This window comes from Arachis hypogaea, chromosome 11, assembly GCF_003086295.3.
Source record: "Arachis hypogaea cultivar Tifrunner chromosome 11, arahy.Tifrunner.gnm2.J5K5, whole genome shotgun sequence".
NCBI lineage: Eukaryota > Viridiplantae > Streptophyta > Magnoliopsida > Fabales > Fabaceae > Arachis > Arachis hypogaea.
The window spans coordinates 117,521,522-117,665,700 of record NC_092046.1 but is presented as its reverse complement, the minus strand read 5'-3'; the positions used below and the strand labels follow the sequence as shown (position 1 = coordinate 117,665,700).

The 144,179-nt window shown below is 34.5% G+C and overlaps 1 protein-coding gene, 1 long non-coding RNA gene and 1 other non-coding gene across 8 annotated transcripts; 1 reads left to right on the top strand and 2 right to left on the bottom strand.

Annotated features, from left to right (window-relative positions):
* The first annotated feature begins 64,122 nt into the window (after positions 1–64,122).
* Positions 64,123–90,434, top strand: LOC112722426 (uncharacterized). Of its 4 annotated transcripts, none has more exons than XR_011867672.1 (4): positions 64,123–65,303; positions 65,517–65,736; positions 69,883–70,025; positions 89,788–90,434. XR_011867672.1 is itself a non-coding variant. In XM_025773440.3 (2 exons), exons 1-2 carry the CDS (start codon positions 64,524–64,526, stop codon positions 65,670–65,672), a joined length of 936 nt encoding a protein of 311 aa, XP_025629225.1. In that variant the 5' UTR covers positions 64,123–64,523; the 3' UTR covers positions 65,673–66,002. The 4 variants fall into 4 exon arrangements, 1 of the variants encoding a protein (XP_025629225.1); XR_003162666.2 differs by lacking the exon at positions 89,788–90,434 and adding an exon at positions 78,844–79,320; XR_011867673.1 differs by lacking the exon at positions 89,788–90,434 and adding an exon at positions 72,378–74,092.
* LOC112722427 (uncharacterized) lies at positions 83,815–115,513 on the bottom strand. Of its 3 annotated transcripts, XR_003812341.2 has the most exons (6): positions 115,309–115,513; positions 115,160–115,216; positions 115,018–115,075; positions 113,900–114,132; positions 111,491–112,223; positions 111,131–111,386 (listed from the first exon to the last, which is right to left on the bottom strand). It is a non-coding gene; the product is annotated as an uncharacterized lncRNA (long non-coding RNA). The 3 variants fall into 3 exon arrangements; XR_003162668.3 differs by lacking the exons at positions 111,131–111,386; positions 111,491–112,223 and adding an exon at positions 83,815–84,065; XR_011867674.1 differs by lacking the exons at positions 111,131–111,386; positions 115,018–115,075 and having other exon boundaries at positions 111,779–112,223.
* Positions 93,788–93,895, bottom strand: LOC112724812 (small nucleolar RNA R71). Its single transcript, XR_003163957.1, has one exon. It is a non-coding gene; the product is annotated as a small nucleolar RNA R71 (small nucleolar RNA).
* Positions 115,514–144,179: the final 28,666 nt, after the last annotated feature.

Sequence of the window (144,179 nt, the reverse complement as noted above, 5' to 3'; positions counted from 1 at the left end):
AAGGCAATAAATTACTGAAGTGCTACTTCTATCAACACGGTTTCTGGCAAAATCTGCATCACAATAACCAACAATACAAAACTAGTCAAATTTGGGATACCAAAGGCCAAAATCAACAGTGTCATTAATGTACCTAATGATCCTTTTTCACAACAGAAAGATGTGATTCTATGGGATGAGATTAAAATCTAGAACACACACCCACACTATAAACAATATCCGGTCTAGAGAAGGTTAGATACATGAAAGATCCTATCATTCCCATATACCTTGTTTCATCCACATCTTTCCCTTTTTTATCCTTTTCAAGTTTGGAATTTAGATGCATAGGTGTACTGATTGGTTTAGAATTTTCTAAACCAAATTTCTTTACTAACTCTTTAGTATATTTACCTTGGTGCACAAAAATTCCACTAGGAGTTTGTTTGATTTGGAGTCCTAGGAAGAAGGTGAGTTATCCCATCATACTCATATCAAAATCACTAGTCATTAATTTTTCAAATTCATCTAGGCTTTATTTGCCGATCCAAAGACAATGTCATCCACATAAACTTGAACAAGCATGAAATGATCATTAGATTCTTTAATAAAAAGAGTTGTATCTATAGTACCCCTTTGAAAATCATTTTTCAACAAGAAAGAGCTAAGTCTTTCATACTAAGCTCTTGGAGCTTGTCTTAAACCATAAAGAGCCTTAGAGAGTTTAAAAGCATGGTTTAGGAAATCTTTATTTTCAAAACTAGGAGGTTAGCTACGTATACTTCTCTATCAATAAAGTCATTCAAACAAGCACATTTAACATCCATTTGGAAAAGCTTAAACCCTTTGTGGGCTGCATATACAAGCAATAATCTTATTGCTTTCATTCTAGGAACTGGATCGAATGACTTGATAAGCGGATATTTTATACGCTTTTTGGCATCATTTTCATATAGTTTTTAGTATCTTTTGCTTAAGTTTTATTAAGTTTTCATAGGTTTTATTGTAAAATTCACATTTTTGGATTCTACTATGAGTTTATGTGTTTTTATGCAATTTCAAGTATTTTCTGGCTGAAATTAAGGAGCTAGAGAAAAAGTCTGATTCAGAGGCAGAGAAAGCACTGCAGATGTTGTTCGGATCTGACCTCCTTGCACTCGAAATAGCTTTTCTGGAGCTACAGACATCCAAATGGAATGTTCTCAACGAATATGGAAAGATAACATCCAGATATTTCCAACAATGTATAATAGTCTATACTTTTCTTCAGAATTGAAGTCCCAAAACTGGCGTCCAAAGCCAGCCTCCTGTTGTATTCTGGCGTCCAGCGCCCAAAGGAGAGGAGACCAGTGTCCAACGCCCATAAAAGACCCCCTAGCCAGCATTCAACGCCCTAGAGGCCTCCTAGCACAAGGATCTCAATCAAGCTCAGCCCAAACATTCACCAAGTGGGCCCCGGAAGTGGATTTTAGCACTAAAAGACTATTTTACCCTTATGTAATCCTTAGTCATTAGATTAGTATATATAGAACAAGGATCACCGTTGTTCAGGACTTTTTGCCACATTTTCGAATTACACATTGTATTTTCTGTCAGTATGAGTTTCTAAACCTCCTAGGTTGAGGGGAGGAGCTCTGCTGAGTTTTATGAATTAATAAAGTATTACTATTCTTTCTCAATTCGTGTTTGATTCTCTATCCTGAGATATATCTTCGTTCTTCATCATCGTGAATGCGTTGAACCGGCACAAGGTTATCTCATTCTACATGGGTTCAGAGTGAGTCTTTCATCGGACAATGATGAACCACTAGCTTGATTATACATCTCCTAGATGGCTAATCCACGACTTCGTTGGGGACTTCTCGAGACACCAGTTTAGCCGAGGTATAGGGCGATTAGAGTCTTTGTGGTAGAGGCTAGAACCAAAGGAGCAGCATTCTCTGATCCGGAAGATTCGACCTTGTCTGTGGCGTTTTGAGTAGGATCACTAAGGAGAATGAACTGCATGAGCTTCACCCTCAATCAGAATGGATCCACACTAACCCTGGGGTTCAGATCTGGAGGAGCATTGGCAACCTCTAAACCGGCGTTGATCACATACAGCCTGCCATAGAAGAAATCACTCATATTTGAAGAAGACAGTAAGACCGAATTAATCCAGAAGAACAAATCATCTCCAAGCCTTAACCATCGTCTTATCACTAGTTATAATCAAACATAGTAATTCCATCTTCAATTTACTTTTATGCGTTCAAACAAACAAACTACTTTTCTATCTGCCTGACTAAGATCTACAAGATAACCATAACTTGCTTCAAATAACAATCCTCGTGGGATCGACCCTGACTCGCTCAGGTATTACTTGGACGACCCAGTGCACCTGCTGGTTCAGTTGTACGAAGTGTGGGAATTCGTGCACCAAGTTTTTGGTGCCGTTGCTGGGGATTGTTCGAGTTTGGACAACTAACGAATTATCTTGTTGCTTAGATTAGGTATTGTCTTTAATTTTATTAGAGTCTTTAATTTTATTCTCTTTTTTCGAAAAAATCAAAAAAACTTTTCAAAAAAAAATCTTTTCTTTATTTAATCTTTATTTTTGGTTTGAGTCTTTTGTTTGTGTTCTTGTCGAATTTTCGAATTTCTTGAGTCTCTTTTCTAAAAAAATTTTCAAAAATAGTGTCTTTTGTTTGAGTCGTGTGTCAATCTTTAAGTTTGGTGTCTTCTTGTGTCTTTTCTTTAAAATTTTCGAAAATTATGTCTTTGGTTTTCAAAATTTTTAAGTTTGGTGTCCTTTGCATGTTCTTATTTTCTTTGAATTCTTTGAGTTTTTTTCTTTGTGTTCTTCTTGATCTTCAAAGTGTTCTTGTTTTTTTTTATCTTAAAATTTTTAAGTTTGGTGTCTCTTTGTGTTTTTCTTTGCAATTTTCGCATATTAGGTGTTCTTAGATCTAAAAATTTTAAGTTTGGTGTCTTTTTTTATTTTTCTCATTCTTCATTAAATCAAAAATAAAAAAATATCTTTTCTAATCTTTAATTTAAATTTTCAAAAATCTTGCCATTTAATTTCAAAAATTTTTAAATTAAGTGTTTTCTTGTTAGTCAAGTCAAGATTTAATTTTTAAAATCATATCTTTTTCAAAATTACTATCTTATCTTTCTATCTTTCTTTAAAATTCAAAAATCATATCTTTTTCAAATCTTTATCTTATCTTATTTCAAATTCAAAATTTAAAATTTAAAATTTAATTTTCAAAATCAAATCTTATCTTATTTCAAATTTTAAAATCAAATCTTTTTCAAAAATTAAATTTCAAATCTTATCTTTTTCAAAATCTTTTTTCAAATCTTTTCAAATTCTTATCTCATCTTTTCTAATTTCAAATTTTAAAATCAAATCTTTTTTCAAATATTTTCAATTTCTTATCTTATCTTTTCTAATTTCAAATTCAAATATTTTCTAATCTTTTATCTTATCTTGTTTTCAAATCTTTCTTAATTAGTTAGTTGTTTTCTCTTTCTTCTTTTTCAAAACTTCCTAACTACTTCTTATCTCTTCTAATTTTTGAAATTTCTTCTTCTATTTCTCTCTCTTCTTTTTCGAAATTCATCACTTAATTTTCAAATCTTTTTAATTAATTAAGCTTTTAATTTTCCATTTAAAAATAAAAACAAAAATATTTTAATTCTAGTTTCTAATTTTGCTTTTAAAATTTCGAATTCTTCCTCTCTTTTATTCGAAATCTCTCTTTCATCTCTCCTCTTCTATTCTTCTTTTCTATTCTTCTTCACATCTCACTGGGAGTTTCCTATACTCTGGTATAGAAGCTTCCTTTCTTGTCGGATCTCTGCTTTCTTTTGTTGTTTATGACCAGGAACAGAAACAAAGAACCTCTCTTTAATCCTGATCCTAAACCTGAGAAAACTCTAAGGAAGCGTTTGCAACAAGTTAAAGCACAACATTCCGGAAGAAACCTCTCAGAAAATTTCGAACTAAAAGCAGAACACATGGCAGCCGAACCTAATTATAAAGGAGAGGTAAGAAAGGTTCTTGATGCTTACACCAAGCCTACCTCTAACTTCTATGGTAGAAGTATCTCTATACCTGCCATTTGGGCTAACAACTTTGAGCTAAAACCTCAATTAGTGACCTTAGTTCAACAGAACTGCCAGTACCATGGACTTCCACAGGAAGATCCAAATAAATTCTTATCTGACTTCTTGCAGATATGTGACATAGTCAAGACCAATATAGTGAGTCCTAAGGTCTATAAACTTATGCTCTTTCTTTTTGCAGTAAGAGACAGAGCTAGAGTGTGGTTAGATTCTCAACCTAAAGAGAGTCTTGACACATGGGAGAAGGTGGTCAATGCATTCTTGACCAAGTTCTTTTCACCTCGAAAGTTGAGTAGACTTAGGGTGGAAGTTGAAACCTTCAGAGAAAAAGAGGGTGAATCTCTCTATGAAGCTTGGGAGAGATACAAGCAACTTATTAGAAGATGTCCTCCCAACATGATCTCAGACTGGACCACACTAGACATCTTTTATGATGGCCTTTCTGAGATATCCAAGATGTCACTGGATAACTCTACTGGTGGATCACTCTACTGGAAGAAAATGCCTAAAGAGGCAAGAGAACTCATTGACATGGTTGTAAACAACTAGTTTATGTATACTTCTGAAATAAATCCTGTAAGTAATGGGGTAGCTCAGAAGAAAGGAGTTCTTGAAGTTGACACTCTGAATGCCATATTGGCTCAGAACAAGATCTTGACCTAGCAGGTCAATATGATCTCTCATCATTTGACTAGAATGCAATCTACAGCTGGCATCACTCAAGAAGCTTCTTTTGAAGTAGAAGCTTATGATCCTGACCAACCCACCATGGAGGCGGTAAATTACATGGGAGAACCCTATGAAAACACCTACAATCTCTCATGGAAGAACCATCCTAGCTTTTCATGGATGGATCAGCAGAAGCCTCAGCAAGGCTTCAATAGTAATCAAGGTGGAAGAACCCAGAATAGGTTCAATAACACACCACAATTCCCATTTTTCCAAGGAAATATGGAGACTCCTAAGCAGAGCCTTTCTGACTTAGTCACTATAGTCTCCAACCTCTCTAAGACCACTCACAGCTTCATTACTTAAACAATTTCCTCCATCAGAAATTTGGAGGTACAAGTTGGTCAATTGAGTAAGAGAATCCCTGAGATCCCTCCTGACACTCTTCCCAGTAACACTGAAGTGAACCCAAGAGAAGAGTGCAAGGCCATAACCATAGAGGTTAAGGCCGAATCTGGAGAGACTGGGATGGCGTTGAATGCCAGTGAAGAGCATATCACTAGGCGTTCAATGCCCAACTTGTCACCAAAGCTGGCACTGAACACCAGTGAGGAAGCCCTCACTGGGCGTTCAACGCCCAAACTGGCAGGGATTCTGGCGTTGAACGCCAGCATGGACAGTCCTGCTGGGCATTCAACGCCCAACTTGGCACCAAAGCTGGCGCTAAACGCCAGTGAGGAAGCCCTCACTGGGCGTTCAATGCCCAAACTAGCCAAGAGCCTGGCGCTGAAGGCCAGTGAGGAAGCCCTCACTGGGCGTTCAACGACCAAACTGGCAGGGACTCTGGCGTTGAATGCCTGCATGGACAGTCCTGCTGGGCGTTCAACGCCCAACTTGGCAAAGGAACTGGCGTTAAACGCCAGTGAAGGAATACATGATGGGCGTTCAATGCCCAAAGAGCCACCAGAGCTGGCGTTGAACGCCAGTAAAGGCACACTCTCTGAGTGCTCAATACCTACTCAAAAAATCCCTATCCAAGAATTAAAGGAAGCCAAGGCTCATACAAAGGCCATAGAGGTTCCTTTGCATGCACTCCTACAGTGCATAAGTTCTGATGAATACTCATCCTCTGATGAGGATGAAAATGCTAGGGAAGAGTAAGTTGCTCGGTACCTAGGAGCTCTTATGAAGCTGAATGCCAAGCTATTTGGTACAAAACTTTTGGAGGAAGAACCTCCAGTGCTTGCCAAAGAACTCAATGCTTTGGTACAGCAGAAGCTACCTTAGAAGCTTCCGAATCCTGGACGCTTCCTAATTCCTTGCACCATAGGCACCATGACCTTTGAGAAGGCTCTATGTGACCTAAGGTCAAGTATAAACCTCATGCCACTCTCTGTAATGGAGAAGTTGGAAATCTTTGAGGTACAAGCTGCAAACATCTCACTAGAGATGGCAGACAAGTCAATGAAGATGCCATATGGCTTAGTAGAGGATGTCTTGGTGAAGATTGAAGACCATTACATCCCTGCAAACTTCATAGTCTTGGACATAGGAGAGGATGAGGATGACTCTATCATCCTTGGAAGATCTTTCCTAGCCACTGCAAATGCCATGATTAATATGGCAAAAGGAGGAATGGTCTTCCAAATAGGGGAAGACTACATCTTGTTCAAGATGCCCGAACCCAACTCCCTACCTAAAAGAGAGATAACTGTGCAACACTTAGTGTTCTAACCATCTCTTTCAGTACAAAGCTTTACTAAGCCCCCAAACATCAATTCTAAGCTTGGTGTTGGGCAGCCATTGATAAGCACTGAGAACAAAGGTACTAGGAAGAAAGTACCTAAAGGCTGGAGGGATAAGAAAGCCCCCACTGAAGGCCTCTCACCTGGCATGAGAGTAGTCTTCACCAAGAAGCCAGTCATACCACATATGGTGAGTCATATCCTTTCTCTAGAGCATGTGGAGCTCATTCATGAAAAAACAAGAAGAAAATTCACTGTAAGGAGCGAAATTCTGAGCCCATATCAATCTCCATAAGGAGCTAACCGTCAAGCTAGTGACGTTAAAGGAGAGCTTGTTGGGAGGCAACCCAACCCTAATTAATTATTTCTATTTCTTTTAATTTCTTAAATTTGTTTTTCTTTAGTTATTTCTTTAGGTCCATGATCATATGCAGCAGTCAGAACAGAAATAGAAAGGTTCAGCAACGAAAACAGAACACTCTGGATAGAGTGTCTTACTAGTATATATAGAACAAGGACCACCATTGTTCATAACTTTTTGTGATATTTTCGAATTATACATTGTATTTTCTGTCAGTATGAGTTTTGAAACTTCCTAGGTTGAAGGAAGGAGCTCTGCTGAGTTTTTTGAATTAATAAAGTGTTACTGTTCTTTCTCAATTCGTGTTTGATTCTCTATTCTAAGATGTATCTTCGTTCATCATCATCATGAATGCGTTGAACCGGCACAAGGTTATCTCATTCTACATGGATTCAGAGTGAGTCTTTCATCGGATAATGATGAACCACTAGCTTGATTATACATCTCTTAGATGGCTAATCCACAACTTCGTTGGGGACTTCTCGAGACACAAGTTCAGCCGAGGTATGGGGCGATTAGAATCTTTATGGTAGAGGCTAGAACCAAAGGAGCAGCATTCTCTGATCCGGAAGATTCGACCTTGTCTGTGGCATTTTGAGTAGGATCACTAAGGAGAATGAACTGCAGGAGCTTCACCCTCAATCAGAATGGATCCACACTAACCCTGGAGTTCAGATCTGGAGGAGCATTGGCGACCTCTCAACCAGCGTTGATCGTATACAGCCTGCCATAGAAGAAATCACTCATAGTTGAAGAAGACAGTAAGATCGGATTAATCCAGAAGAACAAAGCATCTCCAAGCGTTAACCATCTTCTTATCACTGGTTATAATCAAACATAGTAATTCCATCTTCAATTTACTTTTATGCGTTCAAACAAACAAACTACTTTTCTATCCGCCTGACTAAGATCTACAAGATAACCATAGCTTGCTTCAAATCACAATCCTCTTGGGATCGACCCTGACTCGCTCAGGTATTACTTGGACGACCCAGTGCACGTGCTGGTTCAGTTGTATGAAGTGTGGGAATTCGTGCACCATGACTCATCAAAGTCAATACCCTCCTCTTGATCATACCCTTGAGCTACAAATCTAGCTTTGTTTCTAACAACACTACCATCCTCACCCAATTTACTTCTAAAGATCCATTTAGTACCTGTTATCGTCTTACCATTTGGATAAGGCACTAGAGTTCAAAACTCATTCTTCTTAAATTTGACCAATTCTTCCTCTATTGCCTTTATCCAAGAAGGATTATCACGTGCTTCCTTCATATTTTGGAGTTTCACTTGTGATATAAGAGTAAGATTATTGAGTTCAGCTCTTTTTCTACTTGAGGATCTTGTGGTAACACTATGAGACGGATCTCTAATAATAAACTCATGTGGATAGTTCTTCAAAAACTTTCATCCTCTGGGTTTTGATGAAGTGATCTCAGGTTGGGTATGATTTAGTTCTGCAAAGTTGACATTGCCAGAAATCTCTGCTTCAGTAGGAGACAAAATAGAATTGTCTCCTGCATTTTGGTCTACAGAATCAGGGACAACACTTTCCAAAATGGGTTTTGATTTGTCTTCAGTTTGGTTTTTCTTTATGCTTAATTCAGTTTCAAATCCTTCATCATTCTCCTCAATAACACTTTAAATGGTGTTAGAATCACAGAAAGTAATATGTATAGACTCCCCTATAATTCTATGTTCCTTAAGGTAAAATCTATATGCTTTACTAGCGGTTGAGTAACCAAAAAAAACACCTTCATAGGACTTTGGATAAAACTTTTCAAGATTATCTTTAGTATTTAAAACAAAGCATTTGCATCCAAAAACATGAAAGTACTTAAGGTTGGGTGGTGTTCCTTTCGAAAGCTCATATGGTGCTTTCTTTAAAATTTTTCGAATGATGGTTCGGTTTAAAATGTAACAAGCAGTGTTTACAGCCTTAGCCCATAAAAATTTTGGAATGTCACTTTTACAAAGCATTGCCTTGGCCATTTTTTGAAGGCTTCTATTTCTCTTTTCAACAACCTCATTTTGTTGAGGTGTTCTAGGACATAAAAAACTAAGAGTAATTCTAAATTCATCACAAAATAAATCAAAATCTTGGTTTTCAAACTCTTTTCCATGATCACTTCTTATAAAAACTATTTTCAAATATTTTTTGTTTTGAATCTTTTTTCATAGAGTTGAAAAAGAAAGAAAGGCATCATTCTTATGAGCTAAAAAAAGAACACATCCATATCTTGTAAAATCATCAACCACTACCAAACCATAATGTTTACCACCTAAGCTTTGAATCCTAGTGGGACCAAAAAGATCAATATGTAGCATTTTCAATAGTATTTTAGTTGAAATGTTATTCTTGGGCTTAAAAGAATTTTTGGTTTGTTTGTCCAATTGACAAGCATCACAAGTGATGTCTTTGTCAAATTTTATTTTTGGAAGACCTCTAACCAAATTCTTTTTCACAAGCTTAGAAATTTGGAACATGCTTGCATGTCCTAATTTTCTATGCCATAACCATTTTTCAGATTCAATGGAAGTGAAACAAGCTACATTTTATTCTTTTAGTTCCTCCAAGGTAAGTCCATACACATTATTGCATTTTTTACCTACAAAAAAGGTTTCACATACAACTAATCATTTCAATTTTTTGAAAATAACCAAATAGCCTAAATCACATAATTGGATAATGCTTAGAAGATTGTGTTTTAATTCATCAACTAAAAATACATCATTAATGAAAGTGGAGAAACTCTTACCCACTTTACCTATGACCATTATTTTTCCTTATCTATTGTCACCAAAAGTCACAAAGTCTCTATCTTATTTATCAAGCTTGATGAAAAATAAGGACTTTTCGGTCATGTGCCTAGAGCATCCACTATCCAAGTACCACATGTCATTCTTCTTCTTGGATGCTAGACAAAACTGCAAAAAACTTTTAAGTGACTTTAGGTATCCAAATCATTTTGGATCCTTTAATGTTAAACATTCTTTGTTGTCCAAGTGCATTGTACTTGCCAATTACTTTGTAAACTTTATCACGAATTTTTCTTTCAAAAACAAAATATTGAATAGGCAAATGACCAACACGATTGCATATATGACGGAATTTGTCGCTTGCTGATTTTTTAAGGTGACTTGAATTTTGAAATCTTTTGTCTTTGGAAGTTGAAGCTTTATTTTTAAAGTATGATTTCTCAAAAACTTATTTTGATTTTTCTTTATACCCGAAACCAGCCTTCACAAACAAAGGTCTTTGACTTGCTAATACTTTGTCCAAATTTTCAGAACTTTGGGCAAATTTAGCTAAGTCTTGATTTATTCCCTTACTCACATTATACAATCTTTCATTTTATTCAAAACAATTTAATTAGGTAATAACGAATGCTTTCTATCAAAACTTTTGAGTTCAGATTTAAGCGATTTATTTTTTTTAACAAGATCAACAGCGGTTTTACCTTCTCTTAATTTTTCTTTGAGAAAAGTATTTTTACCCTTTAAGATGTCATTTTCAAATTCAAGTTCATGGCATTGATTCAAAAAAATTTCTTATTTTCTCAGTTAGATCATCAATCATGAGATGGAGTTCTTCATTAGAAGGTTCAAGAAAGATTACCTCATTATGGTGACTATGGTCTGCCATCAAGCATGCTTGAGAGTTGTGGTCAAATTCATCATCCTTATCAGTGTTATTTTCCAGGTCTTCCCAAGAAGCCATAAGTCCATTCTTCTTGTCCTTACGAGACTTGTCATCTTTCTTCAGCTTGGGACAGTCATATTTGTAATGTCTAGCTTCTGTGCAGTTGTGATAAATGACCTTGCTAATGTCCTTCTTTGGATCCTTTGAGCTGCCTCCTTGACTTCTTCCTTTGAGTTTCATCATCTTTCTAAGTTTCTTAGCAAAAAAATACAAACTCGTCATCTAATAAACAGTCACTAGATTCATCATCCATTGATTCAGTACAAGATTTAAGAGTCACTCCTTTCTTTTTGGTATCATTCTTTATATGAGTAATTTTATATGCTAGTAACTTTTCTCTCAATTCATCATAGGTCATTTGACTTAGGTTACTGCTTTCAGAGATAACAGTAGCCTTAGTTTTCCACTCTTTTGTTAGGCTTCTCAAGACCTTCCTCACCAGCACTTGTTCGAAATGAGTAATTTCCATAGCATCCAAGCTATTAATAGAAAGCATCTCATACTCTTTGCTCCGCATGTCAATCCTTGTTTCTTTTACTTGTGTGGTGCCCTTATGTATAATGGAGCTTAGCCTAGATTTTCTTTGCTATTTTGCATCTTGAAACCTTCTGGTATTTCTCGAAACTGATTGCACAGTTCAACATGTTGACAACTTTGGCATTGAGTTCCACCTTTTTTTGTCATCTTCATTCCACTCTGCTTCAATTTTAGGAGTAACAACACCATTAGCGCCAGTCTTGGTAGGGATTTAAGGATCATTCCTAATTATCTTCCAGAGGTTGTAATCCACCAACTGAACAAAGATCTTCATTCTTTATTTTCAGTAGTTGTAATTTTTTTATTAAAGAATGGAGGTCTGTTTTTGGATTGTTCTTCTATCAGTGTGTAAGCCACTGTGTTGGAACCAATATTGTTCGCCATCAGGATCTTTCCTCCAAACTGTGAAGCTTGATCTCTTTGAGACTTGGCTCTGATACCAATTGATGGTTATCAATAGCTAAGAGATGAGAGGTTGAATCTTGGCCTCCTTTTTAATTTTGCTTTTAACCTTGAGTTCTATTGAGATACTGTAAGTAGAAAATAGGAGAGACTTTGGTTTTATCTCTTAACGCAGTAGGAGCCAAAACAGAATTACTTACAAAATGTGTTATAGTGAAGAGTTACTGAATAGAAGAATTAGGGCATAGTTTATTTTTGTCTCCTATACTGTAGAACCAGAAATAGAAAAAAGAATAGAAAATGACACACAGATGTATCCTAGTTCAGCTACTCAGTACAATGAATCCTACATCCAGTCTCCATCACAATAGTGATGAAATTTAACTATCTTTCAAACTAAATTATAATTTCCAATTCTTCCTAGGATTCTAATTAATCCTATCTGGTACAAATCCAGTTTCTAACCCAAACCAGACTTGACTAGGAACTCACCCTAGCTTTTTCAACAACAAAGTGCTAACCCAACTTGGAAGAAAATCCCCTCAAGATCATGAAAATAAAATAGAAATACATAAAAAGAATTTCTAAAATAACTATGGCTTTTTCTCCAAGTCTAACTCTCTATCTTTTTTCACTCAATGACTTTTACTTACAAAGCTCACTATTTTGTCTTTTACCTTTGAAACACAGAAAGACTAGACTGAGAAAATGAGATACTCAATAAAAATCATGAAGAAAAAGAATAAATAGCTCAGTGAGCTATGGAAACCCAAATATTGTGATTGCACTCTTTGCTTCAATCCTTGGCCATTCACCATTTTAATAGAAGATTGAAGCTTCCAGGACTTGAAACTTGCTTTAACACCTTGTTTGACTTCTTCTCTCAAAATTAGTAGTAGTAGTGGCGTGACAGAGGAGAGAGAGAGGGTAGAAACAGTGACCGAAACAAACATGCAACCATACCTTCAATCTTCTCTTTCAACCTTTTTCATTTGCCTCTTGAATATGAACTGTGCGTTCTTGCTTTGGCTCCAAGTTTGATTTTTGAGCGTTGATAAATAGCAGAGCACCATTATTTTTACTTTCTTCAATGTTTCCAGATCGGTGCTTGTAACATAGATGATTTCTTCAGCAACCTCCAACGAAGCACAAATGTGGAAACTCCCATTTTGTGATTTGCCCATAGATATGATCTTGCCTTTTTTCCTAGCCTCTTTGACCTTCTCTCCTTTGCTTAAAATTAGAAGCTTGCTTTTTGTTCTTCAATTTTTCCTAGCTTTAGAGTTTCCTCTCTTTTTTTCTTTTTTGTTTTAGAGAGTTCACGTGATGTAATGTAATGTGATGTGAAAGAAAAGAGAAGAGAGAGAAGAGAAAGTTTTGATTTCAGTGGTGTGAAGTGAATAGGTTCAAATAAAATGTAATTTCTTTAGTTAATACCAAGTTGAGTGATTGGATTTGGATGTGGCCACCATTTGGGCTTGTGATGATCTTAGGCCAATTGCTTTCTTTCTTTTATTTGGTTAGAGGCTTGTTTTTATTTTTGCTAAGAAGAATTTGTGATGGTAGCAAATATATTCTTGGGCCAGTGTTTGAGTGTGTGTGTGGGCCTGAGAACTAGCTTTCTTGGGCCAGTCTTCAATTCAATTTTCTACACACTAAACAAATTAAATCACACAAATAATTGGCTAATGACCTAATAATGTCTAGTCATCATCTTAATAATATTTTAGTTCTTTAAACTCAACACTTGGCAAATTGAAAATTATCATTTGTGTTATCACTCTTTCACTTTTTTTTTCTTTTTTGGCTATGCCATTTTGGTTCGTGAGAATTACTAGTAAACTAGGTGAAAAACTAGAAAAATGAAGATTTTAAAACTCAATAATTTATGATTGTTTAGTTCAGCAATCATTAGCTCTTTCTAATTTTTTATATCAATGTCTTCTTTAGCCGTGTATGCTTATTTTATATAACTTTTTTGACATTTTGCTTCTTTATTAGAAGTAGTTGTAATATATTTATGATTTTGATTAAATTCAATGTGTGAGTTTTCTAGCTAGTGTCAGTGAACAGTGTGCTACCAAATATGTCTTTAGAAAGATCAGAAGTTATTAGAGCTGTAATTGTACGTACTTGTAAAGAACTTAAACGTAGCAATAGCATGATAGAGTCCATTTTTGTGCAAATTGATAGGCCACCGAAGAATCATGCTCTTTCTAACTTAACCCTCGAAAGCAACTCTGTTAAATTCTTAAAAGCTGAAGAAAAAGATAGAACAAATGTATGATTGTTGATCACATCAGAAGAATAGAAGAGGAAACTAATGTACTGTATAATACATGCACCAAGGTTTTATAAACTAACCGTTGGTTTAATATGAACATTGCAGAATTAAAGATTTAGATATATTAATTGGAAACTGATTTTTTAGATTTTACAGTTATTCGACTTGATTTTCTCTGATTTAATTTAACACAAATATAATTATTTGATCGACTCTATTATTAAAAATGATTGTAAGAGTATTTTTTTTGTCTAGTTTGAAAGCAAATTGTGTGCTGTGTAACTGAAACGGTGCACTACCTTTTCTTTGGCTGGGTTCATCTAATGAATGCTTTGAGGCTTGGGTGGATAGGGGTATGGGTAAGAAAAGGAGTTTCTTACGGTGATCTTGTTTGTGTGGAAGGGTAAGAATGAGATGATTTTCAATAACGTTTGATAAAAAAAAGAATGACACTTGATATAGTTGTTTCCTGGGAAGAGGGAGCAAAGAAGAACAGCAAGTCCGAACCTTTCATGCAGGTGTGTGGCGCAACAACTAGTTCAGGAATGTTGAGGGTCCACGGGAGGAGGAGTATTAATTTCCTACGTTATTCAATGATGTATTTAAGTTTTTTATTTGTATTGATATGATTTCTTTAGGTAGCGCCTTCTACTAGTTGTTTAAGATTTTGCTATGGGAACATTGTATTTAATTATTTATTTAGAGAAAGTCTAAATGATTAATTAGTGGTCTAGACAACTAGAATCAACTAAAATAAAAATATATCCAAAAATAAAAATTAATGTAATGTATACTACACTGTACCAAGGTCTAATTGTTTAATGTGAACAATGATAATATTAAAGATTTAGATTTATTAATTACAAACTTGATTTGTTCTTATTTAATTTAACACAAATATAATTATTTGATCTGTTCTTTTATTAAAAATGATTATGTGAAAATATTTGAGTCAACTAGGATTTTGCTATGCGCATGGACATTGTATTCATTTAGAAAAAATCTAAGAGACCAACTAATGGTCCACTCAATTAGAGCCAACTAGGATAAAAAATATTTTAAAAATAAAATTAAAAACAAAAAATCACTTAAAATATTTTTTTATGTTTTGGATTTTTTTTTGTTTTAGGTTTTAAATGTTTTTTTATTTTAGATGTATTATTTTTAACTTTTGAATGTTCTTTATCTAATATTTTTTAGATATCTCATTTTGATATAGGTTTTAAAACTTTTAAAATGATTTTGAATATTTTTTTTAGATTATTTATGCTTCTTTTTATTTGGTTCAGATATTTATTTTTATTCGGAATTTTTAAAATAATTTTATAATTTTTAAAATAATTTTAAAATTTTTAAGATGACTTCAGAAATAATTGTTAGAATTTTTTAAATGAATTTAAAAATTTCAAAAAAAAATTGAATGTTTAAAATTTTTAAAATGATTTCACTAGTGTTGAATTGCTACATGTACTCAATGTGGCCACCTTAAAGTTAGCAAATTAGAGATTATGTTTTGTGCTATTACTCTCACTATTTTTTTTTTAAGGCTATGATGTTTTGGTTCATGAGTTACTAGTAAAATAGGTGAAAACTGGAAAAATGAAGATTTTAGAATTCAATGTTTTATGATTGTTTAGTTCAGCAATTATTAGCTGTTTCTAACTTTTTCATATCAATATCTTTTTTAACCCTCTATGCTTATTTTATATAGCTTTTTTGACATTTTTCTCCTTCATTAGAACTTAAAAGTAGTTGTAATATATTTATGGTTTTGATTAAATTTACTGTGCGAGTTTTCTAGCTATCGTCAGTGAGCAGTGTGCAGATAGAGCCCATTTTTGTGCAAATTGATGATAGGCTGGATTTGGTTCTAAAAAAGAATTTTGATTATGAAAGGCCGCCCGAGAATCATGCTCTTTCTAACTTAACCTTGCAAAGCAACACTGTTAGATTCTTAGAAGCTGGAAAAAAAAGATAGAACAAATGTATGATTGTTGATCGCGTAAGAAGAGTAGAAGAGAAAACCAATGTACTGTATAATATTTTCACCAAAGTTTTATAAACTAATTGTTTGTTTAATGTGAACAATGACAGAACCAAAAAATTAGTTTTATTAATTGGAAACAGATTTTTTAGATTTTACAGTTATTCGACTTGATTTGCTCTGATTTGATTTAACACAAATATAATTATTTGATCGATTCTATTATTAAAAACAATTGTGAAAATATTTTTTGTCGAGTTTCAATACAAATTGTGTGTTGTGTGTGGGTGAACTGAAAATAAAAATAGTGCACTATCTTTTTTTTTGGTCGGGTTCCTCTAAAGAATACTTTGAGGCTTGGATGGATAGGGGTATGAGTAAGAAAAGAAGTTTCTTGCGGTGATCTAGTTTGTGTGGAAGGGTAGGAATGAGATAATTTTTAACAATTTTATATTTGATGAAAAAAAATGAAACTTGATAGTGCTGTTTTCTGTTTGTGCTTCAAACTGGAACGGGAAGAGGGAATAAAGAAGAACAGCTAATCCCAACCTTTCATGCGGGTGTGGCACGACAACAAGTTCGAGAATGTTCAGGGTCCACGGAAGGAGTATTAAGTTTCTAGATGTGTTTAAGTTTTTTATTTGTGTTGCTATGGTTTCTTTAGGTGCTGTCTTATACTAGTTGTTTAGCATTTTGCTATGGGACCTTGTATTTAACTATCTATTTAGAGAAAATCTAGAAAATTTATCAGTGGTCCAATCAACTAGAGTCAACTAGGATAAAAATAGTTCTAAAAATAAAAATCAATGTAATGTATCCTGTTCTTGCTTGAAGGTACCGGAGAATAAGTCGGCGATCAACAATAAGTTGCTGAGCTTTCCTCCTGAACGCCGAACTATAAATCTCTCTTATCCGAACTTTTCCTTCGCAACTCGTGAGTAAGGAGAGGGGGAGTGTACCTGCAAAGGTACTCCAATGCTTAAGTCAGTATTATATCTTAATTGTTTACCCAAAGAAAATGTCTTACCATCTTTTATACATGCCGAGGTTCTCGTCAGTTACCTTTTTCGCGCAATCAGATTTGTCCTGGGAAGATTTGTAACGTGTCCGATTATTATACTGTTTGGTCGGGCGTTAGGATTGAAGTATTATTCGGTCGAGTTATAGCTCATTAAGCCGAGCTATAACGTATGATACCGAGTTATAACTCGTGTTTGTAACTGCCATATCACAGCCCCCAAGCTTAGCCTGAGGAGAGTTTTTAATGAAGCAGGTTGAGCTTTTTTGATGAGTTATAACTCAGTTGAATGAGTTAGTCATGTAGCCCCCAGATCAACTTACTTCATTAAAAAATGTGTTTGTTACTAGACATGGGGAGTCGTGTCCGCATTTAACTGATGAGAGAGAAAGATATTTGGAAGAAATTAAAAGGTTTTTCATTTCCAATACAACCTGTGCCGTTTGATGTGATGGAGGCAGCAGTTGTTGGAATTGAAATAGTTTTGTAATGTGATTAATGGGATGGTTGGGCTCCAATTGGGATTTTAATTTGATTACATTTGATGCTTGGTTTTTCTATTTTAAAAACAGAATAAGTAAAAGAGGTATGCATGTTCTTTCTTATTCTCTGAGTTATTTTTCCTGCTTCTTCTCTTTGCTTTTCTTTCTCTGTTTGTCAATGGGGTTTGAAAAGGAGAAGAAGGGTAAGATTGACTGATCGTATGACTGGGTGAGTGATGATGTGAGGTCTAGGATGTCTCTGTTTGTTGATGAGGTAGCTGTTAAAGAGGTAGACATGTCTAAGATTGTTAGAATTGGGTCTGGGGTGCAAGTGAAGTTGTTGCTATGTAGTAGTGACGATAGGGTGTATCATAGGGGACAGGGTTTCGAATACTTCTACATGCATAGTTGTGTTCTATAAGAACTTAGGGTGAAGTTGCCGTTTACGGCGTTTGAGTGTCAAGTATTAAAGCAGTTAAACTGTGCTGCGTCACAGCTTCATCCCAATGGTTGGGCATTCTTACGATGCTTTGAATTTTTTATGGAGTTTATTGAGTAAGAACCTTCTATAGACTTGTTCTTTTCTCTTTTTCAAGCTAAAGGAGTCTGGAAAGGGGGTGGGTTAATCTCAATAGTACTCATGGGTTTGGTATCTTTAAGCTGTATAAGTCCTCTTTTAAGGATTTTAAAGAGATGTATTTGAAGGTTAGGAGTGTAGAAAAAGACTTTTCGTTTTATATGGATGAGTATTTGGCCGAGAGGTTTCCGTTGTGGTGGTGCTCGGAACCTCAGAACATCCTCGGGGCCGAGCTTATTAGTCCCTGGAATGTGTGCTTAATTAAATTTCTGGTAGAGGGTATTGATCGAAAAGACTTAATCTCAATGTTTGATCTGCTCCAGTGGGAGGAGAATAAACAGGTTGTGATAGAATATATGGGTGAGTTGGTGTTTTGTATTATCATTTTTGTTTTTCTGGTTTGAAAGCACTATTTATCTGTAGTGTTTTATTGTGTTTTCAGGAGGTAAGTATCCTGGTGTTTTGGCTGCTTCTCTGAGATCTCGTTTTAAGAGTAAGAACTTGGCAAAAGAGGTTTCGTCGTCAAATAAGGAAAAAGTTAATGTGGCTGCAGAGGTCAGTCAGCCCGTCTCGCGACGGAGGAAGGTCATGCTCAAGAAAAGGAAAACTGATGTTCTAGATTTTTCTGAGGAGTCCAGCCAGAAGGACAATGAGGTTTCTTTCGAAGAAATCCATGTGTTTATGGCAAATCAGAAAAAACTGCATGAAGCGTCCGAGCATAGTGATGGTTTGTCAGTTTGGGGGAGGGACTTTCCTTACATGGCTGTAGCGGACGAAGTTTGTTAATCCTCAGCCGACGTGTCTCTGGCGAATGAAGTTGGTGAAATTGCTATTGGGCAATATATGCAGGTAGGGTCGGAAATCATAGTGCTTTACATTGAACTTATGTATATGTTGTTATTTTCATCGTTATTTGGATTTCCTGAAGGTAGTCGGTTTGCGAATGGCGAGTTTGGGTCGCAGCCAGAAATTGAAGCATAAGAAGTTAGGGGTGCAGAAGAAAGACTATAGTTTGTTGAAAGATGAGTTGGCTCAGAGTAAGAATAAAGTTGCTGAGCTAAAGTCCAAGTTAGTTGAGACTGAGAAACAGTTGAAGGTAATGAAAGATAATTATGCTAAGGATGTAGAAGATCTTAAGAGGAAGGAGACTGATTTGGCCAGTATGGAGACTCGAGTAGTTGAAGTTACTGCTCAGCTAAAAGAGTTGGAGAAGAAGAGGGAGGCTGAAATTTTGGACTCATTTGTGGAAGGGTTTGAAAGGGCATCCTTACAAGTAAAGTTTCTTACTCCTGAGGTTGATGTATCTCAGATGGATCCAGGAAAGATCGTTCGGGATGGTATGATGGTTGATGACGACGGTGTTGCCGAGGATGAAGCAAAAAATGTGTACTTTGTTCGAAGGTGTAGTTATTTTGTTAAGCTTGTTAGTGTAGTTATTTTTGAAAGCTTTTGACTTTTAACTGCTTGACATTGGTACTTGACTGCAGCCTGAGAAGGCAATTTGTTGTCATTTCGATGATAGAATTATGTACCTGTTTTGGCATTTGATGTGCTCTTTTTAGTAGAGCTATTTGTGTGTGTCAAAATAGATGACGTTTGAGGTATTTGTTTGAATGACTGTTTTACCGATTAAGGGCGATTTTGATAGATTTATTCAATGCGGCAGTTTAAAGAATAAACTTGGCAAAAATTAAATTATGATACGCGATGATCATGTTCATTCAATTGGTAAACCTTTGGTTACAAATTTGCAGGTAGGCTAGCCTCGTTAAAACCTCTCCAAGCAAAACCCTTTTGGGAAAAATCTTGGCAGTAGGAAAAAGAGTACAAGCCTGTCCCCGACTTTTTATCTATAAAACTGCTTTAGAGAGCAAATATTCCAAGTATTAGGTATATTCATACCATCTAAATATTCTAGGTGGTAGGCCCCATTTCCTAGTACTTCTGAAATTCGATATGGACCATCCTAATTCGCGGCGAGCTTTCCATGGGTGGATGGCTTTCGAGCAGTTTCTGTCTTTCTTAGTACTAGGTTACCTTGTTGAAATAATCGGTGCTTGACTATCTTATTGTATCGCCGAGCTATGACTTGTTGTGCTGCGCGTCGACGTATTGTGGCAATATCCCTAATTTCTTCAACAGTATCTCAGTCGGCGAGCCGAGCTTCGTCATGGTCGTTGACTTGAGTTCTGATCGAACATTGTGAAACTTCCAGTGGTATCATGGCTTCGGAGCCATATACAAGTCGGAATGGTATTTCCTTTGTTAATGATTGGGGTGTGGTGTTGTATCCCCACAGAATTTCTAATATAAGCTCAGCCCAAAGTCCTTTTGCAGTAACTAATTTTTTCTTTAGGGCATGTAGGATAACCTTGTTTTCTGCTTCTGCCAATTCATTCGTTTGAGTATTTTTTAACAGAGGCAAAGTGTTATTTGACCTTAAGGTTCTACAAAAAAGATGTAAATTTCTGGTCGACAAACTGGCGACCATTGTCAGTAACAATGTGTTGAAGAATGCCAACACGGCAGATAATATTTTTTCAAACGAAAGAAATCATTTGTTGAGATGTAATCTTAGATAAGGGTTGGGCTTCGACCCATTTTGAAAAATAATCAATTGCAACCAATAGGAATTTTACCTGGCCCGGCGCCATTGGGAATAGGCCGAGTATATCGAGCCCCCAGTTATTGAAGGGCCAAGTAACGTCTGAATAATGTAGATGTTCGGCTGGAATGTGTATGATAGGTGCGTGCTTCTGGCAGTTTTCGCAGCTTCGAACTTTATTATGACTATCTTGTTGTAAAGTAGGCCAAAAAAACCGGCACAGAGGACTTTTGAAGCTAAACTCTGAGCTCCGGTGTGTGTTCCACAAATTCCTTTGTGTGCCTTAGATAGTGCTAACTCGGCTTCAGATGTGGAGAGGAATTTTAGTAATGGCCAAGAATATCCTCGCCTATATAAAGAGCCATTTAGTAGTGTGAAAAATGACGCTTGTCGCCTGAATTTCTTTGCATCCTGTACATTGGATGGTGTTTCACCTGTTTTCAAATAATGTATAAAGGAGCTCTGCCAATCCTGTTCCTGTGTGACACTTAAAACATCTGTTAGTGTAACACTTGGAGTATGTAAAGTGGATTGATGTAATGTGGACAGTTGAGATTGTGTGCTGTCGAGCTTAGATAAAATGTCAGCTCTATGGTTCTGATCCCGTGATATATGTTGTATTTCAAAGTTTATAAATTGGGAGATCAAGTGTTTTACTAATAATAAGTATTTAGTAAGCAGTGGATCTTTGACTTGAAAAAGGTCATTTACCTACTGTACTACCAATAGTGAGTCACAGTATACCTTTATGGAGGATATATGTAGATCTAAACAGAGTTGAAGTCTTGTAATAAGGGCCTCGTACTCGGATTGATTGTTGTTGGCTTTGAAGGAGAGGTGAAGGGAATGTTCCAAAATGAAACCATCATCGCCTTCTAGCCTGATTCCTGCACCACACCCTTGGGGGTTTAATGAACCATCAACGTACAAAGTCTATTGTACTGTATGGTCATCTGCTGTTGGAATTGTTGATTCTGCTATGAAGTCGGCAAGGAATTGTGACTTGATCGGACCCCGACCTTGATATCTGATGTCAAATTCAGATAGTTCGACCGACCATTTAACAAGTCGGCCTGCAATCTCTGGTTTATGCAAGATCTGGCGTAATGGTTGGTCGGTCCGAACGTCAATAACAAGGCTCTGAAAATAAGGTCGGAGTCTCCTTGCCGAGAATACCAGTGCTAGTTCCAGTTTTTCTATCTTCGGATAGTTGACTTCAGCATGTTGTAGGGTCTTGCTAACAAAATAAACTAGTTGTTGAACTTTGTTCCTTTCTGTAACAAGAGCAGAGCTTATCACCTAGTCAAGAACTGACAAGTACAAGAAAAGTTCTTTCCCTTGTAAGGGTTTTTGAAGGACTGGCGGTTACGATAGAGTTGTTTTAAGATTATTGAAAGCTCTTTCGCAATCGTCATTCCATTGAAAATTGGGCTCGTCATCTCTAGTACTGCTCGGCATTTGTCTGGATTGGCCTCGATACCCCTGCTAGTTAGTAAAAACCCTAAAAACTTACCATCTTGAATGGCAAAAGCACATTTTTCAGGATTAAGACGCATGTTGTAATGCCGTATTTGATCAAATATTTCGGCGAGGTCGGCGATATGGTCATGGCCGACCTTTGTCTTGGTGACCATGTCGTCAACGTAGACTTCTATATTTCTGCCGATCTGTTTGGCGAAGACTTTGTCCATGAGACGCTGGTAAGTTGCCCTTGCATTCTTTAGTCCAAAAGGCATAACTTTATAACAATAATTACCAAAGTCAGTAATAAAGACCGTTTTACTTTTATTAGAAGGGTGCATAAAGATTTGATTGTAACCGGAATAGGCATCCATGAAACTTAAGGTGGCATAACCAGAGGCGTTATCCACCAAAGAGTCTATGGATGGTAAAGGATATGAATCTTTCGGGCATGCTTTATTTAGATCAGTGAAATCGACGCACATGCGCCACTTACCATTTTGTTTTCTTACCATTACAACATTGGCTAGCCAGGTGGTGAACTGTATTTCCCTGATAAAATCGGCATTGATTAGTTTTTGAGTCTCTTCTAATGATGCCTTCTTCTTTTTGTCTCCGAGGTTTCTTTTTTTCTACTGAACTGGTCGGACAGAAGGGTTGATTGTTAGTTTATGGGCAATGATTTGGGGATCAATTCCTGGCATATCGGATGGTTTCCATGCGAACAGGTCGGCTTACTTTTGTAGAAAGGTTTGTACCGCATTTTGTCCTGCTGTGCTGATGGCTGTACCTATATAGGTGTATTTGTTAGGATTATTATTGAAATATAATTTTTGTAACTCACCTATTGGTGTGGGCCATTCGAGAAATTTGGCTCTTGGGTCTAGGTCGGCCAAGACCGAGTTGTTGTTGGAGACGTGGACGTTGTTGACCTGGGCTTGCTTTGAGCGATTTGGTAGTCTCATGCTGATGTTGTAGCATTGTCGCGCTTCTTTGTAGTCGCTATGGATAGTTGCAATTTGATCGTCCTGCACAGGAAACTTAACACAGAGATGAATTGTGGATATAATTGCGCCGAACTTATTTAAAAAAGGTCGGCCGAGTATAAGATTATATGGGCTAAAATAATCTACTACTAAATACTAAATATAAGAGGTTTTGGATAGAGGGTGGTCACCCAGTGTGGTTTGCGATCCCAATATGGGGACTCTTTCACCTGAGAAGCTGACTAAGTCTCCACTGGATGATTGGAGGATGTTGTCGCTGAGCTTCATTTTCTGATAGGTGGAATAAAATAGAACGTCGGCGCTACTCCCTGGATCTAATAGCACCTTCTTTACCAGCAGATCACCCAATTAAAGAGATATGACCACAGGTTCATCCAAATTTTGAATGTTGCAATCATAGTCCGCACGTGTGAATATCACTTGCAGAAATTGGGGGACTTTTCTCGGTTCTTGTTGAGTTCTTTCCACTGAATACATTGCCCGGACAGACCTCTTTCGAGCCGAGCTTGATGCTCCTCCACTTGCGTACCCACCTGAGATACAATTGATTACACTTCGAGCTGGTTCATATGGGCTTGAAGACGCTTTCTCCTTTCCCCGATGTTGTGGTTCTGACGAAGTATTTCTAGTAGAGGATGGTGTACGCTTTTGCATATGGCCACCGATGTATTTATCAAGGTGACCTTGCCGAGCTAGCCACTCCAAAAGGTCTTTTGCGACCACACATTCGTCAGTAGTGTGGCCGTGCTTCTGGTGGAAAGTACAGTATTTGGATTTATCCACGTTCTTTGTGTCTTGATAGGTTCCGGCCTTCCTCAGGGGTTTGATCAATTTTGAGTTAAGGATCTCTTTGATAATGTCTTCCCACTTTGTGTTGAACTGTGTATAGGATTCAAATCGAGGAGTTAGTTTAAAATTTTTCTTATTACTTTGTATCTTAACCTCGTCTCTGTACTGTGATTTGTCGGCTTTCCGAGCTTGTCTGAGCTCTTCTATATCGATTTGTCCCTTGGCTTTTTCGCGAAACTCGGCCAGGGTTTTTGGCTTGGCTACAGCGATGGTCTCTTGGAACTTTCCTGGCCGAAGTCCGCTCTTGATGGCATGCAAATGGACCTCGGGATGGAGGTCTGGTATGCTCATTGCGACCTTCGTGAAGCGAGTCATGTAGTTTTTCAAGCCCTCGTTCTGGCCTTACTTTATTGTATTCAGATAATCTGAGTCATGCAAGTAAATAGCAGATCCAGCAAAATGATCGTCAAATAGCTTCGCTAGCTCCTGGAACTTGGAGATTGAACCTGCAGGCAAAGCACAAAACCAGTCAAGTGCAGGGTCGTCCAAATAAGATGGAAAGCAACGACATAAAACAGGATCGTATGCACCATTAACAATCATTATTGATCGGAATTTTTGAGGAACTTCTTTGGGTCACCAAGCCCGTCATAAGGGGTAAGAGTCATTGGTAAGGTGAACCTTCGTGGCATTTCGAAGCTCATCACATTTGGTGTAAAGGGTCCCACAGAATTGTCGGGCTCCTTATTTTCGTCTTCAGGCCGCGCTTCTTCATCTTGTGGCTGAATCCGAATAGTTTCGGAAACATGTGATGGATCAGATTGGTGCTCCTCGTCTTCCTGTTGTGGTTGACGATTGTTATTTTCTATTCGAGCGTTGTTCAACTCGGCGATCTGATCAGCCATTCTCTGATTTTCTTGCGCCATGCGCTAGTTTGCCTGTTGTAGCTCGGTCACCATTCGAAGGAGCTCGGACGTAGAAGGAGGTTGTGCATCGGCCATGGATGTACGTGAAGGTAATGGGGCCGAGAAAAGGAGAGGGCTTTATATTCTTTCGACCCACGGTGGGCGCCAAGTGTTCTTGCTTGAAGGTACCAGAGAATGATTCGGTGGTTAACAACAAGTTGCCGAGCTTTCCTCCTGAATGCCGAACTATAAATCTCTCTTGTCCGAACTTTTCCTTCGTAACTCGTGAGTGAGGAGAGGGGGGAGTGTACCTGCAAAGGTACTCCAATGCTTATGTCAGTATTATATCTTAATTTCTTACCCAAAGGAAATGTCTTACCTTCTTTTATACAGGTCGAGGTTCTCGTCAGTTACCTTTTCGGCGCAATCAAATTGGTCCTGGGAAGATTTGTAACGTGTCTGATTATTATACCGTTTGGTCGGATATTAGGATTGAAGTATTATTCGGTCGAGTTATAGCTCATTAAGCCGAGTTATAACGTATGATACCGAGTTATAACTCGTATTTGTAACTGCCATATCATATACTATACAGTACCAAGATTCAATTGTTTACTGTGAACAACGATAATATTAAAGATTTAGATTTATTAATTGCAAACTTGATTTGTTCTGATTTAATTTAACACAAATATAATTATTTGATCTGTTGTTCTATTATTAAAAATGATTATGTGAAAATATTTGAGTCAACTAGGATTTTGCTATGCGCATGGACGAAGTATTCATTTAGAAAAAGTCTAAGAGACCAACTAATGGTTCAGTCAATTAGAACCAACTAGGATAAAAAAAATATTTCAAAAATAAAAATAAAAAATAAAAAATTACTTTTTTATGTTTTGATGTTTCTTTATTTTTGGTTTTCGATATTTTTTTTAATTTTAAATACATTTTTTTATTTTTGAATGTTCTTTTTCTAATATTTTTAGATATTTCGTTTTGATATATTTTAAAATTTTTAAAATGATTTTGAATATTTTTTTTGTTAGATTTTTTATGCTTCTTTTTTTTAGGTTCAGATGTTTCTTTTTATTAGAAATTTTAAAATTTTTAAAATTATTTCAAAAATAATTTAAGAATTTTTTAAATGAATTTTAGAATTTCAAAAATAATTTTGAATGTTTAAAATTTTTGAATGATTTTGCTAGCATTGGATTACTACCTGCACTCAATGTAGCCACCCTAAAATTGGCAAATTGGAGATTATAGTTTGTGTTATCACTCTTTTACTATTTTTTTTTCTTTTTTAGACTATCATGTTTTGGTTCGTGAGAGTTACTTGTAAAATAGGTGAAAACTGAAAAAATGAAGATTTTGAAACTCAAAGTTTTATGATTGTTTAGTTCAGTAATCATTAGCTCTTTCTAATTTTTTTTATCTCAATGTCTTTTTTAACCCTCTATGTTTATTTTATGTATGTTTTTTGACATTTTACGTCTTCATTAGAAGTAGTTGTAATATATTTATGGTTTTGATTAAATTCAATGTGTGAGTTTTCTGACTACCATCGGTAAGCAGTGTGCAAATAGAGTCCAATTTGTGCAAATTGATAGGTTGTATTTGGTTTTAAAGGAAAGGCCGCCTGAGAATAATGCTCTTTCTAACTTAATCCTGTAAAGCAACTCTGTTAAATTCTTAGAAATTGAAGAAAAAGATAAAACAAAGGTATGATTATTGCTCACGTAAGAAGAATAGAAGAGAAAACCAATATACTGTATAATATATGCACCAAGGTTTTATAAACTAACCATATGTTTAATGTGAACAATGACAGAATTAAAAATTTAGATTTATTAACTAGAAACTAATTTTTTTAGATTTTCTAGTTATTTGAATTGATTTTCTCTGATTTAATATTACACAAGTATAATTATTTGATCGATTCTATTATTAAAAATGATTGTGAAAATATTTTTTTTGTCAAGTTTGAATGCAAATTGTGTGCTGTGTATGGGTAAATTGAAAACGGTGCACTACCTTCTCTTTGGTCGGGTTCATCTAAGAAATGCTTTGAGGATTGGGTGGATAGAGATATCAGTAAGAAAATGAGTTTTTTACGGTGATCTAATTTGTGTAAAAGGGTAGGAATGAGATAATTTTCAACAATATTATGTTTGATGAGAAAAAATAAAACTTGATATAGCTATTTTCTATTTATGCTTCAAACTGAAACTGGGAGAGGGAACAAAGAAGAACAGCTAGTCCGAACCTTTCATGCAGGTGTGGGCGCGACAACTGGTTCGAGAATGTCTAGGGTCCACGGGAGGAGTATTAAGTTTTTAAATTATTCAATGATATATTTAAGTTTCTGATTTGGGTGGCTATGGTTTCTTTAGGTGCTGCCTTCTACCAGTTATTTAAGATTTTGCTACGAAGGCGTTGTATTTAACTAAGGTCCAGTCAACTAGAGTAAGCTAAAATAAAAATAGTTCCAAAAATAAAAATCAATATAATGTATACTACACTGTACCAAGATCAAATTGTTTAATGTGAACAATGACAACATTAAAAATTTAAATTTATAAATTTTTTTTTACCAAAGATAAGGAGACTCGAACCCATGACTTCTTAGATGAGTATGGGGAGACTATGCCATTTAAGTTATAATTCATTAGCAATTTAAATTTATTAATTGCATACTTGATTTGTTCTGATTTAATTTAACACAAATATAATTATTTGATCTATTTTATTATTAAAAACGATTATGTAAAAATATTTGAGTCAAACTAGGATTTTGCTATGTGCATGGACGTTATATTCATTTAGGTAGCGTTTGTTTTGAGGTAATGAGACAGAGACTGGGAGACTGACACTCAGTATCATGTTTGTTGATTTAAAGACAGGGACTAAAATTTTTAAAGATGGAGACGGAAACTTTAATAATATTTTATACCTAAAATACCTTTATTTCAATTAATTAATTCCAGTTTTACCTTTTGTACAAATTAAATTAGAATTTCACTCTTATTTTAATTTCTGTCTCCCACTTTGCACCAAACAGAATACTGAGATTTGTTTTAATCTCTATCTCTTAGTCTCTATCTCTCAGTCTCAGTCTTTCCGTCTCTGTCTCTCCACCAAACGCTAGAAAAAGTCTAAGAGACCAACTAATGATCCAGTCTATTATAGCCAACTAATGATCCAGTCTAAAAAATTTCTAAGTATGAAAAGCCACCCGAAAATCATGTCCTTCCTAACTTAATCTTGGAAAATAACTCTGTTAAATTCTTAGAAGTTGAAGAAAAAGATGGAACAAAGGTATGATTGTTGATCACGTAACAAGAATAAAAGAGGAAACCAATGTACTGTATAATATATGCACCGACGTCTTATAAACGAACCGTTTGTTTAATGTAAACATGGATAGAATTAAAGATATAGATATATTAATTGAAAACTGATTTTATAGATTTTATAGTATTCGACTTGATTTATTCTGATTTAATTTAATACAAATATAATTATTTGATCAATTCTATTATTAAAAAGGATTGTGAAAATAATTTTTTGTCTAGTCTGAATGTAAATTGTGTATTATATAACTGAAAATGATGTACTGCTTTTTTCTTTAGAATAAAAATATATCCAAAAATAAAAATCAATGTAATGTATACTACACTGTACCAAGGTCCAATTGTTTAATGTGAACAATGACAACATTAAAGAGTTAAATTTATTAATTACAAACTTAATTTGTTCTGATTTAATTTAACACATATAATTATTTGATCTGTTCTATTATTAAAAACGATTATGTAAAACTATTTGAACCGATTAGGATTTTGCTATGGGCATACGTTGTATTCATTTAGGGAAAGTCTAAGGGACCAACTAATGGTCCAGTCAATTACAACCAACTAGAATAAAAAATATTTTGAAATTAAAAATAAAAAATTACTTAAAATATATTTTTTATGGTTTAAATGTTTCTTTGTTTTAGGTTTTAGATTATTTTTTTAATTTTAGATTTTTTTTATTTTTGAATGTTTTTTTAATATTTTTTAGATATCTCGTTTTGATAGGTTTTAAAATTTCTAAAATAATTTTGAATATCTTTTTTTTTTGTTAGATTTTTTATATTTATTTTTATTAGGTTCAGATGTTTCTTTTTATTAAGAATTTTAAAATATTTTTTAAAATAATTTTAAAATTTTTTAAATGAATTTTAGAATCTTAAAAATAATTTTAAATGTTTACTAGTTGTAGGTGGCTGAGATTATGTTATGTGTGGCTGAGTAATGCTACCATGTGTATTTCACTAGTTGTGTGATGCTTGTAGTTGTTAAACTTTACAATGGATGTACACAATTGAAAATGGAAATGAAGATAAAAAACTACTGTTTAACAGAGTTGGGAGATTTGAATTGATTTACTTCATGCCTTAGCTGGACTCCACATTTTTCTATCATTCTCCATCCTTTCAACTTTAACGTTGTTGCTGTTGATTGTTGAGAGATTCTTATGCAGCATAAAAATAAAGATCTATGAAGATATACTAGTTTAGGATAAGGATTAATAGTTTGTTGCAAATAGAAATTATTTGTCTGCTGTGCATGTTCAATTTGAATGTTCCTTATTGCTACTGACTGTGGACTTCCATCAGATTTCAGATGGAATGACTATACAAATTCAAACAGTTAATTTATTAGTTGAAATCAATATTTATATCTTCTTTGCTGGGTTTGGTCATTAGTGCAGTATTTGGTCTGCATTCATTGCAATAGAGTTTAATGATAGTGCATGTTTTTATGTGGTGGCTTTACAGATAAACCTGATGGACTGTTCGTCCTCTTTGACCAAAAAATTATGTTATAAATTTATCAGAAACTTATCCATAAGTATCCCTATATCTCTGGCGGTAGGGCACCGCCTATGGCATCGGTCACCATTCACAATTTGTTGCTGTATACCACAAATGAAAGCTGGGAGGTAATTATGTTTTTGCTCGTGCTTACAATTAATTTGGGACCCTTGGTATAAATATTATTGAAGATTTTTTCCGTCTGCATTATCAGGTTGTAAATCTTAGGGAGGCAAACAAGTAATAGGAAGTATATATATGTATTCAAATGACTACATTACGCCTTTCATTTTACATCTTATGTGTCTGTGACCGATATTGGGATAATTACCTTCTAAATATTGATATTGTATTTCATCTCTATCCATTCATTGGTATTTCTCACTCCCCACCTCTTTCTCTTCAGAAACTGGAGTGAGAATCTGTCTATTGATCTTTTGCCTTATCCTGACATGTTGAGGGATGAACTTTAGGCTGTTCTCAAGAGCGAGCAAACATGAGAGATGATGATGGTACAAAACGAGTATTCTTTGGAGGGGAGTGTTTTTTAGAAGGAATATCGGGAGAAGCATATGTACAATTCCTCTAATTATTGTAATCTACTTTCTTCTAAAAGGCTAAGATTCTTGACTCTTGATATGTTACTATGTTTGCTATTCCTCATATCACAATTCAGAGAACAGTCTGCAACAGTCCACTTGGGCTTGAGTTTCAGTTGCACATCACAGAAGCTCTTTGTCCTACATTAAGTGAGCCAGGTAATTAAAAGGACACTTTCTACATGTATCCATATTGAATCGATACAAGTGACACAGATGTTGTATGAAGTTAATATATCATGTGTGCAGAACTTCGTGCACTTCTCTGCTTTATGACAGGATTATCTATCTGTCTAAATAGAGGAGATGTGAATTTGAAGGCCTAGGTTTGAATTGCCTTAACTTTTCCCACCTTTGAGAAAATCAGTTTTCAAAAGCTCGTTTTTGGACAAAGCTCTTCTATTATTCTAGATTTTTGAGTCGTCTTTGAATTTGAATCATGACAGTGATCTAATGAAGCTGCTGGGCACTCTCTTGTCTCAGTTGTTGTGGACCATATATTTATTTGCATCAAAGATTCTGGTATATCTACAACCTTTTACGTTATTTGATTGTAATCTCCTTTATTGATGATCAAATATCATAAAGCTAATAGTTTTTGCATATACATGGCATATAAAATAACCATACAATTGCCATTAATTTGCAGAATTCCAGCTTGAACTATTAATGCAATCCCTTTTTCTCTCTTGGGTAATTTCCTTGATTATATTCTTTTTTGTGTCTTTATTTGTGAATCATTCTTCCCTTCCTGATACCGTTTGCATCACCTGTTGATGCCATAGAATATGTGTAGGGAAAGGAAGATTTATAACATGCATGGAATGATGTAAGTGTTTAAAAGTTAAACAAAAATCAACCGAAATATATATATATATATATATTAAGAATCGGATCAGGTGCTGGTCTAGTATTATGAGTAAGAGCTAAAATCTGCATGCAAAGTAAAATTCCTAACCCTAATTAAAATAATAAACATAGTACAATTGGCAAATGACAAATAACAAAATCCTTCCTTAATGACATTCCATATTATATTCGGAAGATTATCATGAGATACATTAAATATGTAGGATATATTGAATTTTTTCTGAGATATTCTGACATTATTCTTCACCATCGATGCTACATTACACTTATATCTAGCAGGTACAATATAATCAACTAGAAAAAGTTCCTCTAAAAGGAGAATGTAAGGGTGTATCCACCGCTGAATCATTTTGTGAGTTATGATTACAATACTTTTGTTGATCTAGAGGTACATAAACATAAACCCTTGCCTTCATATTTGAAAAGCAAGCTGACTCTAGAATAATGGTTAATACCTAAGGGCATATTTGTCTTGCATGTTCATGCAATCTATACACGAAGTATTACTCAGTAAATTTGGAAAATGTATTTGAATTTGGCTTGATGAGGTTAAAAAATCTTTAGTTATTATCTCAGTATTCAAATTCTAGAGATGAGAAACTTCCTCTACATGTTTATCTCAGATGATCTTATTCAGCATTTGTTGATTTTAAATACATTAATGAAAAATGTTTATCTAGTTCTCTCTGCATTGGCAAGTTGCCGTGTCTATTGGTCCTTTGATGTGCCATAATATTTCTGGCATCCCTGGGGAACAATTAATTGATTATATATCTTCCTTGTAGGCAAGTCTTTTGGAGGAAGAAAATGAGAGTAGCTTGACCAGGATTACCATTGCAGGTCTATTTTTAAGGTTTGTGTTATATGCTCTGCCTGAATAACTACTATTGAAAGGATTAAGTAATTAATTAATCTTATTTTGCTCATGGCCTTTCATATTGTTTATCGATGTTAATAGGACTTTAAGTTGAGTGAAAACTATATACAAACTAATCTAAAAGGGCTTAGATTAATTTAGGATGTTTTGGTTTTAGTCCCTCAAAAAATTTCTTGAAATGCAATACTGATAAGGATAATTTTATTTCGGTGTTGTCTAGTAATGTGTTGTAAATTTATTGAATAGCCAACAAAGATACCTTCATAAGATTTTAGATCAAATTTTTTAAAATTATCTTTAGTGTTTAACACAAAATATTTGCATCCAAAAATATAAAAGTACTTAAGATTGGGTGGTACTCCTTTCCAAAGCTCATAAGGTATTTTCTTTAAAATTTTTCTAATGATGGTTCAGTTCAACATGTAACAAGCTGTGTTTATAGCTTCAACCCAAAGAAATTTTGAAATTTCATTTTCACAAAGCATAGCCCTAACCATTTCTTGGAGGCTTCTATTTCTCTTTTTAACAACTCCATTTTGTTGAGGTGTTCTAGGATATGAAAAATTATGAAAAATACCAAATTCATCACAAAATTATTCAAAGTCTTGATTTTCAAACTCTTTTCCAAGATCACTTCTTATGGAAACTATTTTTAAAATCTTTTTCATTTTGAATCTTTTTGCATAGAGTTGAAAAAGTAATGAAAGTATCATTTTTATGAGCCAAGGAAAAAACTCATCCAAATCTAGTATAGTCATCAACCACCACTAAACCATAGTATTTACCACCAAAGCTTTGAGTCCTAGTAGGACCAAAAAGATTAATATGTAGCATTTTCAATAGTTTTTTGGTTGAGATATCATTCTTGGGTTTAAAAAAAATTTAGTTTGTCTGCCCGATTGACAAGTATCACAAGTGATGTCTTTGTCAAATTTTATTTTTGGAAGATCTCTAACTAAATTCTTTTTCACAAGTTTAGAAATTTGGAACATGTTAGCATGTCCTAATTTCTTATGTCATAACCATTTTTCATATTCAATGGATGTGAAATAAACTACATTTTGTTCTTTTAGTTCCTCCAAGGTTAGTCCATACACATTGTTGTATCTTTTAGCTTCAAACAAGATATCATCAAATTTTTTACACACAACCAAGCATTCCAATTTCTTGAAAATGACTAAATAGTCTAAGTCACACAATTGGCTAATGCATAGAAGATTGTGGCTTAATCCATCAATTAAAAATACATCGTTAATGAAAGTTGAGAAACTCTTACCAACCTTACCTACGGCCACAATCTTTCCTTTACCATTGTCACCGAAAGCCACAAAACCTCCATCGTACTTATCAAGTTTGATGAAGTATGTGGCCTTTCCGGTCATGTGCCTAGAGCATCTACTATCCAAGTACCACATGTCATTCTTCTTTTTGGATGCTAGGCAAAATTGCACAAAGCTCTTAAGTGACCTTAGGTATTCAAATATTTTTTGATCTTTTAATGTTAAACCTTTTTGGTTGTCTAAGTGCATTGTATTTACCAGCTATTTTGTAAACTTTATTGCCAATTTTTCTTTCAAAAATGAAACATTGAATAGAAAAGTGACCATCTCTATTGCATATGTTACAGAATTTATTGGTTGCTGGTTTTTTTAAGGTGATTTGGGTTTTGAAATCTTTTGTCTTTAGAAGTAGAAGATTCATTTTCAATGTGTGAAATTTTAAAAACAGATTCAGATTTTTCACAATAACCCAACCCAGTCTTTTCAAAAATAGGTCTTTGACTAGCTAACAATTTATCTAAATTTTCAAAACTTTGAGCAAATTTAGCTAAGTCTAGTTTTAGACTCTTAACCTCTTTATGCAACCTTTCATTCTCTTCAAAATAGTTTAATTGTGCAACAACAGAATGTTGTCTATCACAACTACTGAGTTCAGCTTTAAGCCGTTTGTTTTCTTCAACAAGATCAACAGTGGTCTCAGATTCCCTCAATTTTTCTTTGAGAATGGCATTTTCTGCTTTTAGGATGTCATTTTCATATTCATGTACATGGCATTGATTCATAAAATTTCTTATTTTCTCAATAAGATCATCAATCATGAGATGGAGTTATTCATTAGAAGGTTTCAACAAAGATTACCTTATTAGGGTGACTGTGGTCTGCCATCAAGCATGCTTGAGAGCTGTGGTCAGATTCATTATCCTCATCAGAGTCATTTTCCAGATCTTCTCAAGAAGCCATAAGACCCTTCTTCTTGTCCTTCCAAACTTATCTTCTTTCTTTAGCTTCGGACATTTATACTTGTAGTGTTCAGTTTCTCTACAATTGTGGCAAATGACTTTGCTTATGTCCTTCTTTGGTTTCTTTGAGATGCTATCTGCTTTTTTCTTTTAGTTTCATCATCCTTCTGAGTTTTCTAGCAAAACACACAAACTCGTCATCTGATAAATAATCACTGGATTCGTTATCTAATGATTCAGTACATAATTTAAGAGCTACTCCTTTCTTTTTTGCATCATTTTTTATGTGAGTGATTTCATATGCTAGTAACTTTTCTCTCAACTCATTATAGGTCATTTGACTTAGGTTACTGCTTTCAGAGATAACAATAGTCTTAGTTTCCCACTCTTAGTTTCTCACCAGCACTTGTTCGGAATGAGTAATCTCCATAGCCAGTGACGGACCCAGAAAATTTATGTCAGGAGAGCAAAAATAATACACATTACTATCAAAAGATATATTAATTTAAATTTAAAAACATAAAAGTGCACATTAATTATTTGAATACAAAAAAATCAAAAATTACATTAACCACTAACTTTTTTCACTTTAAATCTAATGGAGTGACTTCAGATTCTAGGGGTAACTTTCTTTTGAAATATTTTTCTATTACTATTTCTAAAAATAAAAAAAATATATATTCTAAATTAGTAAATTGATCAATTCACTTTAAAAATTTATATGCAACATGATTACATATAATAGAATAGAACGAAAGATAAACAAATAAATAATAAGGATCACTAAATTGAGAATAAAATAAAATATATAAATTCATGAAGAGAATAAAAAATAGATTAATACCTAAACTATAATTGTTTGAATTAAAATTTGTAATTGAAAATATCAAAAAGAGAAATAATGAAATTGAACATGGAGTCATAGAAAGCTATATAAAATAAAATAGAGAATTTAAAAATTACCTTTGGATGAAGAGAAGATGACCACTAGACAAGGAATAGAAAAAGAATGTTGAAAATATAAAACTAAGAAGAGGGTTTAAGAGAATAAATAAGTGACGGCTAAAATTTGAGAATGGAAGAAGACTAAATTTAATTAGGTTAATGAATAGTCAACATAATAGAAAGATAAAATAGGTTTGGGATTTTTAATAATTGGGTTTAGTTTATTTGTAGTGGGGTCATTTAAAATTTAAAATGGGGACATATTATATATTTGTTTAAAAAATAAAATGAGAGTGGGGCAAGTCCCCCCCCCCCATCACCAAGCGTAGGTCCGTGCCTGTCCATAGCATCTAAATTGTTGATGATGATAGAGAATCTCTCAAACATGTCATCGATTGATTCTCATTCCTTCATAGAGAACATTTTATACTCTTTGCTCAGCATGTCAATCCTTGTATTCTTTACTTGTGTGGTGCCCTCAAGTGTGACTTGAAACTTATCCCATATTTCCTTTGCTGTTTTGCATCTTGAAACCTTTTGATATTCCTCGAAACTGATTGCACAGTTAAGCATATTGATTGCTTTGGCATTGAGTTCTACCTTTTTCTTGTGATCTTCATTCTATTCTGCTTCAATTTTGGAAGTAACAACACCATCAACACCAGTTTTGGTAGGGAGTTGAGGACTATTCATAATAATCTTTCATAGATTATAATCCACTGATAAACCCATATTTTATGATATATTTTGTGCTTAGTTTGAGTAATTTATTCAATCCTTCACCCACTTATTCATATTAATTGCATGGTTTTACTTTTCCTTCCTTATTATGTGATGTATGTGAAAAACATGTTTCCTATGCTTTAAAATTAATTATTTTAATTACCTTTATTTCCATTTGATGCCGTGATTAGTGTGTTGAGTAGTTTCAGATCTTCTAAGGCAGGAATGACTTAAAGGATGGAAAGGAAACATACAAAAAATGGAAGAAAAGCACCAAACAGAGTTTTTGCAGAAACTGGTAGCCACGCGATCGCATGGGCAACGCGGCCGCATGCCAGCGCGAAAAGGCATTGACGCGGTCGCATGATTGACGCGACCGCGTGACTAGGAAAACTCCGAATGACGCGACCGCGTGACCCACGCGGATGCGTGACAGAGGCCACGCACCAGAAATTACAGAAAACGCTCATAGCGAATTCTGAAGCCCTTTTTGGCCCAAATCCAAGTCCAGAAGGCATAGACCAGAGGTTATGAAGTAGGGGAATGCATCCATTCAGGGAGAGTCTCCACTTTAGTTAGTTTTTCATGATTTAGATTTAGTTTTAGAGAGAGGTTCTCTCCTCTCTCTTCTCTCTTTAGGATTAGGATTTAGAATTAGGATTTTATTCGCTTTCAGGATTATCTCTTTATCAGGTTCAATATTCCCTTTTATTTACTTTTGCAATTTAATTTATGAATTCTTCCATGTTACAGATTACTCTTTTGAATTAATGTTATTTGAGGTATTTCAGTTTAATATTGCTTTCTTTTATTTACATTATTGTTATTCCCATCTGAAGACATTTTTATTCCAGTAGATTTACTTTTCTCCTTTTGGTCTTGATTAAGAAATCAGTAACTCAGGAGTTATCAAACTCAAACATGATTGATAATTGTTATCTTTGCTAATTAAATTGAACTTCAATAATCCCAATCTTTTGTTAGGAAATAAATAGGATTCGAAGATCAAACCAATTAATCCCTTGACCTTCCTTTATCTTAGTAAAGGTTAACAAAGTGAAATTAAGATTCAATTCTCATCATCATTGATAAGGGTAACTAGGATAGGACCTCTAATTTCTCATACCTTGCCAAAAGTCTATTTACAGTCATTGATTTATTTTACTTGCCATTTAAATTGCTTGTTCTTCATTTACTTTAATTGCTAATTAAACTATTCACTCCTCATTCTCAAAACCCCAATTTACAATCTCCATAACCAATAATAAGAACATACTTCCCTGCAGTTCCTTGAGAAGACGACCCGAGGTTTGAATACTTTGGTTATCAATTTATTTAGGGGTTTGTTACTTATGACAACCAAAACGTTTGTACGAAGGGATTCTGTTGGTTTAGAGACTATATCTACAACGCGACTGTTTTTATAAAATTCTTTACTGGCAAAAATTCTAACGTCATCCACGGATTGAACAAAGATCTTCATTCTTTCTTTCTAATAGTTGTAGTTTTTCCCATTGAAAAATGGAGATCTGTTATTGGATTGTTCTTCTGTCAGTGTGTAAGCCATTATGTTGGAACCAATGTTGTTCGCCATCAGAATCTTTCCTTCAAGCTACAAAACTTGACCTCTTTGAGACCAAGCTCTGATACCAATTAATGGTTATCAGGGGCTAAGAGAAGGGGGTCGAATCTTAGCCTCCTTTTAATTTAGCTTCCAATCTTGCGTTCTGTAGAGATTCTGAGAGTAAAAGACAGGAGAGACTTTGGTTTTATCTCCTAACGCGGAGAGGAGCCAGAATAGTGTTACTTGCAAGGAGAGTTATAATGAAGAGAGGCTTAGTAGAGAAATCAGGAGATACTTTATTTTTGTCTCCTTTAGTGCAAAATCAAAAACAGAAAAGAGAGTAGAGAATGATACACAGATGTATCCTGGTTCAGCTACCCATTGCAATGTAGCTAACGGTGGCAAACAGGCCTAAACCCACTAGACCAGCCCGCGTAACTCACCAAAAAAGGTGGGCTGGGCTGAAAAATTGAGACCGCCACACATCAAAAGTTCGCCTAACCTGCACCGCTTAAACCGTGGGCTTTGGCAGGCTTTGGCGGGGCGGGTTGGGCTTTCCCGTCGAGCTTAGGATTTTTTGAAAATATTCTAATTTAGTGTTTTAGATTATGTTTTACATTTGATTGATTATGTTCTAAACTTGTAGATGTTTAATTATATGTTTTAGACAATATTTATTTTTCTTTGGACAATGTTGGTTTTATTATGTTGTTTCAAAAAACTAGGTTTATGATTATATTTATTACATATTTATAATTATAAAGACTTTAATGTTTGTGAATTTAGAAATTATAATTTTTTTATGTCTTTAGAAATTATAAACCTATTAAAATGGTTGTGAAATTATATATATTATTTAATATTTTTTTGGTAATTTATATTATTTAATACTTAATCATAAAAAAATTAAAAAGGAGATTTGGCGGGTTTGGCCCGCCAGCCCACCAACCCGTTGTTAGGCAGGGTGGGGTGAGATTTTAGGACCGCTTCATTAGGCGGGGCGGGGCGGACCAGCCCACCAAAGAGCGGGTTTTGACGGGGCGAGCTTCCTCGCTTGCCACCCCTAAATGTAGCCTACATCTAGTGTACATCACAATAATGATGGAATTTTACTATCTTTTCAACAGATTACAATCACCAATTCTCCTTAGGATCTACCCAATCCTATATGGCACAAGTCAAGATTCTAACCCAACCTAAACTTGACTATGACTTACCCTAGCTTTCAACTGCAAAATACTAACCCAACTTGTAAAAAAATCTACTCAGGATCATAACACAAAACAGAAATACTTACACAGGATTTCTGAGATAACTCAGACTTTTTCTCCAAGTTTAACACTGTCTTTTTTCACTCATTGGGTTTTTCTTACAAACCATGTCATTTGCCTTTTACCAATGAAACTCAGACATACTAAACAGAGAAGAAGAAATATAACATGAAAACTATAAAAGAGAATAACTTAACAGCTCAGGGAGCTATGGAAACCGAAACTAGTGCTCTTTTTCTCTTACTCAATCTTTGGCCGTTCACCCCTATTATAGAGGAGTGAAGTTTCTAGGACTTGAAACATCTTCATCACTTTGTTTGTCTTCTTCTCTAATAATCAGAATCAGCAGTGGCATTCACGGAGGAGTGAGGGAGAGGGCAGAAGCAGTAACATGCAACCATACATTTCTCTTTCAACATTTTTCTTCATGCTTCTTGAATCTGGGTCGTGCATCTTTACTTTGGCCCCAAATTTATTTCTTGACCATTGATAAGCAGCAGAACACCATTGACTTCACTTTCTTCATTTTTTCATAACGGTGCTTGTGACATAAAGGATTTCTTCAACAATTCTTGATGAAGCACAAATGTAGAAATATCCTTTTTGAGATTCTCTATTCGGATGAGATTTTCTCTCTTGTTATAGCCCTTTTATTTTCTCTTCTTGCTTGAGAAAGGAAACTCGCTTTTTGTTCTTCCTTTTGTCCTAATTCTAGAGGTTTTCTTTTTCTTTCTTCTTGTCACAGAGTGATGTAATATGAAAGAAAGAGAAAAGAGAAAATTTACTTTTGGTGGTATGATGTGATGTTTAAATGAAAAGAATTTTGAATTACCTAGTTGGAGTCTAAGTGAAGTGTATGGATTTGAGTGTGTGGTCCACCGATTGGTCTTTATGTTTTTATTTGGGCTTGCTTTCTTTCTTTCATTATTTGGCTAGAGACTTGTTTTGTATCTGATGAGGAACTTTTGTGATAGAGCAAGTAACTCTTGGACCATTATTGTGAGTATTTGTGGGCCAGATTACTATATGGCTTGGGTTATAGCTTTGGCCATTCTCCATTTAATTTGTTCTCTGCACACTAAATAAAACACATTACACAAACAATTTGACAATTAACCCAATAATGTTTAGTCATCTTCTTAATCATAATTTAGTTCTCTAAAAAACAACACTTTTAAAGAAAATAAGGAATGTAGACTTGAAATTAAAGAATTCACTTCATGAAGATCACTACCAGTGATGACTATGTCATCAACATATGCTAAGAGAAAAATAGTAGAGGAGTTAGTAAATCTAGTGAATAAGGAAGGGTCAGCATGAGTAGAAGAGAAACCAAACTTTGAAAGAGTCATTCTCAGATTTGTGTACCAGGATTGGGGTGCCTGTTTCAAGCCATAGATGGCTTGATTTAGCTTACAGACAAGAGCTGAGTTGGCTGTCTGAAAACCTGGTGGTTGAATCATAAACACAGTTTCATATAAATCACCATTTAAAAAGGCATTGTTAAAGTTAAATTGTCTTAAACACCACCCTTTTGATAAAGCAATAGTGAGAATAATCCTTATAGTTGCCGGTTTGATCACTGGACTAAAGATTTCATCAAAGTCCACACCATGCTATTGATGACAGTCCTTGACTACTAATCTGGCCTTATACTTCAAAATAGAATTATCAGAAGCTCTCTTAGTAGCATAGACCCAGCGGCAGCCAATGACAGTCGAGTTTGGTGGTAGTTGAGTGAGCGTCCATGTGTTGTTTCGAAGAAAGGCTTCATAATCTTCCTTCATTGCCTGAATCTAGTGAGTGCAAGTTAGAGCTTATTTAGTTATGCGTGGAACATTTTGAATCAAATCCAATTCTGGAGCAATAGCAGAAAGAGCCTTAGGCTTATGAATCCCAGCTTCAGATCGTGTGACCATAGGATGTTAATTATGAGTGATATGAGGTGATGCAGAAGTGGATGATGCTGGTAGAGGGAGGTGGCTCTCAATGCCTGAAATGGGAATAACATCAGCAGAAGTATGTGCAGAAGTAGTATTAGTTGTTAAAGTTGTGAAATTTTATGAATTTTGTTCCTGAGAAGATGTACGAGGAGTAATAGGAGAAGATAAATCATAAGACTGTGTAGTGTCTGAAAAGAAATATAAAGGAGTGAGATTGCTTCTGTCACTAGAAACTTGTTCAGAATGCAGGGAAGAGTTAGAGGATGAATTAGAAGGGAACATTTCACTATAAGGAAAGCTGGTTTTGTTGAAAACAGAATTTCTAGCAATATATAACTTGCCATCAGAACTTAAGCATTTAAACCTTTGTGCTGAGGTGCAAAACCAAGAAATATGCATTATTGTGATCGAAAGTCTAATTTATGCATACTGTAAGGGCGTGTATGAGGGAAGCAGACACATCCAAACACATGGAGCATGCTATAAATAGGCTTTTTATGATGTAGTAATTCATAAGGAGTTTTCATAGCAAGAACTTTTATGGGAAGGCGATTAATGAGGAATACTGCTTTCAAAAAGGCATCCTCCCAAAGTGTTGAGGTAACTTAGCAGAAGCTAGAAGAGAAAGTCCCATCTCCACTATGTGTCAATACTTTCTTTCAACAATTCCTTGCTGTTGATGAGTATAAGAAGAAGAGAGTCTATGCATGATGCCATGTTCCTGTAAAAAAATTCTTGAAAGTATTGGAGAGAAACTCCTTTGCATTGTCAGTTTGCAAAGCTTTAAGAGATGAACCAGTTTGTTTTTCAAGTTCTTATATTAAACAAAAATTTGGAAAACTTGTTCTTTGGAGTGTAGCAAATATAAACAGGTATAGCGAGTGAAGGCACCCACAAAATTGATATAATATTTAAAGCCTGATCTAAAAGTCACAGGGGCCGGTCCCCATACATCAACGTACACTAATTCTGAAGGGGAATTATACTTAGTATTAGAATCAACAGAGGGAAATGTGTGCATTCTAGCAAGGCAGCAGTCATTACAGAAAAAAAAAATCATTCTTACTGATGTTAGAAGGAACATTACAAGATTGCATCATAGCTTTAACAATAGAATTGAAAGGATGACCATGCCTTTGATGCCAAATTTTAGCTGCAAGATTACATTGATTTACAGAAGCATGATACGCAGAAAATATTATGAACAAATTTGTTTAAAGTGAGGCCTTGAAACTCATAGAGGTCAATTCTAAGATGGCACCGTAGAAGGATGTCTTTGGTAACTTGTGATTTAATAAGACAAACAAAAGGATGAAAGTCAAAATAAACGTTATTATCTAAACAGAATTGAGATACACTAATGAGATTTTTGGTGATTTTGGGAATATGAAGAATGTTTTCTCAAAACAAAAGTATTATTGTTTACAGAGTTAGTGAGATATGTCATTCCAATTTATGAAATTTGCAAACTTGTGCCATTAGCACCATATAACTAATTAGATCCTTGATAATCTAACGAGGAATAGAGATTTGTAAGGTCATTAATCAAGTGATGTAAAGCGCACGAATCTGAATCCCATGATGATCCAGAGATGCTAAAAGGTGTAGCTAGGTATGAAAAAGGTTGATGAAAAGAGCTTGGAGGTGGAGGAGGATTTGAAACTGGTGAAGAGATTGAATTTTTTAGTTGCTGTCCAAGGATTGATGACTGAGTGGAAGAGGAAAGACCATGAAAATTATTATCAAAACGGTGAAAACATTGTAAGACAATGTGACCAGCTTTTCCACACAATTGGCAAAAAGATCTACTTTCTAATTGCCAAGAGCTTTTTCCCCACTGTTAAATCTTCCTCCTCTATTTCTTCTACCACCATAATTGCCTCTACCAAAGAAATTGGAGCAGATGATGAAGACTGAGCTAAATTTACTTAAGCAAGAGTTGATTTGTTTAAACCTTTCCAACATAGCATCATGTGATATGAGAAGAGCTTCAACTTCACTGATTGTGTACATATCTGATTTTGCTCCTACAGTAATAATAAAGGAAGCATATTCTTCTGTAAGACCATTACATAGAGCTTCTATGTGATCATCGTTGGAGATTGGTGCTCCAATTGCTGCAAGGGAGTTAACTATTCCTTTGATCTTGGCTACATACTGAGAAGCAGAAAGATCGGATTTCTTGATAGTCTTGAGTTCTAATTTGAACTATTTAGATTAATCTTGGTTGAGGAAGCAAAAAGAGCTTGTAAATTTTTCCAAATATCAAAAGCAGTCTTGCAATGCACCATCTGATTCCGAAAAAAGACATCCATTGATGCTAAAAGCCATGAACCTAGATTGTAATCCTGCAGATTGAGGTGGTTGCTGATTGAGTTGAATGTGGATTTAAAAGAGAGTGAACAGAGAAGTGTTGCAAAAGATATCAGAGAACAATAAAACTATAAATTGAAAAATGATCATAAAGAAATTGAGTGTATTACAGCAACATTGAAAAGTACAAGAGGCTGCACATCTATTTATAGGCCAAGGTAGTGGGAAGGTTTATTGACAAACTGAAACTAACTCTCAAGACTTTCTCTTGATTTTTTTTTTTTTTTTTTTTTGAGGTGATGTCTATTTAACAGGTTCAATTTGACTCATTTTCACCATATACGAGTGGCTCATATTCAAGTTACATTTATTTTAAAATGATTTTTAGAAATAATTTATAATGTATTATTTTTAAAAAAATATTAAGGCTTTTGCTATTTGGTTTTCGCCCATGTCTTGTTGAAGTTTGTCGACAAAAATAATTTAAGTTTTTTTAAGTTTATTTACTCATTCATGGTAAAAGTATAAGTCATTTTTTTCTATTTAGAAAATAAAAAAGATTTAAATGTTTATACTTTTAATTATGAATAATTATAACAATTTAAATATTTAAATGTTTATACTTTTAACTATGAATAATTATAAAACTTAAATAATTCTTATGAACAGTTATTATAATTTTATATGATCAATAAAAATAAACTACTAGTCAACTATTCTTATAATAAATTAATAATACAAAATAACTTCGTATCCATATTTATAAATAAATCTTATAAACAACTTATTAATTTTTCTTATTCATGGACCCAAAGTTTTCCTTTTTGTTTTGATGGTTTCGGGCCGCTAATCAAGCAAGTAAATGCTGGCGTATAAGGCGTTGTAATGTGGTTGTTAGTACTTAGTTGACTGAAATACTAGCTACGATTTAACAACTTAAATAAAGGTGCAGGTGATTTGCATATTGTACATAAATATATCATAAGAAAAAATTATCTATTACCTCCTTTTTTCCGTTTTGAAATAAATTTTTTAATGTTGTGATAAGGATAATTAGGTAGATGTCTATTTATGATGGACGGTTTAGTATTTTTAAAACAGAATACATTTAATAGAGTTTGAAAAAATAATTTTATGTATGTATATAAATAGAGGCTTAAGCCTCTAACGAGACACACAGTAAAAACAAAGCATTCTTCTCTTTTTTTATATGCTACAATAATATATATAAATACTCTTCTCTCTTTTATATATATATATATATATATATATATATATATATATATATATATATATATATATATATATATATATATATATATATATATATATATATATGAATCATTTCTATTATATTGAGATATTAATTGTGGTAAACATTAATACTAGATTTATTTATTTATATTTTTTTTATTTTATATTTATTTTTTCTTCCTTATTTATTTATTTTACAACACGTTATCAGCACGAAAAGAGTGGAGATGCAGATGAAAAAGTGTGGATACAAAAAGAGTTACTGTGCTGATTCAAATGGAATCGCAGGAAGGTTGGTTGTTGCATGGTGGGATAGGTGAAATTGGAGATTTAGATGATGAAGGATTTCTTTATATGGGTTTCAGTAGATGACCAAGAAAGACAGATCACTTGGCAAGTCTTGGGAGTCTACCTAAGCAGTATAAATCAGATTCGAGAGAATTAATATGATGAACTGCTCAACATACTCAATCAAACAGAAGATAGATTTGTAGTTATGCAGATTTCAATGCAATACTGTCAGAAGACGAAAAAGAGGGCGACAGGGAGAAATCTCCACAATCTATTCATAGTTTTCAGAGATTTATTAATAGGAGTGGTCTAATGGATATGGGTTTCACAGGTGAAAAATTCACTTGGTAGAATCGTAATTATCAATAAAGGGCCATCAGAAAACGGTTAGACCGTGCTTTAGTTTCTGAAAAACTAAGAGAAGAATATCCGATGGCCATTGTTACTCATTTGGAAGACTTGAAATCAGATTATAGGCACCTCATGTTGATCACTAATTCAGAAATAGTGAAAAGTAAGAGGAGATTCAAATTCCAATAAAGGTTGTGTGGAAAAGAGATGGTTGATAAAATAATTAAAGACACTTGGCCAACTCATATAGAAGGATCTCCTATGTACTAGTTGTTTCAAAAACTGAAATTATGCAGATAAGAACTGGTGAAGTGGCAATCTTCAGGTATGAATAATAGTAAGAAATTGATGATGAGATTAGAAGACAGGCTCATGATTTTGAAGGAGCATCCAGACCTAGTTGAGAAGTCTGAAATTTTACAAATTGAGGATAAGTTATCCAAAGACTATCTTAAAGAAGAGAGGTTTTGGAAGAAAAAATCTAGAGTGAAGTGCTTGCATTATGGGGATCAAAACTCTAGATTTTTTCATTCCAATAATCAGATCAGAAACAAAAAGAATAAGATATGGAGGTTAGAAGACGAGAATGGGCTATGGTGTATCACACCAGAATCCATAGGGTCGAGGGCTCAGAGGTACTTTCAAGAGTTGTTTCCAGCAAGGGATAATTAAGACCCCTCCGATGTGCTAGGTGATTTACGGAAAAAAGTGTCAGCTGAGACTAACCGCAATCTGACCAATCCGGTAACATATGAAGAAATCAAAAATGTTGTTTTTTTCATTAATCCAGAAGTTGCCCCGGGAGAAGATGGCTTTACAACCAAATTTTTTCAATTCTATTGGGTTATTATCAAGTCAGAGGTGTGCAAAGTGGTGAAAATTAAAGCTTTTTTAGAAGTAACAAAATTCTCAAAAGTTTTAATTATACTCAAATTTATCTCATTCCTAAGATCCTAAATGCTATGTTTATGATTCATTAGATCCATCATCTTTTTTAGTACGATTTTCTATAAAATTATCTCTAAAATCTTAGTACACAGACTCCAGTCATTGATGAATAGAATCATTAGTAATAATCAGAGTGCTTTTATCCAAAGACGATATATTAGTGATAACATTATGGTAGCTCATGAATGCATGCACTTTCTTAAATCTAAAAGCTTTTGTGATTATGATTTAACTTTAAAGATTGACATGAGTAAATCCTATGATAGAGTGGAATAAAATTTTGTGTGGCTTGTTATGAGAAATTTGGGTTTTTCTGATAAATGGATTAATCGGATGAAAGAATGTGTGTCTACTATCTCTTATTCTATTGTTATGGATAGTACTCCTACTGATTATTTTAAACCATTTATAGGGCTTCATCAAGGAGATCCCTTCTCCCCTTATCTATTTCTACTATGTGCAGAAGGTCTTTCTTTTCTGCTCCATAAAGGAGAACATAATAACTTATTTCAGGAACTTTGGTTGAACAGTAATGCCCCTTTATTAATCATTTACTATTTGCAGATGACTCGCTTCTTTTCTGTAAAGTAAACCAATTCAACTGTACAAACTTAATAAATACTCTACAACTTTATGGTGATCTCAGTGGGCAGACGATACACCTTAATGAATCTGCAGTTTTCTTCAATAAAAACACTTCGCAGCAGAGTAAACAAGACCTGACCAACGTATTAGGTATCTCTTATGTGAGTGCACAAGACAAATATCTAGGTGATGTGAGTAAAACCCGTCGGTTAGGAATTTCTTCTCAGTTAGAGGAAATAACTTCGTTGCAATTATAGTTCCAAACCGACAAGTAATGCTCAATCAAAGTTTAGATTTTGGTTGTCACAAGTCCAACCCAATAAAGATAACCGGGAGTATTAGTCCCGGATCGTTCTCTCTAGGAATTACAATCGAGTGCCTAATTATTGGTTATGAGTTTCAAGGGGTTGGGTTGATAAAAGTGTAAGAAATTAAATGGCAAGAAAATAAAGCAAACAATTAAAGGTAACAAATACTAAGAAGAGACATTCATGGCAAGAATTAAGAATATAGGCTTTCTATCCTAGCCATTAATTATCATACAATGATTAACAAGAGCTAATCCTATTAAGTCATCTTCAACATCGGAAGAAGGTACAATGTTATCTTCAACATAGGAAGAAAGTCAAATAAGACTAGTTAATCTCAATCCAAAAGTCCTAATCAACTTACTAATTGAATTAGCAAGAGATTAGAGTCAATGAAAACAATATTAACTAACAACTCTAGATCACCAACATGAGTTGAATATTAATGACTCAAGATTGCCTAATTTCTCTTTCCAAGCCAAGAATGCTCAAAAAGCTACTCTAACATCCAACCAAGCATTTTGTCAAACACTTGGAAGGCATAAAATAAAAGCATGGTAAAATTGCAAGAACTATAAATTCTACAACTACCCAAAGCAAGGAAATAACAATAAAATCTCAATTAAACATCAATGACATGAAAACATAAAATTGCAATTAACAAAATCCAAATTCAACAAGAGTGCATCAATGTAAAAGTGACATAAAAAGGGAAATTAACAAGAAAACTTAAGAGAACAAAGATATAGGAACAAGAAATTGCAAAGAAAACTAGATGAATAAACAAGAATTAAAGACTAAACCTAGAAGAGATCTACCCTAATTCTAGAGAGAAGAGGGAGCTTCTCTCTCTAGAAACTACCTAAAGCATCATCCTAACCTAATCTAATTACTCCCCCTTTTGTCCAATCTTGAATTCTGCATCAAATAGCCTTAGAAATGAGTTGGATGTGGGCCTGGAAAAGCTCAGAAATCGCCCCCAACATATTCACTTTTATGAGGTCACGTGACTAACGTCACGCGTGCGCGTGGTCGATGCGTGCGCATCACTTTGAGAAATTCCTCCTCACCACGCGTACGCGTCGCTGGCTGATTTCCTCTTCATGCGTACGCGTGGATGACGCATGCGCGTGGCCTTGAGTTCAGCAAATCCTCATTTTTTCACGAATTCTCCACTCTGCTCTCTTCACCTCTTTCATCCAATCCTTGCCTTATAAGTTTGAAATCACTCAACAAACATATCAAGGCATCGAATGGAATTAAAGTGAATTAGATTTAGCTATTTTAAGGCCTAAAAAGCATGTTTTCACTCTTAAGCACAAATTTAGGGAGAATTACAAAAGCATACTATTTCATTGAATAAATGTGAGATAAGTTGATAAAATCCCCTAAATTAAGCACAAGATAAACCACAAAATTGGGGTTTATCAAACCTCCCCACACTTAAACCAAGCATGTCCTCATTGCTAAACTTAAGAAAGAGATAAAGGGTATCAACACATATTCAATGCAAACTATCTATATGCAATCTACCTACATGCAATCTATCTAAATGAATGCAACTACTTGGTCAAAATAAATCAATTCCCAAGAATACATATATGAACTTAAGGACTAAAGCAATAGCAATTAAATCAAACCCACAATTGAATTGAGTTATTGAAAAGATTTTACAAACTTGCAAGAAAAGAGATGATCATAGGTGAAAACATGTAATTGAGCGATCGAACCCTCACCGGATGTGTATCTGCTTTAGTCGCTCAAGTGTATAGGGTTGATTCACTCAATTCTCCTCTAATCATGCTTTCCAAGATTTGTTTTCCATTTAACAATCAACAATTATTCAATGCATGCATACAAATATCATGAGGACTTATCCATGGGTTGTAATGGGGCTAGGGTCAAGGTAGGATTGTATTTTGGTTAGGTGGACTAGGATTTGAATATTTAATTAACTTAAACTTCCCTCCTAACCTATGACAACCTATACAATTTCAAAGCTAACCTAACTACCCATTCTTCACTTTTTCCACACACTTATGCGTTCTCTTTTTTTATCACCACCCATATGCATTGATTTTTATTGAACTTTACTTTGGGGAATTTTGTCCCCTTTTTATTGGTTCCTTTTTCCTTCTTTTTCTTTTTCTATTTTTTCTTTTCTTTTTATTTTTCTTTTCTTTTTCTCATTTTTTTCAAACTAAAATATATACAAGAACATCAATGCATATGGTTCAAACATTTAATGCATGAGTATGTACCAAATTCCCAAGATTTTCAATAAAAATATAAAAATACACTTTTACCTCTACCCAATGTTCCCAACTCTCCCATAATTAAATGATAAAAACTCTCACTAGCCTAAGCTAATCAAAGATCTAAACAAATGACATTTATTATTTTTTGCTTTAAGGCTTGTAATGTGTTAAAATTAAGAACAAAAGGGGTTTTAACATAGGCTCAAAATTGGTTAACAATGGTAGATAAAAGGGTAAGGCCATTTGGGTAAGTGAGCTATTTGAAATGAGGGCCTCAATCATATAAATTCATTCATACACGAAATAATGGACATAAAGAATCAAACAAATCCAAGATTGTAATCATAGAAAGAGAATAATACACACAAGAATGGAAGATAGTAGTTATATGATGTAACCACACAATTAGGCTCAAAACTCACATGCTTATGTGTTCTTAGCTCAAAAACATGTTCCACAATATATAATTTAAGCAAGTTCTAAATTTTTTTTTCCAAATCAATTGGGGTGCCCTATAGATAAATTCCTTGGAAAATTTTATTATTTTGACTAAGCTTATTATGTATATATGCAAACTAAGAAAATGCAACTAGAAATCCTAAAAGACTTAAAAATGAAATGCGAAAGTGTTGGGATTAGAAATTTGTCACCTAAAAATGGCCAATTCGGTCGGACGACCTCCCCACACTTAAAAAGTTGCACCATCCTCGGTGCATTCAAAGATGAGCAAGGGGATACGGCAACTTTCCAGATTGCCACCTTCAGCTGGTGGATCAACCGGTTGCTGCATGTTCTTTCTTCTGCTTCCGTTTTTGCTTATGATGACTTATCCTAAAAATAGAAAATAAGATATAATGAGACAGGTAAATGCACAAGCAAGGAAGCATAGATTGTTGGAATGAGGTAAAGATCACTAAAATGAAGTGAGTGACTCAATTTGTGATATTAAGGAGAATAATGTGTAAGTTCTAAGTTTGCGCGCGGTTTAGAATACACACACTAGCATAAAAAGCTATGTCACAATTACACAAAAGAAGCATGCACTTCACTCATTCTAGTGTGCTTGAGATACTCTAAATAAAACTTGTAAGTTAAAGCCAACAACAAGTAGTAAAGAAGTATAAAAGCACTCAAGCAAATAATCAAGAAATTGTGAATTGAATGAGTGGACATTGATTGATGTGCAAGTAAACTTAGTGAACCAATTGAAATATGGAGCTCACACATCAAACAATGACACATTAAAGTTTGTTTGCAATACCTAAGTGACATAATGGTGGAAGACAAGGGTGCTATGAAACTTAGGAAAAAGAAGATAGAAGTGAAAATCAATCACATAGCAAGCATGGTCCACAAAGCATGGAAAGCTCAAAAATATGTCACTAGGTAAGCTCATGATCCAATTTCACAATTCTACAAATCTCAATGCATGAAATAGATGATGTCAATAAGGGTCAATCAAAAACAATCATCACCTAACAAAAAAAATGCATCGCTAATACACAAATTGCCTCATCATAGATAATGAATTCAAATCACATGCTGGCCAAAACATGCAATTCAAAGGATTTAAAATGCTTTGAAGGCAATGTCACATGTAATTGGTATTCAAAAATGTTAGGCATGAAGAGTTCAAAACCAAGTAATAATTTGTAACCTCAATAAAGAATCCAACAATGAATATTAACAATAATGATGTTAAAATAACATCTTATCAGTAATCGGCAGCAATAGATAGCAAACAAGATTAATAATCCAACATTTATAATGAAAAACAAAAAATTAAACATAAATCAAACTAACTAAATAACTAACTAACCAACTAACTAGAAGAAATGGTGATAGATGCTGATTGGTAGTGTTAGATGGTAGTTGAAAGAGGGAAAGAGAAGAGGAGAAGGAAAAAAAGAAAAGAAATGGAGAGAAGGGAAGAAAAGAAGTGGGTGAAACAGGGCAGGGGTTCATGCGTACGCATCAGGTCACACGTACGCGTGAGTGGCAGAAATCCGGTTCGACGGCTACGCATCGTCGACGCACACGCGTGATAGTGCAGAGAGAGAAAGATGACGCGTACGTGTGGGTCATGCATACACGTGGGTCAAAATTGTGCTAGAGGCACAATTTCAGCACACTACGCACACAACTCTCTGGTTTTTGTGCTGCACCTGAAAAAATTGGGGGGTCACGCGTACGCATGGGCAAGGCGTACGCGTGAGGGGTTGAAATTCTTGGGGTCACGCGTACGCATGGGTGACACGTACGCGTGGATGAGTGCTCTGTTTTTCAAAATTTTCCAATTTCTAGCACCAAACCAAGCATTCTAAACCTCCCAACAGCTAACAAAACACCATAAAACCTTATGTAACATACTAGACTACTAAATAAACCAAACAAACAAAATTAAATTTGAAATTAAACTTATTTTACCACTATTTACAAAAGGAAAAAGTGAAAGATGTTACCATGGTGGGGTTTCTCCCACCTAGCACTTTTATTTATTGTCCTTAAGTTAGACTTATGGGGAGCTCTCATCAAGGTAGCTTGTGCTTGATGGAAATGGTTTGTGATACGGGATTCCACACTTTGTTTTCACACCATCTTCAAGTTGATCATGGTAATTCCCTTCGAGTGGTAAATTCTTAGAATTCTCATGAAGACACCCAAACATCCTCCTAGATCCTATCAATTGAGTAGCACACCAATCCTTGCTCCTAAACTTTGAGCTTTCAACCATAATGAACCGAGAGTTATGATACCAACCACTACTCATCTCTCCTCTACTCTTCAACCCACAAAGCATCCTAAGTTGACCATCCGTCTCTAGCAAACTATATTCAAGTGGGATAAGAAAGCTAAGAGATGAGAGATTTACCCACTTGAATAATGTAATAGATGATGGTGACCTAGGGAAAGATGCTTCCAACGGTCTTGATAGGGTAATTTCTACTCCCGTCCACCCTCTTTGAAGGGCTTCCACCTCTTGGCAAGATTCTTCAAGCTTTACCCCTTGTCAAGCTTCCTCAAGTTCACATGCTTCTTTACTAATGTCTTCTAGCTCTTCCCCATCACTCAAGTCATAAATAGGAGGTTGAGTGAAATCTACCTCAACATCGATCTCAAATTCAATGGGAAATGATTCATCAAACTCAAAAGGATCATATGTTGATGCGGAATCATCATAGATAGGGGGACTTGTTGCTTGCACCATTTCTTCCAATTCTTTACTCACAATATGCCTTGGAGGTTGTGCACTATCCTCCTCAACATCACCTTTAAACTCCATGGAAGAAGATTCTTCAACTTGAGATTCCTCTTTGCATTCAACATCTCCTAAATTTTCAACCACTTCTTCCTCTTCTCCAACAATCTCGGCTTCCTTCTCTTGTTGCACTTCTTGCTTCAACTCCTCTTCTCCACCTTGAAACTCCAAATTTTCCTTCTCATTGTGCTCCTCAACTAATCCTCCACATTTAACAATAAAGGTGTCTTGGATAGTTGAGCACAATGATGCCAATTGGCTCATCACTTCGATCAAGCTAGCCACGAATTCTCCTTGCTTTTGGCAACGAGTTAGAAGCTCTTGTTGTTCTTGCATTAGGGGTTGGAGAGATTCGTCCAATGAAGATGGTGGTGGAAGAGAGGGTTCATTGTTTGAGGAAAAGGTATTGTAGTTGGAAGGTGGTTCATATTGGTGAAAGTCTTGAGGTGGTGTATAAGAAAATTGTGGTTCTTGGGAGTATTGGTATTGGAATGGTGGTGGCTCCAAGTGTGGTTCATATGGTGGTTGGTATGGTGGATATAGGTTAGGATCATATGGAGGTTAATGGTGGTATGAGGCTTGTGAGTAAGGTTGTTGGGGGCTATGTTGAGGGAGAGGGTCATATGCATATGGTGATTGTGGTTGACAACCACTATGAGGGTCACCACATCCATTAGGTTGATATGCATTAGGAGTTTGATTATACCTATAAGAAATCGGTGGAGGTTGTTGCCAAGAAGAGTATTCATATGCTTGAGGCTCCTCCCACCTTTGATTTCCAATTCCTTGAAGCACATCCTCATTGAAGCTTCCATTTTCTACAACATAGTTTGAACCAAACTCATAGCCAAAGTGGTGAGAATTCATAGTGACAAGAGAAAATAAAAACAAAAACGAACAAGAAACAAGAAAAACAAGATGCTACAACTAACAAAAACTAGCAAACAAACCAAAATCAAGCTATTCACAATATTAACATATATACAATAACCAATAACAAGCACACATTGCAATTCCCCGACAAAAGCGCCAAAAACTTGATGTGAGTAAAACCCGTCGGTTAGGAATTTCTTTTCGGTTAGAGGAAATAACTTCGTTGCAAGTATAGTTCCAAACCGACAAGTAATGCTCAATCAAAGTTTACATTTTGGTTGTCACAAGTCCAACCTAATAAAGATAACCGAAAGTATTAGTCCTGGGTAGTTTTCCCTAGGAATTACAATCGAGTACCTAATTATTGGTTATGAGTTTCAAGGGGTTGGGTTGATAAAAGTGCAAGAAATTAAATGGCAAGAAAATGAAGCAAACAATTAAAGGTAACAAATACTAAGAAGAGACATTCATGGCAAGGATTGAGAATATAGGCTTTCTATCCTAGTCATTAATTATCATACAATAATTAACAAGAGCTAATCCTATTAAGTCATCTTCAACATCGAAAGAAGGTACAATGTTATCTTCAACATAGGAAGAAAGTCAAATAAGACTAGTTAATCTCAATCCAAAAATCCTAATCAACTTACTAATTGAATTAGCAAGAGATTAGAGTCAATGGAAACAATATTAACTAACAACTCTAGATCACCAACATGAGTTGGGTATTAATGACTCAAGATTACCTAATTTCTCTTTCCAAGCCAAGAATTCTGAAAAAGCTACTCTAACATCCAACTAAGTATTTTGCCAAACACTTGGAAAGCATAAAATAAAAGCATGGTCAAATTATAAGAACTATAAATTCTACAACTACTCAAAGTAAGAAATAACAATAAAAGCTCAATTAAACATCAATGACATGAAAATATAAAATTGCAATTAAGAAAATCCAAATCCAACAAGAGTGCATCAACATAAAAGTGACATAAAAAGGGAAATCAACAAGAAAACTTAAGAGAACAAAGATGTAGGAACAAGAAATTGCAAAGAAAACTAGATGAAAACAAGAATTAAAGACTAAACATAGAAGAGATCTACCCTAAATCTATCCTAATTCTAGAGAGAAGAGGGAGCTTCTCTCTCTAGAAACTACCTAAAGCATCATCCTAACCTAATCTAATTGCTCCCCCTTTGTCCAACCTTGATTTCTCCATTAAATAGCCTCATAAATGAGGTGGATTTGGGCCTGGAAAAGCTCAAAAATTGCCCCTAGCGTATTCACTTTAATGAGGTCACGTGACTAACGTCACGCGTACGTGTGGTCGACGTGTGCGCGTCACCTTGCAAAATTCCTCCTCATGCGTATGCGTAGGTGACGCGTGTGCGTCGCTGGCTGATTTCTTCCTCACGCGTACCCGTGCGCGTGGCCTTGAGTTCAGCAAATCCTCATTTCTTCATGAATTCTCCACTTTGCATGCTTTTCTCTTCACCTCTTCCATCAAATTCTTGCCTTATAAGCCTTAAATCACTCAACAAACATATCAAGGCATCGAATGGAATTAAAGTGAATTAGATTTAGCTATTTTAAGGCCTAAAAAGCATTTTTCACTCTTAAGCACAAATTTAGGGAGAATTACAAAAGCATGCTATTTCATTGAATAAATGTGAGATAAGTTGATAAAATCTCCTAAATTAAGCACAAGATAAACCACAAAATTGGGGTATATCACTAGGATTACCTTCTACAGTTATGAGATCAAAGATAGAGATCTTTACTTATGTCAATGACAAAGTTGCAAAAAAGCTGAATCACCGGAAACGTTCTTTTTTGTTGGCTAGTGGGAAAGAAGTATTGATAAAAGCTATAGGGACGACCATTCCAATCTACGCACTAAGTTACTTTAAGCTTTCAGAATCTCTAATTGATGAATTGCAGAAAATGATGATAAACTTCTGGTGGGATCAGAGACAAAATGAATGAAAGTTGCATTAGATTGGTTGGGATACTTTGAGCAGACCAAAAGATAAAGGAGGCATGGATTTCAAAGATCTACTAAAGGCCTTCAACCTAGCAATGCTAGCTAAACAAGGATGGCGACTACTAACGAAACCACATTCGCTCTTCTATAAGATATAAAAAAAGCAAATACTTCAGGCTTACCTCGTTCTTAAATGCTCAAGCAGAAAATGGACCATCCTGGGCCTGGAGAATCCTCCTGGAAGGAAGGAAGATGCTGGAAAAAGGTGTTAAATGGCGAGTGTTGAAATAGGGATCTATGAAGTTAAGAGATGGCCCATGGTTGGGTTTGATCCCCTTTCAGACTCCTTTCCAATGAAGCTAGAAACCTTGATCTCCTTTGGGTGAAACAACTTCTAGATACATTTGGAAATTGAAACCTGCAATTGATTCAAGAACATTTTAGCTTAGAATTGCAATTCAAATCGGTCAAACTCTAATAGATGAAGTAGAAGACTCCCTCACCTAGACTCTAAACATTTTGGAACAATACACTGTCAAATCGGGATACTCCACAGCATATCACTTCTTCCACCCCCCCTAATTGTCCTTCTCCCAGAAAGATTTAAGAAAAAAAAATCTGAAATCTATTTGGGGTTTAAGGTGCCAACTTAAATTTCGTATTTTTATTTGGAAACTACTTCATAATGGGCTGGTAGTGAAAGAGAAACTCTATGAACACCTTTTTCATATGGATGAACAGTGCCCCCATTGTGTTACTGCTTCGGAATCAGCACTTCATGCAACAGTTTTTTGCTCTCAATAATATGTGTCTGGGACGACTCACCTTTGAACAGGTTGATCCCCAACAACCCACAGTTTCAACCTTGGCAATAGTAAATACAACTTGTGAAAACTATGTTAAAACAATCGAACTTCAAGAATAACTTAGCCAGAGTAGCTAATATTCTTTGGGGAGTATGGATTGATCGAAATCTTTGGGTGTTTGAAGGATAGCGTAAGCTGATTGGAGAAATTCTATCCCAAACCTTGTACTTCGCTCATGAATTCCTCAAGAACCAGATACACCACTCCCAATCTTCTTATTCCACTTCTCTATTTTATATTTTCTCTCTCTAAGCTTTTTGTCTGATTCTAGTTTCAATTGGGAATATCCCACCTTTCTACTATGCTTGTATTCTGGCCTCATGGACAGATGTATTGCTTACTCTTTTTTGCAATAAAATATCCAATAACTTTGATTAAAAAAAAAAAAAGCAAGGTTGTGAGAACCGGACCGGTCAATAAACTAGTAAGGTGACTGATTCACTAGTTCAATGGTCTAATCATAATTCAACCGAGATTCAACTGGTTTAATTGAATATTAAATAAAATTATTAAAAATTTAATATATAATTTTAAATATTTAAATTCAAACATTTTCAACCTAATAAAATTTAAAATTTCACAATTTCACCTAATAAATTCACAAACAAACTTCAAACATCAAAGTTTATAACTAAATTAGATCAAATCGTACATAAATGATAAACATAATGTTCAACATACAATCAAAAAAATTTAACCATCAGAAAATCAACAACAACTTCATTCATTTTTTATAATCAGCAATAATATCATTTTAGAAAATTAGCAACTCAAAATAAGCAAACATCAACAAAATCATTATTATTAACTCAGCAACTCAAAATTAAACCTAGCAACTCACAATTAAACCTAACTCAGCAACTCAGAATTAAACAAGCAAAAATAAATTGAAGATAGAGAGCTCGGATGAGGAGGGGAACGTTGAGAACCACCACAAATGATGAGAATCCAATATTATTAACAACAATATTAACAAATTCTGAAAATTAGTAACTTAGTATTATTAACAAAAGTATAAATTACAAAACAAGCAAAAATAATTTCAAGCAACAGTGCTTACCGACACAGAGGGGGGAAGGGAAGTGACGGTGATAGAGGAATGGGAACTGCCGGCAAAGATAGAAAGATAAAGCTAGGTTGAGAGGAGAGGAAACCTTCCTACGACAGTGATGACAGAAAGAATGAATCGAAGAGGGCCGAATCGCTGAACAAAGCTTCCACATGCGACGACAGGAGGAATGAATCGAGGAAAGCCGAACTGCCAAACAGAGCTTCCACACGTGACGTGGCATCCACGGTCTGTCCCAGAGGAGAAGAGTTTGGCAATCACCTTGAAGAGGGACGGTAGCTGCGGGCTGCATTCGAACTTCCAAGGAGGTCTGAGGGCTAGAGTTCTTCAAAGTTCAGAGAGAAAGAGAAGGGTGGGATGGCCAAGATAAGGGTATTGAGCATCTGGACCCCTCTCTCTCTCTCAATTAAAACGGCACCGTTTTTTCGAACCGAAAGCTCCTAAAAAACTCGGCCCATTCTGACGGTTTATTGGTTAATTACCAGTTCAACCAAATTTTTGATCGGTGTTTTCCTAAGTAATTCTGAGAGTCAACCGAATCGACTATGTGAACAGTTTTTGATTAATCCAGTTAAACTGATCGATTCGGTTCGATTTTTAGAACTATGACTAAGAGTTTCATTAGTTTTTTTTTTTTAATTTAACTAATAGAAATGCTAATGGAACATTATAATTTATTGTTTTTGACCATTATTTAACCATCAACTTAATTTATTTAGTCTAATAATCGAACAACATATTTTATTCCATACTCTTAAATATTAATAATTAACTAATAACCAATAATAATAAATTGTGATAGTTTTCTAATGTTCCTCTTTAACTAATATTTGCTCAAAACACATTAAAATTACCAACTAAAAAAGCGTTTTTAAAAAGATTCAAAGTTTAATTTTTAATATATTTATTGTATATTATTAAATAAATTTAATAATGTGTCCTTTAACTAAATCCTATTTTATATAGTTGTTAATTATTGACTCTCTTCTAATTATGAAGTTAGAATTTCCCACAACTATTTCTAATGACTAGTTCCCACCAAGACCACAATATAGTAGTATGTCCGTGTGCAATAACAGTTTTTTTTAATTTATTTTTCTCTTTCTAATAAACAATTAGGCGATCGTGTTCTTCTCTTATCTTATCGCACACATGTGGTCGGTGAACGGTGGGGTCATTAATTGGTGAAGACCAAAGCTGAAAATGCTGCCAATACCAACACGAGCTTTTAATCCGTTAATTGTGTTAATAATAGACTGTACTTTAATAATAATACATTAATTCTAGTATTAATGATTCACCAAAAGAAATAAATACTAATAAAAGGCTTCTGGTTGGTTTATAAACCGAGTTAATATGATACTTTTCATTTTAAATGAATTGTCGGTATTCTTTTTTATTTTTCTGTATATTAAATATTTTTAAAATTTTAAAAAGTAATTAATTATTTTTGACCTATTATACCTTCTATTATTAAATAAAAAAATAAAAGATTAAATAATTAATGTAAAGAAAAATAATAACATGAATATTTTGTCTTTTATTTTATTATTTATATTTTTGATAAAATTTAATAATTATTTTAGTAGTTATACACAATTAAAAAGAGATGGTTAATATTTAAAATAAAGTGAGTATGATATTTTATATTGTGTCATCTACTTTAATTATTTAAACAAAAATATAGTACATTATTAAATGGATTTAGTTCATATATATCTTAAAAATACATGTTAAAATTATTATTTGTTAAAAAATTCTAAATTTTTTATTTTAATAAATACATTAAATATATACTAAATTTTATATATTTTTCATGATTTTTTTTAAATAGTAATTTTAACATTTGCTATACAATAAATATTAGTTAAACCCAAATAATATTTATTCTATCTTATTTTTATCAAAATTATAAACATTCTTTTTATATCACAAAACTCAATATTTAAGTAACAGCTAAAATTAATCATATTAACTTACTTTATAAATTATTAGAGCACTTATTTTATCTTTTGAAATACATATCAGCCAATCCAAAGTTATTTACACATTAGAATTTGGGTAATTTATGTAAAAAATTGAAATACACATTAATATTATATAAATATCCTAAAATTAAAAGTATATCTAAATTTAGAGTCTATTTTATGTAAATCGAAGTTATTAAATCCGATTTAACATCACTCCATGTAAATTGAATAAAATAAAGTCAATTTACTCTAGTACGTAATAAATTAAATGGAATAGATTCAATTTACTATCATGTATAATATATCAAATGAAGTAGCTTCGATTTACTAGAAATACAATACATAATATTTGAAGTTGTCCAAGGTAAATCGAATGAATAAATTTAATTTAGTGGTTTTGATGTCTCTAATAAATTAAATTTAATTAATTCGATTTACACACAACATGTACCTATGGTATTTCGAATCTAATAGATTCAAATTACTCTTAGCATCCTCTATAATTCAACTGGTGAACTAATTCGACACACTTTTTTACACTAATATTGACAGTTTGAGATATTAATCTTATATTTTTATTTTTTATTTTTTGAGTTCAATTAAAAATTAGTAATTTTTAGTAAATATCAAACGATTTTTTTTAATTATATTGTTATTATAAAGTTTAAATATTAAACTTTAAACTCTGATTTTTAATTTAAATTTTGAATTTTAGTTTAAACACTAAATTCAATCTCTAAAATTAGAGAATTAAAAAGTAATTTTATATACACTGAAAAATACTAGAAAATAAGTAAAACTTATTATTTTTTTGTCATTAATTAGCTAACAATATTTAAAATGTGACTTAAAATATATTATTAGATGATTAGACTAAAAAAATCAAACTGATAGATAAAAATACCAATTAAAAATAATAAAAAATTAGATTGTAAAATTATTTTTTAATCCTCTAATTTTAAAAATAGAATTTAAAATTTAAATTAAAATGCAAAAATTAATTTAGAAACCAGAATTTAAAGTTTAATATTTAAATTTTATAATAACAATATAATTAAAAAAATTGATTGATATTTACTAAAAATTACTAATTTAAACCCAAAAAAATAAAAATATAAGGTTAATATCCCAAATGGTTAATATTATACTTGTTACAATGAGTGTGAAAAAAGGATATCAAATTATCTCACCAATTGAATTATAGAAGATGTTAGGAGTAAATCGAATATATTACATTCGAATTATCTGGGTGCATGTATGTAAATTCGATTTACTAAAAATATCAAAATCACTAAATCAAAGTTTGTTCATTCAATTTACCTTAAACAACTTCGAGTATTATGAGTTGTATCTCTCCGCCTAATAATAAAAGCTACTTCATTCGATTTATTACACATTATAGTAAATCAAATATTCCATTTGATTTATTATGTACCAAAATAAATCGACTTTATTTCATTTAATTTATATTGAGTGATCTAAATCAAGCTTAACAGCTTCGATTTACATTAAGTAGACTCTAAATTCGGACATGCATATGAAGTATTTAGTTTTAAGACATTTATGTAATATTAGTTTGCATTTCATTTCTTTATGTAAATTACTCTAAGAATTTAGAAGATAAACGGTGATGTGAGTGTGTTCGTTTTGGCATTGGGGAGGTGAAAAGCATGTTCAAGTTGTTTGAATGTTTTAATTTTTGTTTTGGATACTTTTTTTTTTTTGTAAACCAGATAAGATTTTCTTCTCAAATTCTATTTATAGTAAGCAAAAATTCTTAGCTTTTGCGTTTATTATCCAACGTTTAACCATTAATTTTAATTTTTTAATTTTTTTTACTAATTCTATCCTTCATATATGTTATTATTTTATTTATGAAATTTTTATTGTTTGTTTTATATGGATTCTCTTTTTCTATTATTTATTATTTTTATTTTTTGTTAATTTTTATTTTTTTTGACATTATACATTTTTATTATTGTAATTTTTATATATTATATTTATTATTATATTTTTATGCTATGAATTGATCTCATTAGATAAAATAAATTAAATAAAAAATACACAAATAATAATAATAAAAAATTATAACATACTAAAAAATACTATAAAAAATATACTAAAAAAGTATTACAAAAATTAAAAATAATTAAAAAATAATATTATAATTTAATGATATATTTTTTTAATAATTATTTATATAAAAATAATTTTAATTAATATTATCTAAATAATATTTATTTTATCAAAATTAATTTTAGTATAAAATTTTTAAATATAAATCATATTGATACAAATTTATTTTTATTTAAAATTAATTTTATAAAATTACTTATATTTAAATTTTAATTTGACAAATTTTAACTCAAATACATAATATAAATGATAAAATAATAAATACTAATCTATTTTGATAAAAATAATGTTGTAGATATAAATTTTTTTATTAATTAAATTTAATTAAATTAATTTAATATAATAAAAATTAATTATAATTAATATTATTATAAATTTTATTATTTAATTTAATTAGACTTAAGTTATAGACGAACCTCTATATGTAGTATTACTCTTTTGGTATTCCTAAGGTCTTACTATTCTAACCTAACATTATGCAAGGTACATTCTCAGACGTATGATTAAGGTCTACGGTCAACGAAACCTCCTACACCCACGCTTGCACTCTCCCCGGCGCTGATCGTATCAAACAGACAAACACCACCAAATAGCCTTGGGAAATTATTTATTGCGTATGTTATTATTTGGGTTAAGTACTGAAATCGTTCCTAAGGTCTGGGCTGAAAATTAAAATCGTCCCCGGCCTTTTTTCGTTATTAAAATCATTCTCAACGTTCAAAAACGCTTTAAAATCATCCTTTTTACCAATTTTATTTTTTTATTACCAAACTATCCCTCATTAAAAAATTATAAAATAAAATAAATATAAAATAAATAAAAAAGAAAGGAAAGATCAGAGAAGGGGGTGGGGAGAGAAAGAAAGGGGGGGCCGAGGAAAAGGGGGCGGGAGTGGAGGGGGGAGGGAAGGGAACCGCCGCACCACCGCACCGCAGCCCGCCGCCTTGCCGCCCTGCCGCCCTGCCGCACCGCACCACCACCACCTTCTTCTTCTTCTTCTTCTTCTTCTCTCCTTGCCGCCGCCACCGGTCTTCATTACCGCCATCGCTCTTCGTTGCCGTGCGCCGCCGCTCTTCGCTGTCGCTGCCGATCTTCACTGCTCTGCTCCTCGGGGAAAGGGGGAAGGGAATGCGAAGGGAGAAGAGGGGGGAAGGGGAAGGGTCCTCGCCGCGGATCTTCGCTGCCATCGCCACCGCCGCACCGCTGCACCGCCGCCCTGCCGCCTGTGATCCGCCACTGTTCTTCTTCTTCTTCTTTTGTTGAATTGTTGTTGAGTTTTGATTATTGTTGTTGTTGCTGAGTTTGTTGAATTGTTGCTGAGTTTTGATTATTGTTGTTGCTGAGGGAGGGGGTTACGGGAGTGGGGGTGAGGGATGTTACAGGAAGGGGGAGGGGTGAGGGTTGAGGGATGGGGGGGTGAGCGAGTGGGCTGAGGGGGGAGGCGGGAGGGAGTGAGGGAGGGGGGAGGACGAAGGGGGGAGTGAGGGAGGGGGGAGGGCAAAAGGGGGAGGGTTGAGGGGTGGGGGTGAGGGAGTGGGCTGAGTGGGGAGGCGGGAGGGAGTGAGGGAGGGAGGGAGGGCGAAGGAGGGAGGGGGTGGGGGTGAGGGAGTGGGCTGAGGGGGGAGGCGGGAGGGAGTGAGGGAGGGCGGAGGGGGAGGGTTGAGGGTGGGGGTAAGGGAGTGGGCTGAGGGGGAGACGGGAGGGAGTAGGCTGAGGGGGGAGGCGAGAGGGAGTGAGGGAGGGCGGAGGAGGAGGGTTGAGGGGTGGGGGTGAGGGAGTGGGTTGAGGGGGGAGGCGGGAGGGAGTGAGGGAGGGCGGAGGGGGAGGGTTGAGGGGTGGGGTGAGGAGTGGGCTGAGGGGGGAGGCGGGAGGGAGTGAGGGAGGGCGGAGGGAGAGGGTTGCGGGAGTGGGCTGAGGGGGGAGGCGGGAGGGAGGGGGTAGGGCGGAGGGGGGAGGGTTGAGGGGTGGGAGTTTGGGGGATTTTGTTTTAATTTTTTTAATATTATTTTTAATTATTTTTATTAATAATGAAGGGTAATATGGTAAAAAAATAAAATTGAAGTGGAAAAGGACGATTTTATAACGTTTTGTAACGTTGAGGATGATTTTAATAACAAAAAAAGGTCGGGGACGATTTTGATTTTCAACCCAGACTTTAGGGACGATTTCAGTACTTAACCCTTATTATTTCTATTCATAAAAATTTATAAATATTAATAAATTTATATATAGATAAATAAAATTAATTTTATATTTATAAAATATAAAATATTTTTATTTATAAAAATTTAAAGTATTAACAAATTTATACATAAATAAAATTAATACTTGAATAATTTTTATCACACAAAAATTAATTTTTATAAATACAAAACTAATTTTATTTATTTATGATTAAATTTATAATATTATAAAATTTCATAATTAAAAATAATAATTTATTTTTTAAAAAATATTTCAAATTTTTTATATATAAATTTAATTATTTAGTTAGTCCTTATAGTTTTATCAAATTTATAATTAAGTTTTTATATTTTGTTTTTTTTTTTCAATTGAATTTTTATCCTATTTTTAATTTTGTATTTAGGTTCTTGTCAGCGTAAAAAATATAGAATTAACGAAATATTTTTTTGTAAATTAAAGGTACTTACAATTAAAAAATTAATTAAATATTTGATTATAATTTTTGTAGAAGAATATTCTATTAAATTTAGTAGAATTTGACACAAAAATAATCTAATTACAAAATTAAAAACAATGCAGGAATTTAATTAAAAAAATTAATAAAATTTTAGTTATAAATTCAGTAAAATTATAGTAACAAATAGAATAATTAAACTTATATTTTTTTTAATAGTGTTTATTAATAAAATTTACCAATGAAAATTAATCCAAATGTTAATAATAAATCAGTTTTATTACCAATATTAACAAAAACAAATTTTATACGATTAATTTATTTCCAATGCACTCATAGTTTTATTATTTAATTAACTTTATATATTTATATAGTATTTTAAATAGTATGTTTAAAAATTAATTATTTTAATTAAATTTATTTAATCTTTTATATTAATAATGTATAAAATTAAATTTTTGATGAATTTAAAAATATAATAGTTAAACGCTCTATTAATGGATTGTGTTCTATTGGATTATTTTTCAAATTTATGCGCAATAAATATTAAATCAATAATTAACAATTAATACTAATAAATAAATAAGTAGCAATTCAGCTTAATTAATAAATGCAGTAATTTCAACCGTCTACAGTTATTACACATCATCAAACATAGCGACCACCACCACACCACCCCCTATTTTGTTTTCTTCATTCATCCCTTTCAAGTTCCTTCTTCCCCCACTCTCACTTTACAAACCTTTCCTTCTCTCTCTATACATTTATATCTATCTATGACTCTATGTACCTTACTATCTGAAACCTGAATATCTTTCTTATTTACTTTATATATAAATATATATTTCTTAATATAAATAAAAAAGAAGGGTAACATCGTCACTTCATATTCTTTTCCTTACAAACATGGCGCACCGCCCCACTCAGCGGCGGAATCAGGCGGCGCCTCTACAATACAATCCCTCATCATCCACAGTTACCGCTCCGCCAAAGGCAAAGCACACCACCACCGCCACCGCCACCGCCGGCGCCGCCGCCGTCCCTTTTCCGTACCCGAAACCAAATCCAGATCTCATAGCACAACTATCTAGACCTAATAACCATTCTTCTTTCATGGCGAAACAGTTCTCAAGCCTAAACTTGGGTCCAAACACTCACAAAACCAAACAACACGCTCTCTCACACGCAAAATCCATGACATCATCTTGCATAGTTGATTCCTCCTCCAAGCTCTCGCTTCTCAAACCGAACACCGCCTCCAGTAACAATAAACTTGCACCGAAGGTTGAAAAAGAGGGTGCTAAGAGAAGTTCATTGGAGAAGAAGCCACAGAAATCGAAACTTCACGGTTTGTTGGCGATGAAGAACGAGAACGAGAAGAGGAAGAAGAAGAGTTCTGTGGTTGAAAAGTCAAAGAATCCTGTAGAAGAAGAAGAAGAAGAAGGACACGGTGATGGTGATAAGAGAAGAAGCTGTGTGGTTTCTTCGGTGAGTAGCGGAAGAAGGAGGTCCATGTGTGGACCCTCAGAAGCTGAATTAGGAGATGTATTTGCGATCAACGGTGTAAAATTGGTGTCAGCTGATATGCCACCGTTTATGCAGATCCACGCCGTTGATTGTGCCAGAAAGACTCTTGATAGCATGGAAAAGTTCACATCCAAGACCCTTGCACTCTCCCTCAAAAAGGTGCATATTATTTAATTTAATTTGAGTTAAATTCTGACGGTATAAAATATTTTGTTCAATCTTTATTTTAGATCACTATTAATATTGTTAATATTATTTTTGTTGATATGAAATTACTTAATTAAATACAATACACGTGTAATTCTCTTTTATGCTAAGAATGCCGAGAATTATTTTGGTCAATGAAATGAAGCGGTTGAAAATGTTGAGCAGGAATTTGATGGGGTGTATGGGCCAGCATGGCACTGTATAGTGGGGACTAGTTTTGGGTCATATGTGACACATTCAGTTGGAGGGTTCCTATATTTCTCAATGGATCAGAAATTGTACATCCTCTTGTTTAAGACCGCTGTTCAAAAGGTTAACTGAAAGAAGCTGCAACACACAGAAGAATTTTTGCTGATGCAATGCAACATCTTGGAAAGGAAAAAAGGTTAGATAGAGTAGCAGGATTCTCTTTTTGTACATTGCTTTTTCTTCAAAGATATATCATAGATTATTACTCTCATGTCTTGTTTCTGTCTAATTCTGATGAGGCCTGAAAATGTTAATGAATTCATTGTGCGTAACTAATTAATGTGGTTGATAGGAGAAATCAATTTTACAATTACTTGCATAGTGCCACAACCAAACTGTTGTATATCTATCTAGTTGAATTTTTTTAAAACGAAATCAAATTTGATTGCATATTTGTCTTCATCCTTTCTTCATTTTTCATTCAAATGTTTATGTTTGTGTTGAGCACTTGAGCATATTATTGTTTAGTGAGTCATAGGGGAACACGTGATGTTGACTAATCACGTTGAATACTTGAGTTGGTCGGCCCCAATTTTTGCTAGGGAGAAATTATCACCTTCATAAATCAAACATTAATAATTGAACACGAATGTTAAAAGAGAAAATTAGCACCTCATAGATAACGATTTGGCCAATCAGAAAAGGATTGGTGTGTGGGAGGAATATAATATTGCAATTCATTAATTTCGTAGTGATGAAAGGTCGTATGGGGGTGTGATCATCTTTGTCTAGTTAGTAATCTTCTTACGTCTCTCTCACACACACTCCTTCAATGCAAAAATCATGAAATTTTCAAATGGATTTGGGGTCCATCCCATTCAATTTTAGCCTATTTACCGGATAGAATTAGTTAGAAAAGAAATATGCCACATATGTAGAATTTATTGAGGTTGTAACAGAACAGAAATAACCACTTTAATAAATAAGCACTCTACCTTACCCCCCTCCCCCCATTTCTGGTGAAAACCATACTCCCCATTTTAAAGTATAGTGAAATATTATTAAAATGAAAAAAATGTTTTAACATTCAAATAAAATAAAACGCAGGAATATAGTGAATGCAAGAACAGAACAATTGAAAATTCCATCACGGATCCGGATAACTAGGAACATGTTGCAACAGTGGGGTTTGGCACTCGGTTTCCACTTCATTCAGTAATTAATTAATTGATGTCTCTAATGCGAAATCTGTAAAGGCATACGTAACAAGGAATATTTTATATGATTTAGCTAACATGTATATAGAAGACATAAATTAAGATTGTTAGAAAACATAAGTTTAGATTGTTAGTAATAGAAAATTTTAAATAATTTATTTTAATAAATATATAATAAATATATTGAAAATTTAAGTTTTGTATTCTTTTAAAAAAAAATTAATTAATAATTTTATCATGTGTCTTAAAAATCCAGATTAGCTAAACCCTACTTTATAATTTGTTTCTGAAATAAAATGTGTATAATTAAATTGTATCCAATTACAAAAGTGAAATTAGCTCTAAGTAAAAATAAGAGTGATTGGGCACTGATCAGAGAGAAGGGGGTTTCACTTTTCCTATTTGTAAGTGGGACAATTCGCTCAAAATTTTAAAACTTTCTTAGTTTCTTATATCTGGATCAACCTTCAACACTCGGTTAACCATCTCTTTCTACTTAACCGCGCTTCTCATGTATTTTCGGTATATAGATATTGACACTTCCTGAAGTTGGGTGTTACACATATATTGGGCTCCTTATACGAAATATGCTCATTTTCCTTATGAACTTCTTTTGTTTGGCAAAATTCCTTTTGGACTTTCAGTTGCGCTTTGGGCTACACTATTTTTTAATTATTTTTCAAAATTTTTTTGGTTAATTCGTTAATTTGCTTAAATAAATATTTTGGATTTGAATCTCACTTTTTGCATGTAGTAATTTATTAGCCAATAACAAATTCTTAAATATTTAAATTCATAGTAAATTAATCCTTAACATATTAGATTAAAAGATATGACAAAAAATAATAAATAAAAATATACTTTTAAAAGAAAAAGTTTAAAAGAAAAAGTAACGATTAGAAACCCTAATCTATCTTTCTAAGCATCTTTCTACTACTTAAAAGAGTACAAGATTCAAATATACATGTTACTTTTTAAAAACATCAAAAACAAAAATTCAATTTTTTTTTGTTTAAAAGTTAAGAGAATAATTAAAATGATAGAGAGGATTCTAAATTATTTTTCTTTCACAAAAAAGTAAGACTAAATTCAAATGGAATGCAAGTCTAACACAATTGGCAATTGTCAGCTATTGAAGTGTTTATTAGGGATGAATGTGAATTGGATCGAAAATGACCAAAATCTCGATTTGATCTACACTAAAATTGTCAGATTAGATCTGTACTAAAATTATCGGATCAGATCTAATATTCACAATTTTTAAGTTCGGATCAGATATCGGATATATCTACAAAATATAAAAATATTTTTAAAAATTTATTTTTATTAAAAAATATTATAAAATCTCTTTTTTACACTCTTTTAAACATGTTTACTCCTAAAATATTATTAAACATACTTTTTTTAAATAATAAAAACAAAATAATACAATATATATGATAATTAATAATTGAAATGAAACATAAAAAGAATATTTATTTATTTATTTTTTGCGAATCCGCGGATATGCGGATACCTATCTAAAATCTGCAATCCGATCCTTTTAGTATGTGGATCGGATCAACATTCGAAAACTTTTGAATTGGATTCGGATAAATACCGCGAATATGCGAATCGGATCTAATCCATAAACACCTAACATTATATTTAACGATAGATGTCTCAATTTATTTTTTGATAATTTAAGACTGAAAGTTCGACCACCCATGAATAAGGGAGGAGAAACTTTTGGCTTAAAAGCCAGTAAAAAACATTTGAGAATAACAAAACATAGATCAACAACAGTACATAAGCAATTATCTCTAACAAATATAACATTATAACACCCACATAATAGTACCAAAGACAATAACAACAGTCAAACCTTTAGCATTGCCGTCCACGTGAATAAATGTTATTCATCTCGACCAAAACAGAGGAAAATCACCAAGATTACTTGCACCACATTATGCTTTTTGGGCAAGTATGCAATAGCTGTTCACTTTTCCAAGTATATGAAGCTTTTATTTGATGTCACCTTCTTGACTTTAGCCAACCCTCTTTCTCCCTCTTGAACTAGTTTTGATGGATAACTCTTCAATCTTCTCACTTTCGACTGACACCTTTCTAAGATACACTAATGCTGCTTCTTCACTCTGCAGCTCAACTTCAACTGAGCTCCCATTCTCTAAGTTTTGAGAGCCCATCTTTGAATTTTACATCCTCTCCATCGCTACTATGATTCCTTCCTTATATAGCCTCTCTTTTCTTCTTGGTGAGGATCAATTTTGCTTCTCTTTTTGTTGATTTTTCTTTATAGCTCTCTTATTTCTAGAAATATTCGTAGTAATTCTTTTATCCTTCAGACGCTCTATAGCACCAATTTTTACTCTTAATTTTCTTTTAGGTTTTGGTTATTTGTACTTTTTTTTCTGCTATTGTGACATTAGGACTTACTGCAACCTTACTCTTTTGGATTTTATTACACCTAACAGATTCATTATGTAGAGTTTCATTTTTGATAGTTTCTTCAAAGCCAAGTAGATATAAGAGAGCAAAAACAGATTCATCATCATACACATTATGGGCTACTTCAACCTATTTTACTTCATTTCGGATCATTTTTTTACTTGGAACACCAACTAAATCCAATTAAATTTCTTATGTCACTTCATCCGTATACCTATCATCCTCAAATATTTAGTATGAAATAAAAAAAAATGAGAAAAAAAAAATAACATCTATCCTTTTTTTAACTAAAGCTAGATATTATTTTATTCCATAAGAAATAAATATTGGTCCACACTTGGACAACAAGACATAGGAAATGGGAGTCTCCTAATCACGAGTGAACAATAATCGAAACAAACAAAAGCTAAAAAGAAAAGAAGTAGCATATTCAAGAAGAAAAGAAGAAGAATATTCACAAAGAAGGAAGCGGATGGTTTATGAACTCTAGAGCTAATTTTTCTATCAGAGCCAGTTTTCTTAGGTGTTAAGCATTTGCCTTTAAAGAGTTGAAGATTTCTTGCAAGCCAAATCTCCCAAAGTGTGTATGCGAACTAGGTAAGAAGATTCTTGCTTTGTTATTTTAATTTAATAAAATTGAAGCTTGTTCCATGGCGGTTGGTAATGTTGATTTGCAGGAACAAGGTGCTATTTGAGTTTTGTCTAGATTGCTGCTAATGACATGTGAAGAAACAGCGGAAAGCCGATTTAGGGTGTTGGTGACATCATTGGCAAATCGACAGAATATGGGCTAATCTGGAGTGGAGTCTCTCCATGAGAGGTAAGCCATTGTGACTTAACTTCCATAGAAATACTCTAATTTTTGGAGTGTATTTGAGTTCACAAATTATTTTCCAGAATTTTCTGTCTCTAAGTCGTTATTTAACTGTTGTTCATGAACATGATAGAAGTAGAATGCAACATCATATCCTGAAGATATTGAATATAACCTATTTTTTTCCTTGCTCCAAATTAATTTATTCTCTGTTTGTGTTATAGTGGTTTGGCAGATTATTCTCGCCACCTCTATAGGATAATTGCTTTGGATTAGGTTCTGATTTCACCTTCAATCTTCCTTAAATAGTTGTTTAACCTAGATGAGAGTAGGATTTGTTGATTGGGTGTATGTTAAATGGAGGGTTATCATCAAACCAGGGATCTTCCATGATTTTGATAGTTTCACCTCTTCGTATTTACCATTTAATATCCTTTTCAAGCACCTTACGATGGGTTGGAACTAATCTTCACCTTCATAAAAGTTGAATATTGAAGTACCTGCTTCTGTAAACCTTGAAAAGTAAGGAGTGTTCCTTAGTGCTCAGCCTCCATTATTATTTCGTCAACATAGTCAGATTGAATGCCTTGAGGTCTTTGAATCCAAGTCTTCCCAGTGCTTTAGGTCTACTCATGACATCCCAACTAATCTACTACATCCTTTTCTCATTATAGTGCTGTCCCCACCAAAATTGCATCATAATCTTGTATAGTTCATCAATTAAAGAATCGGTAACTGAAAACAGTTTAGCATGTACATTAGAATAATTGAAGCAACAACCTTCAATAAAACATCCGTCCATTGGCTAACAGTAAAAAACGCTTTCAATACTGTAGTTTCTTCATTACTTTCTTCTTGATCTAGTTAAAAATAATATCTATCCTATATGAATTAAGTTTGTAAATAAAATCACAAATATAAATTGCTTCTTAAATATTCTTATGTCATTTTTAACATACTGATTCTTGATTAAATTTATACATGATGGAGTTTATCTCACATCCTATAATTGAAAAGTGCACATTTGTCATTAGCAAAAGGTCTTGGTAGAACTAAAATACAAAGTGATTTAGTGTATGTTTGGATTCACGTTGGGCAAACTGGAGTTTGAATGGAAGTGATTTTGTAGAATTGATTTTGGTTAAAAGTGAGTTTGTGCCAATATGATTTGTGTTTGGCAATTTTTACTAAAATTGATTTTGATAAAATAAATATTGTTTGGATAATATTAGTTAAAATCACTTCTAGATAAATAATTAATTAATTACTAAAAAAATATAATATTAAATTATAATATTATTTTTTTAAATATATTTAATTTTTTATATATTTTTTATTATTTTTTATAGTACTCTATTTTAATATATTATAATTTTTTATTCTTATAATAAAAATTAATATTTATTTATAAAATTAAAAATAACATATAAAAATTGACAACTTTTTAAGTATTTTTTTATAATAAAAATTAATATTTATTTATTAAATTAAAAATAATATATAAAATAATATATTTTAGTACTCTTTTTAAGTACTCTTAATAATCTTATTTTTATTATTATTTTAGGTTCTAATTTTTTACAAGTTATATTTTTATTATTCTTTATAATTAATTTTTTATTTAATTTATCATTTTTAATAGGAACAATAATATATATTATAAAAAATTAAAATAGTAAACAGTGCACAAAAATTAAAATAATTGTTTTAATATTCTCAGTATTTATATAAAAAAAATTATGGAAAAACCAATAATAACTAGCAACAACCTAAACAACCTAAGCGTGCGTTGAGTAAACGCAGAAGCTATAATTTCTTGCTTCTAGTGAACGAGTTTTTGGGATGCAGAATCACGTTGGCATTGAGAGAAGAAAAGTTGCCAAACATCAAAGAACAGCGTTCAAAGCACTGAAACGCACTTTTATCCTCTCCAACGTGTTTCACAAACACACCCTTAAAAGTACATATTCCTTAACGAAAAAACAACTATTTTTTAACTTTATACCCATGAAAGATGGGTTCCGTACATCAAAAGTATCCAAACCCTAATTTTTTGTTGACTTTTTAATAAAATTCCCAAATTATTCCCACCCTTTATCTTCAACCTCAACTCCACACCATCTCTTCTTCCCCAAATCCCAAGGTGGAGCTTGCACCAGTTTTGGACAGTGACAGCAACGACTCGTTGAACTTGTGATGACTCATCTGAACCTTTAAATAACACAATCTGAACCTCTAAATAAGGTGTGCACTCATAATATACTCCTCATTGTCTCAACAATACATCATGAGAGTTCTCTAAATTCTTCTTCTTTCTCTATTTTCTCTTAACTCACCTTTCTGTTCTCTTTTCTGAAGAGCATCTGGTACCTTCCCATGGTATCAGAGCTCTCAGGTTTTAATCCAAGGCAACTCCATGCAAATCCCAAGCTTTCGCAAACTCTATTGCACGAGCGACAATAAACACCGTCTCTTTCAAGCTCGATGATGATAACTTCGTTCCTTGGAAGTGTCAAGCACTAGCATTCATCAAATCAAACAGATTAAAGGAGCATCTCAATCCAAAGAAGATTCTGAAGCGATACAAGACCGATGAAGATCACGAAGAAGAAATTGAGCTCAGGAGTTCATCGATTGGGTATAGGATGATCAATTCCTAGTGTTGTGGTTATTTGCGTTGATCGATCCAAGCTTCACAAGTCAAGTAGCAAATTGTGAATTTGCATGTGAGATGTGGTACAAATTGGAAGATTATTTTGCAAACCGGTTGAAATCTAAATTGAAACAGCTCAAAACGTAACTCAAGACTATAAAACTGCAAGGATCGGTGGCTGATTACATGACCAAGCTTGAGAAGGTAACAAATGTCCTATCTGCCCTAGGTGTACCTCTTTTGAGTGAAGAATTTGTTGAAGCAGTGTCTCAAGGTTTAAATGAATAGTATAGTGCATTTATTACTATGATTAATACCAAATCTGATGAAATAATAGAAAGTGAGGTAGAATCACTGCTAGTAATTCAAGAAAAATTAGTTGAAAGGTTTAAACGAACTGTAATAGGAACAATACAAGTCAATTTAGCTCAGGGTATCGATCAAAAGCCACAAAATCAACAATATAACTATCAAGAGTATCAATCAAGCTTCCAGCAGCAGCATCAATTTCAAGGAAGAGGTAAGAAATTTAGAGGGAAATTTAGAGGAAGAGGAGGTTTTAGAGGTGGAAGATCTAGTTTCTGTGGCAATTCTAGGCCGCAATGTCATCTTTGTGGGAAGTTTAGACATAGACTATGGAAATGCTACCATAGATTTAATCAAGACTTCCAGAATCCTCATGAGGCTGTGACAAATGCACCACCTCCACCTTCATCCTCCTTTCACATACCACAGACTGATCAACAAGCTAGAGCTATGCTTGCAGTAGCACAGCCAGGAACATCTCTCACAAATCAAGCCTAGTACCTGGACACTGGTGCATCATATCATCTGACATTTGATGCAAATAATATGATTGCAGGCTCAGAGTATGAAGGAACAGATCAGGTGTTAACAAGTAATGGCCAAGTTATAAACATAAATAGCATTGGCAAACCCATACTATTTGCTAAGTCTAATTACCACTACTTTAAACTATTAAATCTACTACATGTGCTTTCCATCACCAAAAACCTCATTAGTATGGCTAAGCTCTTGACAATCATGTCTTCTTTGAGCTTCATCTATTTAATTGTTTTGTGAAATGTCAGGAGACCAAGAGAACTCTGTTAAAAGGGTCTCTTAGAGGAGAATTATACCACTTTGAGAATATTAGAGTGCTTGCAAAAACAGCACAATCAGATGCAACATCTCACACATCCACATTGCATAGAGTCTGCAATCTCAGTCCTTTGAATTCAGGTCCTAGTCTTGTAATAATAGGCAGTACCAATAATGTAAACACTACCTGTAATGATAAGTCAGTGTATGATTTCAATATGTGGCACAAAAGGTTAGGCCACCCCTCTACAAGAATTGTTGAAAGAGTCTTACAAAATTGTAATGTTGGATGCATAAATAAAACCAAATTTTTATCAAATGACTTACTGTGTAATGCTTACTGTCAGGATAAACTGTACAATTTACCCTTCTCAAATTTTCAAACAGTTTATGATCAACCTTTAGAACTAGTCTTCTCAGACACATGGAGTCTAACACCTATTGTCAATAGCTCAGGCTTTAGGTACTATATAATTTTTATTGATGTTAAAACTAGATATACTTGTCTATACCTCCTCCAAAACAAGAGTCAAGCTCTTCACGCATTTATTCAATATAAACTGTTAATAGATAATAAGACTGGTCATCGGATTAAAACACTTCAAACAGACAATGGCAAGGAGTACACCTCACACTCCTTCACACAATTTTTGATTGAACATGGGATTGCACATAGACTAAATTGTCCGTATATAAATCAGCAGAATGGAAAAGGCGTAAGAAAACATCGACATGTGACAAAAACTGCCTTAACACTTTTCTCACAAGCCTCCATGCCTTTTAAGTTCTGGGATGAGGCTTGTCTCACTGCCACTTATCTCATTAACTTATTGCCATCTGTCACTACACAGTATAAGTCACCATATGAGCTTTTGAACAATAGAACTCCAGATTATAGGTTCCTTAAGGTCTTTGGATTCTCTTCCTTCAACTTCGACCCTATCAGCAACATAAGTTCAATTTCAAGACCCACAAGTATCTTTTTTTGGGATACTCACCACATCACAAAGGATATAAATGCCTATGTCCCTCTGAAAAACTCTGTGTGTCAAGACATGTAGTTTTTGATGAGTCTGAATTTCCATATTAGTCATTGTTCTTTAGTCAAAAGCTAACCCCAAAGGCATCAATACCCTATATATCTCAACCTACAATAATGCCCATTACCCTTAACAAAGTCCCTGCATTACCCAACAAGCAACCAGAATGCCCTCCTGAAGCCTTGCCAATCTCAGTAGCACCAACACCACGAACCAATTCACCAAATCCTGCCACAATCACAACTTGTCAAGAGAGCCAATCTCCCATCACCCAATCAGAACCTCACAAATTACAATGCCACCCTCTCACCCGTATCTCCTACATCTGCATTACCAAATCTCACAAAATTCAAGCCATCCTCAGTTGCTCAAGCCTTGTCTTTGCCACACTGAAAGGCAACAATGGTGTAACCTGAAGGGTACAGTTTTGACAGCGATCTTAACTTGAGAAGACATCATACGATCTCAAGCAAGCTCCCCATGCTTGGTTTTTGAAGTTGAGGAGCACTCTTGAGGGCTTTGGTTTCACAAGCACCACCTCTGATTCATGTCTATTTGCCAAACATTCCTCATTCTCCATAATCTATCTTTTAGCATATGTCGATGACATTCTAGTTATAGGTACTACTGTAAGTGAAGTGAACAAGCTGATTGTTGATTTGACCAAGGTCTTTACACTCAAGGATTTGGGAGAAATGAGTTTTTTCCTTGACATTGAGGCTAAGAGGTCAGCCATAGGCTCCCTAGTGCTTAAGCAGTCTAAGTATGTACGAGATTTACTCATGAGGGCTGACATGGTTGATGCTCAGCCTATGCCCACTCCTATATGATGAACATTCTCAAACTTGATACATCTAGTAAGTCTTCGATAAGCCATCGCTGTATCGCTCTGTGGTAGGTGGATTACAACACGCCACCATCACAAGATCGGACAATGCGTTTACGGTGAACAAGGTCTCTCAATTTTTGCACACTTCCTTAGAGCAACATTGGAAGGTTGTGAAGAATATTTTGCAATATCCAGCAGGGACAACAAACATGGGTTTAGAGTTTCATAAGAGTGAGAATTTTAGAATTTTGGCATTTTGTGATTCTAATTGGGCAACAGATCCGGTGGACAGAAAATCTCACACAGGATACTGTGTATTTCTAGGCTCGAATCTTATTTGCTGATCAAGTAGAAAGCAGGTTTTAGTGTCCAGGTCTAGCATTGAAGCAGAATTTAGGGCATTGGTTGATGCCATGATGGATACCATGTGGTTGTAGAAGTTGCTATTTGAAATGCATCTTCCTCTAGGTACAACACCTACTTTGTTCTGTGATAATCAAAGCACCCTGTTGATGAGTCAAAATTCAATCCACCACAGTAGATCAAAACACTTCGAAGTTGACTTGCACTTTGTTCGAGACAGGGTGATTCAGCAGCAGGCACATGCTATGCATATTCCTTCCTTTGATCAAATTGCGGATACTCTTACAAAACCGTTGTCTCATGATGTATTTGTGAGATTTAGAACCAAACTAAGGTTGGTTTGACAACCTTCCTCAGTTTGAAGGGGATATTAGAGATAAAGTGTAGTTTGTGCTAAGTGTAATAGGGTTGTTAGTCAGTTAGAGAAAGTAGTTAAATGAGGATAGTAGTGCTAAACTTGTGACTAATTAGTACCACTATATAAGGCATGTATCAATGTAATAACAAGGTGCATACTCATAATGTACTCCTTATTTTTTCAACAATACATCATGAGAGTTCTCTAAATTCTTCTTCTTTCTCTGATTTCTCTCAACTCGCCTTCCCGTTCTCTTTTCTGAAGAGCCTCTGGTACCTTCACAAGGTTGAAGATAAAGGGTGTGGTAGTTTAGAAATTTTATTGAAAAATCAACAAAAAGTGGGTTTTGATACTTTTGTCGTACGGAACCCATCCTTCATGGGTATAACGTTAGTTTTCTTATATAATGGATACTTTTGTCAACGTTTGCAAAATTCCTGAGTGCAAATGATTGTTTCTCCTTCCTTAATTGTGCACCAAATCAATTTATTACTTAATCAAATATGTAGTAAATTTGTATTTTGCTTTTCTATGTTGTTTGCAAATTGCAACTAGGATCTCTCACTTTTGATATTTTCAACGATCAAAACACTAAAATTTCTTTTTTTTTTTTGATACTTTTGTCATATGAAACCCATCTTTCATGGGTATAACGTTAGTTTTCTTGTATAATGGATACTTTTGTTAACGTTCGTAAAAGAATTCATGGGTGCAAATGATTGTTTCTCCTTCCTTAATTGTGCACCAAATCAATTTATTACTTAATTAAATATGTAATAAATTTGTATTTTGCTTTTCTATGTTGTTTGCAATTAGGATCTCTCACTTTTGATATTTTCATAGATCAAAACACTAAGATTTTTTTTTCTTTTTTTTCTCGATAGTTGAACAAAAACACAAGAATGCATATACAATAATTACCACAGAAATAATAACTCCCAGCCAAAGACCAAAACTCTATGCTCGCAAATGTTAACGCGTTTTGAAAAAAAATAAAGACAATGATATTTTTTGAACTCTAAAATTTAAATTTTAAATCTTAAATTATAAACCCTAAACTAAATCCTAAAATTCTGAAGTTTAAACAATAAATTCTAAAATCTAAATAGCCATGGAATAAAATTTAATAAATATAAAACTGCAATTTTTTAATCAATAAAGAATGTAGTACATCTTTGTTGATAAAAAAAAGCATTGAAGTGTATTCATCACTCGCTATACTGCACATAATCAAAAGAAGGGTAAATTATTAAAACTGTACCCAGTTTTTAAAAATACAAACAAAAATAACCTCACTTTTCATAATGGCAAAAATATTTTTAAAATACTATAATATGCGACAAATATAATAAAAAATAATAATATTATTTATAGGTGTCAAATGAATTTTGTTCTTAGATTTTTCTAAAAGTAAAACAAAAAAGTTGAGATAAAAATTTGATCTCTAGATTTTTTTTAAAAGTATTCTTAGTTATTAATAAAAAATACAAAAAAATTAGTTATTAAAAAATTGACCAGATTTTATTTTAAGCATAAATGGTCTCATTTTTAATTATGTTTACAAAAAATTATATCAAAATTTAATTTTTATAATATTTTTAAAAAAACATATATTTAACATTAGATATTTTTATCGTAAACAAAATAAATTTTTTTCTGTCTTAAAAAATAAGACAATTTTAGTAGTTCACGCTCAAAGAAAAGAAAACAAAAGCCAAAGTTTTTATTTGACGAACAGTAGCTAAAGCACTCAATTACAGCAAAAAAATGGAGTTAATTCTCAGTTAATCCCTGAATTTGTATGTGAGTCTCAATTTAGTCTCTAAAGTTTCATTTGCCTCTATTTAGTCTCCAAACTTTGTAAATGTGACTCACATTAGTCTCAGGACAATCCCGACACGTAAATGTTAATGGAGCGCTGACATGGACAACCAGACGCCACGATTGAACTTGTAAAACAACATCGCTTTGGTTTTGATGCTCAAATAGCTAGCGGTATTCACAGGTTTGGATAACCCGATTACCCATCTAAACCCGATCCAAACCAATTAAATTGGTTCTGAAACTGAGCTCACACTGTCACTTACTCACTCAAGCGGCAAATCGGTGATCTCTTACTCCCCCTCCCTCACAGTAGCGGTCCCTCCTCATCGGCGTATTCTTTCCCTCCCCACCACGGTCATAGACCTAAACTTCTTAGCAAACTAAGCGCCACCCACATCTGACACTAAAGACTTAGGAAGTGATATAGTCACACCTAAATCCTTAAGTGTAGATAGGTAGACTTCTGCGACCTTTGAGTCGGCGATACAAATATCGTTGCCAAGGATAGCATACTTATAAAAGCGCTTTCCCGGATATATCTTATCCGCACACCACCAAATGGTGGGACAGCGTAAAGAGCAGCCACGAAGTGAGATATCCAAGAGGTTGTCCTGATCCTTGGGCTGATAGTAAAGTAATTCGCTCTTGAATGACAGGTCTACTCTCGGATACAAAGGTTCTCAACGCCGAAAGTCTTATGGTCCAATGGTCCACAAGAGAGAATCACTCTCTCCTAAGGAGCTAGGCACTAGATCACTCACTCAAGGCAGCAACCGTCCTCTGTCACCAGCAGCAACGTCATCGTCTCCGGCCAGGCTAGACTCACGTATGTCGTCCTTGCTTGCATCGTCCAGTTGTCAACAGTGCCTCGTGGTTGTTATTTCCTCCGATCTGTGGTGGCTGTCTTCTTCGGTGTGTGGTGGTCATCTTCTATGCTGCGTGGTCTTCGTCTCCAACAAGCTTTCGGTTTTTTTTGTCTTTCCCTCTATTGCTTGCCTGAGCCTGTGAGTTTTTCTGTTGTTATAAAAAATTGGTCTCTATTTTATTTAATTATGATCTTTATTTTTGTTTAATTATGGTATCTGTTAAGTTCTCTTAATATTTTTTGTTCAATTATGGTCTCTGTTGTTAAATTGTTATACAAAAAAATTGGTTTGTTTTGAGAATTTGAGATTGTTTTGTTATAAAAAATCTGTGTCATAAAAAGTTGGTCTGTTGTTATAAAGAAAAAAATTTTGTGGCTGATGTTCTGTTATTTTTTTGCAGCTGTACAATAAAAAAAACTAATCTTACTAGTGACATTATCATTAGAAGCAAATCCTCTCCAGTAACTTATGTATTATGGCAATTTCTTATGTATTTGGCTATAATTGTGGATTATTATGGATATTTTGTTATTGTTAGATTATTATTATTGACTTGTTAATTGATATTACATATTTATAATATTTACAAAAATTCAAAAAAAATTCTCATTTTTTTAATTTTAATTTAATTGAGTATCCAATTATCAGAACCAAACTGAATTGACCTGATACAAAAAAAAAAAAAAAACCGACTATACTATGTGTACACTAAAGTCGGTCATCAGTATAAAATACATGTTAGAATACAAACACATTTTAAAAATAAATTAAACCACATATGTATTTATCCAAAAATACATTGGTAGCTGATTTTAGTGGTTGATTTTGGTGTACGAATAACATTTTTGAAAAAACACAAAACCAAACCAACTTGAACCAATTAAATCCAAACTAATTCGATCCGTGAATACCCTTCTTACAAATAGCCCACAAGACACTATATCACTTGATGTAAGAGAAAAGGTTTCAATAAATACCATTTAGGATATTGTTTTACACCCACAAATAGCCTATGTCAGCATTCCGTTAACATTTGTGCACTGAAAATTATCCCAAAGACTAACATGAGTCATATTTGTAAAATTTGAAAATTAAATGGAGACAAATGAAACTTCCAAGACTAAGTTGAGCAGATCAGGACCAAGTTAAGGATTATTTAAAAAAAAATGACGACGAAGCCAACAGAATCGTTCAAGCATACACTCTCTCACAAACCCTAACCAAACAGAAGCGCGTCATTTTCGCTGTCAAGCTCTTCTTGAACGGCCATCTTCTGGTGTCCACGTCAATAGAGAAGACCCTCCACACTTACACCTTCACCAACTCAGGCTCTGAGTCCAAGAGCTGACACTATTGCTGATGCATGAGAAAACTCATGCTCTAAGTGCAAAGTTGATGACGATGATAGAGTAGAGTTGAAAGAGAGAACGGTTAGAACATGCAAAGATAAAAAAAATAAAAGAATGGAATTATGGATGAATCCCATCTAATTTAGTTACACAAAGGTATTTATATACAGAATAAAAAATAGTAACTAACTTCTAACTAGGACTAACAAACTTAAGTTAACTTCTAACTCAAGTTAAGCTAATTAACTCTAATATTTAAATATCTAGCTGCAATAAACTAAGTGAAGCAGTAGCTAGTTGCAGCATAACTAACTCCACACATATAATAGTTAGTTTTGCACGCACTAAGTCAGCTCCTCTATCACTACTGGCTGAGCCTTATTGTCCACAATGAGGAATATGAGGGCCATGAGCAGGCCATCTCCAATCTGACTTTCTCCTTAGACTCTCGCTTCTTGGTCTCCACCTCCGATGACAAAACCCTGAGCCTCTGGGACATACCAATTGGTTCCCTCATCAAAATCCTCCATGGCCTCATCAACTACGTCTTTTGTGTTAACTTCAACCTCAATCGAACGTCATTGTTTTTGGTTCCATCGATTAGACCATTAGGGTTTGGGACGTTAAGTCCGGTATGTGCCTTAAGGTCCTTCCAGCACATTACAATGGGCTCTGCAGTATTTGGGATGCTTCCACTGGACACTGTATGAAGACTCTCATTGACGATGAGAACCCTTCTATTTCCTTTGTCAAGTTCTCCCCTAATGGCAAGTTCATCCTCAATGGCACTTTAGACAACACACTGGTAATTTTTTTTAATTTTGTTGGAAAGAAAATTTGTTTATTTTGGTCATTTGATTGTAGAAGAATGGTGTTAGGATTGAACTTGAATGCCATTGGTTTTCAATTTGAGAGTTTTAGCTTAAGCTTTCTAGAATGCTAGGTCTCTTATTAATTAAGTGTAGTATGCATATTTGGTCTTAGGAGAAAGAAGCATATAAAAAGTTTCTGTATTTTGGTGAGGGCTCATCATATAAAATTGTATACCATTTGGTCTTGGACTTAAGGAATCATGAATGGTGTAACAACCCAATTTTCAGTATGTCATGATTATATTGAAAATCAAGCGTCACTAACTTTCTTTCTTAACACTTAACTAAGTATTTATTATTGAGCCTGTAATTGTATTAGCGCGCGATCGAATTTATTGAAAAAACTGAAATAATTAAATAAGTATGATTAAATAACACAAACATCAGAGATAGAGATAATATACATCATACATACTATTTTCATATATATATATATATATATATATATATATATATATATATATATATATATATATATATATATATATATATATATATATATATATATATATATATATACTGCCATACAAGTCATAAGTTAGCGTACAGCCCTTCACATCTTGTTACTATATACATAATCAACACTCTGGGCCCTGGTCCATATAAGAAGCCCCTAAGCTGGTGCCCAAAAGCTAGCCTAGTCAACTATACACACCCTACTCTCTCAATGAGTCTAATCAAAAGTGAGAGACTAAACACAAAAGCTAGACGAACATAAAAACTCCCAAAAGCCTCATTCTCAGCTCTCAAGCATCAACTGTCATCGTCAGAGGAAATTTTGATCACATCTGATGGGGAAGGAAGGAAGGGGTAAGAACTGGGGGTTCTTAGTAGGGTCGAGGGTAATCAGTTAAGTCAGGATTGTCACAGTTCAATTAATTCATTGTCAAATATACAAGAATCACAGAGAAATAACCAGTCACAATATTTCAGAATACCATTAAGGAATACACAAACACAAGAAGAGAATCACAAATAATTCATATTATCAAGTAAAATGCAAATGCACAAACAAGGATGATGTATGCCTAGTCCTATCACAGGTAATGAGCTCATTTGTCGGTTTTGACCCGCACTTGACGCAATCCAACTCGCAAGTCGGATAAGGCATTCCAGCGATATAGCCTCTGCAAGTTTCTACTTCTTGCAGGCACTGATTCTCCAGCTGAAGTATATCGAACATGACCTCTGCAAGTACTTGCAGGCGCTGATTCTCCAGCTGAAGCATATGACCCTTTCTCCTGGAAGCCATTCCATAATTATGGGTGTCCCTACATAATCATTCACATACAAAGTCCACGGCTTGTTAACATTTATCCTTCGGCAACATAACCATACTATCGTCACCCTCTCGTGACCTCCCCATAATCACACGTGCCGATTTATCTTCTCTTTTTCTTCAGTCTTTTATTTATTTATCTTTAATAGTTCAAACTATCTTCACACTATTCTCTCATCATCCACTAAGTATTTTATGAAAAGATAATCATAATATTCTTTAATTAAGTCAGTGTTCTCTAAAACTTTTAAGATTACTCTATTTACTACTCTTTGTTTTATTCTTCATAATACATATAAGAATATTCTTATAATATAATATCTTTGATAAATAATAATTATAATAATAATTTACTCTAATGTAAATGAGTAATTTTAAGCAAATATTTAAAATAATATTTATATACTCTTAAAAACTTATTTTATAAAATCTTATTTTCAAACTTTTATTAATTACTTTCTAAACCACGAACTCCTTAATATTTTATTTTTGACCTCAATATTTTATAAAATTATATTTAAACCTTCACCTTTTGTTTCATATTTATAAAAATAACCCTGAACTTTTATAAAATACCCGTTTTATCTCCGAACTTTATTTATTACCCAAAATATCTGAAAAACTTATATAATTATAATATTAAAATCAATATTTTCATAAAAATATATTTATATCCCCAAAAAAAATTATTCATGGCTATTTCTTCTCTTCACAAAGAAACAAAATGCTTCTTATTTTCTTTTCAAAATTTAAATTTAAATCTTAATCCGTTCTTGAGTTTTACGGTTACCGATTCGTCGTAACTTTTATATGATCACTTAGCCACTTAAACCTCATCAAATTTTACTTAATTTTTAAAATTGTGATAGCCCAAATTTCGTCGATGCATCACAGTTTGGGCTGCTCCTCCCTGGACGAACCATCATCAATCACTAATTATTAAAGTTTCACAAGAACTCAACATAATCTCAAGCAAATTCAATCAATGATCAATTACAATATCAATTCACTTATCAAATATAAATTTAATCGGTGAAAATTTACCAAAACACTACCTCCGTACTGTAACACTCTACCACACAGAGCTTTACGTTTAAGTTTATAAAACAGAGGCGGTGAGGCATTACGACCTCTAAAAATAAAATATATGTATAGATATAGTTGAAGAAAATGTGTAACTAGGAGCCTTGAAAAAAAGTTTAAGCAAAAACCGCAAAAAGAAAAGCGCGTCACACTTGAAAGTGTAAAACTGGAAAACAGATAAGGATAAGACATGAAATATATAAAGGATAGAATACCAAAATACAGAATAGCAAGCTCCGGGCTCGACCTGCGGAGGCAAGGCCGACCGGAATATAAATGCATATACATATATACATATATCCAAAATACATAAAAGGAGAGTCTAAGTACATATATATAAACATGGCCTAATACAAGATATAAATCCCCGAAAGGACCAACTCCGCTTGCCACAAGAAGCTCCAGACGCTCACCGAGGTGCATCTCGACCTACATTTAAAAAACAACAACATATGTATAGAATAAGAACCGGAGGTTTTTAGCATGATAATGGTGCCCACATACATAATATGTAAAGTCCCAGGAAAGCCAGAGGCAATCCTAGAACTCCAACAGTTAGATTTAAAGCTTAAAGTTAAAGTTTAAAACCATAATACAAGGTGAGCTATCTAAGGTTTCTAAGTCTAACTCAATCCTACTTATTCCCTCAGCTTCTCGCCTTCCTCCAATCCTCTAAAACTCCAGTGCACAGACAAGCAATACAAACAAAGCAAACACAAGTAGGATACAGATACAACAGGTAGCAAATATAGCAGGTAAGCATAATAATCACATAGGCAAACCCAATTAATGCACAATCAAACAAAACACACATATGCATATGATGTATGCCTGCCCTATGGCTGATGAGTCTCATCTGTCGGTTATACAGCTAACTCGACATGTCCGGTAGCTAACCCAGGCATCATTCTCTTGAAAACTGATGAGTGGTACAGTACCACGATCCTCACCTTGTGAGCGGTAAATTACCTCAATCCCCACTATATGTGAGCGATAAACCACCTCGATCCCCATAGACGTTTTCAATTAGAAAACAGAACACATGTTAGCGGTAAATAACCACAATCCCCACAAAATAATTTCATATCAAATCTGGTGGGCGGTAAATAACCACGATCTCCACAAAATAATTTCAAATCAAGTTCATTCTCGTCATCATATAGTATTTTACTTCATTCAAAATAATTCGTTGTCATTATCCTCATTACTTTATACCCCATTTCATTATCTTCATTCATATAATCTCGGCATTTAGTACTTCCCAAACCACAAATCATTATTTCTAAACCTTCCCTCACCGTTAAGTTAACTACTTCTCTAGGTTCCCCCCCTAAGATTAAAAACTAAATTAGGGACTTTAGAAAGTAACTATAGAGGTTTGAAAAATTAGAGGAATAGTCAATAGTTCAAAAATAGTGAATTTCTATTAAAATAGTAGTTTTGGAGATTTACAGGTTTGCTGGGAAGGTCAAACGGTGAAAAACATAGTTTTATGTGAAAAACAGGGTTTGTGCATACGCATACTTGCTGTGCGTACGCACGCAACAGAGTGCCTTCCCAGCTTGTGCGTAAGCGCGCGCGCGCGCACACACACACGCACACACAAGAACTTCCAATTTTCTGCAACTTAGCCAAAGTTCAGTTTTCTACACCCAACTTCTGGCATTCATAACTTCCTTTATAAAATTCCAATTTTCTCAAACTTTAAACCATTTTAAAGCTCATAAGATTGTCTTTAATTTGAATCAAAATCCACTCGAATCCAAAATTCGAGACTCAAGTTATGGACCGTTGAAGTTCATTAAAAATATGTATTTTGCCAAAAGAGTTATAAACCTCTATTTTCCAAATTCTCATTTTCAAGCCAAACCACTATCAACCAAAACACTTCTAAAACACTCATAATCAATACCAAATGCTCGTCAACCTTTAATCAATCATTCAACCATTTAAACTATTCAATTCTCAATTCCTCAACTCATTCAAGGTTCTAAATTTAATATACTTCAAGTTAATGCTCATCAATAACATCTATCAACACGATTCCTATAACAAACTTAACATGTTCACAATCAATTCATCACTTACCACTTTTATACAGTTCCAACCAATTCCTAAATACCAATTACCTCTCTATCCTTCCTCAGTCATTTCACACCTTACACAATTCAATTCTCAATTCACCATTCATAAATATCTCGAACCCTCATATACAAATCATATACAACAACATGTCAACATATCAATTCATTCAACCATTCAACAATTCTCATCATTAATCACTAATAATCAACAATTTACATAGTTCAACTTATCATATGGTTAACTAGCCTAAGTTTTCACGCGACATTACATATTACCTACGAGAAACCAAAATCATACCTTGGTCGATTCCTCATAAATCCCAAAACACCTCAATTATCTCTGTTCCACCACCGTCCAAGGCTCCAACTCCTCTCCAATCATAAGATTCAGCTCCCAAGGTTCAAATTCCACAAGTTCAACCACCAATTGGACTTTATACCAACATAATTCAATCTAATTCCACATGTATCATTATAATCAATCTCAAAGCTCACAATCTCAATAATCCACAAGAGGGTTTAGGGTTCTTACCTTTCTCAAGTATTATGGGACCAAAACCCAATAATCTCCTCAAGCTAGTTTGATCCTAAAATGGCAAAACATCACAAATTTCAATTCCAAAACCTATGAATTTCGAAAATAAAGAGAGGAAGTTTGGATAAAAAAATAGATTTTTTACCAAATTGGTTAGCGAGTTTTGTAGAGCTCGATGCGGTGGTCGCGTGATCACAAACGGTGCGACTATCGGAACTTCGGATTGAAAGATATGATGGGATGAAACTTGGGGTTAGGGTTTGAAGTTCTTCCCCTTCTCCCTTTATGTTTCTAGCGTGAAACTCATAATGTGGGGGGAGGGAGTGGCTGAAGCCATTCACTAATGTGATGTTGGGTTGGGCCTTGGGTTTGGTTTGGATCCGGTTTAATCGGTTTGGCCTATTCGGTCTAATTTTGGACTAAATTCTTTAAAATTAGTGTCAAATTTTGTATTTTAATTATTTCTACCTCATTAAACTATAAAATTTAAGTTTCTAATTTCTTTAAATAATAATTAATTTATTGGATAATTATTTATTAATTTTGCGAGTTTTACACGTACAAAATCAAAACAACAGAAACTCCGGAGAAGCTTTTTGACCGAACTGCTGAAGAAGAAAACGTCAGAAATCGTTTATGCCTCCTAGAACTCCAATTAGCCAAATTCAAAGGGAAAGGGAGCTACGTCACCATCAAATTTTACCGAACAAAAATGACATCAACGTGTAGAGGAAGAAGATACGAACATTTTTATCAGATTAAATTTTTTTTTATTGAAGTTACGGATCACAAGAAATCGGAGTCAAAAATTGATGGGAGGTCACGGTTCATATAAGAGCACTCTCAGTTTCTCTCTTTTTTTTCAAGCTCTAACTCAGTGGTGAATGAAGGGAAAAGGGAGATGATTAGGGGATAATAGTAATGAATGAAAATTTGTGGTGGTTAAAGCATCATTAGGTGTCATTGGTTATATATATATACACATGCATACAAGCCACGTTTTCAATTTCTTTTCCTTTGGTTCCCTTAATGGCTTCGGCCTATTGAATGGAACTAATGGCAATGATAATGATTAATGATAATATAGTGGCTAGGTGTCAAGTTTCTGGAGCTGCGGAGTCAGCAGTTCAAATTATAAATATCGTAAACGAATAATTATGAAAACTGAATATGTTAAAACATAAGTAATAATATATATAGGGTTAAATATACATGAGTTACTAATATAAATGACATTAGAAACTTAAGGATAAAAGATATTTGATGAAATATTAGTAACTCTAAACTTTTCAAAAAATACTGATAATTACTTATATCGGCAAATATCGGACTTGATAATAATAATAATAATATTATCTAGACTCTATTATAATTATAGCATGTAAAATAAATTAATAACATAATAATAAAATTATATTATCATTTATTTTACTTCAAAATTCGGAATTGACTCAAGTTATAAATATCGTAAACGAATAATTATGAAAACTGAATATGTTAAAACATAAGTAATAATATATATAGGGTTAAATATACATGAGTTATTAATATAAATGACATTAGAAACTTAAGAATAAAAGATATTTGATAAAATATTAGCAACTCTAAACTTTTCAAGAAATACCGATAATTACTTATATCGGCAAATATCGGACTTGATAATAATAATAATATTATTATCTAGGCTCTATTATAATTATAGCATGTAAAATAAATTAATAACATAATAATAAATTATATTATCATTTATTTTACTTCAAAACTCGAAATTGACTCATCGAAATAAAACTAATCGCTGAAAATAATATTTTTTAAAATATATCGTATAAAACCTATAAAATTAGTAAATAATTAGTGAATAAATTAATTATTAATCCAAGAAATTAGAAGATAGAATTTTATAGTTGAGTGAGGTAAAATTAATTAAAATAAGAATTTTGACACTAATTTTAAAGAATTTGGCCCAAAATTAGTCCGAACGGACCAAACTGAATGAATCGAACCCGAACCGAACCTAACCCAACCCACTATATACATGAGCTCAGCTCATTTTCTCTCTCCTCTACATGCAAACGCTGAAGGTTCAGCAAAGAGGGGGAAGAACATTCCCAAAAGCTTCCAACCCTTGGCTAGATTTCAATTCGCCATAACTTTCAATCCGGAGCTTTGATTGACGAACCGTCAATAGCCACGCGTTCGTCTCGGAATCCTCTACGAAACCCATTCAATAATTTGGTAAGGAATTCACTTTTTATTACCCAAATCTTTTCTTTACAGTTTCGAATTTGAGGGGTGTGAAAATTGAGAATTTATATGATTTTGGTATTTTAGATTCGAATTAGCTCGCAAGAATTAGCGGGTTTTGTTCAGTTGAGACATGAGTAGGTAAGGACCCCAAGTCCCTTGTTGATTTGTAAATTATCAAGCTTGAATATTGTTTATAATGATATGTTGTGGGATTAGATTGAATATTATTGATTTGGAACACATTGATGAAGTTGGGAGCTTGAGTGTTGGACCTTGATGGCTGGAATTCAATTCGGAGAGGTTTTGGGGGCTGTGGATTTGTGCGGAACGGTGATAATTGTAGTGTTCCGAGCCTTACGAGAATCGGCCAAAGTATGGTTTAGGTTTCTCGTATTTAATATATAATATCTTGTGAAAACTTAGGCTAGATGACCATAGGATAAGTTTGGATTGAAGTCGGTTGTTGATTTGATTAATGAACATATGAGTACTTGTTATTAATGTTGTTGAGTTGAGTGGTTGGATTATATGTTGTATGACTGATGGTAATTGTAGCGAATGATGAAGTTGATGAGACTATGTGATGTTTGATGATGATATGGATTTATGATGAAATATTGAGTTAGTATTGAAATGTGTTTTGAACTTGATTTATTGAATTGAAATTGATGAAAATGGTGAATTGATAGATTATGGAGTGAATAAGGAGGATTGAAATATGATTTGGGAGGGTATGATGCTGTTATGATAAGATTTGGTTTTGGTTTTGAAAGGATTTAAAATTAATATGTTTTGAAAGTTGAGGTTTGAAATTTTAATGAATTCTTTAATTTTTGATAAACTTCAACGAGTCATAACTTGTCGTCCAGACCTCTAATTTTTATAAAATTTGTCTAGAATGAGTACACCGTTCGAAGAACGGATGAAAATATTTTAAAACGAAAAATTTATGCACGTCGGAAGTTTGGTGTGCGAAAGGCAAATTCTGCAACACTTAACAGCTTTTGGCATTTTTGGGAGGCTCGCGTACGCAGGGTACATGCGACGCGGCCGTTTGGTTCAGCCAGACGTGCTCGCGTACGCGGGAGTATGTCGCGTATGCGTGTTGGAAAAATTTACACTTCCACGTATGTGATGAGCGGATAATTTATACGCTTTTTGGACATTGTTTTTAGTATGTTTTTAGTAGGATCTAGTTACTTTTAGGGATGTTTTCATTAGTTTTTATGCTAAATTCACATTTCTGGACTTTACTATGAGATTGTGTATTTTTCTGTGATTTCAGGTATTTTCTGACTGAAATTAAGGGACTTGAGCAGAAATCAGATTCAGAGGTTGAAAAAGGACTGCTGATGTTGTTGGATTCTGACCTCCCTGCACTCAAAATGGATTTTCTGGAGCTACAGAACTCGAAATGGCGCGCTTCCAAGTGCGTTGGAAAGTAGACATCCAGGGCTTTTCAGTAATGTATAATAGTCCATACTTTGGCCAAGTTTAGACGACGCAAACTGGCATTCAACGCCAGCTCTCAGCCCAATTCTGGCGTCCAGCGCCAGAAAAGGATCCAAAACCAGAGTTGAACGCCCAAACTGGCACAAATACTGGCGTTCAACTCCAAGAAGGATCTCTACACGTGCAACACTCAAGCTCAGCCCAAGCACACACCAAGTGGGCCCCGAAAGTGGATTTATGCATCAATTACTTACTCATGTAAACCCTAGTAGCTAGTTTATTATAAATAGGACCTTTTACAAGTCTTTTTGACCATCTTTGGATGCCTGGTTCTTAGATCAGAGGGGCTGGCCATTCGGCCATGCCTGGACCTTTCACTTATGTAATTTTAACGGTAGAGTTTCAACACTCCATAGATTAAGGTGTGGAGCTCTGTTGTTCCTCAAGGATTAATGCAAAGTACTACTGTTTTCTATTCAATTCATCTTGTTTCGCTTCTAAGATATTCATTCGTACTTCAATCTGAATGTGATGAACGTGACAATCATCATCATTCCCTATGAACGCGTGTCTGACAACCACTTCCGTTCTACCTTCGACTGAATGAGTATCTCTTAGATCTCCTAACCAGAATCTTCGTGGTGTAAGCTAGAATGATGGCGGCATCCAAGAGAATCCGGAAGGTCTAAACCTTGTCTGTGGTATTCCGAGTAGGATTCAATGATTGGATGACTGTGACGAGCTCCAAACTCGCGATTGCGGGGCGTTAGTGACAGACGCAAAAGGATAGTAAATCCTATTTCAGCATGATCGAGAACTGACAGATGAATAGCCGTGCCGTGACAGGGTGCGTTGATCATTTTCACTGAGAGGATAAGATGAAGCCATTGACAAAGGTGAAGCCTCCAGACGATTAGCCGTGCCGTGATAGGGCATTGGATCATTTTCCCGAGAGATGACCGAAAGTAGCCGTTGACAATGGTGATGTATCACATAAAGCCAGTCATGGAAAGGAGTAAGACTGACTGGATGAAGACAGCAGGAAAGCAGAGGTTTAGAGGAACGAGAAGCATCTCTATTCGCTTATCTGAAATTCTCACCAATGAATTACATAAGTATTTCTATCCCTATTCTATTAATTATTATTCGAAAACACCATTATCAATTTATATCTGCCTAACTGAGATTTGCAAGGTGACCATAGCTTGCTTCATACCAACAATCTCCGTGGGATTCGACCCTTACTCACGTAAGGTATTACTTGGACGATCCAGTGCACTTGCTGGTCAGTTACACGGGGTTGTGAACCGTGGTTTTGGCATCATGTTTTTGGCGCCATTTCCAGGGAAAGAAAGAGCAATGAACTTTACATAATTAAAGTGTAATCACGATTCCGCGTACCAAGTTTTTGGCGCCGTTGCCGGGGATTGTTCGAGTTTGGACAACTGACGGTTCATCTTGTTGCTCAGATTAGGTAATTTTCTTTTTGTTTTCTTTTCAAAAAAAAATTTTTTCAAAAATATTTCAAAATTTTCTCATCTGTTTTCGGAAAAAAAAATTTTATATATTTTTCTTCAGAATTTTTAAGAATGAATTCTAGTGTTTCATGAAGCATGTGAAGCCTGGCTGGCTGTAAAGCCATGTCTAAATTCTTTTGGACTGAGGCTTCCAAACCATCAACATAGAGGCAAGTTACTTCGATAAGTAATGAGCAGTATATTCTCTTATGTTGCATGTTGAAGCTTGGCTGGCCATTGGCCATGTCTAGTGTTTTGGACCGGAGCTTTCATTGAAAGCTTGGCTGGCTAGTGAGCCATGTCTAATTCCTGGATTGAAGCTTTAGACTAAGAATGCAAGATTCCTGGAACTCATATTAAAAATTTTGGAATCCTTATTTTTTTTTCTTTTTCATATAATTTTTGAAATAAAAATCCAAAAAAAAAAATTAGAAAATCATAAAAACCAAAAATATTTTTTTTGTGTTTCTTGTTTGAGTCATGAGTCATGTTATAAGTTTGGTGTCAATTGCATGTGCATCTTGCATTTTTCGAAAATTCATGCATTCATAGTGTTCTTCATGATCTTCAAGTTGTTCTTGGTAAGTCTTCTTGCTTGATCTTTGCATTTGCATATTTTGTGTCTTTTCTTGTTTTTCATATGCATTCTTGAATTCTTAGTGTCTAAGCATTAAAGAATTCTAAGTTTGGTGTCTTGCATGTTTTCTTTGCATTAAAAATTTTTCAAAATTGTGTCTATGATGTTCATCTTGACATTCATAGCATTCTTGCATGCATCACATGTTTTGATCTAAAAATTTCATGCATTGCATCTCTTTAGTGTTTTTCTCTCTCATCATAAAAATTTCAAAAAATCAAAAAAATATCTTTCCCATTTTCTCTCATCAAATTCGAAAATTTGGATTGACTTTTTCAAAATTTTTAAAATCAAGTTGTTTCTTATGAGTCAAATCAAATTTTCAATTTGAAAATCTTATCTTTTTCAAAATCTTTTTCAAAAATTAAATCTTTTTCAAAATTCTTAGTTATTTTCGAAAATTCCAAAAATATTTTTCAAAAATCTTTTTCTTATTTTTATATCAAATTTTCGAAAATAACATAATCAATTAATGTTTTGATTCAAAAATTTGAAGTTTGTTACTTGCTTGTTAAGAAAGATTCAAACTTTAAGTTCTAGAATCATATCTTGTGATTTCTTATGAATCAAGTCATTAATTGAGATTTTAAAAATCAAATCTTTTTCAAAACTAATTTCTAAAATATCTTCTTATCTTACCTTTTTCAAAAAGTTGGTTTCAAAATATCTTTTCTAACCTCCTAACTTCTTATCTTTTCAAAATTTGTTTCAACTAACTAACTAACTTTTTGTTTGTTTCTTAACTTTTTCAAAACTACCTAACTAACTCTCTCTCTCTAATTTTAGAAAATATCTTCCCTCTTTTTCAAAAATTTCTTTTTAATTAACTAATTATTCTTATTTTTATTTTTGATTTTAAAAAATTTTCGAAAAATTACTAACATTTTTCAAAAACTATTTTCAAAAATCACTAACTCTTTTTCAAAAATTATTTTCGAAAATTCTCCCTCTCCCATCTTATTCTATTTATTTATTCATCTACTAACATCTCATCTCACATCTCAACCCTCCTCACAGTTGTGTTTCTTCCATTATATTACATTCTTTATCTCCCCCTCTTCTTCTACTCACACAGGGATCCCTATACTGTGGTATAAAGGATCCATATTATTATTATTATTTTTCTGTGCCCTCTTCTTTGTCATATGAGCAGGAGCAAGGACAAGAATATTCTTGTTGAAGCAGATCCAGAACCTGAAAGGACTCTGAAGAGAAAATTAAGAGAAGCTAAAATACAACAATCCAGAGATAACCATTCAGAAATTTTTGAACAGGAAGAGGAGATGGCAGCCGAAAATAATAATAATGTAAGGAAGATGCTTGGTGACTTTACTGCACCTAATTCCAATTTACATGGAAGAAGCATCTCCATTCCTGCCATTGGAGCAAACAACTTTGAGCTGAAACCTCAATTAGTTTCTCTGATGCAGCAGAACTGCAAGTTTCATGGACTTCCATCTGAAGATCCTTTTCAGTTCTTAACTGAATTCTTGCAGATATGTGATACTGTTAAGACTAATGGAGTAGATCCTGAAGTCTACAGGCTCATGCTTTTCCCTTTTGCTGTAAGAGACAGAGCTAGATTATGGTTGGATTCTCAACCCAAAGACAGCCTGAACTCTTGGGATAAGCTGGTCACGGCTTTCTTAGCCAAGTACTTTCCTCCTCAAAAGCTGAGCAAGCTTAGAGCTGATGTTCAAACCTTCAGACAGAAAGAAGGTGAATCCCTCTTTGAAGCTTGGGAAAGATACAAACAGTTGACCAAAAAGTGTCCTTCTGACATGCTTTCAGAATGGACCATCCTGGATATATTCTATGATGGTTTATCTGAGCTATCAAAGATGTCACTGGACACTTCTGCAGGTGGATTCATTCACCTAAAGAAAACGCCTGCAGAAGCTCAAGAACTCATTGACATGGTTGCTAATAACCAGTTCATGTACACTTCTGAAAGGAATCCTGTGAGTAATGGGACGCCTATGAAGAAGGGAGTTCTTGAAGTTGATACTCTGAATGCCATATTGGCTCAGAATAAAATATTGACTCAGCAAGTCAATATGATCTCTCAGAGTCTGCATGGAATGCAAGCTGCATCCAACAGTACTCAAGAGGCATCTTCTGAAGAAGAAGCTTATGATCCTGAAAACCCTGCAATAGCAGAGGTAAATTATTTAGGTGAACCTTATGGAAACACCTATAACTCATCATGGAGAAATCATCCAAATTTCTCATGGAAGGATCAAAAGCCTCAACAAGGCTTTAATAATGGTGGAAGAAACAGGTTTAGCAATAATAAACCTTTTCCATCATCCACTCAGCAACAGACAGAGAACTCTGAACAAAATACTTCTAATTTGGCAAACTTAGTCTCTGATCTGTCTAAGGCTACTGTAAGTTTCATGAATGAAACAAGATCTTCCATTAGAAATTTGGAAGCACAAGTGGGCCAGCTGAGTAAAAGGATCACTGAAATCCCTTCCAGTACTCTCCCAAGCAATACAGAAGAGAATCCAAAAGGAGAGTGCAAGGCCATTAACATAAGCACCATGGCCGAACCTACAAGGGGAGTGGAGGACGTAAATCCCAAGGAGGAAGACCTTCTGGGACGTCCAGTGATCAATAAGGAGCTTCACTCTGAGGAACCAAAGGACTCTGAGGCTCATCTAGAGACCATAGAGATTTCATTGAACCTCCTTATACCCTTCATGAGCTCTGATGAGTATTCCTCTTCTGAAGAGAATGAGGATGTTACTGAAGAGCAAACTGCCAAGTTTCTTGGTGCAATCATAAAGCTGAATGCCAAATTATTTGGTATTGATACTTGGGAAGTTGAACCTCCCTTGTTCATCAATGAACTAAGTGATCTGGATCAACTGACATTGCCTCAGAAGAGACAGGATCCTGGAAAGTTCATAATACCCTGTACCATAGGCACCATGATCTTTAAGGCTCTATGTGACCTTGGTTCAGGAATAAACCTCATGCCCCTCTCTGTAATAGAGAAACTGGGAATCTATGGGGTGCAAGCTGCTAAAATCTCATTAGAGATGGCAGACAGTTCAAGAAAATAGGCTTATGGATAAGTAGAGGACGTGTTAGTAAAGGTTGAAGGCCTTTACATCCCTGCTGATTTCATAGTCCTGGATACTGGAAAGGAAGAGGATGAATCCATCATCCTAGGAAGACCTTTCCTGGCCACAGCAAGAGCTGTAATTGATGTTGACAGAGGTGAAATAGTCCTTCAATGGAATAAGGACTCCCTTGTGTTTAAAACTCAAGGATCTCCCTCTGCAACCATGGAGAGGAAGCAGAAAAAGCTTCTCTCAAAGCAGAGTCAACCAGAGCCCCCACAGTTAAACTCTAAGTTTGGTGTTGGGAGGCCACAACCAAACTCTAAGTTTGGTGTTGAACTCCCATATCCAAACTCTAAGTTTGGTGTTGGAGGGTCTCAACAAAGCTCTGCACATCTGTGAGGCTCCATGAGAGCCCACTGTCAAGCTATTGACATTAAAGAAGTGCTTGTTGGGAGGCAACCCAATTTTTATTTATCTAACTATATTTTTCTTAGTTATATGTCTTTGTAGGTTCATGATCATGAGGAGTCACAAAATAAATATAAAAATTGAAAACAGAATCAAAAACAGCAAAAGAAAAATCACACCCTAGAGGATCATCTGTCTGGCGTTCAGCGCCAGAACAGAGCATGGTTCTGGCGCTGAACGCCCAAAATGGGCAGCTTCTGGGCGCTGAACGCCAGAACAGGCATGGTTCTGGCGTTCAACGCCAGAAATGGCACACAAATGGGCGTTGAACGCCCAAAATGGCCACCAACCTGGCGCTGAACGCCCAGAGTTGTATGCAAAGGCATTTTTACATGCCTAATGGGTGCAGGGATGTAAATCCTTGAACACCTCAGGATCTGTGGACCCCACAGGATCCACTCAGGATCTGTGGACCCCACAAGATCCACTCAGGATCTGTGGACCCCACAGGATCCCCACCTACCTCCACTCACTTCTTCTCACCACTTTCTTTCACACAACCCCATAAACACTCTTCCCCAAAAACCCTTCACCAATCACCTCAAACTCTCTTCCCCATCACCTCTTCACCACTCACATCCATCCACTCTTCCCCATAAACCTACCTCATAAACTCCACCTACCTTCAAAAATTTAAAACCAATTTCCCACCCAAACCCACCCATATGGCCGAAACCTTTCCCCCCTCCCTTCCCTATATAAAGCCCTCCATTCTTCATCAAATTCACACAACATACCCCTCTACCCCCTTCTTGGCCGAAACACTCCCCACTCTCCCTCTCCTCCATTTCTTCTTCTTCTTCATCTATTCTTTCTTTTATTGCTCGAGGGCGAGCAAAATTCTAAGTTTGGTGTGGTAAAAGCATAAGCTTTTTGTTTTTCCATTACCATTGATGGTAACTAAGACCGGAGAATCCTCTAGAAAGGGAAAATGGAAGACAAAAGCTTCCACATCCGAGTCATGGGAGATGGAAAGGTTCATCCCCAAAGCCCATCAAGACCACTTCTATGATGTTGTGGCCAAGAAGAAGGTGATCCCCAAGGTCCCTTTCAAACTCAAAAGAAATGAGTATCCGGAGATCCGACATGAAATTCAAAGAAGAGGTTGGAAAGTTCTAACAAATCCCATCCAACAAGTCGGCATCCTAATGGTTCAAGAGTTCTATGCCAATGCATGGATCACCAAGAACCATGATCAAAGTAAGAACCCGGATCCAAAGAACTATGTTACAATGGTTCGGGGGAAATACTTAGATTTTAGTCCGGAGAATGTGAGGTTGGCGTTTAACTTGCCCATGATGCAAGGAGATGAACGCCCCTACACTAGAAGGGTCAACTTTAATCAAAGGTTGGACCAAGTCCTTATGGACATATGTGTAGAAGGAGCTCAATGGAAGATTGACTCCAAAGGCAAGCCGGTTCAACTAAGAAGATTGGACCTCAAGCCTGTAGCTAGAGGATGGTTGGAGTTCATTCAATGCTCAATCATTCCCACTAGCAACCGGTCTGAAGTTACTATAGACCGGGCCATCATGATCCATAGCATCATGATTGGAGAAGAGGTGGAAGTTCATGAGATTATACCTCAAGAACTCTACAAGGTGGCTGACAAGTCCTCCACCATGGCAAGGTTAGCCTTTCCTCACCTCATTTGCCACCTATGCAATTCGGCTGGGATTGACATAGAGGGAGATATCCTCATCAAAGAGGACAAGCCCATCACTAAGAAAAAGATGGAGCAAGCAAGAGAGCCCACTCATGGAGCTCAAGAGGCATATGAAGCTCATCACCATGAGATCCCGGAGATGCCTCAAATTCATTTTCCTCCACAAAACTATTGGGAGCAATTCAACACCTCCCTAGGAGAATTAAGTGCCAACATGGGACAATTAAGGGTGGAACATCAAGAGCACTCCATCATGCTCCATGAAATCAGAGAAGATCAAAAAGCAATGAGGGAGGAGCAACAAAGACAAGGAAGAGACATAGAAGAGCTCAAGGACATCATTGGTTCCTCAAGAAGGAAACGCCACCATCACTAAGGTGGATTCATTCCTTGTTCTTATTTCTTCTGTTTTTCATTTTCTATGTTATGTGCTTATCTATGTTTGTGTCTTCATTACATGATCATTAGTAGTTAGTAACTTTGTCTTAAAGTTATGAATGTCCTATGAATCCATCACCTCTCTTAAATGAAAAATGTTTTAATTCAAAAGAACAAGAAGTACATGAGTTTTGAATTTATCCTTGAACTTAGCTTAATTATATTGATGTGGTGACAGTGCTTCTTGTTTTCTGAATGAATGCTTGAACAGTGCATATGTCTTTTGAAGTTGTTGTTTAAGAATGTTAAATATGTTGGCTCTTGAAAGAATGATGACTAGGAAACATGTTATTTGATAATCTGAAAAATCATAAAAATGATTCTTGAAGCAAGAAAAAGCAGCAAAGAATAAAGCTTGCAGAAAAAAAAAATAGACGAAAAAAATATAGAAAAAAAAAGAAAAAGCAAGCAGAAAAAGCCAAAGCTCTTAAAACCAAGAGGCAAGAGCAAAAAGCCAATAACCCTTAAAACCAAAAGGCAAGGGCAAATAAAAAGGATCCCAAGGCTTTGAGCATCAGTGGATAGGAGGACCTAAAGGAATAAAATCCTGGTCTAAGCGGCTAAACCAAGCTGTCCCTAACCATGTGCTTGTGGCGTGTAGGTGTCAAGTGAAAACTTGAGACTGAGCGGTTAAAGTCAAGGTCCAAAGCAAAAAAAAAAAAAAGAGTGTGCTTAAGAACCCTGGACACCTCTAATTGGGGACTTTAGCAAAGCTGAGTCACAATCTGAAAAGGTTCACCCAATTATGTGTCTGTGACATTTATGTATCCGGTGGTAATACTGGAAAACAAAGTGCTTAGGGCCACGGCCAAGACTCATGAAATAGCTGTGTTTAAGAATCATCATACTGAACTAGGAGAATCAATAACACTATCTGAAATCTGAGTTCCTATAGATGCCAATCATTCTGAACCTCAATGGATAAAGTGAGATGCCAAGACTATTCAAGAGGCAAAAAGCTATAAGTCCCGCTCATTTGATTGAAGCTATGTTTCATTGATAGTTTGGAATTTATAGTATATTCTCTTCTTTTTATCCTATTTGATTTTCAGTTGCTTGGGGACAAGCAACAATTTAAGTTTGGTGTTGTGATGAGCGGATAATTTATACGCTTTTTGGACATTGTTTTTAGTATGTTTTTAGTATGATCTAGTTACTTTTAGGGATATTTTCATTAGTTTTTATGTTAATTTCACATTTCTGGACTTTACTATGAGATTGTGTGTTTTTCTGTGATTTCAGGTATTTTCTGACTGAAATTAAGGGACTTGAGCAGAAATCAGATTCAGAGGTTGAAAAAGGACTGCTGATGCTGTTGGATTCTGACCTCCCTGCACTCAAAATGGATTTTCTGGAGCTACAGAACTCGAAATGGCGCGCTTCCAAGTGCGTTGGAAAGTAGACATCCAGGGCTTTCCAGCAATGTATAATAGTCCATACTTTGGCCAAGTTTAGATGACGCAAACTGGCATTCAACGCCAGCTCTCAGCCCAATTCTGGCGTCCAGCGCCAGAAAAGGATCCAAAACCAGAGTTGAACGTCCAAACTGGCACAAATACTGGCGTTCAACTCCAAGAAGGACCTCTACACGTGCAACACTCAAGATCAGCCCAAGCACACACCAAGTGGACCCCGGAAGTGAATTTATGCATCAATTACTTACTCATGTAAACCCTAGTAGCTAGTTTATTATAAATAGGACCTTTTACAAGTCTTTTTGACCATCTTTGGACGCCTGGTTCTTAAATCAGAGGGGCTGGCCATTCGGCCATGCCTGGACCTTTCACTTATGTAATTTTAACGGTAGAGTTTCTACACTCCATAGATTAAGATGTGGAGCTCTGCTGTTCCTCAAAGATTAATGCAAAGTACTACTGTTTTCTATTCAATTCATCTTGTTTCGCTTCTAAGATATTCATTCGTACTTCAATCTGAATGTGATGAATGTGACAATCATCATCATTCCCTATGAACGCGTGCTTGACAACCACTTCCGTTCTACCTTCGACTGAATGAGTATCTCTTAGATCTCCTAACCAGAATCTTCGTGGTGTAAGCTAGAATGATGGCGGCATCCAAGAGAATCCGGAAGGTCTAAACCTTGTCTGTGATATTCCAAGTAGGATTCAATGATTGGATGACTGTGACGAGCTCTAAACTCGCGATTGCGGGGCGTTAGTGACAGACGCAAAAGGATAGTAAATCCTATTCCAGCATGATCGAGAATCGACAGATGAATAGCCGTGCCGTGACAGGGTGCGTTGATCATTTTCACTGAGAGGATAAGATGAAGCCATTGACAAAGGTGAAGCCTCCAGACGATTAGCCGTGCCGTGACAGGGCATTGGATCATTTTCCCGAGAGATGACCGAAAGTAGCCGTTGACAATGGTGATGTAGCACATAAAGCCAGCCATGGAAAGGAGTAAGACTGACTGGATGAAGATAGCAGGAAAGCAGAGGTTTAGAGGAACGAGAAGCATCTCTATTCGCTTATCTGAAATTCTCACCAATGAATTACATAAGTATTTCTATCCCTATTCTATTAATTATTATTCGAAAACACCATTATCAATTTATATCTGCCTAACTGAGATTTGCAAGGTGACCATAGCTTGCTTCATACCAACAATCTCCGTGGGATTCGACCCTTACTCACGTAAGGTATTACTTGGACGACCCAGTGCACTTGCTGGTCAGTTACACGGGGTTGTGAACCGTGGTTTTGGCATCATGTTTTTGGCGCCATTTCCAGGGAAAGAAAGAGCAATGAACTTTACATAATTAAAGTGTAATCACGATTCCGCGTACCAGTATGCGTGAACATGCACGTGTACGCGTGACCCTGTTTTCAGCAAAAATGAGTTTTGTGTCTTAAAACATGATTTTAAACCTCTAAACTTCTATTTTTACTTTCTAAGACCCTAAAACTTAGTTTTAGGCATAGTGAGAGTGTTAAATCTTGAGAGTGAGTTAACTTAACTGAGAAGAAAGGTTTGGAGTAATGAATTGTGATTGAAAAAGTGAAAAAAGGATGGATTGTAAGTGAGTGTGATATGTAATCCTTAGGTAGTAGGCAGTGGCATTATTCACTTGCTTTGGGTATGAGATGGGGAAGCAGAATTATGAAAACTGAGTTAAATTATGGAATTTCGATTATGAAAGAATTGATAAGATAATGAATTTTTGAATGAGAAGCCTGGGCAGTAGCAAGGATTGTGGTTCGTCCTGCTTGCTCCGGGTCAATGTTTGAGTCTTGATAATAATAATAATGATTGATTATTAATTGAATGAATGTATGTTGGAGATACCTGGGCAGTAGCAAGGATTGTGGTTCGTCCCGCTTGCTCCAGGTCAATGTTTGTAATGCCTGGGTAATAGCAGCAGTAGTAGATTATTCCACTTGCTCCAGGTTGAGCTTTTAAATACCTTCCTGGGTAGTAGCCACAGTAGTGGTTATTCCACTGGCTCTAGGTTAAGCGGGTAGTAGCAAGGGGGTTGTAGCTCAAACCCACATACTCCCTAATAGTTGTTTTAGTCCATGGTTAGCCACCAGGACATGTCGGATTGGCTATATAACCGACAGATGATATCATTAGCCATAGGGCAGGCATACATCATATGCATATGTGTGTTTTGCTTGCTTGTGCATTAATTGGGATTGTCTAAGTGATTTTAACATGCTAGTTGTTATACTTGCTATCTGTATTACTTGTATTCTACCTGTGTTTGCCACTGTCTGTTAGTTTGTCTATGTAAATTCACCGGAGTTGGAGGAACGGAGAATAGGCAGAGAAGTTAGGGATTTAGTTAGGCTTAAGACTTAGTTAAGTTAGGAATTCCTAGAAAACCTCCTTGACTTATGGTTTCTACTTTAGTTCTTTAAGTTTTATAATCTGAGTGTCAGCGTTCTAGGATTGCCTCTGGCATTCCCAGGACCTTAAATCTTATGTACGTAGCACCTTTACCATGCTAAGAACCCCCAGCTATCATCCCATACGATGTTTGTATTTTTCAGATGCAGGTTGAGAGGCTCCTCGCTAGGTGTTTGGAGTTCTCCACAGCGAAGTGGGTTTTTGGGGATTATACTTTTGTTCTGTTTTGTTATATATATGTATAGATTCTTCCTATGTATATTTGTTTTACTTTTGCACCTCATAGAGGTTTATGGACAACTAGGGTTGCTTTTATGTATTTTGGGTTATGAATTATATATATGCATGTAACTATTCTCTGGCCAGCCTTAGCTTCGCAGACTGAGTTTGGAGCTTAATATTTTGTATCTTGATCCTCTACTCTTACTTTCCATATATATATATATATATATATATATATATATATATATATATATATATATATATATATATATATATGTTTAAGAACCGTAGTTTCTTCTTACGCAAGTTACGTTATTTTTTAGAGTTGCGCTTTTAAATTTTGCGATTTTGTTTTACCCGTTTTTCAAGACTCCTCGTATATTATATCCTTTCAACTATATATATATATATATATATATATATATATATATATATATATATATATATATATATATATATATATTATTTTAGAGGTCGTAATACCACACCACCTCTGTTTTATGGCTTAAGCATAAAGCCCTGTGTAGTAGGGTGTTACACGCGTTGGCATAAAAATTCGGGTTGTTACAAATGGGATGTTAAGTACGTATTGTGACTAAAGTTAGTGAGCTTGGTTAAGTTATTGGAGTTGGAAAAAAGTTAGTTAGGCTGATGTGTTAGTAGTTAGTTAGGAGGCGGTTAGTGGTTAGACTAAGGTAGCTGTAAAGTGTAATTAAGAGTGTTAGCTAACTAGTATATATTAGCTCTGTGCATAGTGTGTAAAGTGTGATTCATCATTATTACGGAAATGAAATATCTCTCTTTCTCAACCATAACCGAATTCTCTGTTCCTTCCTCATTCAGTAACTCATCTTCATGCTTCTGAAATCTGAATTTAAGCTTTTGTCACTTATGTTTAACTAGTGAATGCACCCATTAGCTTCATTATATAATTGTTACTTTATAGTCACTACAAGAAAAAAGATCTGTTGCCATGCTTTTCTTCTTGCTACGCTTTAAAAGCGTGACCAAAAGGGGTCAATAGCCACTCTTTTGTGAGGGCGACGATTGATTAGAGATTTCACCATATTTTTTTTGCGAAGCTTCAAAAGCGTGGCCAAAAAGGCCAATGGCCACGCTTTTATGAGGGTGACAATTGATTATCAATTTGGCCACGTTTTTTGGTGCCACGCTTCAAAAGTGTGGCCATAGAGAGAAACAGATACGTTTTTAAAGCGTGCTAATAGAGTCACGTTACGGTGACATTTGTAAAGAGTGCCAATAGGGTGTGTAAAGTTATAGTGACCAAAAACACTTAAACATGTGTTTTTCATCAATCTTCACTATGTGCCAGAGCTTCTTCATTGCGCATCCAACTCTAACCCAAGAGCTTCATCGCGCTTCCAACCCCTCCTTCGACGCTCCCTCCGTCGGCGTTCTCTCCATCTCAAACCCTCCATCGTGCTCACTTTCTCTCTCTCGCAAGTCCTCAAACGTCACTCCCCCGTCGTGCTTCGTAATGCTCTATTGCATTCTCTTCACGCCGCCAATCTCTGTTATCCTTCCTCTACGCCGTGTTCCTGGTCTCCGGTTCTACCTCCTTTGCATGTCTCGTCATCCTCTGCATGTGGCTATGCTAAAGCTCCAAACTCCGAAACTTCTCCGGGTCCCTGACTTAGCTTCTACGTCTACTTTAGGTGAGTTTTTATTCTTTTCTATTTTTCATTAAATTATGTTCTTTTAAGAAAAAGTTGGAAGAACTAATTTTATTAACCTTAAATATAAGAACAATTTTGTTTCGCTACTTCACCCAACCTTATTGCCATTCCTTCCCCTAAACAAGTTGTTGAGTAAAGCATCAATGGCTATTGCATTGTTATGTACCACAGGTAATAAGGGCTAGGTATGGTGATCTAGTGAAGATACTCTTCACCTGCCTAAAGGATTTGGTAGGCATTGCGAGTAAAAGAAGGTATTTTTTATGTGACACATGGATCTCTGCTCTTTTGCACTTTATAGAGTTATTATAAATTGAAGTTATTGTTATTTAGTGGTTGAATTTGTTCACATGAAAATTCATTGTATACATTAATCAATCGTCCGAGTTAGAGCAGAAAATAAGAGTAGTGTATATGCCTATTGGTTAACTTTCCAATTTCCACTTGGACTATACAATTAATTTTACTTGCATCACAAATATGAGAATTTAACAAAATTTATCTCGTGCACATTGCAACTTTAAGAAGGAAAAGAAACAAGTGCCGATAGTAATGCTTGTTAGCCTCTGATAATTTCTTTCGCTACTTAGTTGTGGAGTTATCTATATTGTATTTTAGAAAATGTGGCATCATGCTGTCGAAAAATAACATTCTGTTCTCTAGAAGCATTTTACAGATTATTGCTATGGTGTATGTGTAATGATAATTTCAAGTGTGTAAGTGGTCATCTTGTTAAATCTGATGTTCATGTTTACTTTTGTAACATGACATTAGTTTGTCCTTCCAATGTTGTCATCTTGTTAATCTATGGAAAGATATAAAGCTTCCATTTGTTTCTACATTATTTGTATGCTATAATCAGCATTTTACATTATTAATAGGCTTGCTTTAGTGACATAAATCAGAGAATGCAATTGAACATGTTGAGTTGGTCACAGAGGCTACAGACTCCTTAATGGAACTTGAGCATTATGACTCCGCATTAGGGGGTAGATAATGTAATAGTTGTAATGAAGTAATCATGAAGTTTCATATTTTGTAATGAAGTATGTAAAAGAAGTAGATAATGTAATAGTTGTTAGAATTATAATTCATGTATTAGAAATTCATGGGTAGTTGTTATGACTTTGGTTTTTGGTATTTTGTTAGAGCATGTCATGTGATCAAACACACCATATTTGGTGACAAGTTTATGAAGGTTGGATTAGTTGATTTAAAATTACTGGTCATTGTCTAAATTTTACAATTATCTATGAATTTTGTAAGTTTTATTACGAAGATTAAAAAAAGAATAGAACCTGAACAAACTTATAGTCATGCTTTAAAAGTGTAGCCATATTGTACAACAATCATCAACAACTACGCTTTAAAAGCAAAAAGCGTAGCTATATCTCTCGCTACAGGCACGCTTTAAAAGTGTAGCCATATCTCTCGCTACTGGCACGCTTTAAAAGTGTAGCGATATTTCTCGCTGTTGGCATGCTTCAAAAGCGTAGCCGTATCTCTAGCTATTGGCACGCTTTAAAAGCATAGCCATATCTCTCACATACGGCCATGCTTAAAAGTGTGGCAATAGGTAAAGCACAGCAACAAAAAAAGCGTGGCGATAGGTCACCAAAAGCATGGCTATAAAGCAACCGACATACTTGCAGATGTGACCCTTTCAAAAGCGTACGGTAGCTTAAAAGTATGGAGAAAAGCTATCGTCATGATTTTTTCAACTTTTTGCCATGCTTTAAAAGCGTAGCAAAATTCTGATTTTCTTGTAGTGAGTATTCCAAAATTCTACCTAGATTTGAGGGAGGCGCCAGGAGGGAGTAGGAGTGGGATGAGGTCAGAAAAAGTGAAGATGGTGAAAGAAGTAGAAAGAGAATTTGAAAAATTGAATGAGGTAATTTAAAAAAAAATATAATTAAAATTTTATCTTCAAAATTTTTAATCTTGTGTTCTCATTTTTTAGAAATATTAAAATGACCAAAATTTTATATTATAAGACAAATTTTAAATTCAATTTATGACCACTAAACACAATACTAAATTTTTAATATCGAAATGTTATTACTTGAACGTATATTGTTTATATAAAAATTAATCCCCATTACGTTTTGTAATTATATAATTAAATATATATGTCTTTTACTCGTTAAGTAAAATAGGAGTACATTTTGATACAATATATCACAATTAATTATTTTACTCTATATTGTATACAGTAACAATGCATTACTTTACTGAGTTTACTCAATTGCATTTTCCTTTTTTTTTTTTTTTTTTAAATAAGGCTTAAGATACCATTTGTTTTTGCGGTTGCTCTCCCAAACTGTTTGCCTTCTGTTTGGGCCCGACCTACTTAGCTCAAGCGAACTTGAGGGGTAAAAAACATGACAAAATGGGGCTCAGGTAGAGTAAGCTAAGGGTTCTTCCCAACCAAAAGAAAAAGTTAGGGTTCTTAATTAAACCACACTCCGTTTCTGAAACTATCCATCTATATATGATGTTACAAAAACCCTAAGCTCTTAACCAACTTGGGTTGGTCGAGTGGTCAGCTCACTCGTTCGCTTAAGCAAATGTCGGGGGTTCAAATCCCGCCTTGTGTATTCAGCAATCCATTGACTAGCGGTAGACCCTTAAATGGAACTCCGATCCGCGACTGATTAGTTTTTGTCCTGTCGGGTTGGAAAATACCGTGGAAAACCAAAAAAAAAAATCCTAAGCTCTCACTCTTCGAAAAAAAAAAATGGGCCTCATGTTAACTTGATGAATACAATTGCAAATTATAGACTTTAGTCTGGTAATTTTTTTATGGTATTGTTTATATGCAAATTATACTTTTATGTAAAATTATAAATTAACTGTGTACATATCTTATCTTAAAATATGCCTTTTTCTAATTCGGCAGATGTATTTTTATATTAGAAAAGTTAGACAAAACTTCAAAACATAAAGTAGTAAAAATATCATCTTTCTTAACACAATTTTATAGTATTTAAACCCGTAAACCTTTTATGTATACCTAAAATTTTTTTTCAACAATATTCTCTAAGCTTGATAGGTAAAAGATTAATCTATCGCAGATCAGAATTCTATTTAAAAATTTGTTATTGACTAATAGATTATTTTATATATAATGCAGGATTCGAACTTCTAACACTTGTTTAAACTGACGAATGAGTTTACCATTCGACCAACCCAAATGTAGAAGTTATTGAATTGAGCAAAATAAGCATTTTTGCTATATTTTCTTGGAAAATTATCCTCATGTCATCTCGTGGTGTTTTTACTTCTTGATTGTAGAAGAAAAATAAGAGAGTTCTTTTTCATCATCTTTGTTATTAACTCTATAAAGTCAAATTGAAAAGTTTTATAAGATTGCATAATTCCTTATCATAAATATAAATTTTGGAAAAGTCTAGGGGCAGTAACTTTTTCAAATTCTGGCCAGCATGTAATCAGCAAAGAAAAGTGAGTCATTGGATGAAATCTCACATCAATCTCGCACCATTAAAATCATCATTGATAGCTACAAATCACAAAAGTTATTAGCCCCTAGCACTCCTCATAAATTTTTGGTCTTCTCCAGCTATATTTGGATATGTTATTAACTAATAAAATTTAGCTTGGTATGCTGTGATTGTAGTTTTTCACAAGAAATTTTCCCTCTCTAAAATTTAAACAAAAAAAAGTAAGAAAAACAAGAAACAAAGTTACCCATCTCTTCAAATGTACTGGTGATTAAATATGTGAGCTATCATAGCATCATCCACTAATTAATGACTACTATCCAATATCTTATATTAACTTGGCGGTTAGCCAGAACGCGTCTAATGAAACTTTGCACCCATTCACAATAGGCTACATAGAAAGAATTGAAAGTTTTCTGTGGAACTTGCACTTTCTCTAGGCATGTAGCTTCTAGCATATTACTACTTGGCAATTGTCATTTGGCAATTAGCTTATCTTTCAGGAACTTGTCCTTCTTTTCATAGACACACTAAATTTTCGCTTAGGGCCACAAAATTAAACATGAACTCATCAGTAGGAGGGTTAGTTCACATCAACACTATGCGATAAGCACTGAAAAATTGGAGAAATTATCCATGCATAGCAACACTACTTGAAGGGTTATTGTGTTTTGTATATTCAAGAAAATAGACAAATGGCCACGTACGTGTATTATTGGACAATTGTTGCTTTTTACCGATTGAATTTGGTCGCAATCAAATAAATCAAGTGAAGTGCAACTTTAGTCGGTTATGAAGACAAGACTCAACTCATAAATTAAACCAATACATTTGTGCATGTATTGATTGAGCCACGTACGTCCAGCGTAAGAGAAGAGTCTCAAATTAAAGGATAATAATAATAATAGGCAATAATAATAATAGTTGAACATTTAAAAAATTGTTGAAAGCTAAGGGAATCATAAAAGTTCGATCTTTAATTAGTTTATTTATAATTAAATTGTAGATAAGGAATCACTGAAAGGAGCTTTGCCATAGGATTGAATTTATTGTTGCAAAAAAAGAATTAGTATGTATAATTTCTCATTTGATAACTACTGCTCATCATGATCTCTAGTTCTCTACCCCCCTCCTTTTTTTTACAATTCTATTTAGTTAACAGTTTTTTTTTTTTGAAAACTAATGATTATGATTAATAAAGAAGTTGGCTCAATATATCAAGATAGATCAAGTTACAAATTTTTATAGGTGCCAGCCACATTAAATTTGGTCTTGTTAGAGCAAGTTTTGTAAGAGAATGAACTACATTATTTTCATTTCTCTTGATGTGAGATATCTTGTAAAACCTAAAATAACAAAAGAGCTTTACAATTTAAGATTATAGTATCAAAAGACCCACCGAATGGGCTATTAGAATTTAAAGCATGGACTACTTCTATATTATCTCCTTCTATTTCTATTTCTAAGAAACAAGTTTGGGCTGCAATATTCACTCCTTGGTAGAAAGCAAATGCTTCCGCTTCTCTAACTGAAAGTGTAGGAGCCACTTCCAACGTGGCAGTAGCTACAACAACTCCATTACAATCTCTAATGACCACACCTACTTCTCCCTTAACTCCATTATTGCTAGCCGCATCCACGTTAATTTTGTATCTGCCTGGTGGTGGAGTTCTCCACCCACTCAGACTTTGACTGTCTGGAGGTGGCTCTTGAATCGATGGTGATGAATTTGTTGGACGCAGAGCTTCTGCAAAAGAGATGGCTGCTCTCTCCAAAATTGTTTCCGGTGCAAATTTTCGTTCTCAAAGAGGAGTTTGTTTCTACTATGCCATAGGCCATGCAAGCAACAAATGAACAGCCCCTTTCTCTCATTTTCAATTTGGTTTAGAATTGTCGATACCCATTTTAGCAACGGCATTCCAGCGGCAGCTTTTGTTTGGAGGTTAAAAGGTGACACGAACAAAAAACGAGATTCCCAGTCACAATCTCTGAAAAGGTGAGCTTCACTTTCTTCTCTACTCATTGAGTACCTAGAACAGATCAGGTCACAATTAATTCCTCTCCTCTGAATATTTGTCTTTTTTGACAGAGAGTTGTGCATTAACCTCCACATAAAATTCAGAGATCTTGGAGGAATTTTCATCTTCCACAGTTGTTTCCACTTCTCCTTTTCTTGGTTTTTCGGACAGGTACCTAGTTGTTGGCTTCGGTTGTGAGCTCTAATTATGTGGTAAGTAGTCTTAACCTCATATTCTCCTTTCTTGCTGAACTTCCAATAAAATCTATCATCTTGTCTCTGCATGTCAATAGGGAGTGCGAGAATTTGGTTTGCTTTAAAAGGTAGAAAAATTTGTAGAATTAGCGTTTGCTTCCATGTATTCTCTTCCTGGTTGATCAGGTTATCCACTGTAGCTTCCTGCTCAAAACAAGTTCTGGGGCTCCAGACCTTGAACCCGTTTTGATTAGGAAGCCATGTATCTTCCCAAATTTTGATATTCCTGCCTGTACCAACTTTCCATAAACCACCCAAATCCAGCACCTCTTTTGCACCCCAAATGCTCTTCCAAGTGAAATTTGGATTATTGCCCTTCTCAGCTTCAATGAACCTCTTCCTATTGTAGTACCTGGCCTTTAAAATTCTCGCAACCAGTGAGTCTGGCTTTGACATTAATCTTCAACCCTGTTTTGCAAGAAGCGCTTGATTAAAACCTTCAAAACATTTGAATCCTAGGCCTCCTTCTTCCTTTGGATTACATATGTTGTTCCAAGCCACCCAATAAATGGTTCTCTCCCTCTTTACTTCCCCAATAGAAATTGCTAATCATTCTCTCCAGATGATTGCATAAGCTTTTTAGAATCTGGAAACATCCCATTATATACGTAGGAATAGACTGAGCAACTGATTTGATGAGAACTTTGTTTCCCATTTTGGATATGGATCTTTCTTTCCAACCTTTTAGCTTCTTCCAAGTTCTTTCTTGGACGAATTCAAATATCTGCTTTTTGGATCTCCCCACCAATGTTAGGAGTCCCAAGTAATTTGAGTGAGATTCCACTGCCTTTATGTTAATCCAGTCTTCAATAAGCATTTGTTTGGTAGGAGACACGTTTCGGCTGAAGGAAATCTCCAACTTATCCAAATTAATTCTCTGGCCTGATGCTAATTGGTAGTCTTTTAGGATCTCTATCACTGCTTGTATACTCTGGTCTAAGAATCTCAAAAAAATTATGCTATCATCTGCAAAAAAGAAATGTGTGACTTCCGGGGCAAGTCTTGCAACTTTGATGCCTTGGATTGCTTTCCTCTCTTGAGCTCGCTTCAAAAGGCCTGAAAACACTTTCACACAAAGGATAAATAAGTAAGGAGACAGAGGATCTCCTTGCCTAATTTCCCTCCCCGGCTTGAATTCTTTTGTCGGACAACCATTAATCAGCACAGAGAAGAAAACTGAACTTACACAAGTCCAAATCAGATCTATCCATTTTTTGGAAAATCCCATGGATTTTAAGACCCCTATGAAGAAGGGCCACTTAATTCTATCATAGGCTTTTTCTATATCCAGCTTAATTCTCATATAACCCTTGCTTCCCTCTTTCTTTTTCTTCATAAAATGAAAGCATTCAAAAATCGCAAGACCATTATCAGTAATAAGCCTTTCCGACACAAAAGCACTTTAAAACTCTCCCACAACATCTGGTAAAACTAGTTTCAGCCTATTGGCTATAGTCTTATTTTTCACTAATCTCAAAAGATATAATTGTTGCTATATATTATTTTCAATTATAATAAATAGATAAAGATTTTAATGTACATCCTCGATTTTTTAAAACCCTCACAAAAATGTTCTTCACTTTTGTTAAGATAAAAATATCTTTAGAATATTTTAAATATAATAAAAATATTAAACAATAAATATATTCGCAAAAAATATTTTATAGATTAGATTTTTACGTAATTCTTTGAAAATATTTAAAAAAATAGAGATATTTTCATTCTTAAAATTTAGTAATTTTATATTAAATAATTTTTTTATTTTTTGTCAATGACTAAAAATATTTTTGAAAAATAAAAAATTATAGATATTAATTTTTTATTCGATTTTTTGTATGTACCTTCTAAATATTTATCTAAATCTTTCTATAAAATTTTGGATCATATATATAAGTAGTTTGCTAATATAAAAGTTTTTTCTACTTATAAAAAATGTTATATATACACCGAAATTAGTTACCAAATTCAACTACAATGTATTCTACTAAAGTCCAGGAAATGTCGATATATATACCAAAATCAATCACCAAATGCTATATATAAAAAAAATGTTATATGTACCTTAGGTTATTGAAGATGGGACCTCTCGTTCTAGTCTGGAAAACGCTGATGTCATCAATAAAGCAGCGAGAGTGTTATTTGTAAGGTCACTCCGATGCCCAAATTAGTGTTAAGTAATGAGGTAGAGAGTGTTAGGGTAAGATGGTTACCTCTGAGGAGGTCAGTCCCTTCCTATATATTTGGTGTCATCTTATGGTCCCTTCAGGGATCGTGGGCGTCCCACTATACCTAAATTTCGGCCCCTCCATGTAACAACCTAATTCCTGGTTCATGATCATACTAGAAGTCAAGTGTTACTAATTTGCTTTTTTATTTTGTAACTAATAATATATTATATGAGGATGTTATCTTGTTAAAACGTTATCATTTTTATGGGTAATTTTCTTTTTAAAACGTGTGTGGAATATATAGCAAGCCATTCATAACAAGCGTCAACAGAAATTTAAACACAACTAAAGCAGCAGATAACCAAACTCACAATATACGTCATGTACAACGTCATACACAAACCCAGTTAGTTTACACCCTGTCATAGCCACTATTAGTAAATATGTATATATACAAATATATGACATCCCAAGGCCTGGCCCATAGAAAAAACCTTTAAATTGGCACCCAGCTAGCCTAGCAACTCTAAACACTCATAATCTTTGGGTTGTGCTAACAAAAAAATGCTACCGACGATCTCTGTCCATGGTCATATATTGCCGTTAGGCAGGTTCCCGAGATGCACTTGCAGAATGGTCACTCCCTGACGATAGTTACTCCTTCTCAGGATCCTTTTCTTCCTCCTCCTCCTCTGGCGCCATTAAAATGTCTTCAGTCTCACCAGATGAGCTGCTACCACTGCTCCTGTCTATATAAATAGGACCAGGGACGGACCTACACTTAAAGAAGAGGGGGCATTTTTTTTACAAACTTTTTTTTTAAAAAAAAATTAATACTTACACTCATATATAACTTGTTATATTATGTTTGTCCTAAAATAAAATATAAATCATTTTTGTGTGTTTCATGTTAAAAAAATATTTTGTTAAATTTGATTTAGTATAAAAAAATAAATAAATAAACTCAAAAAATAATGATAATTAATTTTATTATAGTAGTTAATTAATTGATAATTAAATTAAAATTTAGTTTTTTAATTAAATATAACTTAAAATTATTAGTAATTTTCTAAAAAATATTTAAGATAAAAAACATATTATCTATATGTTAATATACTATAATTATTTTGGTTAAAAAATTTATTTATACCACAAAGACTATAATAAGTAGATTTGACAATTAAATATGAGATAATAAAAAGTAAAATAATTGTTTAAAAAATATATAAAAAATAATATTTAGTCATGTTAAAAATAAAAAAAGTCATTATAAATTATTTTTTTTATTATTTTGAATATTATACTGTGTGTATGAAATTATATTTTTATTATTTTAAATATTATAATAAGTGATTGTATATATATTTTTAGTTCTTATCAATATGTATAGATAGTTCTCATTTAAAATTTTAAATATATCTAAACTAATTTGGATTGGTCAAGTGATAGCTTAATCGTCCACTTAAGTAAGTATTGGGAGTTCGAATTCTATCTCATATGTGTAGCAATTCATTGCAGGCCAATTGCAGACTGTTAAATGAAACTCAAATTCACGATGGATTAGTCCTTAACTTGTTGGGTATCGTAGAAAGCAAAAAAAAATATATGTACCTAAATTTTATTATATTTTTGCCCCCACTGCTAAATTTTCTAGGTCTGTCACTGAATAGGACCATTTGCATATATTGGTGCGAGTACCTCTCCCAGAAGCACATACTGGTCCTCTAACTATACAGGTGGAGAAGGTGAATAAGCGGCTCCATAGGTAAATCCCACTCGAGAGGTATAGCCGGCACGTGTACATTAGCTGGGTCAAACTCAGGTATGTACGCATCTACTGGATCAGGCTCAGGTGCTACCTGATTCACCGGCTGAGCAGGAAAAGGGTATCCAGGACCATCAGAAAAAGGGTTCCCCGGCGTGTCGGGGTGTAACCAAGACAATGAAAACTCGTACGGTGTATCTAGGTCAAAATCTGGGCTATCAAGCGAGTGTAAAAAAGGGAGGTCTCACATAGCATAAAGACATATATGATGGTCCGCAGCATAAACATAATAACTCCCGAATACCAGATCCTCGTAAATATATGGATGATCAAACTCGTAGAAGAGGACTCCCGTCTCCATCTGAAGGGAAGAGAAGGGGTAAGAACTGAAAAGTCCTTAGTAAGGTCGGGGTTTTTAGTTAAGTTTGTTGATCCTTTATTATTACCAGAAAGCAGGACATAACAGTGAAAACAAAATAATAACAAATAAAGCATATAGAAACAGATTGCAAACAAAAAATACAGAAAATAAAATACAATATATATATATATATATATATATATATATATATATATATATATATATATATATATATACAGAAAGCATAACAGAGGAAGATGCGCAACCAAATATGATGCATGTCTTATCCTAGTGAAGGTCATGAGCTCACTTGTCGATTACATACCTGCTCCCGACGTTACCCGGCATTTAATCCGATTATGGCTTTCCAGTTGGCATACCCACTGTTAGCACCCTTGTCTTAAAAGACAGCTCTCTCTAACCGATGTATCCACACATATTCACTGTAAGAAATCTTTGCTTTATAGGTGTGGCACTCTAGCCATGCTTGTATCAATATCCACTGTAAGCGACCCTTCATCTCAGCTTACAAGTGCAGCTTTCACTAGCTGTGTATTCCTGAAAACTTTCTTTATTCATCATTAGTAACTTGTTTCTTTTTTAATATCTTTCTTTTTTCTTTATCTTCTCAGTTCTTTTCTTCCTTAAGAGTTTTACGAAGAAAATTATAAGATTTTGGGTCCTACGTTGTCTTTCTAAGACTTTTAAAAAATACTATTTTATGCTTAGTCTTTACTATTAATTACCATTATGCTTTTTTATTATTATATTATTATTAGTACTTTAATATTATCATTATTATAATAATATTTTACTATTTTATTATTGAAATTTTTATTTAATCATATTTTATTCCTAAACTTTTAGAAATTATAATTTGACCCCAACACTTTTATATTTTTAATTTTTAGACCTTAAATTTTTTATAATTATATTTTTGCCCCAATATTTTTTATATTTTGGTACACTTTTTATGACATTTTTATTTTGTCCCTGAACTTTTTAATTAATACCCAAAATGCCCTAGGTTTTGAAATTACTCTTTTAACCTCAATCTTTTACTTATTTATCATTGTATCCTTAATGTAAAAATCAGTTAGCTTATGTTATATAGAAAAATCGAACTTTAACCATGTTTCATCATGACTTTTACCTTGATTTCAATATGTTTTTCAAGCTTTTCGATTACCACTTTTTAGTTTCTTTTAACCTTAAACTCCATCCACCAATATCACATGAAAACCCTCATGTTTCAAGCTTAAAACCGTCTCTTTTAAGCTTGCCAACAGTTCGGTTCCAACAAAGAATCAAATTGTCAAGAATTTAAACACCAAATTTTCATCACAAATCAAACATATAACCAACTAATTTTAAGTTTCAAACATCAATTCAACAATCACGCAACAAAAATAATTAATCATTAATAATTTTATCAAACCTTACCTCTTAAATAAACCACAAAAATCAGTCCTTCTAAGTGATTCCTAGTTCACTTTTTCACCTAGTTTTTAATCAAAACAAACTTTTTAACAATAGAACATTGAAGGTCGAACCTTCATCATGGAATAGAGAGAGATTTTCTTACTTTTCTCTTGCTAAAAATGATGATTCCTTGGTCCATAAGGTTCCTAGACAAGAGTTTCTAAGAGAAAACATAAAAAACAATAAGTTTTTCATGGTTAACCATGGCTGAACCATCCAAGGAAGATGAACAGCTATCAGACCTCAACTTACCTTGTGAAAACTGATATGGTTGTGAAGAGAAGAAAGAGAAGAACACTTTAATCGGTTGAGATTTTTTTGGGAGTTTTAGAGCTCAAGAAACCAAACCTTGATGCTTGGATATCAATGGAGGTTTTCTAACTTTTTCTCTCAAGACATCTCGGCTGGAAGAAGAAGATAGGAAGCTGGTGGTGTCATTTGGAGGGTGAGTCGTGGCATTAATGTGCTTAGTCACCTAGTTTTTAAGTTAAAATATCATCAAAGAGATAATTACTAAAGCTAGATGTATTAGATCACTAGTAATTACACTCCTAGAGGTAATTATATGAGCTATTGGTATAAATGACACTAGTAATATGATTATCTCGGAGATAAAATATCTAAAAATATTAGCATAGCTAAACTCATTAGAGAGTACCAGCATTAGCCCTTATCAGTAGATTTTGAGTCTGGTTATAATATTATTAAACTGATCTCTGTTTTAACTAAAATAAATAAAATAATAATATAATAATAATATTATATTTTTATTTTTTTCTCGAGATTTGGGTCCAACTCATCAAACTGAGTTCAATACCGAAACCTAGCTGAAGTGGCTCAAAAACTCAGTTTTTTGTGACTTTGTTGACGTGCCTGTGATAAACCCATATTTGATGATATATTTTGGCTATAATTGGATGGATTTCATCACATAAACTCATACTTATTCACCAAAATAGCATACTTTTGTATTTTCTCCCTAAATTGAGCCTAATTGTGAAAACATGCGTTTTTGTGTTTAAATTGAGCAATTTAATCTCACTTTTATTCCATTCGATGCCATAATATGTTTGTTGAGTGATTTCAGGTCCTAGAGGCAAGAATGGCTTGGTGGGAATGGAAGAGGAGCATGCAATTGGGAGAAAACATGAAGAAAACAAAGGAGAAGAGCTCAGCCTAGTGTGTGCGCGCACAGACATGCGTGCGTACGCACAACCATTGAATTAGAGTCACACGTGTGCGTGGGCCACGTCGCACGTCCAATCAAGCATCGCCTGGTGTGTGTGCGCACAACCTCCTGTGCGTACGCACAGGTTGAGATTTTTCGCAGAGTGTGCGGACGCACACGCCTTCATTAAAAATGCACGTGCACTCGCGTTTTAGGGCTCTTTTTGGCCCATTTCTGAAAACTTGAGGCTGAAATAAAGAACTATATGAAGGGGGAAACATCTCATATGAAGGCATTGGGACTTAGATTTTATTTTCCATAGTTTTACATAGTAGGGGTAGGAGTAGTGTAGATTAGGTAATTCTCTCTTAGAGTTTTAATTAGGGTTTGTAGAATTTTACACTTCAAGTTGATTTTGGATTTGGAAATTTACATTGTAAGTATCCCTTTAATTGTCTCTTTTATTATATTGCTTGTTCTACACTTCCTTACACTTTCATGCCTCTTGTCAACATTTACATATTTTTGCAATTTTGAGTTTTGGTTTATGAATTTTATGTTTGATGCTTATTTTATGTTTGTTGAGTTGCTTTTGTTGCTTATTATCATTTATGCTTCATAGCTTTCATGATTTTCCCAATTTTGCCATATTTTATGTTTATGCCCTCTATGTGTTTGATGAAATGCTAATTTTGATTATGGGGTAATTTTCACCCCTTGACTTGGGGGAAATGAGTGTATAGATTGCTAGAGCCATAATATCCAATATTTAGTGATAATTCTTGGGTTGTTAATTGTTCTTGTTCCCACTAACGCTAATTTGTTGCTAAGGTAATTAGCAAGCAAGTTAGGATTTGTGGGTTAAGAACACTTATGCTCATTTAACTTACTCTCCGATGTGAGGATTGACTTAGTGAGATTAATCCATCATAATTATCATAGTTGTGGTTATGGCAAGGAAGGGATTCCATAACTCATCCCAACTCAAGGTTTCATTTATGTTTTGAACTACTTTTCCATCACTTTATAGCATTACTTGTTTATATTACATACATAGTTCTTTTATTCCTTTATTGCTTTATTAATTTCAATTTTGTCTAGTTCTTTTATCTCTTTATTTGTTTGCTTCCTTATTATTGAAAACACCCCTTTGCTTCTCACAACCAAAATTATGCACTTGTTGGCATTAATTCCTAGGAAAGACGACTCGAGGTTTAACTACTCTCGGTTTAATTAAAAATATTAAACTTTGATTGGGAGGATTATTTGTTGGTTTGGACTATGCTACCAACAAAGAAATTGTTTTGCTAAATTTCCGAACCATCATGATCCTCTCTATCAGCCTGCTTAGCTCAATAAAGGTGTGTTCTTAATGATGATGCAGCGCCTATGCAGTGGAGGTGCTTGCTTACTCAATGATGATGCAATAGAGGCGCCTACTTCACTAAACTTCTGGAAAAATTCTGTTTCTTCAAGAAAAAGTTTCGTTTCTTCAAAAGGAGTCCCGTTTTACCGAGAGCTAGGTCGTTACACTCCGTAACCATCATTATTTAAAAATATTTTGTACGAAGGTTGATAGTTCTGCCACATAGCTAAGAGACCATATGGAGGACATTGGGCCCAATCAGGTTAAGTGGATCATGTTTCCTGGTGTTCTTGTAGGTCGGGCCTCCTCGCAGGAGCTCTGCTTGCTTCACACTTATGAGGGGACATTACCGTTTCTCACGATTCCCAAGAACATCGCCTCAACTCACACGCACGTTAGTAGTTGAAAAGTTGATATGCCCCTGCCCTTTCACACTTCTATGAGTGAGAGTTGCTTCCATCTTCACTCCTCCCTTTTACCATTGCTCCTAAAAACACAAGATCAGTTTTAATTTCTTCTGGATTCTTTTCTTTCCAAATCTCCCTACAATTGTTTTTCCATTTATTGCTTCCATTTATGGTATAACAACCTTCATCGTTCATTCTTTCTTCATCATTTTCCTTTACTGCAACGTAAGTATGCAAATTTTTCTTTTGTTCTTTGTGACTTTGCTGCATTGTTTTGTTGCTTTTTGGCTCATTAGGGAGGAATGTTTGATTGTTAGGATGAAATAGGTAGGTGATTCTGAATAGAATTTAGGATGAGTGGAATTTTTCCATTATTTCTATTGATTAGGGTCCCAGCAAGACTAACAAAGGTGGTGTCCCCGCTATAGGTATGACAAGTTGGTCTTGTGTTCCCCTCCTTAGGTGTTCTGGAACGGTACCATTTGTGCACATCCAATGAAATGGGAACACCGTCTTGGCTTATCGAAGAAGATCTTTAAGAGCTTTGCAACAGCGGGGCCATCTGTGAAGGTGGCCCCGAGGAGCAACATTACGAACTCATTTTTCCCAACAATCAAGAACGGATCTGCTATCTAAACATAAAGGAGCCACGAGTCCCCAAATAGCTATGGATCTGCTATCTAAACATTACGAATGTAACAGCCCAGACCACCCGCTAGCACGATATTGTCCGCTTTGGCACACAAGGCCTCACGGTTTTGCCTTTGACGATAGGGATGATAGCCGAAGCCCCCCATACTCACTCGTCAAAACGCGTCATGCTAGGGAGAGGTATCCATACCCTTATAAGGCATGCTTCGTTCCCTTCTCCAACCGATGTGAGACCTTACAATCCACCCTCCTAAGGGAGCCCAACGCTCTCACTGGCACATCGATCCGGGCTCTAGCTCTGATACCATCTGTAACAGCCCAGACCACCCGCTAGCACGATATTGTCCGCTTTGGCACACAAGGTCTCATGGTTTTGCCTTTGACGATAGGGATGATAGCTGAAGCCCCCACACTCACTCATCAAAACGCGTCATGCTAGGGGGAGGTATCCACACCCTTATAAAGCATGCTTCGTTCCCCTCCCCAACCGATGTGGGACCTTACAACGAACTCCTTCTTCTACTTTCTAGCTTTGTACAATCTCTTATGAATAGGTGATAGGTCCCTCCATCTCAACTGCACCTGAACAACTGGGCGGTTATTCATTGCTTTGAGTTGGTTTGTGAATACTTAGAGATCTCCATCATAGTTGGGGTCTTTCTATATTTTTTCCTTCTTACCAACCCAACCTGGGAGGCCAAACATAAAAATTGGTATTCTCCTTCTGTGTAATGCAAAATTGAAAGATCTTTGGATATTCAAAGATTCATTTCACGGTTTTAAAGAATAATACTTTAAGGTGAGATAGGTATGGGATTGTCGTCCTTTCTTACTGACCCTCAAGGGAGAATGGAAGCACTTTGATGCTACTACTTCATCTATACCCACTTTTTTTCAGGCACTGAAGAATTTTTCATGGACTATGACCTCGTCACTCAGGCCAAATGGGCGTATCGGAAGCTTCTCCAGTCAATTGTCATCACCAGGAAGATAGACTCGGCCTTGGCTTGATGTTACACCTTGGATTTAGCGCTTATCGGACTAGGAGACTGAACTACAAGTGCAAGTTTTCCAAGCGCAATGTCGTGTTGTCAAAGTGGAGGAGAAGCTGAAGAACTTAGAAGAAATTTATAGCGGCCGTGAAGTTAGCATAGATAGCTTGCACTGAGGCCGCCAACTTGAAGAAAAGGAAGAGTTGGTGTTAGATGCTCGTGATACCATTTCCACGACTAATGAGGCCTTAAAGGCTCAAGTGCACCTGCTAGCTCCTGACTTCAATTCTTCTATTCTTGCTTGCTGTTGTGTTGACTTATCATTTCGTAAACTAGATACCGACTTCCGTGGGTTAGTTACTTCCTGTCTCAACACCAATGTTTAATTTTCTTTGTTAGTTCATTGTTGCATTTGCATGATTGATTGCATGTTTGTTGGATTTTGTGCATATTCTACCACTACTTAGTTGAAATGATAAATTCTTTTCCAAGAAACTATTTTATAGCATTTCACTAATTTGAATTAAACTTTTTTGTTGAACTTGTTTGAAGATTTTAATTTGGAACATGGTTTTAGAGCTCGAACACACAAAACCAGTGAGATTTTAAACCTATTTGATTGGTTGCATTTTATCAACTAATACTTTGTTTTGGTGTGTGTTGTTCTCTCTAAAATTGTGATCTTTGTCTTGCTTAATTCTATATTTTCATGGTTTGATGTATGCATGCACCTATATGATTGAGGTCTTGTTTCACTGAGCTTACATACCCATATGGCCTTACCCTTTCATTATCCTTTGCAAACCAATGTTGAGCCTTTTTTACCCCATTTATTCTTTACTTTAGCTCATCACTAACTCTAAAAGGAAAACAATAATGTCCTTCATTTGAGTCCTTGGTTAGCTTAGACTAGTGAGAGTGCTCATGATTTAAGTGTGGGAAAGTTGAATTTGGGAAACATTTGGTTTGGGAATTGAGTATGTTAGACTTTCTTCTTTGTGAAAATGTGAAAAGAATGTTGAGGACATGTTCATGCATTCAATACCTTAATCATATGCATTGAGAAAAATAAAAGAAAAAAATATATAAAAGAAAAAAAAAGAGACAAAAAAAGAAAAAAAAATAAAATAATACAAAGGGGACAAAATGGTGATAGCAATACATATGTACTATATTCAAAATTAGAATGCATGAATATGTGGAAAAGATGGTTAATGGATAGTTAGGTTTTGTATTTTGATTATATGGATTGTCTTAAGTTAGGTGGAAAGTTTAGGTTAATTAAGGATTCAGATGTTAGTCCACTTGACCAAATACAATCATACCTTGACCCTAACCCCATTACAACCCTTAAAAGACCTCTTGATATGTGTATTTGTGCATTAAATTTTTGTTGATTGGTAGAAGAAGAGCAAGCCTTAGAACACAAGGTTAGTAGAGAATTGAGAGAATCGAACCTTAAACACTTGAGTGATTAGAGTGTATACACTTTCAGTGAGGGTTCGATGCCCAATTCATTGTTCCCGGCTTTCACGAGCTTTCTTCTTGCACGTCTACTTGTACTTCATCTTTTTATTTGAATTAGTGGAATTCGGTTCATATTTGTCTTTGGAAGATTTATTTACTTTTAACCAAGTAGGTAAAAGCTTTTTGCATTTAGATGCATTCATATAGATAGGTTGCATTCATAAATTATACCATTCCTCTTCACTCCTTTATAGTTTCTCTTGAGTTTAGCATGAAGACATGCTAATGTTTAAGTGTGGGGAGATTTGATGCACCACTATTTCGTGGTACATTTTATGCTGAATTGAGTGGATTTTATCCATTATTCTCACACTTATTCATAGAATTCGCATGTTTTATATTTTCCTTCCTAATTTTGTGCTATGATTGAAAACATGCTTCTTTGACCTTAAATTACTAATTTTTAATCCTCTCTTATTACCATTCGATGTCGTGATATGTGTGTTAAGTGATTTCAGATTTTTCAGGGCAGGAATGGCTTAGAGGATGGAAAAGAAGCATACAAAAGTAGAAGGAACACAAGAAATCAGGTATTTCAGAATCTGGTGGACGACGCGCACGCGTGGACGACGCGTACGCGTGACTGATGCAGGAAACAAGCGACGCGTACGTGTGGATGATGCGTACGCGTGATAAGGGATTCGTTTAGCGACGCGTACGCGTGACCGATGCGTACGCGTGACAAAGCGTCACGTGCTGCAGATATCAGAATTTGCTGGGGGCAATTTCTGGGCTATTTTAGACCCAATTTTAGGCCCGAAAACACTGCTTAGAGGCTGCAGAGTGGAGCTAGAATGGGGATTCAATCATTCACACTTTCATTCATACAACTTTAGGTTTTAGATGTAGTTTTCTAGAGAGAGAGAGGCTCTCTCCTCTCTCTAGGTTTTAGGATTTTTAGCTTTATTTCTTCTCCAATTCAGATTTTCATCTTGCTTTATTTTAGTTTCTATTCTACATTATATTATTCTAGCATCTTAGTTTATCTTCTCTTGTTGATGTATTTATTTTTCAATTTAGTTTATGAATTCTCGATGTTAGATTCAATTTCCATATTAATGCAATTTTGTTTTCCATGGTTATTGCTTCTTTCTTCATTTGTTGTTATTAATTCCTTGCAATTAGTTGTTTAGATTTTATTATCTCTTATTAATTTTCTATGCTTTTATTTTGTAGCTACCAAGTGTTTGATAAAATGCTTGGTTGGATTTTAAATTAGCTTTTATGTTCTTAACTTAGATTGAGTAATTTGGAGACTCTTGAATTGTCAAAGTCTCTTATTGGTTGGTGATTGAAAGTTGCTAGTTGGCTTGAGCTTCACTAACTCTAGTCTTTGATTAGGACTTGTGAACTCAAGTTGAATTGCTCACTTGACTTACCTTCAATTGTTAGAGGTTAACTAAGTGAGCGCAAAAGGCAATTACCATCAGAAGTGACTATGATAATGGGGATAGGAATTCCAATTATCAATCCTTGCTAAGACTTTTTTTAGTTGTTATTTTATTTTCTTGTTATTTACATTCCTTGTTCCTTATTTCAAAAACCCAAAAATATACAATCTCATAACCAATAATAACCATACTTCCCTGCAATTCCTTGAGAGACGACCCGAGGTTTAAATACTTCGGTTAATTTTATTGAATTTGCTTAAGTGACAAACAATTTAAATATTGATTGGGGTTTAATTGTCGGTTTAGACTATACTTACAACGCGAAAATTTTTGTGAAAATTTTTACCGACATTTTTCCTCCGTCATTGCTGTTGTGTTGACTTATCATTTCGTAAACTAGATTTGTTGCCCGCTGGGATGATGTACAATACTGTAGAGTTAATAAACTCTGTTTTGTATGCTTATTCTTGACTTTCGGGTTAATCAGTTCCCGAGGTAGCAGTACATTTGTTTATCGTTAAGACGCACCCAAATTAAAGTGACACAATTATAACAATTGAAAATTAGGACCTCGTTAAAACCTTCCTTTGCCCTAATGGTTCCCAAGGAGAGGAAACATTATCCCTTTTTATTTACCAATTCATCTTACATAAAATGGGAACATACAAAAAAATAAAAATAACAAAACATAGTTAAAAAAAAGACAGTAATTAGCCTAATTCTAAGACAAAAACCTTTTCAGACTAACCACATTCCATGTCCTCGGACCTCGGCACCTCTATGTCATCCAACCTTTCCAACTTGTACACTCCTTTTCCCAACACGGCCTTCACCCAATAAGGACCTTCCCAATTTCGGGGAGAGTTTCCTTTCCCCTGCTCAAGGCTTTTCTTCTTCACCGACTGGTTGTATCTTAGGGTAATTTGCTGCTTTAGGGCTTGTTCTGATAGGTGGGTCATAGCTCAGATACCTCATCTACCAAGTCCTTTTCTGCCGATTCATCAGTGTTGTCGAGCATCATAGGACTGTGCTCTACCACCCCACAGGAAGAACAACATCCACAACGTATGTGAGCCGGAAAGGGATTTTTTCGGTAGCAAATTGTGTGGTTGTTCTATACGACCAGAGTATTGAGGGAAGCTCATCTGTGCACGATCATTACCATTGATCCAAATGCTTTTTTAATCCCTTCAAGATGATTTTATTCACTGTTTCAACCTAACCATTGGCCTGTGAGTGCTTTACAAAAGAAAAACATTGTTTAACCCCTAGCTAGTTCGTCCAAGAATTCTCTAAACTTTTTATTGGTGAACTGGATTCCACTGTTCGACACCATGACTTATGGAATTCCAAACCTTGTGACATCCTACCTGTACAAGAACTTATGGTAATTGGCTGTCGTGATACTTGCCAGGGGCTATGTTTTCACCTATTTGGTGTAGTAGTCAATGGCCACGATAAGATGCTTCAATTGTCCCGGGGCCATGGGAAAAGGTCCGAAAAGATCAATCCCCCACTAGGAAAAAGACTGGAAGGCCAGAACAGAACTCAGTTCTTCAGCAGGTACTTTATGGAAGTTTGCATTTTTCTGAAATTTGACACACTTTTTTCAAGAACTCGCTGGCTGGAATCTCTCATCATTGTTGGCCAACAATACCCTACTCTAACGTGTTTCTGAACTAACGCCTTGCCTCCTACATGATGTCTGCAGCATCCTTCATAACATACTCCGCTTGATCCGGGAGCAGGCACTTGAGAAGAGGTTAGGGCAGACCTCTTTTATACAATTATCCTTGTATGACTGTATATTTGGCAACTTCTCATTTCAGTGTCTTCACTTCTGCCGGGTTATTGGGAAGTGTGCTCGTTTCGATAAATTGATGGATCGGGCCCATCCACATTGAATCGTTGTCCCAACCGACTTGTGTTATACACAGAGTGATAGATGGATTCCTGGCCGTTCCCTATATGAGTGATTGGTTTTTCGACTCTGGCTTCGTGCTGACTAGTTTGGACAAAAAGTCTGCCCTGACATTTCTTTCCCTTAGGATGTCCTAGGTCACGGCCTCCTCAAACCTCTGCAAGGTCACTTCAACGTCCAAATCAGTGACAGTTAATGAGCTAAAGGGTATTAGGGTAAGGTAGTTACCTCTGGAGAGGTCGGCCCCTCCGTATATATTTGGTGTTATCTTATGCGTCTCTCCAGGGATCGTGGACATCCTACTATCCCTAAATTCTTGGATCCCTTATAACCGTCATGCTCTGAAAATATCTGGTATAGAAGTTGGTAATTCTGTCACATAGCCTAAGAGACAAAATGAATGACATTAGGCTCAATCTTATATAATGGACTAGTCCCAAACAGCTAATTTATTTTCAATGTGCATATATTTTATATTTTAAAATATATTTTATACTATTGGATGCTTTAATTTGCACCTAATATAATTGTTAAAAAATATTTTTTTTTATTTTTGTTGTATTTTATATATTTTAAAATTATTTTTGTCATTACCAAAAGTGAGAGATATGTTTATAAGTACTTTCACAAATTGAATATGATTTGGTAGCTTATCATATATATCTTTAAAAAAAGGTAAAAAATATAAATAAACAGTTAATATTAACTAAAAGTGTAAAAAAAAAAAAAAAACCCAAACATTTTCAGAAATAAAACCTTTTAGCCGTCCATAATTAAACAGTAGCTTTAACGAACAAGCGCACAATTCTCACGAGCAAAAATGAACAAGAAATATTTGGCATATGTCCTATTACAAGTTCTTGAGTGGGTTGCTGAGGGGGACCAATGTAGTAAGTAACGACAACGCCATAAAGCTATGATATATAATGTTTGAGAATTTCACCATCCTGATTAGTGAACATGATAAACACTCATTAATTTTAAACTATTTTTTTAAGTTCAAGTTTTAAAAATTATAAAAAAAAAAGTTTTTCTTATAAACGTATATAATAAATAACATCTTCAGCACAGAAGTTTAATTTATACACTAATTATTTCAATTTCCATTATATATACTAAATATAAATCCAACTATTTCCAAACACACCCTAATATAAATTTCATCTCATAACTAATAAATTAAATGAGTGATGCATACATATCATAAAAATAAATCCGTAAACCTTTAATGCCAATGAGTGATTTTTTTATAAAAATTTAATAAAGTAAGTTACATTTGAATTATTTGAAAGTTTAGTTTTTTTGGATATTTTAAGAAAAGTGATAAGTTTCGATGAAGTTCGAAGTTATTTAAAGGCACTATCAAAGTATCAATCAGATATAAAAAAAGTCATAAAAAAAATATAAGATAATTAACTTTTATTTCATTTCTCATATCTGATTAGTGGTGCCTTTGGATAATTTCGAATTTCACCGTAACTTATCACTTTTCTTAAGATATCCAAAGAAATCAAACTTTCAAATAATTTAAAATGTAACTCACTTTATTGAATTTATATGAAAAAACCACTTATTGACATTAAAGGTTTACGGATTTATTTTTATGATATGTATGCATCACTCATTTAATTTATTAGTTGTGAGATGGAATTTATATTAGGGTGTGTTTGGAAATGGTTGGATAACTAAATTTATTTTAATAACTCTTATTTAATTTGTATAATTACTTTTTAAAATAATTAATTTATGTTTGAATGTTTTAATTAATTGAAAAGTCATTTTAAAATAATTTATTGTATTTCAAATGCAAAAAAAAAAAAAATACTTTTAAGTAATCTAATAATAAAAAAATATGTTAGAAACAATTGTTTGTATTATTTAATATTTAATGTATGCTATGAACATATTTTAACATGTTAAATTATTTAATAGTTTTTAATTATTATTTTTATGAGAAGACATATTTATGTGATTATTTTAAAAAATGGCTAACTAGCTAGTCTATTCTAATGAATCATCATTGCCAAAAATTGGAAGAATACGAGTGGACTATGCAAATTGCATTCTTATTTTGGGTCATTCCAAACTGTCTTTCTTGGGCTTTATAAATTTCTCTTGGAAGATTATCACTTTTCGGCTAAGCAAGTTAGGCAAATGCCAACGGTGGGTGAAATAAATAAATAAATATATAATTGATGATGGTTTGGCAATAATTCTATGCCGAGCCTCTGGAAAATTCTGTTCAAAGTTCTTTGACGTACATTTGACAATGAAATTTAAAGGGGAAGCATTTATCATTGGCACCAACCCGCTCGAAGTGTCCACACTTAGAAGATGGTTGTCAATTTCTATCACAAGAAATGCTATATATCTTGATGCGTAGAAAAATCAGGTTGAAATAACTTTTGAGTCAGAATAATAAAAATGAGGGTTTCACTTATTTTAGGTGAATTTTTAAACGACAGAGACTCAGGCAAAAACATAAAAACGTTTGATCTCATCTATTAAATATATTGTTATGTAATGTATTTTTGAAAAAAGTTATAAATTATAAGTATTATCTTTATTAAAAGGTATTGTTATATTTTTAAAATTGTTACTTTAATTTTAATATTAATTTTAATTTATTTAAAATTTAAATTTTTAACAAAAATTTTATTAGAAGATTATTTTATTTTTATTATTTTTTATAAATTTTATAATATTATTTTTTTACTTTTATATTATTATTATTTTGATATTTTTTTTGTGAATTTAATATTTTTTTACGAGTTGAGTTTTTATTTACAATTTTTTAATTTTTTTAATATTTTTTTCTTTACTCTAATTTTTTAAGATTTATATTTTAATATACTAAAGTACTAATTCTTATTATTAATTGTATCATTTTTAGTCCAGTAATTTTTATTTATTTTTGAATTCTTTAAATAAAATTTATTGTGAAATTGAAATTAAAAAATATTTTATATTGATTTAAAAAATTTAGTATTGTTTAAATTAATATTAGTTAGAATCATTAATATAGTTATTTCTTCTCTTAGATTTTCAATTTTATTCATAATTTATACTTTTATTATTAATAAAACTTAAAAAAAATTATTTTGATCATCTTTATATGAGTGGTGTCCTTTTTAAATATTTTCTCCCTTTACTTTTGCAATGATAGTAGGAATGTCAAGGGAGAAAAATGGGAGTGAGATACTTTTCCATCTCTTCTCCAGTTTCTGTTCAGTTTCCGCTCAAGTCTTCGGTCATTAAAGGACAAGGTAGAAGACGACGTAGTAGTAGAGACTAAGTCAAATAAAAAGGCTAAATTATTATTTTCTTGGTTGAAAATGGTATTTTCTAGTTCGATAGGGGATCTGAATTCAATTTAAAGATTTAATGTTAGCTAATAAGTTGCTATAGTATATGGTGGGGTTCGAATTCTCGACACTTGCTTAAGCGGACGAGTGAATTGACCACTCGATTAACCCAAATTAGTTAGTTAAATTATTACTAATTTATCAGATTTGAATTGAAAAATATTTTTTTTCAAACATTAAATATAAAATTAAGATAATAAAATGTTAGGGTATTTTTTAAACTACAAACCAAAGTTCTGAGAACTGGATCAGTAATCGAACCGCTCTAATTATTGGTTTACTGGTTTATTGATCTAATTGGTTCAATCGTAGTTCAACCGAAAAAAAATCGTTTTAGAATAAAATAATAAATAAATTATAGAACAACGCTCATCAACACAATAAAAAACAATCAATAAGTTATCAACACAATAAAAATTATAGAACATATTTATTGCTATAATATATTGCAGAACATGTTTGTTTAATAGTTAATACATTGATATTATTAAATATTTTTCAAGTATCCAATCAAATGTGTTTTCAGATGATGGTGAAAATTTATAAATTGAATCGTGTAAACCATCTTTAGAAAGATAGCACAAAGAAATTAAATCTTATAATATTAATTAATATCAAACAAAAACATGCAATACATATAATCACTGATAATCAGCATAACTTAAAAACATGTCATGCATTTTTCTTCTTTCTTCATAGATATAAGTAACAATTACAAGGGATGAAAAACAAATAAACTAATCAAGTCAGAAATATTGGCTCGAAAATTTGAAGCAAAGGCCTCTAGAATACATTGGAAAAGAATTATAATATACACAATTCCTGTCATAAACTTCCACAAGGGAAAAGTATTTGTATAAATTCAAAAAGCAACAACTCTCGTCAACACAACAAAAAACACGAATAGCGTAATAAAGCCAAAAATCAAATAAATTTTCAATAAAAATTCAAAAACAGCAACAAATAATCAACAAAAATCCTGAAATCAATAAATCATCAACAAAAATTCAAAAATAGCAGTAGCATAGCAAAGCCATTTTTTATCAATAATTTCAACAAAAACACAAAATTTCTGTAATCTTATCCATGATTTCACTTTCAGAAATTAGAAGTTTAGAACAGAGAATAAAAAAACGTATTATTCTGCTCAGTAAACACTGCCACTAACCTTCGACAGGGGATGAGTGCGACGAAGAGGAGGACGACGGTGAGACGATGGAGAGCAACACGAAGGCAGCGAGACGACAGCGAGCAGCACAAATAGAGAAGCCGCGGGAGGATAGACGCTGAGCCGAGACAGAACAGAACGAACAGGGGGTTAAGGACATGATGGATAAGGAAGCCGCGGACAACCACGGACGGCGGCAGTTGTTTGGCAGTAGTGGAACCGTGAAAGCAAGCTAGGCTACTAGGGTTTTCACTTCTCAGTTTTCAGCTTTGCTTTTCTTTCATTATTGAATGAAGAAGGGGTGGAAGGAGAGTGGGGGGGGGGGGGGGGGGAGGGAACGCTTTTTTTTTTCAACCTACAAAGAGCTTTAAGTTGACCATCCGTTTTTAGTAAAGTATATTCATGTGGACGAATAAAGTTAAAGGACAAGATTTTTACCCACTCAAATGGTGTATTACATCAATCTCTGATTTTTCTCACTATGTAAATGCACTGCCACCACTTCTAACTCCCTTTGCATATGCTAATCTTTCAATTTAAAATGAATAAAATAATTCTTTTCATTTCGAATCTAAATATCTACATTATCTCTCCACATCAACGCCAAACCACCAGCTAGACCATTAGGATCAACACAATGAAATTTGGTAAAACCTGCCTTACCACCCTGAGCCCACACCATCGAGGTAATGTTTTTGGTTTCACATAAAAACATTACTTCGGGGGAATGAGATTTACTAATCCTTTGCATGTTGTGAATTGTTAGGGGATTCTTCAGACCCCAACAGTTTCATATAATCATCTTCATAGATCATTGGGTGCCATTTTTGGGTTGGCACCCTTTCCCCTCTCAGCAAGTTCCAATTGCATCTGACACTGTTTTTTCTGCATCAAATCACCACCTTCCACTATTGCAATTTTTTTTACCCTAGCAACTTGATTACCTCCTCTTCTAGCTAAATTTTTCAGCTTCATCTTCCTACCTCTAGATTGCTTTGATTTGCTGCCTCCATCCTCAATCGGAAAAGGTCCAAATTCAAATTGTTCAATTTGTTTGAGAACAACAGAATCTGAAACTTCTTTATTGTCTTGGCTAGAAGTTTTATTTTTTAATATCTTTAATGGAGTTTTTTCTAACCCCTCCCCTAGTTTGACTCCCCCTTTTCTTCAAAGCCTCTAGTCTTTTAACTTGTGAATCATCAACTGACAAATTAGTAAAGCTTTTTAAAAGACTAACCGGTGTTGGTTTTTTTGTGATGCTCAGCCCTGCGCCTTCTCTAAGCGTGCTGTTTGGAATTATGTTTTTTGTTTGGCTGTCCTCTCTTCTGCCCACTGATTCTGCCCACAACCAATCACCCTAGCCCTGTTCTTTAACCTTCCCTTTCAACGAATTTTCTATATGAGTATTGTAGTCCCTAACCTCTTGACCAATTTGCCCACAATGTTTGCAAAAGCCCCTAATTCTCTCATACCAGAGTTGCACCTCTATCACTTTACCATTAGGGCCAGCAATCTTCAAAACCCTTCTCAGTTGTTTTGTAATATCTAGAGAGATCTGGACTTTGATAACTCTATTTTTCTTTTCTCTCATCAGAAAAATATCAACATCCAAGACACCTCCAAACGTACCTCCTAACTTTCTCTCCAGTTCTTTCGTTTTATAGTGCTCCGATAATCCCAAAATTGTATCCACAATGGGACATGTGAGAACATTGCCTCTTCAATTGGTTCCTCCTCTTTCCATTGTTTTGAATTGAGAATAAAATTCTTGAAGAGCTAGGGAGTTCCCTTTCAATTCTAACAACCTCCTTTTCATCCTCAAAGAAAAATTGAAACATGTTGCCTCCAAAGTCTAGCACCTTAAAGCCAGCCGACTTTCTCTATATAGAGATTAAAGCTGACTCTACAGTTCTAATAAAAAAGGCTCGATATGCTAATAATCTCCCAATTAAATTACATTCACACCTCTCCACTCCCTCTTTAATCACTTTTGCATTGACAAAAATCACCTATTCCACCTCATTCAAACTTTTCTTTAGACCAGATCTAGTCTGTATTGTATTGGATGCCATGAAATTGACCACAGTCACACGTTTAGATTATTTGATCAACTTTAAAAATATGAATTACTCTAACGAAAATCTTAGTAAAACACTTTAAACCCTAGTAGGCAACAATTCTAAGAATAGATTTTCACATCAAAGCAAATGACTACATATAAAACATATAAACCTAAAGTTGTAGTAATTAATTCCACTTTGTTGAAGCCATACTACATAAGAATATAGTGTGAATTTAGAAATGATAAAGGGCAAGAAGGATAGTAGTAGTGCACCAATAAATAAATAAATAAATATATATAGTGTTATTAGTGTATTAATAAACACTAATGTGCTTATTAATTTATTTTTTTAAAAATTAAATAATAATAATAATAATAATAATAATAATAATAAATTTAAAATAAACTACGATATAATAAGTATGGTATACTAAAATAAAAAAATTATAAATTTAACTCTTAAAGTTAACATAATATTTTTATAGATTACAAATACAACAACAACAAAGCCTTGTCTCACTAAGTGGGGTCGGCTACATGAATCAAATGACGCCATTGTGCTCTGTCATGTATCATGTCTACAGAGAGACCGTTTACATGTAGGTCTCGTTTGACCACCTCATGGATGGTCTTCTTAGGTCTTCCTCTGCCTTTCGCCCTTTGTTCATCTTCCATCTCATCCACCCTCCTAACTGGATGTTCTATCAGTCTTCTTCTCACATGTCCAAACCACCTGAGACGCGATTCAACCATCTTTTCCACAATTGGTGCAACTCCAACTTTCTCCCTTATATCTTCATTCCTTATTTTATCCAATCGCGTATGACCACTCATCCATCTCAACATCTTCATCTCTGCCACACTCAGCTTATGTTCGTGCTCCCCTTTAGCCGCCCAACACTCCGTACCATACAGCATAGCCGGTCTTATAGCGGTGCGATAGAATTTACCTTTAAGTTTTAAAGGCACTTTTTTGTCGCATATAAAACCAGATGCACTCCGCCATTTTGACCAACCTGCTTGGATCCTATGATTTACATCTTGTTCAATCTCTCCATTGTCCTGTATGATGCACCCAAGATACTTAAAACTTTTAACTTTTCATAGGGTGTTTTCTCCAATCTTCACCTCTATATTGGGGTTTTCCCTTCTCAGACTGAACTTACATTCCATATATTCCGTCTTGCTACGGCTTATGCACAGACCATACACTTCTAAAGCTTCTCTCCATAACTCCAACTTCTTATTTAGGTATTTCCTTGACTCTCCCATAAGGACGATATCATCGGCAAAAAGCATGCACCATGGCATAGGCTCTTGGATGTGCTCTGTGAGTACTTCCAAGACTAATGTGAAAAGGTATGGACTTAAGGATGATCCCTGGTGTAATCCTATACCAATAGGAAATTCCTCTGTCACACCACCTTGAGTCTTCACACTAGTTGTGGCCCCATCATACATATCTTTAATTGGCCGAATATATGCGATCCTTACTCTCCTCTTTTCTAAAACCTTCCATAAGACATCCCTTGGTACTCTATCATACGCTTTTTCCAAATCAATAAATACCATATGTAGATCCCTTTTATTACTACGATACCTCTCCATCATCCTTCTTAATAGGTATATCGCTTCAGTGGTAGATCTGCCTGGCATAAATCCAAATTGGTTCTCTGTTACTTGTGTCTCTTTTCTCAACCTCCGTTCTATCACCCTTTCCCACAACTTCATAGTATGACTCATAAGCTTAATCCCTCTATAGTTTCCGCAGCTTTGTATATCCCCCTTATTCTTGTAGATAGGTACCAAGGTGCTCTTTCTCCACTCATCAGGCATCTTCTTAGACCTTAAAATCTCATTAAAAAGCATGGTTAACCAGTTGATGCCTTTTTCTCCAAGACCCTTCCAAACCTCAATCGGGATATTATCAGGTCCTACTGCCCTGCCATTTTTCATCTGCTTTAGAGCCTCTTTTACCTCGAAGTCTCGAATCCTTCGATAGTAGTCAAAGTTCTGATCTTCTTCCCTTGTGCATAAACGACCAAGGCTCGGAAGAGTCTTCTGTCCCTCATTAAATAACTCGTAGAAGTAGCTCTTCCACCTTTCATTAATCTTCTCCTCTTGAGCCAACACCTCTCCATCCTTATCCTTTATGCACTTAACCTGATCCAAATCTCTCGTTCTTCTTTCCCGGCTCTTTGCGATTCTATATATACCATTTTCTCCTTCTTTCGTGCCCAAAGACTGGTAGAGACCCTCATATGCTCTTGTTCTTGCTTCACTTACAGCCACTTTTGTCTCTTTCTTAGCCGCCTTATATTTTTCCTAGTTATCTGCATTGCGGCATAAAGACCACTCTTTGAAGCATCCCCTTTTTATCTTTATCTTTTCTTGTATACTCGCATTCCACCACCAGGACTCCTTGTCTCTTGGTCCTATTCCTTTAGATTCACCAAAACTTTCTTTTGCTGTTCTTCTAATAACTTCTGCCATCTCCCTCCACATCTCTTCCGCGCTTCCATTTCCATCCCACTTTGCCTCTTCTCCTACCCGTCTTAGGAAGCTTCTTTGTTCCTCACCTTTCATCTGCCACCACCTCGTCCTTGGGTTCTTCGTATGATGTCTTTTCCTCAACTTTTGCTCAACGCGAAAATCCATGACGAGCACCCTATGTTGTGTTGTCAAACTCTCTCCCGGGATAATTTTACAGTTAATGCAAAATTTCCGGTCGACTCTCCTCAACAAGAAGAAATCGATTTGAGAGCTTGTTATGCCACTCTTATAGGTTATAAGATGTTCGTCTCTCTTTTTAAAACATGTATTTGCGATGAGAAGATCAAAGGTTGATGAAAAGTCCAAAATAGTTTTACCCTCGGCATTGATCACCCCGAAACCATGGCCTCCATGAATACTCCCATATCCAGTCACTTCTCTCCCAACATGGCCATTTAAATCTCCTCCTAAGAAAATCTTATCTCCCAAAGGTATGCTTTGAACCAAACTCTCTAGATCCTCCCAAAACCTTATCTTGTGTTGTTCGTCCGAACCCACTTGCGGTGCATAGGCGCTAATCACATGGAAAGCACCTCCCTCCACCACAAGTTTGATAGAGATGATCCGATCTCCCACCCTCTTGACATCCACTACGTCCTTCTTCCACTGTTTATCCACAATTATTCCAACCCCATTCCTATTCTTCACCTTTCCTGTATACCAAAGTTTGAAACCAGAAGTATCCAACTCCCTAGCTTTTGCACCAACCCATTTCGTTTCTTGTAGGCACATAATGTTAATCTTCCTCCTTGTCATGGTATCCACCACCTCCATGGACTTTCCTGTTAGAGTGCCTATGTTCCATGTCCCAAATCTCAACCTTCTGTCGCTTCGACCTTTACCTTTTACTTTGTGAACTAGCTTATTTACCCTCGTCCGTTCACGAAAATATATATACTAGCTTATTTTTATAGATTACAAATGATAAAATAAAATACAGTTTAAAAAAAATATATATATACTAACTCTCTTTCATTTCTTGTTATATATACTACTATATCAATAAATATTAACGTGTTATTGATAAGTGACTTATAATTTTATTAAGAGATATTAGATTCAAGTATTAAAAATAATTTAAAAAATATTTTTTATAATTTTATATATATATATAAATTAAACACCAATCTTTTTCATATCTCTTTTATATATATATAAACATGAGTACCCAATAATAAGCATGGGGATACTCATCATGGAGTGTCTACTGATAAGAAAAATAATTGGAAAAGTCTAACTGTTTAAAGAACTACTTATAGTATAAGTCAATTCAATCAATTTTTTTTATTTTTAATTTAAAATTCGAAAAATTAGAGTAATGAGAAATTATTTTTTTTTTCTTTTTTCATAATAAACCTATTTTTTAACTAGTTAACTTCAATTGACTACACTCCTATTTAGTTTACTAACGGGATAAAAAATAATTACCTCTACATCTTAGAAAATCGATTTATATATTTTAAAAAAGTACAGAGAGTTGACATTAATTCAATCAATTAATCTAAAATTTAGTTAATAATTGAAAAAAATAAATATAAAAATTATTCAAAACTAAAAACAATAAAACAATTACACTTCGAGTAAAAGAAATTTAAAGGTGTATCAATATTTAAAGTATAAAATTTAATATTTATGATTTAAAATTTAAAATTTATATTTTAAAATTTATATTTTAAAATTTAAAATTAAGATTTAAAATTTAGAATTTAAAATTGTCGAAAGTGGCGATGTGGTGGTGTTTGGAGGTGGCTAGGTGGTAGGATGAAATTGTAGTTGTTGGAGATAAGTGTGTATGTCCAACAAAATACTATCATGAATTATTATTATTATTATTATTATTATTATTATTATTATTATTATTATTATTATTCCTTTTTATAAGAATAAACTTTTATAATTTATGATAGTGTCCTTAATTAAAATTAGAAACGAATAATTACGATAGGAATCGTAATAATGAGATATACATTTTTGAGTACTTTTAATTTAAATTGTTCTTAATCGTAGAATCACTAAAAATGGAACATTAGTGATTCGGATAGATTAATATATATATAATAGTCTTCATTAGATGAAGATTAATAGATCTCATTTATTAAATTATATATATAAATGGTATATATAGAGATATAACCATTGAACTGACTCACTCTAAGAATTCCTAATGGTTATAGTTACCGTATATTTGTCAATAGGATATTCTTCTGATGAACATAATATTAGAATTTTCCTTTGACATGCGACTATCATAGTAATTGACAATGTATTTGTTATCCTTTGATTCCGGACACCTAACACCCTACGATGTTAGTTGAATGGACATTGGGTATGATTTAAATACTTGTAGAATTAATAATTAGTCAAAATGGAATCCATCAACTATGGTAATGAGTTTGAGCTCTACGATTATAATGAATGAAATAAACAATGCCTTGGCCAAGGGGTTTGAATGAATTAAGAAATGAGTTTCTTAAGTCATTCATAATTCATTATAATAATGGTAACAAGTTAGAGTTTGACAATCAAACCGTACTCTAAAAGTTAGCCAAGAGTTGAAAAGATGGAAGGAGTTGTATTTTTTTGTTCATCTTGGGTTCTTAGTAAAAATATTATTACTTCATACTATCGGGTCGTCAAGGAGCGTTGCTAGACGCCAACCTTGATTAGTAAATTTAATATGACTAATTTACTACCCGCTTAGTATTGAACCTATGGAGTCACACACTAATGAGTGTTCTAATCCTTGGTAAATAATCATTTAATTATTATTTTGATTAGATTAAATAAATAATTATATTAATTCAAATGGAATATTATTATATTCTTTGCTCGCACCATGAATATAATAATATGATAATTGAGAATATTAAATAATTAATTATTTATTCTATGATGAGTTTTAAATATGGATAAGATCCCAACTGATTCTGTTTCAAATTAAGTTGTAATTTGATTCACAAATCAGTCACCAATCTCATACTATATATATGTATATATGATAAAAGAAAGAACACACAAGTTTTTCTTTTACCTCCACATACACAAATATTCCAATTCTTAGTGAAGAATTGTTGGTGCAAGGAGTTGCAAGAAATTTTTCAGTTAAATCCATTGGTCAAAGAGTTGATAACAAGGATCAGTCTCGGTGTGGATACGCATAGTACCTTCGTACTATCGAAGGAGAAAGTTTTCATTCACTAGGGTACTCAGGTATTGGCATCTAACCCATCTTATTTCAATAAATATTTTAAGCACAAAATAGATCAATATGATTACTTTATTACTTCCGCTGCATGTTATGAACACTTGTAAATTAATAGGATTAGTTTTATTGCAAAAATTTACAAAATTAATAGGATTAATTTAAGTTTTGTTATTATAGTGAATGTGATTCCTAATAATGGCATGTGATGCTATTATCAAAATTATAAATTTATATGGGATAAAATTATATGTATATTAAGGAACATACTGTTATTATTATTTTTTATTTATTTATGAAATAAAATTGAAAGGAAAAAAAAGGATAAATAAATTTTATACTTTGTTTACGAGGAGTTACCTGACAACCAGGAGATTCGTACTCAAGGATAAAATTTATATATATGTATTTGATACATAGAATGAATTAATTTTTACTTGAACCTAGACAACCTAGGAGTATAAAATATAATTCAATTAAATAATAACCTGACAACCAGATAATTATTTGGGATTAAAATTGTATGTGATACATTTAATCATCTGTTTAAAAATGTATGAGTAATGACTTGACAACCAAGATCCCCATTCATGATTTTAAATATTTTTTTAACACTTAATTTAAGAAATAAAGATTTCTTAATTTTCTATAATAATAATTATTGTAGAAAGTGTTATTTGTATGTGTGAATACATACTTATATTTATTTTTTTCTTTTAGATTCATGAATAATATGTCTGCTCTATCACTGCGTGGCATACTTGAAAATAACAAATTGGCTGGAGCCAATTATGATGATTGGTATTGCAATTTGAGAATTGTTCTCATGCATGAAAGGCTAATTGATATAATCGATAAGCCTGCTGTAACGGCCCCAGTTCCTAAAGAGGATGGAAGTATTGATAATGAGGCAACCAAGGCTTATGAGAAGTACTTGAAAAATTGTCTTACTGCCAAATGCATCATTCTGGCATCCATGGGTTCTGATCTTCAGAGGCAACATCAGGATATGGATCCACCAACTATTGTTGAACATCTTAAGAAGATGTATGGTGCACAAAGTAAGACGACCCGATATTAATTGTCCAAAACTTTGTTTAGATCCACACTTGATGTGGACTCTCCTGTTGGACCCATGTTCTTAAGATGATTGATCTTATTGAACAACTTGAGAAGTTGGAATGCAAATTGGGCAAATAACATTCACAAGATTTGATCTTGCAATCTCTTCCAGAAACTTTTTCACAATTCATTGTTAGCTTTAATATGATTAAAGTAAGCTGTGATCTTCATGAAATGCTCAACATGCTAATTGATTATGAGAATCAAATTGCATTTGAGAAAAAGAAAGGAGTTGCTATGGTAGTTGGCAGCTCTTCTAAGAAGAAAGGAAAGTGGAAAGCAAAAGGAAATGGAAAGAATAATTTTAAAAGAGAACCCATGACACCTAAGGGTGGTGTGACCAAACCCAAGGGCAAACAAGAAAAGGCTGACAAAAATGATGTTGAATGTTTTTATTGTAAAGGCAAAGGTCATTGGAAAAGAAACTGCAAGGAGTACTTTGCTTCTTTGAAAACCAAAGAGGAAGGTAAGACATGCTTGAAAACAGTTTTCATGATTTCTTTAGCTACTATTAATTCTTCTATATGGGTATTAGATACCGGAAGTGCTCATAATATTTGCAATTCGTTGCAGGGACTACGAGTAAGTAGATGGCTGAAGAAGGGAGAAACTTACCTTCAAGTCGGGAACAAAGCAAATGTTGCTGCTGTAGCTATATGATCTATTTCTTTAGCAATGCCTACGGGCAAGACATTAATATTGGAGAATTGTCATTATGTTCCTAATTTTGTTGCAAATGTTATTTCTATTTCTATGTTGGACAAACGTGATTTTTATTTTAATATTAAAAATGGCATTTATTCTACTTATTATGGCGATGACTTATACGTAAATGGCTATCTCCAATATGGTATTTATATTCTTTCTGATTTAAATGGTAATTCTGTCATGCATGTTTCTACTCTCAAAAGAGAGAGGAATAATCAAGTAAATGAATCATATCTTTGGTATTGTAGACTTGGTCATATAGGAGAAAAAAAAAAGATTTCTAAGTTACATAAAGAAGGTTACCTTAACAAATATGATTATGAATCATATGTAACTTGTGAATCCTGTCTCAAAGGAAAAATGACCAAAACTCCATTTATGGGACATGGAGAAAGGGCTACAGAATTATTGGGACTAATACATACAGATATTTGTGGACCAATGAAAATTCAAGCCAAAGGAGGATATTCCTATTTTATCACTTTCACTGATGACATGTCTAGATATAGCTTTGTGTATCTTATGAAACACAAATCTGAGTCATTTGAAATATTCAAAATTTTTCGCAGTAAAGTTGAAAATCAAATAGGTAAAAGTATTAAGGTGCTTAGATCTGATAGAGGAAGAGAATATCTAAATGATAATTTTCTTGAGTACTTAAAGAAAAATGGGATTCTTTCTCAATGGACACCTCCTGGTACTCCACAACACAATGGTGTTTCAGAGAGGAGGAATCGAACTTTATTAGATATGGTTCGATCCATGATGGATTTTACTGATCATCCATTGAATTTATGGGGCTATGTGACACGAGCCCCAAGGGTGTATTGGTAAAGATTTTTTTTCCAATAAGGTCGCGTTGCAAGTATAGCTCTACCAACAATAATCTTCGGGGGTCAAATTTAGAAGAGGGATCTGGTTGTCACAAGTTCAACCCCAATAGAAATAACCGAAGTATTCAAACCTCGGGTCGTCTCACAAGGAATGGAAAAACATGTGCTTCAACATTGGTTAGAAATCCGGGGTTGTGAGTTATGAGCATGAAAATAAATGGGAATCTTAACATGTAAGTAATCTTAAAATGCAACAACTATTTCAATTAACTAAGCAAAACATGAGCAACTTCAATGAATAAACAACATTCCACTTAATTCTATTATAACCCAAACAAGTAACTACAACTAAAGCAATTGGTTGAGGAAATTGAATTTCAAATATGAATAATAAAAGCAACTCTTGGCTAGGCTTGGGAATTGGGGCCACCATCCTTGTCTAACAACTATATCTTGACAATTATGAGGAACCAAGCTCATTAAGTCTACTCTCAAAGTCTTAAGTACGTGATATCTACTCCTAGACTTGAAGTACGTCAAATGGCTTTGATCACATTAACCCATAAGTCCCAACCTACCTACTAATTAGATTAGTAGTGGGTTGGCGTCAATGAATATTAAATTGACCACCTAGGGCTCCCAAATCATCAAATCCATTAGACCCAATGACTCAAGTTTACCCAATTCCCTTGACCTAGGCCAAGAGTAAAGAAGACTACTCCATAATCAAAGTAAACAATTCATCAAACACTTGGTAAGCATTAACAAAAGACATGTTCAAAATAGCAATTAAATTGAAATCTACAAGTACCCACTAACAATTATCAACACATGATCATCCAAACAATAAAGCTAAACATAGAAATCATCAATGTAACATCAACAAGTCAAGATTCACAACATTCATGAAATGGGTATAAAATGACAATTGACAAGAATTCATAAACTATCACAAGATATAAGCAAAATTGTAACAAGGAATTCAAATTGAACAATTAAAACTAGTAATTAACAAGATCCAAGTCACAAATCAACAAGGGAAGATCAAATTAAAACTAGATCTAGAGAGGAACAAGGGTTTCTCCCTCTAGAATAACACAAGAACCAAAAACTAACTAAAAATTATGTCCTAGTGTAAAATGAGTGATCCCCCCCTTTCCCCCTAGCATCCTTGGGTCTTTTCCATGCAGAAACAGCTTGAAATTGGGCCTAATGAGCCTCAGAAATTGCTAGACACGATTTCCTTTAATGAGGTCACGTGCAGCTTTCCACGTGTGCGCGCCGTGCGTGCGTGCGTGCCGATTGCTTTTGTGATCCACGCGTGCGCGCCAAGTGCGCGTGCGCGTCGATAGAGATTTTCTTATCTGCGCGGATGCGTCCATCCTTGCACGCCGCTTCCAGCCAATCCCGTCCACGCGTGCGCGTGGAGTGCGCGAGCGCGCCGATGCTGCTTTTCCCAAGATTTCAATTCTTCATGTTCCTCCCTTTTTGTACATGCTTTCTCCCTCTCTTCTAAGTCATTCCTACCCTATAATTCCTGAAATTACTCAACAAATACATCACGGCATCGAATGGCAATAGAAGAGAATTAAAATATGACAATTTTAAGGCAAAATAAGCATGTTTTCCATCATGGAGCAATATTGGGAAGTGAACACAAAATCATGCATTTCTTGTGAATAAGTGTGAGAAATGTTGATAAAATCCCCCAAAATAAGCACAAGATAAACCACAAAATCGGGGTTTATCAAATCTCCCCACACTTAAATCAAGCATGTCCTCATGCTTAAAATAAAAAGACCAAAGATCATGATGAGAAAGGGTTTATGAAATGCAAACTACCTAAGTGGATGCATGCAACTAATGTAAAATAATCTACCTACTTGGTCAAGAGTAAATCTATCCTCCGAGAATACATGTGAGCATATAGGGTAAAAATACTATGTAATTCATGAATCCCACCAAATTGAATACCACTAAAGAGTACATATGACTTGCTAAACGAACGCTTGTGAAAGCCGGGAACAAGCATTGAGCATCGAACCCTCACCGAAAGTGTATTCGCTCTATTCGCTCAAGTGTATAGGGTTCGTCACTCAATCTTCTCCTAATCATGCTTTCCAAGATTTGTCTTTCATATAACAATCAACAGTTACTCGATGCATGATTACAAGTATCATGAGGTCTTATTCATGGGTTGTAACTGGGCTAGGGTGAAGGTAAGGATGTATATGGTCAAGTGGGCTTAAAATTTGAGTCATTGATCAACCTAGGATCCACTAGACACATAGAACAACCTATAGAACTACAATAAATTACCTAGCTACCCTTGAGTTTTTCTCTTTTTGCACACTCATGTATTCTTTTCAATTCACACCCATATGCATTGTTTTTATTACTTTATCTTGGGGCATTTTTATCCCCTTTCATTGCTTTCTTTCTTTCTTTTTTTTTCATATATCCCCTTTTCTTGAGGTTTCTTTGTGAACCAAAATTTCAATGCATACATTTTAATCATTCAACACATGAGTATATTCCCAAATCCTAGAATTTTCAATTACACTACAATTACACACCTATATATCTACCCAAATTTCCCAAGTATACCCTCCTATTTGAATGATACACATCCTAACTTACCTAAGCCAATCAAGGATTCAAATTTAGGGACATTCATGGTCTTTCACTTAGGGTTGTTGATGTGCTCTTTTCAAGAACAAATGGAGTTTATCATAGGCTCAAAATTGGTTAGCAATGGTAGATAAAAGGGTTAAGGCCATTTGGAAAAAGTGACTATTGAAATGATGGCCTCAATCATGTAAATGCATTCATACACAAAGCAATGGACATATAGAATCAGACAAAGCAAGGATCACAATCATAGAGAGAGAGATATGCACACAAGAATGGAAATAATGGTTAGAAGATGTAACCATGCAATAGGCTCAAAACTTTCATGCTTGTGTTCTTAGCTCAATCACTATGATCCAAAATACATTCTTAAAGCAAGTTTACTGCAAAAATTTTTCAGAATTTTGGTAGCTCACCCAAAACACAGTTTCTTGGAAAGGAAGTTATTGTTTTGACCAAGTAACTCTATAGAAACTAACTATCATGCAGAGGGTATTTACAAGCAAAACTAACTACACATGCAATATATTAACTTCTAAGCAAAAGATAAATCCATGGGTATTGAGGGGAGGAGAGTGTTACCCATGGAGATCGGTCGAACGACCTCCCTACACTTTAGAAATTAGCACGGTCCACCGTGCTACGAATAATACGCAAGGGACGGTCGGGACCGGAACTTTCACTATCCCCTTCATCAGAGTTCCCATCACTTGGGTTTGAGGTGGATGTGAACATTTCGGGTTCCTCCATGCTAGGGGTAACACAACGCAGAAGCTTCTTGATGTAAGTATATCGGCGGTGGTTGCGCCGCTCATATCTATCAAGCTTCCGGTAAAGATCTTCTATCCTTTGATGTGTGGATCTCAGTGGTGGTGATGATGAGCTAGAAGGAAAAAGAAGTGGCGGGGCCATGTCGAGGCTTGGTTTGTTCATGGGAAGGTGTAGGTATTTTCCGCTTGGACCACATCGCCCTTAGCTGGAACTATAATCTTCTTATCCTTGGCTTCCCAAGAAACACCTGCAGCAGCAACTAAGTCAGATACCAATGCTGGAAATGGAAAATTACCCCGGTCGTGAACTTGACTCATCGCTTACTTGACAAGAAGCGGAATATTCACCGGCTTCTCCGTGAGAACACACCAAACAAGCAAGGCGAGGTCTGCCGTGAGGGACGACTTGTGGGTGCTAGGTAGCACATAATGAGATAGGATCTGGGCCCAAGCTCTAGCTTCCACAGTGAGGAAGCGAGCGTCAATGGACTTTGGCCTCATCCGCAGTCGACCATGAATCCAAGATGCCTCTGGTTCAGCAATAACTCGGAGAATCGAGTCCCAATTGAATCCATACTTCTCTCACTGACGTAAGACTTCTTGGTAGCCATCCATATCACTTGGCATTGGTAGAACATTAAGCACTTGCTGAATAGCCTCTTCTGAAACTGAGACTTGCTTCCGGCGCATGTACACCGATTAAAGAGAGGGAAGATGGTAGTTGGTGTAGAATTCTTCCACCCAAGGAGGTTGATTTCCCTTGGTTTCCGTAAAAGAAACTCCCATCCTCGCTATTCAATGCGGGGCAAAATATAAGGAGTGACCTTGTCCGGCGGAGCGAGTAGATGCTCAGGATGATAGTTCCTTACAGCTATGTAGGGAAACATAAGTTCACAGAAGCGGTTGGGGAACCTTGAAGAATCTTTTGCCGGTTTGCCCTTGTCATTCTCATCAAGAGGAGCGGGTGTCTTCCCTTTCTTAGAAAGGGGTTTGTCTCCTAATGAAGAGCGCGCCTTAGAGTTTGACTTTTGTGGTGCCCTTTTTGCGGCTGGTTTCCTTGGAGCTTTCTCCTTGCCTTTCTTGGTGGCCATCCTAAAAAGGAGGAGAAGGAAGGAAAACATTAAACCCAAGAATCAATTTAGCGAAAACATGCAAGTGACTTGTGGTGCCCATGGTGAATGTAAAAGCAAGGGTCATAACACTTGGCATGGGATGTAAGAGGAAGTAAAGCATGCAATGGCATGAGAAGAGTGGTCTCAAGCATCCATAATAAAGAGCAAGTCATG

What these genes read in the sequence shown, in the direction of transcription:
- LOC112722426 (XM_025773440.3), top strand. Translation starts at nt 64,524, where the DNA reads ATGGCGCACCGCCCCACTCAGCGGCGGAATCAGGCGGCGCCTCTACAA. An exon ending in TTGCACTCTCCCTCAAAAAG is followed by an intron (nt 65,304 to 65,516) that starts GTGCATATTATT and finishes AATGTTGAGCAG; the next exon opens with GAATTTGATGGGGTGTATGG.